Raw genomic sequence first — 144,179 nt, forward strand, 5'->3', positions numbered from 1 at the left:
TTGCGCAGCTTCGGAAGGGACCAGAAGGAAGCCTGTAGTTGGGCATCATGACGGCGACACTCAACTCAGCACGCAACCTTCTGCTTTAATAACGGATTTGTAAAGAGTATGAAATAGTGATGAGGGGGAGAAAGATGTTTAATCTTTGGTCACAAACACACAGTTGATTGATTCGTTAGGGAATTCGCCGTTACTCACCGACAATATTCAGAATACACCCTGGCGTAGTGTGGATACAGGTAATGTCGAAAGGAATTTGCCTGGAAATCCGATCCAAAAGAATAAGTTGTGCGGAACAATCTCATTGCAGTAGCTAATAAAGTAGGTGGCGACAAGTTTGTTAGTAATGAACAGAATCACACTGCAACTCCGCAAGGGGAAAAGTTTATCGTACAGGCAACTCTTACAGAACATGTGCAAAAGACGCATTTGTTCGCGAAGAATGAGAGTGTGATAACGGATCGTATCTCAGAAGCGATAGCGAACAATTTATCGTAAAGTCATTCTGGAGGCCCGGCGGTGACGAGTAGGACAGTTTTTTCTTCCACACAGCATGACCACAGATATTATCTGAGCAGATAACTGGCAGAACTATGGGTGAGAGCAGTATCATATTTTGATATTAAATGTGACTTCTGCTAAAGTTATGACTATGAGGCCAAGTTTCGGAGCGTTCCATAGTGGCAAAAGAAAATGTTGGTGCCGGAAGGAGGTAGGCTTTGGTGCAGAATGTCCCGAGCGCTCGTTCATCGATGTGATTAATGGACGCAATTGGAAGCGCATCAGGTAGAAGCAAAATTAATATTCAGTGCTCAGAATCTTGAAGACTTGTTCTTCGTAGCTTCCTCAGGTCTATTTGACTCTTAATATTTGCGTGCTAGATGTAAATCATGTTTTTGGTTAGTCTGTTATTGGGAGAAAAGAGTAGATGCCCACAATTACCTATACTGTGTTTTGGACCTCCAGTGTAGGAGTAAGGAAAGTTTGAAGGGAAATCAATTAGTACACTGTTTGTCCCAGTCTGTGGCGGTATTATAAAACCGTTTTGAGAAGAAAGAGGTGATTATGTCGCGCCGGTGTTCAGCGTTACTTAGATGATCAACTGAGAAAAATGTGTGGATTCATCGAATGATTTATGCTGTGTTGAAGTTATTATGAAGTAATTGTGTTCAGTAGTTTTCGCCAGGAATGGAGACTGGTGCTGGAAGGCGTCTCTCTTGTAGTCAGTTATCTAAGTTGGGCAGTAACCTGAGAGACATTAATGCATGCTTAAGTCTACCAAGGAAGATACTATAGAAGTGATATCTGGAAACTTTTAGCCGGTGTTTGCAAGAACTGCACCTGCTATAGTGGAAGAATGTTGGGGAGAATTTTTGTAGAATGATCTGTAGGGAGTTTTGTTGTAGTAGATGATTTATGGATTGATTCCACGAGATGGTTGAGTATGTGTTATTAATTATTAAGCAGAAGAAAGCACAGATGATTTATTGATGCATGCATCCCACTTGGTCATTCCTGACTGCATTAGGAGTAGGATCTTGTTCGTCAGTAGAAATCTGCGAAGGACTACTATGACAGGCCGTAAGAGAAACAACATGTCGTTCCGATTCCTTCCAAATAAGTTACTTAATAGGCACCACAGATGTGATTAAGGGATATGATAGTGATACGATTGATTAGAGTGGTGGACCGAACAGGATGACGTTCCATTTTACTACTCAATGGTGAGAAGAAAGGCTAACTGCATTTCCTTCTCATGTATATTGTCTGTGATTGAGATTTGTGAGGGTCTACTGTCTTTTTTCAGCATCAGAAGCAATGAAGAAACTTTTATTTCTTTAGTGGCAATGTCTCTCCTCTCATCTTTCTCATCTTCAAAGTGTGTGTGTGTAAATAAAAGTATGGATTGGGGAAATAATCTGTAACGCGATAGGTATATCTTGTTACTTAATAGTGTGATGGATATTTGTATTGAAGCTGTGATCTTACGGATCAGTATATTAGTAAGTCTGGGCAATAAGTCTGCTGAATTTGGCTACGGGTTTGAGATGACGATAGGAATTGAAGATACAGCATATGAATTCATGTGAATAAATATTAATAGACTAATAGAGGAGGATGAAACTCTCTTTTGTGTTCCCATAAGTGAAGGTATTTTGTGATGAGTATTTTTTAAATTTTATATTCTCATGGCCACGAGTTTTGTACAATTTTGTTCTTTCTACTCTTTTCACGGGAATGTGTTCCTTCTATCTCGTTTAGTTATAGTATGTCTGCATGTTGAAGTATGATGTCCATAAACGGAGTATGTGTTGCCTGAACTGTAGAGCGACGATATGGTGAATTTTTGGTACGTATTCACGGTAGCCTGAAGAAGAATCAGAATGATGATATTATAGATCACTTGTACTAGGAGGCTGTACACGTTGATAATGTAGTAGACAGCAGCGTTTTTCGTGTAGAAATATTTTCTCTTCATATCAAACTTTTTAAGTAAGCCGAATTAGCACTAATAGAAGTATGAGTAGGAAACGAATGTGGGCACTGTTTCGTTAAGTTTAACGAATATGAGGGACGAGAAATTCTTATTGTGAGAATCGAATCGTATTGCGTTTGCTGTCGTGAAGGAAGAACTTTTAAAATCGCAAAGGCTCTCAAGGAAGAATAGGTATCTTGGCAGTAAGTTCTGTCATACCTTTCGTCCTTACTGGGTGAGAAAAATGATTCATGGTACCGTTGTTGAACTTGAGATACTACGAGGCCGTAAGTCAAAAGGCAAACAAAATATCATGACATCAAGAAATTCAAAGAGTAAAAGCTGCATCGATATGCAGGGGCACCACTACCGGTCTCGCTGTCCATAGCACATAGAGGTGTACAAATTCACCTTCCAGCCTGCCTACCTCTGTCGCCGCCGCAATCACTAAAGCAGCTCAGCCTGCGGCAATGGAAATCCAAGAGTGAACCACGATGGTTAAAGCAGGCCAATTTGCGTTTCCGCAGGCCTGGCAAGCGTCACGGGACTCGTTCTGCCTCCTGCACCTGACAAAAGGTTGCGCTATCAATCCAACGTGACTAGCCACGTGCATGAGTGCGTAGGTAGCTTCACAGCAGCTCATTTATCATAACGGTGACAGCAGCAAATTGAACAAACCAAACTTAGAGGATTTGTACGTCCATATTTCTGATTGGAGGTTTGAGGGATTTCGGCTGTTCTCCTACGTAATAAAATGGAACACTTACAGTCGTCCTTACAACCTATTTATTATACAGCTACTAGTTTCGGTAATTCAGTCCACCATCTCGCATCTTAAAGGAGGCTGAAGAGAAATTAAGAATTGGGAACTATATGCAAGTCCATCTGGAAAACGTTTTCGTGTGTTTATGAGGCAGTTTCAGATGAATTGGTAGATGTCTAGCAATGCAAATTGTGGAAAAAGTTACTAAACAGTCATTTGTGATCCTCGAGTATGTACAACACTTCCGGAATGAAATTTTTGCTCTGCAGCTGAGTTTGTGCTGATGCGAAACTTGCTGGAAGATTGAAACTGTGTGCTGGTCTGAGACTCGAAGGTTCCGAGTTCGAGAACACTGTTTTAATCTGTCGATACACTGTTGTAATCTGCCAGGAAGTTTCATGTTACGACATGTTTGTAAATCTGACGATCAGTTTTCTCACTCCAGAAATATTATGAAACAAGATAAAAACTTAGTGGCTGACAAGTGTGTCGAAATGTGCACTGAGAACTTGAGGTCGTTTAGTAGTACATTGGCTTCCTAAATTTAGAACAAACATTATCTGAAATAGGAAAAAAGGTTGGCTCAGTAGGTATTAAAAGACCACGTTCTGGTGGTAAGCAATGTAGTGAGAAGAAAGCTTAGTATGAAAGAATAATCACAGTTGATAAAAAGTGTTTGGGGAATTCGGAATCAACTATTTTGGCCACTTTTAGAATTTAGAAAATCGGCAGGACACATCCTGGAAAGAAGTAATTAAAATTGGTGTTAACTGATGAAATATTTTGGAGGAAAAACTATGGTTACAGGAATTAGACTTCCTAAACCTAACTTTCGACGGCGTTGCAGTATAACAGAGGTCTTCAGGTTCTTTGGTGCAAAGAATCTCGACTTTCAGAGATGACTCTGCTTACGACAGAAAAACATTTGTTAGATGTGACCGGAAGATGGTTCGAACTGAGAGTAGCCAATACTAGTTGAAAGAGGGTGAAGTTTTAGAGAAAACCGTTCATACCCAAATAAATATTATTTATAAAATTTACCATTTCCTGGCCTACAGTGACCCAAAATATATATTTCATTGAGCCTCGGTTTGTAATACTCGGGTAAAAAAGGACTTTTCATCAGCTTCAGAACCCTCCTCATAACACTACGATGAAAGCCTATAGAATAAATTGCTTCGTACCGCAGCACTCCGGGAAGACGGGCGGGCAAGCAAGATTTCTTTAGCCTTGCCTGGGTTGGGTAGAGCTTGGTTACCGTATCGTCGACAAATGAAAAAGAAGCATTATATACCAATTCTTCGAGAGTAGGCTAAGTAGTGATGACATAGGGATGCTGAATTGATTCTTTTATTGTATAATATGAGAATAACTGACAATGATTTTGAAGTCACATGAGTGAACCATGAAGGCCAGGGATTAGTAGAGCCAGTTCTGAGAAATGCACTAGTCCTGTGGCCTAGTGAATTTATGTTGTTGTACTAACGTGAAGTTAGAGCTATAATGTCTGTGAACCCAGTGGTTAGATGATGTGTTACGTGGAAGTGTGTCTAATAATGTTGTTAATAGAAAGAGCACCCTCGTGATGCAGGAACTCCAATAGCAGTAAATGAAGAGAGAATTATGTTTATAACCCAAAGTCTTTAGATATGACGAGCACAATCGATAAAACATGTAAGTCTTCCCCCCGTAAAGGAACTGAATCCATCCTTCTGACAACCATTTCTTTTTCGATATCTTCACATGTTTCCTGTAGTCACATTGCCTCGGCTTCCCTACACGTCTTCTTAAATCACTTGTAAGTGACTTACATTGCTCGTTCCCAGAACATTTTTGTACTTCCTCCTTTCACCTATTAACTGAACTATTTCTTCAGTTACCCAAGGCTTCTCCTCCGTCTTTACCTTTCTTCTGTCTGTGCAACGTTTCTCTTCGAGTTATTTTGAGCTTTGCATTCATTTTCAGCTGAACTCCCTAATACAGTATTCCCTATCGCAGTATATACTGCCTTAGAGAACTTCAAACACACATTATCATTCCTCAGCACTTCCCTTTCTCACTTTTTCCACATTGATTCTTCCAGACAACTCCCTTAAGTTTCAATTCATTCTTCATCATTATAGATACTAAATTGTGATCTGAGCTTATATCTGCTCCTGGGTACCCCTTGTAATCAAATACCTGACTTCGGAATCTCTGTCTGACCATGATGTAATCCAGATCGTGTATTAACGTATTACCGTGTCTTTTCCAAGTGTACCTCATGCTCTTGCGATTTTTAAACTGTGTAGTCGATACAACAAGCTCAGATTTCATGCAGAACCCTAGTTGTCTTCTTCCTCTCTCATTTTTAACATCAAGCCCAATATTCTCTCATAACACATTCCTCTATTCATGCCTCTCTTAACGCGTTCCAAACCATCATAATTGATATTTGGATACTGAATTTCATTCTGTACTTCCTCTATCTCTTCATTTGCTGCTTCTGCCGTCGACATGTGAAAGTGAACTATTGTAGTTGACGTTGGCTTGCTGTATATTTTGATGAGAATAACCGTGTCACTCTACCGTTCACAATAACTCTTTCTCCGACTTATCTTACTATTCATAAATCATCGTAATGTCGTTTTATCTTCTCTGCTGCTATTCATAATACCCTATATTCGTCTGTCAAGAAACCCTTATCTTCTTCCCATTTCACTTCATCGATGCCGACTATGTCTAGTCATCTAGTAATGTTAATTATAGTAAGCATAGCAATTCGGAAAGCGATATTCTTGTCCCGAATCTGCTAATTCCATTGGTGAGCATTTCATATGTGAAATATAGAAGAAAAGTGTGTTTATAATACATTTGGAATGGCAGTACTTCAAACTTCTCCAAAAGACGTGACAGAGGGACATTTATATATCCATGGAATCTACAGAAAAATTGCGCTTCGGATTCACAAATAACATTTTTTTGAAGTCAGGGAGGAAGAGAAAAATCACTTCTGGTAAGTTTTTTGTTGTGTAAGAGGGGACTTTTATTGGAGTATGAATTCATACAAGACTCTGGAGGCTTCTAGTACCGGTCACACTTCAAAAGAAAAGGCTGAAACAAAGGGCATAACCACATTTGATTTATCCTAGGTGTAGACGAGAGTAAATAAGATTGATTAAGAATTGTTATAAATCTACTTTGCGCATATTCCAGTAGAAAAAGCCGCGGTAGCTCACAAAATATGTGAGTCTTGTGACAGTTTGTTAAACATATATTACAGATTTTAGCAATCGAAATATTTAAATCTTGAAGATGTCACCTATTGCTTTAATAAAAATTATATAAGTTTTTCTTAACGTAAACATAAGATACGTAATATTAATGCTTAGAGGAAATGAACAGGCGAAATGTACATGCGCAAGAAGTTAACATTATTGTCTGGTATTAAAATATTTTATGCCAAATTACCACTCGATTTTAGCATTTGTATACGACTTCAGCAGTACAGAATAAGTATTGTCGCTTTAAATGAGGTGCGGTGAGAAAAAACGCCATCTTAAAAGTTCTGATAACTTTCAAAATATATATTTAAGCCGTGACTCAAAGATATAAACTTTGAAAATAATGGATAAAGCTTTGTCAACTCTATTGAAATGGATTTTCAGGTAAAAGGAGAAGTTACGGGTGCGTAGAAATGTTTCATGCATTTCAGTGTTAATCGATACCAATCTGCAAGAGGTTTATATACTCGAGTCCTGTCAGCGTTAGCAGATATTCCTCAGTCTCACAGTGGAAAACTACAATCTTTCTAGCTAGTAATCTCATTCCTAACAAAGAAAATACAGTTCTACGCCGTTTTCCAAGAACTTTGTGAAGTCAGTTCTATATTTTCCTTTCTGGTTTCGCGTTAATTGATCTACACAGCGGTGTACTGCCATTTCTATGATACTGCAGTGCGCCAGCACTGGACACCACGACAAATTTAGCGTTGAGACTCATTACGCTTACCGCTGCTGCAGCAGCTAGTTTAGAGTCACAAATCATTCGGCATCACCGTACTGCACAAAACGTTTTATTACTTAATTTTACTAACAGAAATGTTCTGGCCTGCTCGTAATACTTACAGCGGTAGCGGTCCTAATTAACTAGAATCTCCACAGCTCTCGGTTAACTGTATCAGCAGTGACGCAACGAACCCCAAATTAAATCACACGCTGTGCAAATGAAGCTAACACAAAGGTAACGATCGCACATTATAATGAAAACGAGGGCCGTGCAGTGTGTAATTTGGGCGCGTGCTCCCGGCCCTGCCGTCTTGTAACGGTCTCCCTAGCCTCGCACGCGCAATCACAGCAACCGCTAACACCAGACCTACGCAATTAGCAAAAATTATACAACTCCTCCTTACGTACGCCTAATCTGCAGCCCTCATTATAAGCCCGACTTATAACTCTCCCGGTGATGGTCCCTAGCGGTGGTACCTCTGGAACGAGGTCGTACGTACGAAGTTTTCTCATTATTGCAACAACTGTGGCTTTCTTGGCAACGTGTAGCATTTAAATAAGGGACAGAAGGGAGGATGGGTTTCTACTTACACGATTCAATGGCACGTTCATAGGTTTCCATATTTCCATAACTTAGACGTTTTGTATCACATTCAAGTGAAGTCACGATTTCGTGAAGAAGCTGTTTTCCATATCAAGCATGGAATCAATGAGCAAGACTACGAGCTTTGTGAAATGAATGGGTTTTTGGCAGAAATTTAAAGGAACGGTATCGATTATATCTGTAGGTAAAAGCAAATAAAAGCGAAGCTATCGGAAATAAACATATAAAATAATGCTAGCGTAAGTCATGCTGTAAGTCTCGTACTAAACAAAACAAAACCGTTAGATTTCATAACATAAATTTCACTTCCAAAGCGAAACGTAGTGGCTACACTTAACCATGTAATGTGATGTGAAGCACATTCCAATTTCTAACGATCAAGTGGTTCAAATGGCTCTAAGCACTATGGGAGTTAACATCTGAGGTCATCACTCCCCTAGACTTAGAACTACTTAAACCTAACTAACTTAAGGACATCACACACATCCATTCCCGAGGCAGGATCCAAACCTGCGACCATAACAGTAGCGCGGTTCCAAACTGAGGCGCCTAGAACCGCTTCGCTACAGCGGCCGGCTCTAACGAACGGATGATGCAACTGAACACTCGTGATGGAGGGGATATCGATCATGTTTTGCAGTGTAAATAAACTTTTCTTGTGTTCTCTGCAACCATTCACTAATAATATGATGGTTTTCCAGCAACCGTAAGAACTTTATCAACACCCTAGTTTATTTGAAATTTAAAAATCAGAGGTATTGTGAACAGTACGAAGTAAATAAGAAGTAAGCCGAGAGTCCGAGAAAATTCTGGTCCCACGTAAAATCACTAAGTGGGTCTGAGGCTTCTATCTAGTCACTCGTTGACCAGTCTAGTGTGGCAATAGAAGATAGCAAAAGTAAAGCTGAAGTTTTAAATACTGCATTTAAGAAATCGTCCACACAGGAAAATCATACAGATATACCGCCGTTTGACCATCGCACAGACTCACGTATGGAGCACATAGTAATACGAACCACTGGTGTACAGAAACAACTGAAAGAGTTGAAAGCAGATAACTCGTCAGGTCCTGATGGAATCCCAATTCGGTTTCATAAAGAGTACTCTGCAGTGATAGCCTCTTAGATAGTTTGCATTTGTCTCTAATCTGTCACCCAGCGCAAAGGCCCAAATGACTCGAAAAGAGCACAGATGACTTGTGTGTATAAGAAGAGTAAAAGAATAGACCAGAAAAATTACAGACCAATTTCCTTAACATCGGCTTGCTGAAAAGTCCTTCAACATATTCTCAGTCAGAATATAACAAATCTTCTTGAGAGGAAAAAGCTTCTGTCCACAAATCAGGACGGTTTTAAAAAGCACCTCTCGTGCGAATTTCAGATTGCCCCTATCTCATATGATATCCTGCGTACTATGGATGACGCTCAACAAGCGGATCTCACATTCATAGATATCCTTAAGGCATTTGACACGGTGCCACACTCAAGACTGTTGACGAAGTTACAAGCATACAGTGATGAATGGTAGCTAGTTCTAAATGTAGGAAAAAGTAAGTTAATGCACATGAGTGGGAGAAACAAACTGACAATGTTCAACTAGAGATCATTAGTATTGTGCTACTTGATACAGTCACGTCGATTAAATGTCTAGACGTAACGTCGGACAGCAGTATGAAATGGAATGAGCATGTAAGGATTGTAATGAGGAAAGTGAATAGTCGACTTCGGTCTGTTCGTGGAATTTTAGAAAACTGTAGTTCATCTGTAAAGGAAACCCTATACAGAAAACTACCGCGACCCATTCTTGGGTACTGGGATCAGCACCAAGTCGGATTAAAGGAAGACATCGAAGCAATCGAGAGGCGGACTGCTAGATTTGTTACCGTAGTTTCGAACAACATGCAAGTATTACGGAGATGCTGCAGGAACCCTAATAGTAATCACTGAAGGAAAGGCAATGTTCTTCTCGAGGAGCGCTATTGAGAAAATTTAGAGAACCGGCCCGGCGTTTGAGGTTGACTGCAGAACGAATCCACTGCCACCAACGAACACGAAGATAAGATTAAAACATTAGGAATGGTACGGAAGCTTATAGAGTGTCGTTTACCCCTCGCTCTATTTGCGAGTGGAACAGGAAAGGAAATGTCTAGTAGGGGTTCAGGATACCCTCCGCCACGTACCATTCGGTGGCTTGCCGGGTGTATATGTATATGTAGATGCGGTTGTAGATTTAAATATTCATACGGACTCTTATCAAGTAGGAACTGTATACGTGGCTTAATATCCATGTCAGAAATTTTTTATGCGTAGGCTTGTGAATAGCTTCTCTGTTTGCTTAAGTCAAATATAAAAACGGCTCTGTAATTGAAAGCTTTTACTTTGTAACAATAACGGTATACTTTGTCGTGAATCAAAAACTATTTTAGTATATTTAAAGAGCAATACTATTTATCCAGCTGAAATCATATCTGTATAGTTTGGCACGAGAGCCTCTATGACACACGATTTTTAATTTCATTCGTTCTCGACGAGTTCTACATCCATCACAACTGGCTCTTGCCATATTAGAGACGTAATTACTCTAGTTTTTACCTCACATTGCACATTCACGCTCTTTATTTAACATATTAACTGTTAACATCTGTAGTTGCGATTCCCTGTTGTGCTGAGTATTTCGAATTTCTTTTGCCTAATATCTGAGGTTTAGAAGAGAAGTTAGTAAATTAAGAGTACTGCCTGTTAAGAAACAATTAATGTGTCATATATATGCTGCACAGCTGCATTTAAAAGACTCCAAGGTATCAAATAAATAATTAGAATGAAAACGCCTGAAGTGTAAAATATGTATGATGAGATCGAGCCTCTGAGTCCCCAGTATACCGTTATTTATGAACATTCCCAGTGCTTAGAATGACTGGGCTTTATAGCAGGCTGTGAAGAGACGAGGTATGTAGCACGAAGTCGCTTAGCTGACAACTACCTTAACAGGGACGCCTAAACCACCCCATGTCGAACGTGAATAATGCTTGAATGAATAATCTGCATGCATTGAAAAATGGCTTATTTTTTCACTCTCGTTCCGTGGATTTTACGAACACCCGTGGCTCAAAGGAGTTCTGTAGCGGATTTAAAATGTCTTGTTTAGGGGATAAAGTTGATTGACTAATCTGACTGTTACTGTTACTGTAACGGCCAATTTGAGAATAATTTTCCACACAAACGACATGTCATTTGGCAGCCTCTCCCTTCATCCTTTTCCTGGCCCCTTAGGAAGAAAAATTGTTTACGATTGGTACGTCTGGCAGCTCTGGTCTCAGACAAAGGGAGAAGCACACTTATTTGAAAATGTGCTTCTAAGGCTGCTGTATATGAAATTCAAGTGATTCTTTAAGTTACGTGAAAAGTCCTAGTAGATATTTATTATTTTTTTTCCTTTTTACGCCCTTGATTAGTTTACCTGCTGTTTTTCCAATCATCTTCGTGAATTTACTATTCGCACAACTAACAGTTCAAGAGTATGTATGCGGTAAAACACGTAGTAGTTCTGCATGTAAAGACTCTAAAGAAGTAACTTCCATACTGAAATTAAATTTGCTATTAACTACTATATGTGCTTATGATTTTATTGCACCACAAGAGTGATGGGGGTGCTTTCCTCAGTTCAGATAGTTAGGTTAAAATTAATTTAGAGTACTACAATGGGAGCATCTTCTCTACATAACCAGTAGACTGTTGAAATACAGGACACGGCTTCCATATTTATGGCTGTACTATTAGGTTTTCTTTTGTATGATATTTTCCTCATATCTATCGTTTCCTGTCTGTTACACTTCGTAAAATTACCGAAAGTCATCTTTCTTTGTAGTGCTTAAGAATATTCGTAAATTAACATGAAGTGATTTTCAGAAAGATTCACTAACTTACGTTATGTTAAAATAGTACCCTGACGGAAATGGAAAGTAATATACCATGAAATACTACTAATCTGACAATTATCAATCTGTATGGAGATGTTCGTAACATTATCATCAGTATCATCACAGACTGTAGGACTCATTGCTGAGCATCATGACCCCACGAAACAAGCGTCTCCATCCCGCACGGTTACTAGCTTGTCTTAGAACCAGCTGAAGAGGTAGGCTAGAGTGCTTCTTGATTTTTTGTGTCACCTTCTGGCTGGCCTCCCCCGAGGTCTCACACCATCGACCTATCCTTCCGTGTTTATTTTCTCTAGAATTTCTCCATCTCTTATTATTATTGAAAGGGTATTAAATTATTAAACTTTCATTTCTTCGGAGGGATGTCTATCATCAGCATCAGTATGAGATATGACTCCTACATGCACCAGTACACTCCCGTATTAGTTGTAGCGTGGAATCAAACAGCTTAAAAATGTCATCTTGAAGATTATCTTGCCATGCCTGAAACATATGCTGAGTCATTTCATGAAGAGTGCTGGCCGGAGGCCGATATGCAACCATACGTCTTCTCATCGGTGACAAATAAGGGGTCGGGAGGGCCAGTCAGTGTCCATTCGTTTCTCAAAATGTTTGTGTTGTAAACTTATATGTGGCACCTTCCATTATCCTGCTGGACTATGTCCTTTGGGACTATCGTCTCTAAGGACACGATAAAATTTCTTACATCCCTGTCACATTCTGGCACGCCATCATCCTCTCTTAAAAATTACCAAATCAGCATTACAAAAGTTGGAGATTTGGGGGAACTTTGGAGTCGTGGCTTCTGTGACAGTTCACCAGGTCGTCTAAAGACACGTTGGGATTGATCTGATCACCAGAAACAGAAGCGAGATTCATCACTGAACACTACAGATTGTCCCAGATGACTCTGTCTCTACACCATGTACGTCTCTGTTGTGTGTTGTGTAGCATCAGCGGTAAACGACAAATGGAAACTCGAAACCTCAAGTCAGGGTGTAATACTCAGTTCCCAGTGTTTCACAGAAATACTCTGCCTGAACCTATATCTCGATTTTGAGCTGTGGTCATCTGTCTACACTTCAGAGCCAATCGAAAAATGCTGAGATCCTCTAGTGACGTTGTGATTCTGCAAGAGCCCGTGCCTATTCTTATTACCATACTTCCATCACGAGTAATTCTCGTCACGTAGATCTGTAGTTTTTGAACTACACTCAACTGTCTGTGTGACATGCCGGTATGATGCTTACGCCTTCCTCAATACGATGACTCTACCTTTCTCATAATCCGAAATATGGCGATAAATTCAACATGTATGTGCCCTAGGCACGATGTGCTGTAATCTCAACTCCAAATGCCTCAGTAAAGTTAGAAACACACGACAAGGTTCATGTTCTGGCACCTGTTCTCTTGTATGATGATAATAGCTTTTTTTTTCTGTGCTGAAACTACCGAAAATAAGCTTGAAAAACGATCAGACCGTAATCACTATATCCCATAAGCATAGAAACAGTAAAGTGTAAGTTCAGTAGAATTCGATAAGAGTTTTCATGATGTAACACTTCTCATTTCCGTCAGCGTATCTATCCAAAAAGTAAGAAATATATTGTGTTTGAACACTTCTTCGACCTTTCTTCTGTTATTTATGATGATAAATACCTAATGACTACCGTACAGAAGAGGATAGGAACGGAGTGTTCGAAATATTAGAAGTGTTTACAAGTAGTATATGACAGAGAATTCTTACCATACATAATTAACACTGAAGAAAACGATAGTCTGCACATTATCGGAGAAAAACTTGAGAGGCTGAGATCTTCTAAAACCGGTGTGAAATACGAGGAGCGTACAGTAATACAACACATTTTTTCTCTGCCATTTTCGGTTGAAAAATGCAGAATTTGTTGTGAGACATCGTGGAGTATTCCCGCTTCAGCCTCTACAGTTTCATGAAATTCCGATCGGTGGCAGCGCTGTAGGTAGTCTTCAAAATGGGGTGGGTGAAGGAAGAGCGTTCCTAGTAGAAAGCAGTCATTTGAGTTTCATTTGACGGAAAACCAGAACATCGCAGATTTTCATTGGCGCCTGCAGAACTTCTACGAAGAGATGGCAGTGAACAAAAGGAAGCTGAGTCGTTGCTCGAGGGATCTGTCATCACAGCAAATCTGTGCGATCTCTCGTGTGCAAGCGGGCTGCACACAGCTGTGACTCTTGCAGCGTTGGAATTTCCGGACACTCTCATTCGAGGTGATCGATGTATCACAATCGAACACTTCGATGCACAACTGGACGTCTGTGTTGGTAGTTCTGACATACTCGTCCACCATGTGGGGTACTCGAAGGTGTGGCCCACTGGGTTCCTCGCCGACTAACACAAGGCCATAAAGGGCTACGAAGGACAATCTGTACCGAATTGCTTGCTCGTTGCAAGGCCGATTGTGACAACTATTTCTCGAACATCGTCACAGGCGATGAAATATGGGTTCATCCCTTCGAACTGAAGGAAAAACGACAAGCCATCATGTGTAACCCTACCACCTCTCTACCGAATCAGGAGCACCCTCAGCCGGTAAATTCATGGCGACGGTCTTCTGGGACTTTGAATGGGTTTTTCTGTTCGATGTGTTCCCTCATGATGCGACCATCAACTCTTAAGCGTATTGTGTTGCTCTCAGCAAACTGAAGAAACGACTTCAGCTCGCTAGTCACCACAAAAATGCAAACGAATTTCTTTTCCTCTATGACAACGAAAGATCTCACACAAATCGGCTCACCCGAGAGGAACTCACAAAACTTCATTTGACTGTTCTTCCTTATCCGTGCTACATATCTGATCTGTCACGTTCCGATTTCCATCTGTTTGAAACAATGAATGATGCACTCCTCGGGAAGAAGTACGTGGTTGACAGGGAGACTATTAATGCAGAAAGACGATGACTCCGACGCCGACCTGTGCAGTGGTACCATGCGGGCACACAGGTCTTCCCAGAAAGGTAGAGTAAGACGTCTCATTGAAGGGAGAGCATGTTGAAAAACAGTTATTTTTAGCCAAAAAAGTGGGAAATAATGTGACGTATTCAGATCGTGAATAAATTCAACTTGCTTTAGGAAAAACGTGTTGCATTACTTATTGAACTACCCTTGTACTTTGGCTGTGGAATTCTGTAACTCTGAAATGAGAAGATACCATTGCTGTCTCCCATATTACTGACTGACGAAGTCGCAGGAACGTTTACGTATTATTGAGGAACGATTCGACTGAACCAGTCTCCCTGGTTAAAATACAGGGAGTCGGAGAGGACGAGGATACGTTAACGGAAACTGTAGCATAGTAAAATAGTTGTCAATGTTAAGGCATAGCTATCACAAAGGACAGAAAATTATGCATCTGTGAGAGACTACAAGGCAATACCATCAAACACCACATCTAGTCTTGATACTGGTCTAAAATCGACAGCCCGCATCTCGTGGTCGTGCGGTAGCGTTCTCGCTTCCCACGCCCGGGTTCCCGGGTTCGATTCCCGGCGGGGTCAGGGATTTTCTCTGCCTCGTGATGGCTGGGTGTTGTGTGCTGTCCTTAGGTTAGTTAGCTTTAAGTAGTTCTAAGTTCTAGGGGACTTATGACCACAGCAGTTGAGTCCCATAGTGCTCAGAGTCATTTGAACCATTAAAATCGAATTCATGATTACCGCAGCGCCACCAAACTTCTTATATACAGATAGCTCCTTTTCACCCACTCTTTCAGATAAGGACAGACGTCTTTTGTGGGTCTAAGATCTCGTAATTTAGCGGGAAAATCGAAGAATGGTAGAGAGCCTGAGTATTAGTGAAAGCAGGATAGTACACTTGCAGCCCTATGAACGCGGACGTTGTCGGTTTGCAAGATTGGAGAATATACGGCACACTCACCATGAAGGTGTAGGAGAAAGGGCAACACTTCCTTACAGAGAATATTATAACAGACATTATAGTTCATGTTCACCGTATCCTGAGTTAGTGGACTCAAGCCATGGTACAAAAATCATCCCCAAAACGTTACAGCATGAATTCCGGCCTGAACTGCAGCCTCCACCTACTGCCTGTAAAATGCCTCAGTGAGTCGCCTTGAAAAATTGGAAAGAGGCAGAATCGTGACTCGTCCGATCGCACTACATTCCACCAGCCAACTAATGTCCAGTTTTTGTATTATATTTTCCTTGGAAGGAGGTGTTGCTTTAAATGTCGCTGTGGGTAATGGTCCTTTGCAAACTAACCTACTGCAAACGTCCACTGCATATAGTTTTCTTTCCAATGTTCTCTCAGAAACTGGTTGATATAGATCTGCTTTCACTGTCAGAAGCAATTCCTGTCAGATTTGAAACTGACTGTCTCTGACAAGGCGTGAAATTCGTCCTTAGTCCTTGTCGATTAGGATCTTCTGTCGATTACTTTTCGTACACCGCATTACATGGATGACAACTGGCACATACACAACAGTTCTCTGCTATGACCTATGAAGCGGTGGAAGGAACCATGACTGCCTGATACCGGCCGTAAACCATTTTCTGCCTCCAAAGGCAACCAATGTGATCTTTTAACCCAGTGTCCAATATTTTGTCAGTTTGTAAGCGAATGAACAACGTGTCGATACTTCGGAAATTGTGAGAATTTTGTAGGAATTGAGAAACTGATTACGAGAAGGGCAAAGAAAAATTAAAATAAGCGAATGATAAACAAAAAGTAGATAGATATGGTATTCAGGTCATCATTTAAAAGATATTGTGTTTCCAAACATCGAGAGGTTCCGAAGACTCGAAAGCATGTGTGGTTATAGACACTTAGCCTTTCAGTTTCTGTAACGATCTCCAGGGTATTGAATTATGATAGCTGTTCCAGACTGAAGGGATGCACTAAAATCGTTTAACACTCATGGATTTTGGTGAATTAGACTGTTATATTAAGATACTTCAAGTTCTGAATGTTTGCAGGAAATGTTTGTAGTGTGCAAGATACGTATCAAATCAAGTTTTAACAAATAATCCAATAATATGATTGGTAGGACAAAAGAACGGAGTTAGTAAATAGAATGTGAGGCTTACCCAGTACTAGGAAGCCAGAACAACGAGAGAATTCTACTCCTACTTTTCTATGTTGTCACCGACTACATAGCGTTAATTTTTGACTAAATAACTGATGGGTGTAAGACAACTTAGATTGTCATCATTCTATGATATGTAGAGTTCGATTAAGCTCATCGGGAGGTTGCCAAAATTTATTAATATAGGTGAGCAAGACGCTAAAGCTTTTTTCAGATGCTTTGTCAAGAACTGAAATCAGCAACAGTAAGTAAGTCAACCTTATTAACTGCACAAAATTACGAAGTTTTAGCATAACTTCTCAATCCTTTAAATGCCACGGGCATCACCTTGTGAAGTAACTGCCAGAATACTCATTTTACTAACGTTTGAAGCTCCTCCTGATGTTCTTCCGTGTTTACGATTTAAAATTAGGTTGTTTTGCATAAGGCTCATTTTAAAAACTACCCAACTTTAACTACTACAAACAACTATAATCAGGTAAAAATTACTTGGTAGTTGACGCTTCACAAAATGTGGCTGCTTTCTTCCGGTCAGAGCGCTCAACGTCGTGTCCGAAACGTTCGCATTTGTCATACTGCCACAACAATTAGTTTACTACCAATTCCTTGTCCTCCTTTCTTTCTTGATGTGTTTGGATCCCAAACCTGCGTCTGGCCATTTTATTTTGTATTACGTCACACGTGATAATCATACCAAAAACAACAAGTACAACAGCAACAACAACAAAAACAACAAGTACAACAGCAACAACAACAAAAACAACAATACTCACACACACAATACGATGCTAACGAAACACATATGTTTCATACACACTAAGGAAACACTACTGGATCCTTCCGGGCAATAGGCGATTCATCGTCACTTATACTACTATTATAATCACAGAAATGGGCTTATATTAGATAAGCTTCGCACGACATTGCTCGAAACCGAATGTTTTAAGGCTCCCATTTAGTCGTTGCGACTGGGACACCATAGCCATAAGTATAGCAGCCCTCGTAATGTAGTGGCATGGTACAGTGCTTAACATACAAACACACGTGTGGAAGGAGGAAGGCTCGGATCTCGTGAAATGCATCGAAATTTTCTATTTTCGTAAATCTAATAAAAGAGTTTGATTATTAATTTTTTTAGTTAATTGGTTTAAATGTAATTTTTTATTTCTAATACCTTTCTGTATCAGTTTCATCATCGTACTGACACTTTCATTTGCTTTTGCTTTCTGCCTATCATTCTGCTTTTGTTTGGAATCTCTTGTGTAGCCTATAATGTGCAACCTGTTGTGTCTAGACCATACAGCCTAGACACAATGCTGTAGCCGATAGGGCACGCAAGGCTAACGCAGACGGGCGTGAAGTCTGGAACATGAGAACTTATAAATGAATAAGAAGAAAAGTACGTAGATGCTTGTTACTTAACTTTTAATTAGTCCTTGGAATACATCTCTCTTGAATATTAGTAAGCTATAGGCACTGATACAAATGGCGCCTTGCTAGGTGGTCGCCATTTAACTTAGCAGAGGGCTATTCTACTGTCTATCTCTCGGCAAATGAGAGCAAGGCTTAGCACGTCCAATCGCTAGCTATGTTGTCCGTACAACTGGGGCGAGGTCTCCTCAGTCTCTCGAGACCTGCCATGTGGTGGCGCTAGGTTTGCGATCACACAGTGGCGACACGCGGGTCCGACATGTACTACAGGACCGCGGCCGATTTAAGTTACCACCTAGTAAGTGTGGTGTCTAGCGGTGACACCACACAACCAAAGGCCTACAAGGACTGCTCGGCATTCCGTGTAAACTGTGTTAAGATAATTTCAGGGAACCAATGACAGAGAGAGATAACTGTTATCTTTTACCGTTAAAACTAAAATATTGCTGCGAAAGAGGGCTATGCAAACAAATATACACTACCGGCCATTAAAATTGCTACACCACGAAGATGACGTGTGACAGACGCGAAATTTAACCGAAAGGAAGACGATGCTGTGATATGCAAATGATTAGCTTTTCAGAGCATTCAGACAAGGTAGGCGCCGGTGGCGACACCTACAACGTGCTGACATGAGGAAAGTTTCCTACTGATTTCTCATACCAAAACAGCAGTTGACCGGCGTTGCCTGGTGAAACGTTGTTGTGATGCCTCGTGAAGGAGGCGAAATGCGTACCAACACGTTTCCGACTTTGATAAAGGTAGAATTGTAGCCTATCGCGATTGCGGTTTATCGTATCGCGACACTGCTGCTCGCGTTGGTCGAGATAAAATCACTGTTAGTAGAATATGGAATTGGTGGGTTCAGGATGGTAATACGGATCGCCGTGCTGGATCCCAACTGTCTCGTATCACTAGCAGTCCAGATGACAGGCATCTTATCCGCATGGCTGTAACGGATCGTGCAGCCACGTCTCGATCCCTGAGCCAACAGATGGGGACGTTCGCAAGACAACAACCATCTGCACGAACAGTTCGACGACGTTTGCAGCAGCATGGACTATCAGCTCGGAGTCCATGGCTGCGGTTATCTTTGTCGCTGCATCACAGACAGGAACGCCTGCGATGGTGTACTCAACGACGAACGTGGGTGCATGAATGGCAAAACGTCATTTTTTCGGATGAATCCTATTTCTGTTTACAGCATCACGATGGTCGCATCCGTGTTTGGCGACATCGCGGTGAACGCATATTGGAAACGTTAATTCGTCATCGCCATACTGGCCTATCTCCCGGCGTGATGGTATGGGGTGCGATTGTTTACACGTATCGGTCACCTCTTGTTCGCATTGACCGCACTTTGAACAGGGGACGTTACATTTCAGATGTGGCTCTACCCTTCATTCGATCCCTGAGAAATCCTACATTTCAGCAGGATAATGCACGACCGCATGTTTCAGGTCCTGTACGGGCATTTCTGGATACAGAAAATGTTCGACTGCTGCCCTGGCCAGCACATTCTCCAGATCTCTCACCAATTGAAAACGTCTAGTCAGTGGTGGCCGAGCAACTGGCTCGTCACAATACGCCAGTCACTACTCTTGATGAACTGTGGTATCGTGGTGAAGCTGCAAGGGCAGCTGTACCTGTACACGCCATCCAAGCTCTGTTTGACTCAATGCCCAGGTGTATCAAGACCATTATTACGGCCAGAGTTGGTTGTTGTGGATACTGATTTCTCAGGATCTGTGCACCCAAATTACGTGAAAATGTAATCACATGTCAGTTCTAGTATAATATATTTGTCCAATGAATACCTGTTTATCATCAGCATTTCTTCTTGCTGTAGCAAATTTAATGGCCAGTAGTGTAGTATGAAATTTTTATGTCTTGAATTTGCTCAGAGAGGTTAGCGTTAAACGCCATGGAGAAAGTACTAGCGATATAAGTTCTGTTGCAGAAAGTTTATCGCCGTTTTCTCCTATACATTTCACATGAAGAGGTTGTGGTTAGGTTAGGACATGAGTTGGCAATCAGGGCTACAAAATACCTCGTCAGCTGCAGTTCATTCATTACTCGCTTATAATCAGCTTTCGACAGAGCTTCTCGCATTTACGTCGTACCTCGCGGCGGTCGCTTCCAATATTGCTCCATGCTACCCTTTAACAGTATCTGTGTAGTGACTCACCGTGTTTATGTGTCACCTATAACTGAGAGGTAGCCGGCAGCGGTTTTGGCAGCACTGTAGCGGCAAGTTAAACATGTCAAATATCAAGTAATTTTAATCGGACAGTATTTTTAATGTGTTGATTTTCTGTAGTAAGTTGTGCAGATAGGAATTGTTACTTTAAATGATGTTTGAGGTTCATATATGCAGAGTATGAATAAAACCTGCTGGGATTCTTTCTATACCAGTGTCTAAAGTAAGTTATGGATACAATGCGCAGTTCTTCTCCTGTTACAGTCTGTTAAATAACAGAGTGGCTGGCATTACACACAGATGGTAAAACATATAGCCTTAGCCCTTCCACAGCCAATTACAGGGAACCTTTTTCCTTCATGCAGTGTTCTTAAAGCATTAGTTTACTTGTAGTTCTTGAGTGAGACACACTAGAAGAGATATGAGTGCACCCTACGGGTTGCATGTGAGGCAGTGTTTCTCTGTAGCCACCCCAAAGGTCCGAAAATGAGGAATGCCGCGGAGTCTAAATATATGGAGAAATGAAAGTCATTTGTATAAAAGTGGGTAACACGCGATAAATTGGTTAAAAATGTGGATGACTTTGACAGTGCGCTGCACTCATGTCTCCTCTTATGTATCTCAGTCAAGAATACAAAGTTAACAATGGACAACTATGGACAATATTTCCCTCTATTGGCCTACAAGAAAACTGAGGTTATATCTTTTACCACCTGTGTGTAACGCTGACTACGCGCTTACTTGACAGTCTGTATATGAATGTTTTGTAATGATTGGTGTAGAACATTGCGAATAGTTTAGTTAACTTGTAGATTTGTATTTTAAGAGAAACACAATACGTGCTCATTGTACAGACAGATTGTACAGTGTGGCAAAAATAAAATTGGCCTGGAAAATATTTACAGTAAATTACACGGTCGGAAATACTGCAACCAGTGACAAGTGTATTTGGAAATTATTTTATTGTTTCGTTACTGGTTTCAGGCTTCAGACCATTGTCAGACTTTACTGTTGACTTCTTGGCAAGTTATACAATTGTGTCACAAAACATAACAAAGATTTGTGATTAGATAGTTTACAAAATGGTTACATTTTTTCCTAACATGGCAAAGTGTTACTGACTGCATTACTTATAAAAAGTTTTGTATGGTATATAAGCTCTATACATTGTACTTACTTCACTAAAAGTTCTCCTTTACATTTTATAAGAAAGAGGTTTGATTTTCTTATTCGATACATGCTGATCCATAAGCTAAACTAAAGACAAAACGACAGATACTTTTTTTACATCATCTGCTGTTTTAATGTGCTAAAAAAAATCTATTTCTAAAGATATGGCTTACTTCTGGAGCTACTGGAAAGGTAGTTCGACATAGTGCAAATCATTTCAGAGCTATACATTTCATCGCCTAGGTTTGAAAGGTGCTGGTAACGGCCAGTGAGGAATATTCTCTGTGTCAATTAATTATTATCTCTATCATTTCAAATTATAAAAATTGTATGAAGTTTTGGAGATGCATTTGGTCCCTTAATTGTATTTGATTACTGATGATGTACGCAAATTTACTGCGAATGTGCTTTTGTATTTATAATTTTTCTAGCAAATTCATTTGTGCTACTTTTTCTGAAAGATACAGCACTTTTAAAGTTTCTTTGATTCTCATCCCTGTGTTCTTCTGTTTCGCCCAGTGAGGAGCGAAATTTGATTTATTTAGGGCGATGAGCCTGAAAGCATCCATGTTTTCTCTGTATTGTGATCGTGCCAGTTTGGCCAATGTGAAATTTGAGCCACAAAGAATAATTTACTTTATAAATGTCGACATATGGTGTACTTCAGCCTTTAAATTTCGGTTATCAACAATTTTGGCTTTCATTTTATTGATTGCTGAAAAATAATTTTGATATTTCTGGGACGGAATAAGTCCGCAATCTGATATGACACCTTACCACAGTGAGTGATATACAGACGTATTTCACGGTTTTGAGGAACTGTTTATGCTAAAGTGATGGTTGATGTAGACAGAGAGTTATCTTTGTTACTGTGTTTGATTTTAAGTACATTGAGAAATTTATTGATAGTGTTAGAGCTGTAACCATTACTGCAAGTTATTTATTTTACTGATTTTCGTTCTTGTAGTTCATCTTCAGTGGTCAGTGAGCTTTTTCCAGTTTGTTGAAAACTGCCCAATAACATGCCATTTTATGTTGCTCGGGCTGACATGATTATCTCTTGATTGTGACATCAGTTGTAGTAGGTTCTCCGTATGTTGTAAACTTATGTTTACCATTGTATTTGCTAGTCTTGAAATCCAAGCAACTTACGCCATTATCAGGTTCATACTCAATAGTAAATTTTACGTTTTGCTGAAATTTGTTAAGCTTGGTTTCAAACCTCACAATTTCTTCTGCTGTTCAATCAAATAAGATAAGTGTACCATCTGCAACATAGAAGTAGTAATAAATGACTTTTTTCTTTGTCGTCATACTGGCTTTGAAAGAAACCGTGTCTAAATGATTAATGTTAACATTGGCTAACGGGTTAGCCAGGCAACTGCCCATTACAAGTCCACATGCCTGTTCATAAAAATTTTTATTGGTAGAACTAAGGTTAGACTTTCAAGAAGCTCATAAATTTCAGGTAGACCCATCTTCTTGTATTCAAGCAAGTTATTTTCAGTCACTGAGATTGTTTCTTTTACCAGTGTATTTGCATACAAGTTAACTATATCCGTATAGGCGAATTTGATTGTGTTTGGAATGAGAACGTCTTTGATGCTTTCTGAAACTTATAGTCTGCACAAAAACGTTTTCCAGATGTAATAGCCTTGTTGACAGTCTCATTAATTTCTTTTACGGATTTCGCAGAAAGTGCTCTTTTGCGAGTTCACACTCACACGTATATCACAAATTTATTTATGAAAACCATAATGGTTAAAATTATTTACAATACAACTGATGCAAGATTTACCCTTGTTAATGAATATCACATAAGCAGATGGAAATGCGACCGCTGATGACCATTCAATCCTGTGCTGGTGTTATCAAACTCTGACTGACATGTAGCAACTCTGCCTGAGAGATAGCAGTAATAACGGTATCAGTGTTTTGTTGTAGCACATCCAGTGTATGAGGCTTATGTGAGTATTCCTGACCCTACAGTTTGTCCCAGATTTAAGAATCGTAGGGAGATGGATCAAGACATCGATGTGACCAGAAAACTGCATTACCTCTTCTGATTGTCCTCTCTTCACCGAACATCTCATGCATTTGTGACAAGTCTGTCAAGGCGGTGTGCTCTGTTGCTGAGTCTTGTTGAAAATATCCATCATGTCGCTTATCTTATGTCAGCTGATCCAGGTATGGATTAAACATTTTCTATACATACCGGTTATAATTAAGAACTATGTGAAAGAATCGTCTGGTTGATGCGGACACCAGAACATTATGCACCAAACACCAATTTTGAAATAATGCAAAAGTTCTTCAGAGTACGAACTGTTAGGGATTTTCTGATGCTTAATGATGCATGTTCTGTACGTTCACGTAGCTTGACAAGATGATAATGGGCTCATGTGAAGAAATGAAAAACTAGGGATCCAAATGCCTGATTCTACTTCATTCAGAAACCGCGGGCAGAGCTTACCATGCCAAATTATATCTGGACACTTACACTCAAGCACAGTAGTATATTTATAAAGTGTAGCATCTCGGTCTTGGACCTTTTCAGTTGCATTTTATTTCACATACAAAGCGGGCAGTACTGCCTGTTGGATGGTGGCAAAAAGGTTCTGACGTGAAGTTACTGAGTCCACATGCAGTGTATGCTGTGGAGTTGTGACAGCTAAAGCTTGTCTGAAGTTGGGTAACATTCTGGGGTCGTTCCCAGGATCTACTCTGTGTATTTATTGTGTTGACGAGTGGGTAGCTCTCGCTTGTTTTATTTCGGAGCTCAATATCAAGGAATACTATCTCTTACTTGCAACTTACGCAGACGGATGGTGTCGAGATCCTGTCGGACTTAGTTTCACGCTATCCTTCGCTTCAACATTGTTTTATGGTGTTCAAACTATTTTTTTTGATAGTTACGATCTTTATTTGCCACAGAGACAGCTTCGTTCCATTTTCTCACTAAGTTTTGAACTGCAGATTTTATTAGAAGTTTTTTCAAAACATTACCATTATTAAACTCTTGTTCAAACACACCCTCACAAGTGTTTCTCCAGCTGCACTTTGCGTAACATTTGACAAAGAACAAGCTCCCTTTTATTTAGAACACCATTCGGCGTGGCGTTCAACTGGTCACTAAACACGTTTGCACATTCACTGACTCAAACGTAATGACACAGCTAAGTAACGGGTACAGAGTATGTGGGAGATAAGCATGGGCAGACAAGTTTTAGAGGCCGATTGGTGATACGAAATCACGGTTTTCAGCATTTTTTGTGATTGGTAGTTCGGTTCCACTGTTCATTAACAAGGCGTAATTCCTTGTCAGTCTTATATTTTCGGATCCAGTTTTATTTTGTCCATCCTATATTTCCAAGCACTTCTGTTGTATTCAAAAGTGATTGTTCCCGTTGTTAAGTTTCCTCATTATTATTATCATTATTATCAATTGACTTGGGCGCTTAAGGAGAGCACAGAACGGATCGTTCCTTTAGTCTTCCTGCTCTTCCCTTCTTCACAAAATTTCTTCAACCTCTCATTGTAGGCTGTGTTTTTACGATTTGAACTCCTTTACGGTGGTTACGTGGACGTTAACTAATAAGAGTCGATCTTTTGCCTATACGGAATGTGAGCAGTTGTTAGTGGGCTTACACAGATTTTCGTTACATTAATATGCGTGCCACCAAGACATTCTACTTCGGTTTATCGGGTGAGGTTACTGGAATGTAAACTTTTCCTGGTTAATTGTAAGTAGCCCTCTCGTAGTATGGCATGCCCTTTCTATTCGAAACATCTATCCCGTGCTATGGAACGAAACCATACGGCCAGGGAGGACGTTTCTGTTGAGCTTTTGTTCATCCAGACATTGTTTTAGTCAAATATTTTCCTCAGCACTTGGTGTTTCTTTTTTTCGTTACCATCGACATTAATCGTTAATTATGACATCTCAGCTGCATGGAGTGCTCCTTCAAAAACGACTGGCGCAATTTCACTTTAGTGGAAAGAGATATGCTATTATATTTATTCGGTATATTTGTGTATAGTTCAAGAGATTTGTTTAGAAAGGATTTATTGGTCACTCTATCGTTGACAGTAATTACAAGAGTAATACTATTAACAATTTGCAATGATAAACGATTACTGTCCTCGTGAAAACTTAAAACTTTATACGCTTAGGTAATCTATAAGATCATAGCGTATGTCTGATAAATATTTATATCGTCACATGAAATAAATGAAACTGTAACTTCAGCTTGTAACTAGATAGTAGAGAGCTGCTACGTCTTCTTAAACGCAACTTTTTGCGTTGAGGTACATGCGTCGTAAGAGGTATGTTCTTTCATAAACTTTCTGTGTAACCTCTTACTAGGACAGTCGCGGAGATACATTTAATCATTATGGATTTAATAATTTAAAACAATTAACTGATGGAGATTAGCGAAATCCTTCTGAGATTTCTCTAAGAAATAGAGTAAAATGCCGTGTAGATTTGGCAGAGCAGGGAAATGTCCTACCACCACTGTCACGCGTTTTACATTTTCTCGACTATTCTTCAAATGATCTTATGGCATTCAAAATTTCATGTGTCGTCTTCTTTTTTTGATCAGTCAAATGGCACCACAGTTTCCTTTACCTACACTCAGTAAGCGGTCCCATTATCTCTCTGCATGCTAAAATTCGTCCATTACCTGTACAGTGACCATTAATGTCTACAATCACTGAAAATAGAAAATTGCAACTTACCGCCCTAGATTCGTCAAAGATGTTTGAAAAGTAAAGCTACGTCATGTGGAAATGAATCGCGAGCATTTTAGTGGTGGTCTTGACTAGGAAACTATTTCTGCATTACCCTGAAGTAATTTAACGAGACCGCAAAAACCTTCATTACAGTGTTTAGCACCTTTGGGCACTTCAAAGTTTTTGGACTAGTGTCGGCACCAATGCCCCATCTCACTGATTTCCTTTCATCTTAACTTTGAGTTACATACGATATAATAAACCAATTATGTTTCGTGAGATCTGTATAGTAGTTTCCATTGATTCTCTTAAGACTCGTAACTTTCGCCACCCAGAACTGAAACGACAGTTTACATGGTTACTCTTCTTAAGGCTGTTCATGAAAATGCAGTACCTAAATTGTTATTAAATATGCTTTGGTTAACATATGTGCTGTGTATGCCTTATAAAATAAAAATTTAGGTGCTGCATTTTCATGAACAACCTTAAGAACAGTAACCGTATTTGTATCATATGAAAAATTTGGCATACTTGAACTGTGTTAAGGTACGAAACAGTTTTCTACACGAACAATTCGCAACCCTGTAATAGTACTCTTTGATTAAAGAGACATGTTTGTATACAGAACTAATAATTCACTCCACAAACGCGGTGAAATATTTTAGGGCTTCACAGATTATAAACTAACGGGCTTCAGGGAAATATGTGGTGCCATTACATTCACGCAGTGTGAGGAAAAACAGCTTCATACTAGGACATGTAGACCGTGTAACTATATTGAGCTGTCTCTGCAAGTTCCGACACTGTTAACTGGCAGCGGCCTTTTCCGAGGGATTTAGTGGTGGCCTTTCCTTCGGCAGAAGTCCGAGACACGTTTTTCTTCGCCGTCGGCTGTAGTGTCGCCAATTACGGGGGCTCCTACGCAACAGGTGCGCCAGGGAATCGAATTAGATGCCTCATTACGCCGACTCACATAGCAACTTCTCCGCGGCGGCGATCAGCACTTGGCCAGCCGCCTGTCAGCTGGCAGACAGACCACGTCGCGCCGTCTCCCCAAGGAAACCCTGCACGACTGAGGCCATGTTTCACCGCCGACGTAAGCAGCTCTCGTTAGAAACAGCCCGATAGACTGCCGTGAGTAAATGCTTCGATCTGAAAGCAGGTCAGGTAACAACCCTCCGCTTTTCTGAGTCCTTTTGCTTTCGTACCTGAAAACTGTAGACTGCTTGTAGACCACCTGACAATACTGCGTACAAAGAAATATATCATACTTTGTAACAACGAAATTCTAAAGTTTTGTCTAATAGTACTTCTCGAATTCACGTTTTGTGTTAATGATTGATTAATTATTGCAGGCTGAAGATAGATACGTAATTTGTATAATTTCGTCTACAAAGTCTTCCAAACCGTCATTTTCTAAATCTGACGGAACTTAAAACGGCAAACTGAACGAATTTTGAAATAAATAATACGCTTTTGATGCAGAATACTTTTTACTAAAAGTCACGACCTGTTTCGCGCTACTAGAAGATGCATCCTGAGGTGATATGTGCAAACAACAAGTAAAAAAATTCTTTTACAAAAAATCCTTGACAATGCTATACACAACAAAGGGATGATGAACAGTAGTTTTATAGAGCTGCCCTTGACAGTACTCACAAATCTTTTTAATAGGTCTTCGCCGAACGATAACTTCCTTGGAGCCACTCCCTATCTTTCGCGTCATGTTGTAACCAATAGCGAGCTAAAAGTGATAATCCTTATTTAAAACGAACTGGATAGCAGAACCTATAAAAATAAACTCCGGCTAAAAATCAAACGGCCCAACCTGAGCTGTAAACTAGTAATGCATCGAGACAATATCATAGTCTGAACCCTGTAAGAGCCTTACCGCGCCACAAGCAAAAAAGTAGTTGAGAGGCAGCAGTCGAGGTAGTACTGACAGCTACGCTATGGGAAATTTGTTTACAGGAGGCGTCAGAAGCGATCAGAACAAAACAGGAGCTATAGGGGGCGTAAACGGTGTGATCCGCTGTAGATACGCTAAACTACTTAGGACGATATGTAAAAAGATTGGGTCCCATTTATAACAGTAATGAAAGAGGATGATCAAAATACAACATATTAATAAAACCTGAGTGATAATATAAATTCCCTCTTTCATAAATAAAATTTATGAAATACTGAAAGTCGCTTGTTAAAATGTAAAATATTAATAAAACCCGAGTGGTAGTACAAATTCCCTCTTTCATGACAACAATATCATATTAATGGCCATACGTACAGGGGTAGTCTGGGGAACTAAAGACTTGTGATGATAAAATAGTGAGCTATAAAAATAATGCCTATCTGTTTAGACTTAGACGTTCAAAATTCGGCAAAAGACCTTTTTGTCGCAGATATGTGGCACGTTCAAGGTAGGATCAATGAATGCTTTTAGAGCACGATAAATTCTGACTTCTTATAAAATGTTGCTTTCAAAATGTTGTACCTTTATATTCTTTCGGATGTCGGTGATAAGGTGACCCTTAGGGCCGTCTTTGACCTGGAATCGTTGACGTCTGGTCCAAAGCGAGTTCCTACGTTTCTTCCGTCTGACGTAGATTATGTTGCATTACAACCATCTAAAGTGAAACTGTATATGTACCCGATGGCTTAAATTTAGCCGACGTTACAGTCTCCCTACGCCAGAATTTTTGGACATTGTTCTTTGGGATGTAAAAAGCTGCAGTTATGTCCTTCGCAGTCAAATATTTTCCGATGATGCTTGACGTATTACCGTGGAATGGTATCCTATGGAATTTCTTATCAGCAAATGATCAGCGATTTGCGTGGGAAAGGACGAGTAAGGCTATAAAAATCAGTGGGGCATGAGCAGTATTACGTTTCACATTCAGCTTCCGTCATATATAAATAATTTTACGGTCAAAATCAGCGTTATATCCATTTGCATTGCCATGAACTGTATTATTTTGGATTCCCGATCTGGAGTTTCTCGGGATACTGGGACACCACGTAATCTATGGATCAGAGCCCTGAATGTTGCCTATTTGAACCGCGCTGGGTGGTTAGATCTTTTGTGTATAACGACCCCATTTCATTTCAAGTCTTGCTCCTCAGCTTTTCCTCGGAATCACTCTCCATCTCACTACTATTCACGCACTTATGTCCACTCATCTATGCTTCTCTCTCCCCCAACTATTCAGCATACAAAAAACCCACATCATTATCATTCCTTCAATACTCTTACACAGTATATAAATACACAGCTACATATTTAAATAGAACAACATACATATAATTAATTAGAAAAAACATGTAGAGGTCAACGACAAACTAGTGGCAATGTTGGCAGCACGACCAAACATAAGACACACTTAGAAGTATACAGATAAACACGAATGAGTGGTATACGAAAATGTGTGCTGTGTAAAACGTAAATAATGCACAATTCTTCAAAATAGCGAGAAATAGACTTCCGTTATCAGTGTCTAAGAGGAAAGAAACCAAATACGTGCTAGTAGACAGCATTTCCTGATGTGGGTAAGAAAGCAAGCAGAAGCTGCCGTACGTAGAAATCAACAAATTGGTACGAACTGTTTCTCTATCTTAAAAACAAATCAGGTTTTAAATATCTTTACTTACAAACCACTGACAATAGCTTACCCCACTAAAGCTGCGGGGCGGCGAGTATAGCTATTGTTAAGCTATGAAGTTGGTGTTGGTATAGGTCGCTGTCTTTCTCACGCGAGCCTGGCACCTAATTTTGTGGTCGGCCAGAAAGCGAAGGGATATATACTGACCTTAGTTTCCAGTCTGCACGGCCACATTCTGGTCCAGCACACTCAAAGAAATGTTTCTATTATCCTACTTAGCGGGATCAAGACTACGATTTTGAAATGAAAGTATAAAGTTCTAGTTAATACATATACAGAGTAAAGTTTCTCACGTACGACACTTGGAAATTCACTATGTTCAACTAAAAGTAAATCTTTCTATTCTAACAGCACAACTAGAATTTCATAGGCGACCTGTACAGTACATTCCTACCAGATTGTCTTTCGCCCTGACTAATCATACTGAAATGAATGTTTGCAATAAATGTTCAAAATTAATGCTCACCATAAAAGAGGAAATAATAGTCACCACTGCCCACACGGATTTTTAATTGTCAGGAACGGTACATTAACAGGTACTTTGGCGAATTCCAAGCGACCCAGGACGGTGTACAGTCCTCGCGATTTCACTATCCGTTTTTACTGCAAATACGCGATTTGTCACAGTTGGCTAGTAGTAGAACAAGGCCAGCGCCACACCACTCTCCATTGTTGCCAAATGTATTGAAGATGACGGCTCCAAGACGGTGGCGATAGATATGGGAACGTCGCAATGAATTCTTAGCGTGAAGTTCAAAATTTTGGCGGACAGATAGGTCAATTGGACTATTTCCACTAATCTAAACCCCTCCCTCCCCCATCCTCTCCCCCTCTCCAGAAAATGGTGAGAAGGTAAAATTCCATCAGGACAATGCAACACACCATGGCTACCTCCACTAACCTAAGAAAATGGCGGGAAAATAGCTCACTTGGGCTACCACCACTAACCTAAGTCATCTGACCACCATCTCTTTCTAGGAATTGGAGGGAAAAGGACTCAGCATGTGTTGGATAGGATGGACATAAGTCTTTATTTTCAGTCTTTATTTAAGAAGTTAGAGGCAATACTGCCATCAACTGTGTTCACCACTAGGTCAAGGAGTCCAAATGAACTAGTACACAGTACTGCCACGAGAGGTCGCAGTCGCCCATCCTGTGAGGTGATCCAAGGTGCCGGTCTGGAGGGAAAAATGGCGGGAACCGATAGTAACCCTTAATCCTGTCACATTTTAGACTTCATCCAGTAGGATGGCAGTATCTGGTAACGTTATAGGAAGGGGTATAGGGCAGGCTCAGCAGCTCTAAGACCACCATCTTGCTCAGTCAGCCAGCAGCAGCAAAAGAAGAAGAACCATGAAGCGTCAACAGCAGTCACAGTCCAACACAGTCCTGCAGAACAGGATGAAACGGAAAAGTAAGAATCCCGTAATACATCATTCTCTGTGGTTAATATTATTATTATTATTATTCATTGTTTTCACGTCTTGGTCCATATGTAATGCTTTCTCGTCTTTTTTCAGCTGTAGCCCTCGACACGTCCAAGCCCGCAGGGTCGAGCGCCAACATGACGATCTCTGCCACGTCCAGACCTATAGCAATCTCGGCTGGCATCTTGTTGAGACCTGCACCGACCTCTGGGCCTGTGGTAGCAACAACCTACAGCATGTCTGAACCTGTAGTGGCCACGTAGGATCCTGCAGTGCACATAGCTCAATTGCTGGAGCAGGACAAGGAGCTGTTGCTGTCTGTCCCACTCATTGATTTATGTGATGAGTACATGCGATCAGTTCCCAACACATCTAATGCTTGAAAGGTCTCTGTTGGATTCCTTTCATGTTTAATTTCTCAAATTTGTTGTCTTTTAAGGAATAAATTCCTCTTCTAAATTTACTGTGGCGTTTCTGACTATCTGGGAGGAGACTGAGTAGTGGAACGTGTTACTTTTACACGTAAACAAGAACGATCTCTCACACTACTACACTTTAAAGCACAGTTTATATGTAATTCTTATATGTAATTCATGTCACACAGTCTCATACGGAACCTACATCCGCTTTCTTTTATATACTGTGTATGATAAGATACTGTCATCCCCCTTCCCTTCTGTGTGAGAGGATGAATGATCAAATGTGTTTGTAGCTGCATGCCTGAGGGTAGCAGACAAGGCTGTCTGCTAGAGAACAGTAGGACCAACGTTGAAACAGGTAGCTACGGTTCCTAAAAGCAGAGAGGTTTCCATTCTTAGTATGGTCCGGTCCGTCCCCTGTCATGTTGGTATAGGAAGCTGCCCCTCTGGCGCCTTCCGTTGGTCTTTGTGAGCGACTCTCGGGAGCACGCTGGGTAGTTCAGTGGGAGTCTGGCAGCTGGAGAGTAAGCAGTTGGAGAGTTGCAGCCGAGCGTCTGAAGTGGTAAGATCTCCGGCCAAGCGCGTGTCTGTTAAGTCCATAGGACAATGGATTTGTTAAGTTCAGCTTAACTGAGAATTTAATCATTTTATTTCGGGTTAGCTTTAAAATAGCTAAGGTTGTCTTTAATTGCAGCGGAGTGTAATTCTCGTGTCCAGTTCAGATTAATTTGCGGTAGTTGCTTTGTTACTACTTTGTGAGTAAAGTGGAACCACGTGTTGGTCAGTAACTCTAAGTAAGATCAATCTTAAATGCAAATGCTTGTGTGATTATAACGTATCGTCTTGAAAAGATTTTGAATATACCAACTTTTCTTTATGTTCAACCCACGTGGCGTGTACTTTGTGAGACCAGTACCACGTGCTTATATAACTGTTTGACCCATCAGGTTAATAGTAAGACGTTAGTAACCAGTTCGAGGTTTTTGTTTTGTAATTTGCTTTTTGATCTAATTTATTTTTATTATCTAAATTATTGCGGAGTTATACGCTTTCTGTAAACCAAGTTGACCACGTGAAGGGTAATTACAAGACGGACAGGATTGTGCTTCGAACGGAAATTCTTTCGGTAAAAATTTGAATCTGTTTGTAGTGATTAACTTTCTCTTGCATGCGTTTCAATGTTCTTTGTGTGTTGTTTTATGAATGCAGTGTTGTATCCAGTCTCCCAATCTTGACTCCATATTTTATGTGTTCCGTAATATTCCAATCTCACAGTCTCACAATCGTAAATAAGGCACCAGCTCAGTTATAACTCACGTATAATATGCTGAAATTTCAATGAACAATCTTTAAAATAAATTTGCAAATATAAACTGATTTCTTTCTTTTTATTTAAATTCTCCTTTTTATATAGATATATTACCGGTTGTTGTATGACTGTAAAAGATTATAATCAATGATAGTCTGATTGGTAATGTGGTAAACCTAGACTAGTTACCCAGTCGTGAAACAGTGGCCCAGTAAACGCACGGTTAACCTCACAAGACAGCTCACAGTTTTAAACCGCTTTCATGGTCTAATTAGCACCCGATTTCAGCATACCAAATTCAAGTCACAATCTTACGCTATTCAACAAAGCAAATTAGAGTTACAATCTTTCACATGGCGACCCTGTTCTGTGATTCCGCTAGACTCTGGAATCTCTGAGACGTTAGATTGCGAGCGTGTTATAATCTTAATTTTTTTCCCCTACAGCGCTCAAACAACTTTTGCGTTGTTTCCGAGCAGACGTTCAAAAGATTCACGGCGTTGTTGAGCGGCGTTGTGTTGTTTGGCTTGTTGTTTTGTTTTCTATATTTGTTTGTTCTATATATGTGTGTTTTTTTTTTTCTCGCTTGTAAATTCCACTGTTTCGAACAAAGATAAAAATTTGTTTTGCGTATGAAAAAGTGCGTACTAGGTTGGGTATCTTTCGTGTGACTGTCGTAATTTTTGGGGGACACATTTATTGTGATTAGTGTGTTGCGTACTGGGTGTGAATTGCACTAATGCTGACACGTAACCAAGCTAAAAGTAAGCGGTCCGACAACTTAAGCAACATGGACCAAGGGGATAATTTGATTTCCAATATTAACGCGTCGGGCGGTTCCGAAAATGCAATGGGGAATACTTCAGACGAAATGCAAAACAGCACGAACGGCCTCACATCAGAGCCACAAATTAATGTGCCTCCAACTAACCAAATTGATTTGGTAGAACTCGTGAAAGCCTTATTACAACAAAATAAAGAATCGTTCCGAGAACAAAAAGAATTATCAGAAAAATTGTTCCGAGAACAAAAAGAATCCGAAAAATCGATCCGCGAGCTAGGCGAACAAATAGACGAAAAATTAATCCAGCAGACAAATAAAGTTGACAAGTCGATGCAGAGAGTGTCCGATGATATCTCACAAAGAATAAACAATCTGGCAAGTGAAATAAAAAGTGACATTATGAAAGAATTAGGCCGTACATTTGAACAAATCGATGACCGTCTGCAAGTCCTAGAACAGAGCAAGCGCAGTGGCGAGGCCGAATCTAAAGAAAGCGAAGAACGGCTACTTAGGAATTTCCAAGAGCTGAGAGAACAATGCCAAAGAGATCGTCAGCAGGTACTCTCGAGGGTCCAAGAGGCTGAAACGCATTGTCCCACGGCCGTTAGCAACACAATAGCGGACAACAGTTTAGCGATCCACGCGTTGGAACAGCAGGTCGAACAATTGAAACAGACTGGGGCGGAGGACAAGAGACAAATAGATGAGAAGATCGCGGCATTAGCGGACATTGTAGGCACGATGAAGCTGACGGAAAGCGAGAACAATACTACACCGGTAGCGGCCGCAGAGACCGAAGAAGTGCGTTCGCTTCTTAAATTTCAGAAGGGACAGTTTGAAGTGAACAGACAGCACAAAGCTGTAACAGGCGATTTACAAGAACGCGTGGCGCATCTGGAAAACCGCATGGCGTGTGATTCCGAACTCGCCAATAGCAATAAAAATAGCCGTACGAACAGTGCAGAGAGGGACTCCGGCCATGAGGGAGATTTTGACGACAGGGAAGAATGTAATTTAAGGGGCAGACATGAGACAAATAGAAACATTCAAGGGCCTCGCCAGGAGGAAATGCGGGGATTTGATTTCAAACATTTCCTTACGGTAAGAAAGTTTGAGATATTCCGAAATTCTCAAAAAGGCATACATCCACGAGCATGGCTCGAGCAATTTGAGTTCTGTCTTCCTCCCGACTGGGCAAGTTCACATAAAATAGAGTATATGTGTGGCTATTTGGAAGGCGAACCGGCGAGTCGTATGAGGTCGGCAGCGCGTCACTGCAACTCCACTCGGGAGTTTCGACAAGCCTTTCTCTCCGCCTATTGGTCGGAAGCGGCACAAGATAGGGTCAAACATGGCATAATTATGCTGCCAAATTTGAACCAGTCTGGTTTCGGCAGCCCTGCACGCCTATTCGACCACATGCTGCAGGCAAATCAATTTTTATACGACCCATACGGACCTGCGGAACTAATTAGGATATGCATCACCAAATTGCCGATGCACTTGCGGCACGTCATTCTTGCGGGACGATGCAAAGAGGACGTGGAAACATTTAAAACGCTTCTCCAAGAGTTGGAATACAATACACCAGAATGCCCGCCTAATCAGGCACAAAGTTATTACGGGGCTCAGCAGCGCGATCGCAGTCGTGGCCGTATTACTAATCAACGGCGTGACTGGTCGTCGCGACGCGAACGAAACAATAATCGAGACAGGCCGTACAGAAACTGGGGTAACAGTCGCGAACACAGATGGAGCAACAGAAATGATAGAGGATGGGGACAAGATCGTGAACGCAACAGGTACGGCAACCAGCATCGTTACTACGATGAACACGGTGGGAGTAGAATTGTAGGCGGAGCCCCACATGATGTCGAAATTCGGCCGGCCAACCCCAGACATAGTCCAACAAATGGGAATGAACGAAACCGGCAATGACAAATGATCAGCCCAGAAGGCGCCAATCGGAACAAATGAGCGACATGGCAAATGAGTACATAGGATTTATAGAGCGGAGAATGAATTGATTAGTTTAAATTTGTGGCGTATGAATTTTGAATAATATGTTAGTAAAAATAATGATAAAGATATTTTTATGTGATTGATTGAAGTGATGTTGTTAATTTGTTTTCTTTCCTTGTGCAATTAGGATTTAGTTTGATTCAAACGTAAAGATAAAAGGTTTCCTTGTGAACAAGTGAAATGCTATTTTTTGTGTCAATTGAAAAGAGTCGCTCCTGAGAGAAGCAAGATCGTTGCTGAAATTGCAAAAACTCAGGGGAATATCCGATCTGTGGGTATTATGGGTCTGGCAAACCCAGGTCCCCAGCTGTTAGTAGCCTTGTTTCCGATTTTCTGTTTTCAGTGCTACTATCTATCTATTACTATTCTATATCTGTCAGTATAAATGAGGATCTCTTACTATAGTATGCGTGCTGTATGAATATTTTAAGATAGGAGAACTCTGAGAAAGGAATGAGTAAATCTGGAATCTTGAAAACAGGATGCGATAATACGATTGTTTAACCATTGGCTTCCCAATATGCGATGATATGTGAATATTGATGATATATGTCTTTTTTGTTCTTTATAGCTGAGTACGTAGAGTGCTGTCTGTGGATTTCGTAAGTATATTGATTCCGTTCAAGGTGAAAGAAGAATTGTGGTTTGTGTAATTTACGTGGTCCTGAAATATTATTGTGGTAGTCAAATACGAGCAGTTTTTCAGCAAATGGAGAATGGAACGGAAATATGGATCCTTTTTGTAGTCTTGATTGACGTTGAGCCAAAGCCCGAAAAATTATTCTGCGTTAATACTTGTCCTAGAAAAGCGACGTTTATGTGTGTTTCGGACGCTGTGAGCATTACAGCCTACTGCTTTCGCTGGTGCGGGATGCACTGCAGCCTATATGATTTGTACTGAGGAAGTTTCCCTCTTGAAGGTAGAGGATGATTAAATAATTTTGATTATGGGAACGAAGGAAAGCTTGGTTTAAGGTAATAAGGATGAAGCAAAACATTTGTCATTTAAACTACAGGAGGATTCGGATCTTTTGTGTCTGTTGTAAGTTCAATATGTTAAGATGATACTGTTTTACAGAATAGAGGTGACCACAATTTTGCCATTCATGAGAAATGAATCCAGAATAACCACCACAGGCGAAATAACTGATTTGAAGGCGAAAGGTAACGTAAAGAAGGAACGAAATCGAAGCAAAATGGGTAAGAAAATGTAATATAACCTGTATAATTAAAATATTTTACCTACTCAGAGCCATCTGTGTGATTAATTCTTGTAATAACGTAATTTTAGATGAAATTTTCTTACTGTGTTATGTGTGAAGATATAAGTATGATAAATGTATAATTGCGAGTCTCTTTTCAGGTGTGCGAACTGGTATAAATGTTTTTGCGTGTAAATAACCATTGTTCTTTTTACTGTGTATGTTTAAGGAAAGTTCTCCATTTATCATGTGACAAGACGTATGCCGCGAGCGTCAAGAAGAGGGGGAATTAGAACATTGCTGTAGTGGTGTAAACACTTTGTTGAAGTAGCATTGAAGTGGCTTGTGGGATTAATTAGTAGTGGATAGAAGTAGAATTTTGAGTAATGCATGTTTATGGGTAGTTAGTTTGTAGAATAGACAACAGGTGTGCATGTGTGTGTGTAAATAACATGTGAACCCCATGCTCTCCTAACCTATACTTGCGCAAGGCATAACCCTATTCATTTTAGTGAATTAATAAGTGGCATTTGATATTAAAACACAAGTGAACCACATTAGTGATGTGGATTTAAATATTATATTGTCAGTTCATTTAATTTTTATTTTTTTTACATTGTAAAGTCATTTCACTTTTATTTTTTATATTGTCAAGTCATTTAACTTTTAATTTTATATTGTCGATTCATATAACTTTGTTCTTAAAAATTGTGAAAGACAATACTAAGTGGTACTATGTATGACATTGTGTAATCACATAAGGATGATGAAAAATTTCTGTGAATGCAGTTGAGAACCGGCAAAACTCTTAAGAGACAGCGGGAGCAGCCAGCTAGTTGTAAACTGGCGGGTTTCCCAGCGGGACACGCTGTCAGCCAGGCCACTTCGGGAGCGCGGCCGACAACAAAAGACCCTACGCCGCAAACACTTTCCCGTATACCTGCAGCTAATGGGCGGCCGCCCGCGCGACCCTAGCTGAAGGGAATGACCTGAGATGGGCGAGCGGTCCACCGCGCGGAAATCCATCTCCTGGCAACGCACCTCACGCACGCGACCGTGACGAGACGGCTGCGGTGTAACAACACAAAGGGCGTGGAGCCTTTTGACAGGTACTGTCCAAAGAAACTTGCAGACGTCAACGACGCCTATCGACATTTCCTGACGGATGCCTACTGTCAAGCGACAGTAATTCATGGTTCGATGTTCTCTGGTCGCTAAGGGTGGCACAAAAGAAGAGCCATTGAAGTGTCATCCTTGCCCAGGAATATCAACCTAGCGTGTCAATCGAGGATACCGCACGAATTTGACAATACAAACATGGAACAAAATCGAGATGTACGTGACACGGGAGAGACTTCATGAGAGGGCAGAGACGGCGGGATTGCACGCAACAGATGGACAAAAATCCCTACTGACAGCTGCGGCGACGAACCCCCTCCCCCTCCCCTTATATTGTGCCTCGGAACAGTGGAACTAGTGAGTGTATCAGTGAACAGTGATTATACGATTCTTAATTCAATGCATATACGTGTGTTTCTGTCACAGAAACTTTGACTCGTGTGTTTTGCAGGGACTCGATTTATTGATGTTTATTAAACTCTGACTCTTGTATTTTGCAGGTGTTCTATATTTTTGTTTTGTTTTGAAACTTTGACTCTTGCATTTTGCAGGTGTTTTATTTATTGGTGTTTTGTTTTAGATGTTGACTATTGTACTGTTTTATTGATCAATGTTTGTTCTTGTGTTAGCTATTAGAGTTGTGTTATTTTGTTTGGTAAATTCATTGCTGTGGCACTGCTTCCTTTATCAGTCAGATTGCTATTCATTCTCATTGGACTGTGATCGATTAGCCTTTGCATGGGGCATATTTATTGTGAGGAACCCCTTAAGGGTAACAATCACACAATTATTGTACTTTCAGTATAATGACACAGTGCTCATTGTTTGCTAACTAACTGAAATATTGTAGAGTGATTAAATTAGTGCCACATAGTTAGGTTAATCCTACAGATTATTAGTTTTATAAGATATAGAATTTTTTTGCGATAACCACTTAGTAAAACATGTTTTTTTTTTTGTCGATTTTTTGCCTTTTGCGAATTGTGCATTGTAATGTTCTACTTTATGATACTGATGTTATTTGATGTTCTTTTTTTTAATTGCTGTGGCACCTTTGCTATTTTCATAAATTTTGCCTGTTAATAAACAGTCATAAATTTGCCTGTGATCAGTTGGCTCTTGCAATGAGCAAATACTGGTGAACTCCATAAGGGTAACAACCAGAAATTGTTTTCATATTAATGACACAGGAACCATTGTTTTTACTTGCTGACCGATTTAGGTCTACACGACCTTTTAAATAGGTGTCACAGATTGTGTGTTTTTTTTTCTCTCTTTGAAATTGGTAGATTGTAAAGTTGTTTGAAATTATTGTGTTTTAGCAAGTAGCTGGTGACCTTTTGCCTTTTTCTTTACACTTTTGGTTTAAGTAGGGTGTGAGAAGCCTGCTTGGGAATGTCCTAGCATGGCCAGAAAATTCCCTGCACAGTCTTTTCCCGGAGCGTTGGGGTTATGAAAGGTCTCTGTTGGATTCCTTTCATGTTTAATTTCTCAAATTTGTTGTCTTTTAAGGAATAAATTCCTCTTCTAAATTTACTGTGGCGTTTCTGACTATCTGGGAGGAGACTGAGTAGTGGAACGTGTTACTTTTACACGTAAACAAGAACGATCTCTCACACTACTACACTTTAAAGCACAGTTTATATGTAATTCTTATATGTAATTCATGTCACACAGTCTCATACGGAACCTACATCCGCTTTCTTTTATATACTGTGTATGATAAGATACTGTCATCCCCCTTCCCTTCTGTGTGAGAGGATGAATGATCAAATGTGTTTGTAGCTGCATGCCTGAGGGTAGCAGACAAGGCTGTCTGCTAGAGAACAGTAGGACCAACGTTGAAACAGGTAGCTACGGTTCCTAAAAGCAGAGAGGTTTCCATTCTTAGTATGGTCCGGTCCGTCCCCTGTCATGTTGGTATAGGAAGCTGCCCCTCTGGCGCCTTCCGTTGGTCTTTGTGAGCGACTCTCGGGAGCACGCTGGGTAGTTCAGTGGGAGTCTGGCAGCTGGAGAGTAAGCAGTTGGAGAGTTGCAGCCGAGCGTCTGAAGTGGTAAGATCTCCGGCCAAGCGCGTGTCTGTTAAGTCCATAGGACAATGGATTTGTTAAGTTCAGCTTAACTGAGAATTTAATCATTTTATTTCGGGTTAGCTTTAAAATAGCTAAGGTTGTCTTTAATTGCAGCGGAGTGTAATTCTCGTGTCCAGTTCAGATTAATTTGCGGTAGTTGCTTTGTTACTACTTTGTGAGTAAAGTGGAACCACGTGTTGGTCAGTAACTCTAAGTAAGATCAATCTTAAATGCAAATGGTTCAAATGGTTCTGAGCACTATGGGACTTAACAGCTGTGGTCATCAGTCCCCTAGAACTTAGAACTACTTAAACCTAACTAACCTAAGGACATCACACACATCCATGCCCGAGGCAGGATTCGAACCTGCGACCGTAGCAGTCGCGCGGTACCTGACTGCGCGCCTAGAACCGCGAGACCACCGCGGCCGGCAAATGCAAATGCTTGTGTGATTATAACGTATCGTCTTGAAAAGATTTTGAATATACCAACTTTTCTTTATGTTCAACCCACGTGGCGTGTACTTTGTGAGACCAGTACCACGTGCTTATATAACTGTTTGACCCATCAGGTTAATAGTAAGACGTTAGTAACCAGTTCGAGGTTTTTGTTTTGTAATTTGCTTTTTGATCTAATTTATTTTTATTATCTAAATTATTGCGGAGTTATACGCTTTCTGTAAACCAAGTTGACCACGTGAAGGGTAATTACAAGACGGACAGGATTGTGCTTCGAACGGAAATTCTTTCGGTAAAAATTTGAATCTGTTTGTAGTGATTAACTTTCTCTTGCATGCGTTTCAATGTTCTTTGTGTGTTGTTTTATGAATGCAGTGTTGTATCCAGTCTCCCAATCTTGACTCCATATTTTATGTGTTCCGTAATATTCCAATCTCACAGTCTCACAATCGTAAATAAGGCACCAGCTCAGTTATAACTCACGTATAATATGCTGAAATTTCAATGAACAATCTTTAAAATAAATTTGCAAATATAAACTGATTTCTTTCTTTTTATTTAAATTCTCCTTTTTATATAGATATATTACCGGTTGTTGTATGACTGTAAAAGATTATAATCAATGATAGTCTGATTGGTAATGTGGTAAACCTAGACTAGTTACCCAGTCGTGAAACAGTGGCCCAGTAAACGCACGGTTAACCTCACAAGACAGCTCACAGTTTTAAACCGCTTTCATGGTCTAATTAGCACCCGATTTCAGCATACCAAATTCAAGTCACAATCTTACGCTATTCAACAAAGCAAATTAGAGTTACAATCTTTCATGCTGCTGGTGGTCCTAAACAAGAGCAAGATGGAGGGCAGTACTGGTCTTTAACATACGACCCATCCCAGCAGAACATCCCTGTGCTAGTGCAACCGCAGAGTGCAGATGCTGTGGATAAGAAGGCAGCAAGTGCACCCTTATTGTTCAGTTCCCCATACAATTTAACTCCTAGTGGAACGAAACCTGTAACCGTTGATATAGAAGCACATCATGTCTGGGGCTTGCATGCGAGAATAGAAATTTAAAATGCATCGGAGGTTGTCAAAATGCCAAATTCCGATTTCGACTGGGACGAAATATGTCGTACAGAGTGCTACATCAATCAACAGATGACTACAGTGTATTATCCAACTCGTTCTCCCCCAGACATCTAAGGCACACCTCAGTTATGAAGTTATACGATCTTGATACTGGGCTACGTCTTGCTTTGAAGAGATTGAACCGCAGGTTGCCGAGCATAGACTCTGCATGCAATGACGTAAACTTCCTACGTGTGTATAGTGTTACATGTAGGTGACATGAAGTAGTACCTTTCTTCGCACATGAACGCTGAACCGAAAGAGAAACAGATTAAATGTGCAGGTCGAAAACCTGGATAATGTGAGGCATCCATTGGCATGAGGGAGATACGCGCGGAATTTATTGCATGTCAAATAGCTTTGTTTGGGAAGTACTGTACAGGTGCGAAGAAGAAAGAGTCTGCCGGCCACTGTGGTCGAGTGGTTCTAGGCACATCACTTCAGAACCGCGCTGCTGTTACGGTGGCAGGTTCAAATCCTGCCTCGGGCATGGATGTGTGTGATGTCCTTAGGTTAGTTAGGTTTAAGTAGTTCTAAGTCTAGGGGACTGATCACCTCAGATGTTAAGTCCCATACAGCTTAGAGCCATTTCAAAGAAAAAGTCAGATTATTTTTTTGAAATACTGCATCCTATGTATGATATTTAAATAAATAAATAAATAATGTATGTGTATATAATCTCATACCGTGTTAGGGTTTTATTTCATACCTCTCTCATTATAGTCAAAGTGTTATTCTTATTAATATCATTTTTCAAGCTACACCAGTCATTCACAAAAATGAATGATCAATTTACTCTTCATAGGTAATATATAAATATATATAGCTGATTTCTCTGTGTAGCCAATATAGCTCTGTCGGTTAAGTGATGGTGCTATAGTGGCTACACATACTGTTACCGTCCCTTTCTATATAAGTCGACTACTTGTCAGTACCAGGCGTAGTTAGTATCATGGCAGAGTGGGTGAAACATCCTCATCACAAGGACGTTGTTGTCAGTGACTGGTCCTGTGAAGATGAGAAAGAAGACTTGAGGAAGAAGAAGTACTGAATTCTCCTTTCTGATAATATACGAGCAATTATAGCAGGTCCATCCAATTGTGGCAAGACTAATGTCCTGATGACGCTGCTAAGACATGTAGATGGAGTTCGATTTGAAGATGTTTGTGTATTCTCAAAAACACTGTTTCAACCCAAGTATCAGCTATTACAGGAGATATTGCGCGGTGTAGGTGGTGTTACACACACGACATTCAGTGAAATCTGTGATATCCCTTCACCTGAAATAGCAAATCCAAATAATGTCTTCATATCTGACGATGTTTCTGTGGAAAACCAAGACCAAATACGAAAATATTTCTGTTTCGGTCGTTATATGGATGCTGATGTATTTTATCTAACCCAAAGGTACTTCAAAATCCCGAAACAGTTGTTTAGGGATAATGCAAACCTCATTATCGCCTTCAATCAAGATAATCTGAACTTGAAACACATTTACCAAGTACATGTCGGAACTGACATGTCGTTCAATGATTTTGTAAGGATGTGTGTTGATTGCTGGAATCATTCGCAATATGGGTTTCTCGTTATTGATAAAACAAGGAAACTAGGTGATGGTAGGTGCAGGCGAAACTTTCAAGATTTTCTGCATGTATAGCACGGTAAGAGAGGTTAGTACATCAGTATACGCTGCACCATGGATAAATTCGCGAACATGTCTAGCTATCAATCCGAGAGAATAGGTGTACACAGACAGAACATTCGGCTATACATGGATGCGAAAATTCTGGCTATAGTGCATGAAGTTGGAGGTATGCACAGGGAATTAGAGACGTATTACTGGACTATTGTGAGAATGGTGAACGCATTAAATGAGTTAGTTAATAAATTCGGTAAGAAAGTAACCGACTGAACTGAAAAGGTCGAGGCTATTGAGGGTAAAATAGATGTGGAATCCCTTGTTGTTGATAAAGAGGAGCAGGTATATGGTAAGAGGAAGAAGAAGAGAGGATACATAAAGCCTCAAGTTGCGGAGATATCTGATTAGTGTACACCGAGATGTCAACGAAGGAGAAAGTGATTCAAGAGCGGAAAGCAATTCGTGAGAAAATACTGTTTCTGAGGTTAGGGCATATGGATCGACAGGAAACACTAAAAGAGACCTTTATGTCGGTTACTGAATCTCTCAGACAGCTCTCAGCAAAAACAAAAACACACGATAAAGATGGTGTTGCCATTGACGAGCCTCGACAGATAGATAGAAACATTTGGCGTTAGCAGGGAAGATGGTACATGTTGGGTATGCATACTACACTGTAGCTGATGACAGATTGGTGATAGGCGGTTTGAGAGAACACCTGGCTTAATGAATCGTTTTTCCTAAGACATACCAAAAAACCTATAAATTATTCAGTTAATGACAGGAAAACGTACCGTGAAATACTGCACATGACTGATGTACAGTCGTGCTCAAAAGTATCCGAACGACCTGAATTGCATTTCGCCTGATTCGCATGCAACCGGCATAACGCAGCTGTCTAGCACTTCCTCTAATCGCTCCTTGGTACAGTCGTTTGACTATTGAAAATGGCAAGTCGCCACTAGAAAACACTGCTCTCTATCGCAATAACTCAAGATGTAAAGTAATACCACGATACAACAAATATCAGGGAACACCTTATCACAGATATGACTGTCCTTAAGGCTTATGCTCACATTTATTACAATAAATGACATACCTGAAATGTTACCACTCTCATTATTACGTCAGATAGGTAACGCACGTAGTAAGTTCGTCGTATTTACTCTTGGAAGTAACATAACGTACTTATTATTTAACACAAAAAGACACTAAGAATTTAAGTTATTCACGAGCAGCTAGTTGAGAATATGTATGAATTTCAAATGAAACGACGAACCGTCTCATTCTGCGTATGGATTCAAACCTAGGTCATGCAGACTAAGCAAAGATTTCGTGACTGACGGAAACTAACAGTCATTCCTGATTAGGCGTACACAGAGTGATATACCTCGATTTTAGACAGTATCAGTTAACAGATATCAACTTTAAATTACACAACGCAGACATTTTTAACGGACGCGAATTCCTACCCAGCATCTACTGTCCCTGTTAACGAACTACGAGAGATGTTAAATATTGCTTCTTCACAAGTAACTTACTTGAAATGCCGTGAGGTAAAGCTTTGTGTTGGACAGGGATTCGAACCCAGAACCTAATCTGATTGATATCGAAGCACAATCAACTGTGACATATCGGATTTTCTCGGCAGTAGCTAGGTTTTTTTAACTGAAATGACGAGACGAAACATTAATTTTTTCCTTCCCAGGACTCCAACCCAGCACTTATCGCTGTTGTATTCTAGAGAAAACGAACGTTAAATATGGGTTTGTTGCAACAGCAGCGACATGTGAGCATGTTTGAACTAGAAATAATATGATGAAGAGTTCAGTGCTGACTGGGAATAGAGCCCCACACATATCGTTGTTGACTACACACAAAGAGACGTCAGCTACCGAATTTTTCTCCACCACCAGCTCGGAATAACATTTTGAACTTGCAGTGATCTCGCAAATACACTCCTGGAAATTGAAATAAGAACACCGTGAATTCATTGTCCCAGGAAGGGGAAACTTTATTGACACATTCCTGGGGTCAGATACATCACATGATCACACTGACAGAACCACAGGCACATAGACACAGGCAACAGAGCATGCACATTGTCGGCACTAGTACAGTGTATATCCACCATTCGCAGCAATGCACGCTGCTATTCTCCCATGGAGACGATCGTAGAGATGCTGGATGTAGTCCTGTGGAACGGCTTGCCATGCCATTTCCACCTGGCGCCTCAGTTGGACCAGCGTTCGTGCTGGACGTGCAGAGCGCGTGAGACGACGCTTCATCCAGTCCCAAACATGCTCAATGGGGGACAGATCCGGAGATCTTGCTGGCCAGGGTAGTTGACTTACACCTTCTAGAGCACGTTGGGTGGCACGGGATACATGCGGACGTGCATTGTCCTGTTGGAACAGCAAGTTCCCTTGCCGGTCTAGGAATGGTAGAACGATGGGTTCGATGACGGTTTGGATGTACCGTGCACTATTCAGTGTCCCCTCGACGATCACCAGTGGTGTACGGCCAGTGTAGGAGATCGCTCCCCACACCATGATGCCGGGTGTTGGCCCTGTGTGCCTCGGTCGTATGCAGTCCTGATTGTGGCGCTCACCTGCACGGCGCCAAACACGCATACGACCATCATTGGTACCAAGGCAGAAGCGACTCTCATCGCTGAAGACGACACGTCTCCATTCGTCCCTCCATTCACGCCTGTCGCGACACCACTGGAGGCGGGCTGCACGATGTTGGGGCGTGAGCGGAAGACGGCCTAACGGTGTGCGGGACCGTAGCCCAGCTTCATGGAGACGGTTGCGAATGGTCCTCGCCGATACCCCAGGAGCAACAGTGTCCCTAATTTGCTGGGAAGTGGCGGTGCGGTCCCTACGGCACTGCGTAGGATCCTACGGTCTTGGCGTGCATCCGTGCGTCGCTGCGGTCCGGTCCCAGGTCGACGGGCACGTGCACCTTCCGCCGACCACTGGCGACAACATCGATGTACTGTGGAGACCTCACGCCCCACGTGTTGAGCAATTCGGCGGTACGTCCACCCGGCCTCCCGCATGCCCACTATACGCCCTCGCTCAAAGTCCGTCAACTGCACATACGGTTCACGTCCACGCTGTCGCGGCATGCTACCAGTGTTAAAGACTGCGATGGAGCTCCGTATGCCACGGCAAACTGGCTGACACTGACGGCGGCGGTGCACAAATGCTGCGCAGCTAGCGCCATTCGACGGCCAACACCGCGGTTCCTGGTGTGTCCGCTGTGCCGTGCGTGTGATCATTGCTTGTACAGCCCTCTCGCAGTGTCCGGAGCAAGTATGGTGGGTCTGACACACCGGTGTCAATGTGTTCTTTTTTCCATTTCCAGGAGTGTAGTTCTGTGTCTCACTGGCAGTCAAAAACGTCAAATATCGGTAGTGTTGACAACGAATGAAAATACATTAAACATCAAAATTATTATCCACCAGCAGATAGATGTTCTCATGCTAGACCTTGATAATACATAATGAAATCTTTAGTGCTGGACCAGAATTCGAACCCATTCACGCGCAAAATGTGGAGATGTTGAGGAATCTGCAGTTTTGAACAGACAACAAATTGTAGCCGAGCTGTATTGTCACGAAGGGATCAAATTCCGCGTTAGGGGTGGTCTGAGTAGCATTCCCAGTTCAGAGCCAATTTTATCGACATACAGAAGCTCAAATAAAAGATGGAATAAGTGTCCTGTGACCCTACATAACGTTTGTTGCGTCACTAGAAATAAATAACTAGTATAAGAAGGTTACTGGTGACAGAGTTTCTACACGTCGCCACTCCAGACTTTATTGTGGTTGAAGCTAACGTCTACTTGGTAGAGAAGGAATATCGTTTTTAATGTGAACTTTCAGACCACAGTGCCATTATATCTTCTTCACTTGGTGTAGCGAGAAGAGAATTGAATCTGGCTCTCCCTATATAAAATCATAGACAGAAGTTGGAATCGAACCCAGACCGTACATATATGAACCTATCATCAGTCCAACAGACCACCAACTCCTCTTCTCTGTGACTCACTTCTCTATGGTAACGCCGTTGCGCCACACAGGCTCCCTGTAGTAATTTGCTGCATGTTCAGTAAATTCATCTATTTGGTTGACCGAATCGCCATGAACTAGATGCCTCGGCTACCCAGTGCATACATTCGACTATATTTTGTAATCACCGAAATAAAATCACGTAACTGCCACCTACACAGAACAGCTAACAGTGTAGGATGCAGAAATTTAAATAGGAAGTGTTCCTTTCCACTTGAGGTACTCTATTGCGCTTTCTGTTTGTTGAAAACGTCGTGCAGTGCAAAAGAAAAGCTGTAACTGATTGTCTCCTGGAAGTGTACACCCGGCCATATGCATGATCTCACAGCGCAGTGGAACGCAGAGGTTCTGAGTATTGTTAGTAACTACGCTCCAGTCCCTAAACCTAGTTACAGAAATGCGAATCAGACGCATTACGTATTCCAGGCCGTAGCAGCCGCGATTTGGAGACGCCAGCTATGGTCACTTCCCAGCCTGCTGTAGGATCACGTCGGTTCGTCTTCTTCCTGCTGGTACTGTAACCGAGATTTGGCAACAAGGCAGGGTATGTATGGCAACTCTGTGATCGACGAGTTACTTCCTGGTGTGCACGGAAATAAGTCTCAAAGTTCACTTGATTTTACCTGTCATTTCCATTAAATAATCTGAGTTATTATCGCTTGAGGTGTAATAAAAGAGTGTAAATTTACGGTTTTCAGCCCAGGAAAGTCGTTGCACGTGGAAATCGCAACTAATCTCGACCTTTAAATAGTTGTTTACAGGTTCTAGCAACCATTGCCATCGTAAGAGGAAACTCAGACACATACCTCTTCGCCATCTATTAGGTAACGTGCTGACCCGTGAAAATGCTTCTGTTATGGTTCGCAGTTCCAGTCTCACTAACTGTAACGTTTTTAACCCTTCTGTGGAAGAGCTGCAAGCAGTCAGATCAAACATCGATAAGGAAATCGCAAGATAATTCTTTCGGCTGATAGTGCAATGGTGAAAAACTTACAATGCTGCACAACAGGTAACGCCTCTTTCCGCTGCTGGCAAGCAAATTTTGGCTTCTAGGAACATGTAACTTTATTTATGAAATGCCAAATTTGTATACCCCTTGAGTATGTCACAGCATACCAATTAAACACAGACCCAATCAAAATCTAAGTGAGTAGTATTTTACGAATTCGCGTCCATATAGGTACGCTTGTGTACACTTACTCAGTTTTATTAAAACAGACTTTCGTCGTAAGGTTATCGTGGGTAGTTTTATTTCATTTCTTGTAATACAGTGCACAATTTTCGTAAGTTTTCCTTTAGTGTTGTTTAAACAATAGTAAACATTAGAGAGATATTAATCATCAACGATATATGCGAATTCTCTGATGTTATCTATAACAGTCTGACAATGCACATGCAGTTTATTGATTACATGCCTGTAGAAAACGTGTTCTGAGTTAAAGCTGTCAAACAAGGTTTGAAGAAGAATAAAATGCCACTACCACACGACAGCTAATGTAGAAAATACTTTTCTGACGTATTTTGGCACGATGCGCTCTCCCCATACATAATACAAAAGTTTCGAGATGCCTCTGCTGCCTGGCTGTCTAGTAAACCTGAAAAGAACAAAATGTCGCAAAAGTTAGCCCTTTTTTGACATGGGACTATTTTGGGTTGAGAAGTGAGGGGAATTATGTTCAAAGTTCCATTAGATTGATAACTTTAGCAGACAGCAGAATTGTGTTTTAAAAAACGTAGCAGTGAATGTACTCGAACTCGCGACATCTTACCTAGAGTGCGCGACACTTACTATTATGCTACTAGCTGACACATAGCTACAATAGCTCCAGAACTCAACAACAATTCCTCCAGAACCTCTGCGTTCCACTGCGCTGTGAGATCATGCATATGGCCGGGTCTACACTTCTAAGAGACAATCAGTTACAGCTTTTCTTTTGCACTGCACGACGTTTTCAACAAACAGAAAGCGCAATAGAGTAGCTCAAGTGGAAAGGAACACCTCCTATTTAAATTTCTGGTATCCTACACTGTTAGCTGTTCTGTGTAGGTGGCAGTTACGTGATTTTATTTCGGTGATTACAAAATAGAGTCGAATGTATGCACTGGGTAGCCGAGGCAGCTAGTTCATGGCGATTCGGTCAACCAAGTAGATGAATTTACTGAACATGCAGCAAATTACTGCAGGGAGCCTGTGTGACAGAATTCTCATCCAGTGTGGCGCAACGGCGTTACGATAGAGAAGTGAGTCACAGAGAAGAGGAGTTGGTGGTCTGTTGGACTGATGATAGGTTCATGTACGTACGGTCTGGGTTCGATTCCAACTTCTGTCCATGATTTTATATATGGAGAGCCAGATTCCATTCTCTTCTGGCTACACCAAGTGAAGAAGGTATAATGGCACTGTGGTCTGAAGTTCACATTAAAAATGATATTCCTTCTCTACCAAGTAGACGTTAGTTTGAACTTTGGTATTGAACGTTTAGGCATGGTTGAACTACAGACAACACGAGCCGTGTACCTCTTACTTGGTGGAATGACTGGAACTGTTCGGCTGTCGAACTCCCTCCGTCTAATAGGCGCTGCTCATGCATGGTTGTTTACATCTTTGGGTGGGTATAGTGACATCTCTGAACAGTCAAAGGGACTGTGTCTGTGACACAATATCCATTGCTAACGTCTATCTTCAGGAGTTCTGGGAACCTGGGTGATTTTGATGTGTGTATATTATGACGACCCCAACGAGCATAAGCGACACTCATAGGTGAAGAGAACGTGATGCCAATCCTGAGCGGTCCATTCGGCATGTTGTTTGGCCCATCTGTACCGCGCTGCATGGTGTCATAGTTGCAGAGATGAACCTCGCCATGGACGTCGAGAGTGAAGTTACGCATCATGCAGCCTATTGCGCACAGTTTGAGTCTTAACACGACGTACTATATCGATCCTATAGATCGACTACAGCTGCTCATGGCATCAGCTGCTGCAGGTAATACAGCTCATTCGAATGAAGCTGTTTCAGTAATCTCTGAGCTTAGAGAGAGAAGTATCATCAAATAAGTATCGAGACAGTAGTTCGAGAACTGCACAAACCAGCTCACAAAACATGCCCTCGTAGGCATGTTATGATTAAAAGCTTGGATGACTTATGGCAAGCTGATCTAGTAGTATGAGAGAATATTCACATGAGAATAATGGATTCAAATATATTTTAATGGTTATTGATACATACTCAAAATTTGCCTGGGCATCACTTGTTGAAACAAATACAGGTATAAATGTCGCGGATGTCTTTGAGCGTTTGCTACAGACAGAGACGAATCGATACGTAGACAACCTCCAAACCGATCACGGCAGAGAATTTTACAATAGGTATTTCGAGACCGTCGTGCAGCGATACGGAATACCTCACTACTCTACATTCACTCACCTGAAGGCAAGTGTGGAGGAGCGTCTGAACAGAACAATAAAAGGTCGAATGGGGATGCATTTTAAGCTTTGCATCTCGTACAAATGGACAGATATCCTCCCAGAAACAACTGCTCAGTATAATCGAACAAAACATATCACAATAAAAATGAGTCCAATCGGTGTTTGTGCTAATGGACTCATGGATACGGTGTACTATCGTATTACAATGCTGGATCCATGCAGACAGAAATTCTATATTGGTGATTTGGTGCGTATCTCAAAACAAGATGGCATTGGAGAAAATATACCTACCGAGCTGGTCAACAGAGACATTTACAGTTTCAAAGGCGCAAAGAACAAATACTAGAACTTATATATTGAAGGATAGTAAAGGTGAAGAAATTGCAGGCTGCTTCTACACCGAGGATGTGTTTCTCGCGGAGAGAGTCATAAGAGGTCGTGGAAATAAAGCACTAGTCAAATGACTTGGTTTTGCTGCTACACTAAACAGTTGGACTGATGCTGACGATTTGCTGTATAATGGGGGCACACAGTCCACAACCATCGCACTAGCATAACATGCGTGCTAGGAGACGTATTAGACTAGGTGGTGGTATTCTACACAAACTGCCAGTGGAATTACACATCCCTGGGTATAACTGCTATGGACCTGGGGTAAAGCTTTAGAAACGCTTGGCACGAGGCGATAAGGGTGTTAATCTGCTCGACGAAGCGTGTATGGAACATGACATTGCATACGCTGCAAACAAAGGTCTATCAAGTCGTCATATTGAAGATTGAATTTTAGCTGATAAGGCTAAGGTGATACGGAGACGAAAGGATATTGGTATAGGTCAACGCATCGCAGCATTTGCAGTTGATATACCATGCGAGGAAAAAATAAATTGGCTTTAAGAGTGATGAATTTCAAGCGAGTTATGAATGCTGCACGTTGTGCACTAAACAAGAAGGAGGACTAGGGCGGGAAGCAGAGCTGTTTAAACAACTGTATCCTGAGAGTGATGTATGCAGCTAAAAACACATTGAAGCAGAAAGGTGCGGGAAGAAGAAAAAGAGGATCGGTTAAAGCACATCAAGTTCTACCAATACCCGAGACGTCTGGCGGTTTTCTTCCATTTCGCATTCCGGCCCTCTCCGCGCTCTCGGCGGTAGGGCCCTTCGCTGGTGGTGCTGCAGCTATTGCTCGAACGATCAAGAACGCGCAAAACTCCCCAGCGCAGTTAGAAGAGGCAAGAAGACATAACCGCATGATGGAAGACGCAGCCATCGGAAAAGGACTATACTTGAAACCGTACAGGAAATGGCTTGGTCTATTCATAAACTAAAAAAATACCCACTAGTGATCCAACTAGGTCGATCACTCACAAATGCTGATCTTAAATTTGTTAGAAAGAAATTCAACATTTCAAGATTCCGTGGTGTGTTTATGCGGGATACATTACCGAAGACTATGTGGAAAACTGGTAACTGTGGCATTGTGAATTTAGATGTTGCTGGATGCCCCGGCACCCACTGTGTATCATATTTTATGAAAAATGCGGATATCGTCTACTATTTCGACTCATTTGATGACCTGCAACTGCCATAAAATTACAACGATACTTCACTCACAGAAGACGTGTGTTCTACAATTATCGGCGCTATCATACTTTAATACGTAATTCTGTGGACATCTATGAATATGTTTCTCTTGAGGAGGAGGAGCTTTAAACATTCCTCATCAGTTGAGGTTCAGATGCAGTGTCGTACAATTTGACGTTAATAGAACGATCATCTATATTGCCTGCAAATTACTTTCCGCCAATTGATTTGAGCATTGGTGATTGGAGTATTGCATTGATTAGACAGGAGACTACAACAGCATCCCAAATATCACTGAGACTTACAATAAACTGCATCTGGATATTAATGGTGAAAAAGACGTTGTGGAAATAGAAAGGGTGCATACGATATCAATGATTTAAATGAATTCTTAAAACAGTCTGAAAAAGGTATTGAGCTGCTGAAAAACATCAATACACTTAAATCAGTAATAATGACAGTAAATGCAACGATTGACTTTAACCAGAAAGGTTCAATAGGGCGCCTACTGGGTTTCACAAAAGGACAAGTTTTGAAGAAGGATCCAAGTAGTTTTACAAGTCAGATCGGACTGTGGACATACTTCTAGTCAACACAATCCAAGTCGAGTGTAACATTGCAACGAACTCCTATCTCAACGACAGTGTGATTCATACTATTTACGGATTCTTCCCCTCAGTTGCAACGGGGTATAAGATCGTTGAGATCCCTGCCAATGCAATATACCTTCTAGTGACAGCTCAGATTATTTGGAGCTGCGAATCGTGGACCAGAATAATCAACTTGTTGACTTCCGTGCTGAGGAAATCATAGTACGATTACAACTTAGGTAGAATGGGCGTACGGTATAAATACGCAATCCACAGCACGTCACTTCACAACCGAAGCGCAAAGTGATAACACGTGCGAACTACGGGTTTCTTAAATCAGTTGGCTTGAAACCGCGCAGTGATGTCATCACTCAATATAACCAGTCCAGTAGAGTATGATAAGAGAATTATACGTCAGGAATACTTTTCTCTTCAACCTTACGCTTCAACCACATTTAACAAGAACGATGAAATTAGGATTGTTATCCAGCACCAAGTTGCACTGACGCTTCCATGCAAGAGTTTCATATATCTAGAGGGGTCATTAAAGAAAACCAACGGCAGCGATACAGTGGGATCCAAGTTTACACGTAACGCTTTAGCATTCCTGTTCCAAGAGATACGCTATGCAGTCAATGGGTCTGAGATAGACCGTACACCCAATGTCGGCATAACATCAACCCTTCAAACATACGTCTGCATCACCCGAGGATTAGCAAGGTTTAGAAAATGCGGGGTGGATCATAGACGATCAGGAGGATAGAACAGTTGCAGAGTACAAACGATTTACTACATGCATACCTCTAAAAATGCTTATGGGCTACTTTGAAGACATGAGACAGATTATTATGAACGCTAAACAAGAACCCGTTCTGGTACGGAGTGCGACGGATAATAACTCATGTATTCAAGGAGCTCAAGAAGAGAATGTGACCACAATCAGCAACATAATACGGAAAATGCCTCACATCAGAGTAACAGACGAGGAGCGTTTGAAGCTTTTAAAAGTCCTGAATTCAGTTACATTTCTATCGCTGACATTTCACTCGTGGGAGGTTTTCGAGTACCAACTGTTACTGACTGCAAGCAGATAAACATGGACTATTAAAACCTCCTTGCACCTAAAGACACCTAAATTAATCATACTTGCGTTTCAGACTGATAGAAGAGGTAATACAGCAAATCATTCCACCGTGTTCGACAGCTGCAAGTTAACTAATGCCAAAGTCTACCTGAATTAAGAATTCTACCCGTATGACAATTTGCTACTGCAGTGGAATGAAAATGTATACAGTCTAGCATATGAAATGTATGCAAGGTTTCGTGCTTCTTACTATAAAATTGCTGAAGGAGAGGGAGGAGGGTGACTACTCAGTCCACGTAAGTTCAGGGAGCTTTCACGGATCATCGTAATAGACTGCTCGAAACAGAACTAGATAATTAAGTCTGGACCTATAGGTGTGAAAACTGAGATTGAATCTTCGACAAATTTCCCAGAATACACTGCTGCGTATGCTCTAGCCGTGTAATCAACTACAGCCCGCTCACCGGCGTTTTGCAACGAGCTGTATAAATGAACAGGTGCTGCACCATACCTAGAATATTTCACAATGGCATCTCAAGGTGTGAACATCATTGGAGATGCTTAGGGTTTGTATGATGGGGAGCGTAGACAGTTCTTATTTAAAGATGTTGCATACGTAGCGTACACACAAGATGCGGGAATAATAGAGACATTCTCAGTAAACACTGCATCATGGAGGTCTTTCAAGTATGCGAAGTGTGCTAAGACACAGAAGAGTGCAAAGTGGTTAAGACATTTCTACCACGGAATTCACTGGGATGGTCTTGGCATACCATATAAAGATATGGTGACAGCACTTAAATTATTCGATCACATAGATACCATTATCTACGTGAAGGGGAAGGAGAAGATCTCATGGATGCGTCGAATCTTTAAGTTTGCTGCTGTTCAAGGCCTGGAATTCTACGGGTGTCCTTCTCTCCATCGACTCAAGAAGACGTGTGAAAATAGTGTTGCTGTGTCTGCTTATGAAAATGTCAAATTACTTTTAAGTTGGATAAGAAATAAATGAATTTTTTTACCGCAGAACTTCTGTGCTCTTTTTTCTCAACCCTGTTCTTGGTTTGACAGTGTACAGTTTTAACCACATGATATGTCTGTGGTTTTTCTTCGAGCAAAGGAGATATAATTTTAGACGTCTGCTATATATCTATGGATGCGGACACAGTCACGTGCCTCGTGCTCCCATAACACAATTAATGCTGTACGATAGGCGTAATTCCATGCAGTCATTCTATATATTTTGTTATCTTCCATCTTAAACTTCATCTCCTTAATAGCACTCGTCTTCAGCAAAACTAATGTCATTTATGGCCTGCACAGCCTTTATATACATATACATACATAATGCAATAGGGGTAGGGCTTTTGTAAATAACAACAACAAAGACGTATGGTGACGAATTTTATTTTCTTCGTTTATTCAGTTCACGCAAATACAATATAGTTCTTGAGGTACAATATAACACTTGAGGTACAATGTAGTTTTTGAGGTACAATGTAGTTTTTGAGGTACAATGTAGAATTCTTGAGGTATAAATTGACTGTACTATTTCAATGCAGAAATACTTATAACTTACATCTACAACAGTAATACTAGTAGAAATATTTTTATAAATCTACGCTGAAAACAAATGTGGAGATACTTTCTTTACTACAACTGAATTCCACAGCCCCAGTAGCATAGCTTTTACAATAGTTATGATGGACTGTCCATGCTTAGAATCTAATTTCAACCGTCCCCAATAGCAAAGGTTTACTGTGAGCTATATATATATATATATATATATATATATATATATATATATATATATATATATATATATATATATATATATATATATTCTGACTTAGACGGCTAGCGGCAGGTGAAAACTTCAAAGCTATTCTATTTACAAGACGCACATGGTGCGTATGTACAGGCTAAAATTGTGTATGCAATTGAAACCGAAAAGTAAATGAATAATAAGTGAACCTTATTTGACACAGGCCACAATGATCTTAGTATTTCCTATCTCTGCACAAAATGCGATGATTATCCACTATTTACATGTAGCTACGGCGCAGAACTGACGGAAGTAACAACCACTATATGGGCGTCATGCAACTTGCAATAACTGCCATCCACGTACAAATGTTGCAGTAGGTTACAGCATTCTGTCACACATTTCATCGCGTTGCAGACTTAAATTAACTCAAATATTAATTAGTTCTCCGGGAAGTTGCATTATGTTTTGAGAAGATTAAAAGCCGTATTTAATCTCTTGTTTGGTAGATGTTTGCCAAATATAATGTAGAATATGAACATTTTGGTAAACGCAGGTCTTCCATTTGCTCATACATTGAGAACTATTGCAAGTTCACTGCACTAGACACGTTTCAGAAATGAGCCGGTAAACACTAACATTGCGAAGCATCTGTCTGTATGTCTATGTTATACCCAGACATACTTTTAAATGGAATTCATGTTACTGGGTTCATTTCACCCTACTTTGTAAATCTTTGTTTAGAGTTTTTATAAGAGAATACATAATGTCATATAGTACTGTTGTGTGAGGGTCCCCACGAAGTGTTTTGCAGCCTCATTTTGTTACTTCCCTTCACTTACGCAAATTATCGACATATCTTTACCGACTATGAAACTGAATATCGATTCAATGTGCTTGACATACTATCGCGAAAAGTGCTTACAGAAAGCTTATCTGTGATGGTGAAATTGAGTAGATGGGATCAATTGGTATTATGAGATTAATAGCACATTGAACTGAACGCCCCGATAAACAGTACCGCAACTACTCAGTCTGTGTAAGGCTGTGAAGAGCTTCTTAACGTATTCATAGACGTAATTCCACACTCAAATGATAGTAAATTACCACTACTTTGTGTCCGACCTTCTGATAATGAGGGGCTAAATCTGAACAAGCTACCTCCTGAAGCACTACCCCGAGAATATGAACTCCATCATGGATGTTGATAGACATTTGCTTCTATATTTACCGATATTCTATATAAACAATTGTAAAACATAGGAAGGAGCTATCTTTCTTGTTCACCAAATTGAGCTTTATTCGCCTGATCTTCAGAGGGGTATCGCGAAACATATGCTTTCACATATGCTTTTTCTTTTTTAAAAAAGTGAACGACATTTTACGAAATTCATAGATTACACCCATATAACTGATTTTTAGAATGTTCTCAACAGTTACCGAAATCACAAATGTATTTCGTCTTTATCTACTGATATCTCTCGAAAATTAAGAACAGGGAACAACAACTACATTCAGGAATGCGCTAGTGACTCTGAGATTTGTAGCCCACGCGCATAACGCTGCGAACTTTGTCTCCCGAGTTCAGAGATGCAGAACAGTAGAAATATCTGAGAGTTCTGACCCAGTTGCGAAACACAGTCTGCACGAAAGGGTATCGACGTTTATTAACCTTTGCTTAAGCGTGTCTTCCAGATGCGTCACGTAGCGGCGGTGGACATCATGCTGAGCGTGTGTTCAGCACGAAGACGGTATGCTTCTTAAAACTTTTTATCTGGTTTTGGCAAAAATATGGCGAAAAGTAATGTACTTATTCATTTCTTCATTATCCTGTTGAAATTCTGGGAAACGCAAGTATTAAAGTCTGTCCATTGGCTTTGAACGGAACGGTTAGTGGTTAGCCGTTTATTCTATAGTCCTTGAAATTTTTCAACGAACGCTACAAACATTTTCACTCTGCTAGATAATATTACCTGCAATTTTAGTTACGAGTACCTTATTTTTCTAGGCGGTACGGTTCACAAAACTAAGACATGAAAGAAATATAACATATGCCGAAGACAGGGACTATACGTAACTTTCGTTTGAAATAGATTCCACCAACATTTTTGTGGATTACAGTGAAACATCGTGCCCGTCTACCTACCGTGCATCGTATTAGAATTTTACGGACCTTACCGGTGTACTCTAAACCCAGACATCGATAATCAACATATTCAAACTGCGTCTAAGTTTCTACCAGTAGTGACAACAATTTAAAGGAGACAAATGTTCATATAATGTCTATGATGAAATACTAAAGTAAATACAATCGTATAACGTGGGATACATTTATCAACAAATTATTTCACTGGAATCAGTTATTGGCAGTAAACGCGAAGTGGGCGATTCTCAGCCTATCTGAAATATATACAAACAAATTTTATGTAGGTTAGGAATATGCTGATTGACGTAAGATATTTAGTTGTTTACATCACATATGTGCTCCACTTTCTTATTAAGTTATGTATACGCTGTGGCTACTAAAACAACTATACCCCAAGTCTGTATTAATACAGTATATCATATGCAACTTGGGGATATGAGGCAATGTGTCTAATCAAGTTTTACTTAGAAAAGTAACTTCAACAAGAGGTACTCCGACAAAAAAGCACTTTCCCCTTTTGATGCTTACCATTTCTAATGTAATGCCGTCGGAGGTGCTGACACCAGGATAATCGTTTCTGCCCCAAGATGGCGTGTGCAGGATAGTGGGCGAACTACTACCATATCGAACATAGAATCAGAAGAGCGAAATTAGCAATAAGATTTTCTCTATGATAGATTTCCGTACAGGGGTTGATGATGGCTTCTTGTTTGCTTTTGTGGGCACCTGAGCACCATTTGCTACCACAGCACAGAGTCAGAATTTTGATGAGTACTGGCTCCACAGCATTAGTGCCCTTTTTGAGTTAAGTCATTCCGGTTAAAGCTGTTAAAATATTACTTACTGTGACTGTAATTTCGACACACGATAATTGTCAAGCATTCTGAAAGCAGTTAGTCACCGAGTAAAACACACTGTAGTTAAAAAATTAACAAACGTTTAAGACCGAAAATTCGACGCTGCCTACTTGGGATACTGGGATCGTCTCAACAACATAAATTTGTGACATGCTGGAACATAGTTCCCAGACTCTAAGACCCAATACTTGTAGTGGTACAAATCTACCCACCGTTCCATACATCACGTGGGCTCACGTAGAAAGCTAGTATAATACCGGCAAACAGGTAACATGATAGTAAAAAAAAAAGCTATAAACGCTAAAGTCAAAATCTGTTATACCAGATGTGGTGGATGGATCACAATGGCAGTAAATTGACAAAGATGCGAACTCACGATGATCGTGGCCCTACGAGAGCAAAGGCACTAGTATGTAGAGTTGATATCATGTTGTTTGTAGAACGTGTCCATAGAAAGCGCAAAGTGACAGAAGTATATACTGAATAAAACCGGATCCAGCAAGTAAAACACTGAATGTAAATTAAAAGTAGCTAATACCTAAATACATTAATTCAAGTACCACTTGGAATTATATAGGTCCAGAGTCCTTTCCAAATCTCAGATATCTATAACGTATACATGCAGACTGAAGCAACAAATAAAAATTTTTAGCAAGGCTGGGATTCGAACAAAAGTCCCCATCTCACTAGGCAGATGCAACTAACCACTACGCCACCCTGGCACAGTAGCTTAGCACAGCTGCACGTCCACTCAAAATATACCAATCACAGCACATTACGTAAAGGAAATACTTCCCCAAATAAGCATAAATCTCCCCCTGGTCAGGACTGCAGTACCTGTCAGCACCTGTCTCCTCTGTATCCACCCATGCAAACCTTTACTTCAGTACCATCTTCTCAGGCTACTATCGTCAGATATGGAAAATCTCCAGAATCCTACTTTTCCTCAAACTACACAAACCTTCTACTTATACTTCCTCCTACCGCTCTGTCTGCCTCACCTCAGTGTTTCGGGAGGTCTTTGAACTATCCTCTCCATCAATAGCTAAACCAAAATCTCTTCATTCTTGTTAACCATTGTGGCTTCCTTACCAATTTCTCTTTTGATGACCAGCTCATGAGCCTCACCCATCTCCTATACCACCAGCTCAGCTCCCATAAATCAGCTATTTTTGCCCCTTCGACCCAGATAAAGCCTTCGACGGGGTCTGACATTCCAGTCTCCTTTTCAAACTCCAGATATAGTTCATTATGATCGCCTTATGGCACCCTTCCTAGCTAATCACCTACCCTCTGTCGCTGTTAACAACACAATTACTCATATCTCCACCTCACAGCGGAAGCATACAAAGGCTCCATCCTCTCTCCTCTTCATTTATCTCCTCTACACTGCTGATATCCCCAAACATCCTCCACAAAACCACTTTTGACAGAATGCTGGTGACACTGTTTCCCTTGCCGTCCATCCTACAATCCAGGAATCCAAACGATCCCTCCAATCCCATCTCATTCAGCTTGTATCGTGGTGTAACCAACGATTCCTCAAGATCAACCATTCCAGAAAGTAGACAATAAACATAGGACTACCACATCTACCTTCCACTTCCCTGACTTCTACTTTACCATTTACGAGGGTTCAATCCAGTTAAATAATACACTAACATAGTTTTTACCATCGACCAGCAAATAACAAGGAAACCTCACCTACTAACCATACAAGAGAAAGCCCACAACAGATTAAAACTACTAACAGGCCGAACTCGTGTTACACCCCCCCCCCCCCCCCCCATCCCCCCGCTGTCCTCTGCCACAACCTTTGCTATGCAAATGCTGCACGGATATCTGCCCTACCTAAGTTCTGTAAGTCCCTCCAGATCACTGAATGTCATGTACTCTGCCAAACTGTTTGTATCTGTTTACCTTCCCCCACATGAATCCCTTACAGTCTCGTCTAATTCCCACCCCTTCTCACCCACATCGAACACCTCTGCATCCCTTGTAATATCCATAAACTAGTTTCCAATAAACTCATTGACTCGCCTCTGATCACCAACCGTTGCATGCTCCTGCACTCTGACAAACATAGGTCCTGCACTTACGCAAACTTAATTACCTTCCCAACGTAACAGCATCCAGCACTCTGCCAGACAGTGAGATCTGCCCTGGTGTTTACCCATACTGCCTCTGCCAGAAAATGGGATTCGAGGTGATATTTACCCATCCTACCAGCTTGAACTTTCCCCCACCTGTCTCATTCCACATTGGGGATTCCTCTCTCCTGTTCTCTCTCCATCTTTCCCTGTCCCTTCCTCTTACAACCAATGCCCTACCCACTCTCCAAACGCCACCTAACCCTGTCTTTCGCCCCTTCTGTCTTCCCACTACCTACTACAGCACCTGCCTTCATCTTCATAGGCCCATACCAGACATACCTGACAGACTCCTATCACCTTTTCTCCACACCCCTCGATCCTATGACACATATTCTCGCCTTCTGAAATCCTTTTCTCCTAGAGCTGGTCCTTCAGATTTTAAGTGAGAGTGCAGTGCTTTCTCTTAGGATAATTTCACTTTTCTTCGACGTGTTTTTAAAAGGTAGATATTTTCGTATTCTAACTGTTAGTTCTTTGACTTTTAATTTAGAAAAGAAACCAGTTTTGACGTTTCTCATGTAGATGCCAACAAGTTTAATTCTGTATATTGGTTTTAAAACTGTGTGTAACGTTCCTCCTTTAATAACATTTGTTCTCATTTTTGTTAGAATCTTAAAAAATTCTCGGCTGAAGAACAGAGTTTTGTACCGCTGATAGCCCCCCTCCGCCCCAAAACAGGACGAGGGGAACGAGGGAACGAAACCCCAAGAACAGACAAAAAGACAGAACACCACAGTGCGTATGTCATTTGATAAAAAATGAAGTGACCACCTAGTAGCATAAAATATCGCCTATAAAATACAAGTATTGAAGAGATTAAAAAATCCAAGGTATAGAGAAAAGCAGAAGACTGTGATACGATGCAAATAGTACAGAAATGTAATCGTACTTAGGAAAGAAAGAGGACTAATTAATGGTCCTAAATACTTTGCCAAGCACCGCTAAAACCAACCGTATAAATAAACACCATGTTGTAAGACCTTTCTGAAGAAGTGCAAGAATACCTCGTTGTAGGTCAATCTGTAGATTCAAGATGTATCCTGGATTGAGGACCAGGGATTTTCGGATTTCCAGCAGTATCTTTTTGAGTAAAGTAAGGTGGAGCCTGAACAGAAGTAGGGGAAGGTATGAGGCTCTGCAGAAATGGGTTCTGGTGGTGTGGCCTAGCAATCTATATATTCTGGGCTTTGCGATTTTTTGGGGTCATCATGTGGTCTATTTTAAGGGTGTAGATAAGGATTTTGTTGCGGGTACAACTGTGGGTAGCTGCCGATGGGACTATTTGCTGCTCCTGGATGTTCACAAAAATGTTACCACAGTTCGGGATCCTCATGTGGAGTCTTGAGCCTTGGTTGGTGGCGCTGGGGCTGATGAGTCAACATAAGGTAGCGTTTCCGTTCTAGGCTTTGCTTTCGACGATTCTGGTGGTGATGAAGACGCTGGGTTTGATGCAAGTGCTGAGGATGGCATGCCAAGAGAGGCGAATGTGCCTAGTGGAATGTAGAGGAGCTGTAGAAGACTGAGAATGATGTATGGATGAAGGTTGCCGGCCGGCGTGGCCGTGCGGTTATAGCCGCTACAGTCCGGAACCGCGTGACCGCTACGGTCGCAGGTTCGAATCCTGCCTCGGGCATGGATGTGTGTGATGTCCTTAGGTTAGTTAGGTTTAAGTAGTTCTAAGTTCTAGGGGACTGATGACCTCAGCTGTTAAGTCCAATAGTGCTCAGATCCATTTGAACCATTTGAACCATGGATGGAGGTTGTTGCCACGTCACTCCTACCCCCTTAGGAAGATTCGGTTCACTGGATCTCTGGCTGATACTGAACCAGTGAATCACTTGTTCGCTCTTACTTCAATTTTCCTCACCATCTATCTACTCTTTTCACTCATTCTCAGGATATACAAGATGTAGGGAGACGGACACACTCATGACTGCTGAAAGCTTAGGGCTGATCCTCTAGGACGTTATGTAATGTATTATATGTTTGGGAGGGTTACTGGATCCCCATCGTTAACACATACAGGATCAGGACAAAAATATGGGAACACCAAATTCAAAACACATTACCAAGCCTACTCGGAACAGGAAAATCGTTGGCATCCAAAGTAGCATCTGGCAGAGTCAGGTACCGCGGAAGAAGGTGAATGGCGATCCCCCACACTTTTCTACAAAGTAGACGACAAAGGTTCAATATTATTGACGTTTGGTGACTATGATGGTTAGAGGAGATGCAGCACTTCTTCCTCGGGCTCACAAAATCAGTTCTGGTCGACGAGAGTTGTGCAAACACGGTCCTGTCCTTTTGGAACAGAGCACTCCATTGGGGAACAGACAATGAACTATTGGATGCAAGATATCAGAAAAAAAAGTCATATAATCCTAGGCAGCAATGAGATCTTGCTGATTAATCATAGTGCCCACGGAATAAAACGATATTGGTACCTAAATCGTCACCGAACCCTCGCCATGTCCCACTCATGGCACGTAACCTCGGTCAGAAGTTGGAAACAGTGCGAAACAAGACTCATCCGACGAAATGACTTTTCAGTTGGTGCTTAGTCCAGGTTTTATGGCTTCGGCACCACGTTTTCTCGCTAAGGGCATTTGAATCACTGGTGAGAGATTTTGGAATTCCCGCTTGTTCTGGAATTCCCTCCTTATGAAGTGCCGTTTGTTTTGTCTCGGTGCTGACAAGGTTCACGAGTCCAACATTCAGTTTTGCAGTGATCTTTGCCGCTGTCGTCCACTTATTTTGCGTCACAATGGTCTTCAGTGCTCTTCTGTCACTATCATTTCACACACTTTCGCCTAATGTGTGACGTAGCGCTTGATGTTTTTCCATTTTCCCTGTATATGTTATAAATCTTTAAAAGGTAGCCTTTCGTAACTCCTAACACTACAGCTATCGTGGTTACGGAAGCCTCCACCAAACAAGCACCAACAATTTGCATACGTTCACATGCACGGAGCTTCGATACAATACACTCACAACTACCCACAATATTAATCTCACCACGTCTGACACTTGCAGCGTACTGAGGACATTGAACAGATGCTGTTCGTGGTCAAATGAAACAGTGTAATCTGTAGGCTTTGCTGCTATTCGCCTTTAAGTTCAAGCTTTGATTTCTCGAGGTGTTGCCATATTTTACCCCGTCTACTATAGCCTACACAAATGAGAACCATGATTAAGATGGTGTCTGAGGACGATATTCCTAATTCCGTGACACTCACAACTACCCACAATATTAATCTCACCACGTCTGACACTTGCAGCGTACTGAGGACATTGAACAGATGCTGTTCGTGGTCAAATGAAACAGTGTAATCTGTAGGCTTTGCTGCTATTCGCCTTTAAGTTCAAGCTTTGATTTCTCGAGGTGTTGCCATATTTTACCCCGTCTACTATAGCCTACACAAATGAGAACCATGATTAAGATGGTGTCTGAGGACGATATTCCTAATTCCGTGATCCTGTGCTGGTACCTACTGCAGTATTCTTCAATCTGTCGAAACCCCTGTTCCGCACGTAAGCTCCACTTTTGTGCTGTTAGAATTGCGTGGAGAGAACGGGGTAGAGTGGGAACTAGATCATTATTCACTGACTTCAGGCTCATAGCTGCCAGCATATCCATCAGCCAGGTGCAGCAATAGGCGCATGTTCAGAGTTGTAACCCTGTTATTATAGTAAGATACGAAAATGTTGGTCCCAAAATGTCACACTTCGCACCGTTCAGTGGGATCCTGCTGCACGTAGTTCTAAGCTTACTGTAAACCTTGAACGTCCCTGTTCGTGGCAAGTGGTGATAACCGCAACTGAGTCATATACTGAGAACGCCCAGTGAGATTCTGTACTCTGCAAATATTGTTGTGTTTCGAGGATGTCCCATGAGCATCATGCCACACCTGTCCCCTCAAGAAACAACTTTAATTCTCATATCTCCACGACGGTTTGGACCACTATAAAAGACGATACAGGAATCTTCTCTTTTTGGCACTGCAGCAGCTGCTATATTGACATCCACGCATGACTCTCTGTAAAATACCCATGCGTGGAAGGTTATCTAAACCCAGAAAACTAATTGCAGGCACGCTACACCTCTTACATCTACGCTATGAGTTTAATGTGTACTGCTGAACTGAGTAACGCTAATTTTATGGGCCTAGCTATAGATACCAAAGTGGGGATTTACACATGAAAATTTTAGTTTGAAATGAAGTTATGTAACAGAAACACTATTTCATTTAAACCTGTTCTACATCTGCATTTACATAGATACTCCACAATCCACCATACGGAGCGTGGCAGAAAGTATCGCGTAACACTACTGTTCATTTCCTTTCCTGTTCCACTCGCAAACAGACCGAGGGAAAAACGACTGTCCACATGCCTGTCTATGGGCCCAAATTTCCCGTGTCTTACCTTCGTGGTCCTTACGTGCAAACCGAGCGAGGTGGCGCAGTGGTTAGCATACTGGACTCGCATTCGGGAGGACGACGGTTCAATTCCGTCTCCGGCCATCCTGATTTAGGTTTTCATCTACATCTACATTCATACTCCGCAAGCCACCCAACGGTGTGTGGCGGAGGGCACTTTACGTGCCACTGTCATTACCTGCCTTTCCTGTTCCCGTCGCGTATGGTTCGCGGGAAGAACGACTGTCTGAAAGCCTCCGTGCGCGCTCTAATCTCTCTAATGTTACATTCGTGATCTCCTCGGGAGGTATAAGTAGGGGGAAGCAATATACTCGATACCTCATCCAGAAACGCACCCTCTCGAAACCTGGCGAGCAAGCTACACCGCGATGCAGAGCGCCTCTCTTGCAGAGTCTGCCACTTGAGTTTATTAAACGTCTCCGTAACGCTATCACGGTTACCAAATAACCCTGTGACGAAACGCGCCGCTCTTCTTTGGATCTTCTCTATCTCTTCCGTCAACCCGATCTGGTACGGATTCCACACTGATGAGCAATACTCAAGTATAGGTCGAACGAGTGTTTTGTAAGCCACCTCCTTTGTTGCTGGACTACATTTTCTAAGCACTCTCCCAATGAATCTCAACCTGGTACCCGCCTTACCAACAATTAATTTTATATGATCATTCCACTTCAAATCGTTCCGCACGCATACTCCCAGATATTTTACAGAAGTAACTGCTACCAGTGTTTGTTCCGCTATCATATAATCATACAATAAAGGATCCTTCTTCCTATGTATTCGCAATACATTACATTTGTCTATGTTAAGGGACAGTTGCCACTCCCTGTACCAAGTGCTTATCCGCTGCAGATCTTCCTGCATTTCGCTACAATTTTCTAATGCTGCAACTTCTCTGTATACTACAGTATCATCCGCGAAAAGCCGCATGGAACTTCCGACACTATCTACTAGGTCATTTATATATATTGTGAAAAGCAATGGTCCCATAACACTCCCCTGTGGCACGCCAGAGGTTACCTTAACGTATGTAGACGTCTCTCCATTGATAACAACATGCTGTGTTCTGTTTGCTAAAAAATCTTCAATCCAGCCACACAGCTGGTCTGATATTCCGTAGGCTCTTACTTTGTTTATCAGGCGACAGTGCGGAACTGTATCGAACGCCTTCCGGAAGTCAAGAAAAATAGCATCTACCTGGGAGCCTGTATCTAATATTTTCTGGGTCTCATGAACAAATAACGCGAGTTGGGTCTCACACGATCGCTGTTTCCGGAATCCATGTTGATTCCTACATAGTAGATTCTGGGTTTCCAAAAACGACATGATACTCGAGCAAAAAACATGTTCTAAAATTCTACAACAGATCGACGTCAGAGATATAGGTCTATAGTTTTGCGCATCTGCTCGACGACCCTTCTTGAAGACTGGGGCTACCTGTGCTCTTTTCCAATCATTTGGAACCCTCCGTTCCTCTAGAGACTTGCGGTACACGGCTGTTAAAAGGGGGGCAAGTTCTTTCGCGTACTCTGTGTAGAATCGAATTGGTATCCCGTCAGGTCCAGTGGACTTTCCTCTGTTGAGTGATTCCAGTTGCTTTTCTATTCCTTGGACACTTATTTCGATGTCAGCCATTTTTTCGTTTGTGCGAGGATTTAGAGAAGGAACTGCAGTGCGGTCTTCCTCTGTGAAACAGCTTTGGAAAAAGGTGTTTAGTATTTCAGCTTTACGCGTGTCATCCTCTGTTTCAATGCCATCATCATCCCGGAGTGTCTGGATATGCTGTTTCGAGCCACTTACTGATTTAACGTAAGACCAGAACTTCCTAGGATTTTCTGTCAAGTCTGTACATAGAATTTTACTTTCGAATTCACTGAACGCTTCTCGCATAGCCCTCCTTACGCTAACTTTGACATCGCTTAGCTTCTGTTTGTCTGAGAGGTTTTGGCTGCGTTTAAACTTGGAGTGAAGCTCTCTTTGCTTTCGCAGTAGTTTCGTAACTTTGTTGTTGTACCACGGTGGGTTTTTCCCGTCCCTCACAGTTTTACTCGGCACGTACCTGTCTAAAACGCATTTTACGATTGCCTTGAACTTTTTCCATAAACACTCAACATTGTCAGTGTCGGAACAGAAATTTTCGTTTTGATCTGTTAGGTGGTCTGAAATCTGCCTTCTATTACTCTTGCTAAACAGATAAACCTTCCTCCCCTTTTTAAATTCCTATTAACTTCCATATTCAGGGATGCTACAACGGCCTTATGATCACTGATTCCCTGTTCTGCACTTACAGAGTCGAAAAGTTCGGGTCTGTTTGTTATCAGTAGGTCCAAGATGTTATCTCCACGAGTCGGTTCTCTGTTTAATTGCTCGAGGTAATTTTCGGATAGTGCACTCAGTATAATGTCACTCGATGCTCTGTCCCTACCACCCGTCCTAAACATCTGAGTGTCCTAGTCTATATCTGGTAAATTGAAATCTCCACCTAAGACTATAACATGCTGAGGAAATTTATGCGAAATGTATTCCAAATTTTCTCTCAGTTGATCTGCCACTAACGCTGCTGAGTCAGGAGGTCGGTAAAAGGAGCCAATTATTAACCCAGCTCGGTTGTTGAGTGTAACCTCCACCCATAATAATTCACAGGAACTATCCACTTCTACTTCACTACAGGATAAACTACTACTAACAGCGACAAACACTCCACCACCGGTTGCATGCAATCTATCCTTCCTAAACACCGTCTGTACCTCTGTAAAAATTTCGGCAGAATTTATCTCTGGCTTAAGCCAGCTCTCTGTACCTATAACGATTTCAACTTCGGTGCTTTCTATCAGCGCTTGGAGTTCCGGTACTTTACCAACGCAGCTTCGACAGTTTACAATTACAATACCAATTGCTGCTTGGTCCCCGCATGTCCTGACTTTGCTCCGCACCCTTTGAGGCTGTTGCCCTTTCTGTACTTGCCCGAGGCCATCTAACCTAAAAAACCGCCCAGTCCACGCCACGCAACCCCTGCTACCCGTGTAGCCGCTTGCTGCGTGTAGTGGACTCATGACCTATCCAGCGGAACCCGAAACCCCACCATCCTATGGCGCAAGTCGAGGAATCTGCAGCCCACATGGTCGCAGAACCGTCTCAGCCTCTGATTCAGACCCTCCACTCGGCTCTGTACCAAAGGTCCGCAGTCAGTCCTGTCGACGATGCTGCAGATGGTGAGCTCTGCTTTCATCCCGCTAGCGAGACTGGCAGTCTTCACCAAATCAGATAGCCGTCGGAAGCCAGAGAGGATTTCCTCCGATCCATAGCGACACACATCATTGGTGCCGACATGAGCGACCACCTGCAGATGGGTGCACCCTGTACCCTTCATGGCATCCGGAAGGACCCTTTCCACATCTGGAATGACTCCCCCCGGTATGCACACGGAGTGCACATTGGTTTTCTTCCCCTCTCTTGCTGCCATTTCTCTAAGGGGCCCCATTACGCGCCTGACGTTGGAGCTCCCAACTACCAGTAAGCCCACCCTCTGCGACCGCCCGGATTTTGCAGACTGAGGGGCAACCTCTGGAACAGGACAAGCAGCCGTGTCAGGCCGAAGATCAGTATCAGCCTGAGACAGAACCTGAAACCGGTTCGTCAGACAAACTGGAGAGGCCTTCCGTTCAGCCCTCCGGAATGTCTTTCGCCCCCTGCCACACCCTGAGACTACCTCCCACTCTACCACAGGTGAGGGATCAGCCTCAATGCGGGCAGTATCCCGGGCAACCACAGGCAGTCCCTATCCATGCTAAAAACTGTTTTGCAATGAACGTCTGAACTAATCTACAGAGAGCGCAAACAAATCGACAAAATTTAAACGGTTATTAAAATACCAGATTGCCTAGTAAATGCAGTAATGCTGCTACTAACGCACTGCTGACACACTGCTCGGTAGCGGAAGGAGACTACGCGATTTTACACTATTCAGGTACTAAAACGCGATGCTACAACTCGCAAATACTATAATACGCCCGAAATTTATGTATCAAACAATGCAAGTACCAAAAACACTCAAAGAAATTAAGAATTAAACTATGTAAGAAATGAGTGAGCTAGGAGTATACGACTTGCTGCTGCAGCTGCTTATCCAACGGCGGCAGGGAGCACACTGACTGACCAACCGACACTGGCCGTTCAAAACAAAAACAAATCCTTTCAGGCAAATGCCGGGATGGTGCCTTTGAAAGGGCACGGCCGCTTTCCTTCCCCGTCCTTCCCTAATCTGAGCTTGCGCTCCGTCTCTACTGACCTCGTTGTCGACGGGACGTTAAACATTAATCTCCTCCTCCTCCTTACGTGCAATGAATGCTGGAGGTAGTGCGGTGTTTCTGCAGTTAGCTTCAAATGCCCTTACTCTAAATTTTCTCAATAGTGTTCTTCGAAAAGAATGTCGCCTTCTCTCCAGGGAGTACTACGTATTTGTGTTCCCACAGCATTTCCGTAACACTTGCGTGTTGTTGGAACCTATCGGTAACAAATCTAGCAGCGCGTCTCTGAACTGCTTTGAAGTCTTCCTTTAATCCGACCTACTACGGATTTCAACCACTGAAGCAGTACTCAAGAATAGGTCGCACTAGCGTCCTATACGCGGTCTCCTTTATAGATGAACCATAATTTCCTACCATTCTTCCAATAAACCGAAGTCGATCATTCGCCTTCCCTACCACAATTCTCAATTGCTCGTTCCATTTCATATCGTTTTTCAACGTCACTGCCTCATATTTAAACGACGTGACTGTGTCAAGTAGGACACCACTGATGCTGTTTTTCCTACTCATGCGCAGCAACATACATTTTATACGTTTAGAGATAGCTGCAATTCATCACACCAACTAGAAATGTTGTCTAAGCCATGTTGTATGCTCCTACAGTCACTCAAATTCGATACCGTATCGTATACCAAAAGCATCATCAGGAAACAACCGCAGATCGCTGCCCGCCCTGTCACCCGAATCATTTATGTATACAGAGAATAGCAGCAATGTTACACTTCACTGGGGCATTCCTGACGCCACTCTTGTCTCTGATGAACACTTGCCGTCGAGGACAACATACTAGATTCTATAACTTAAGGAGTCTTCACGCCAATCACATATCTATGAACCCACTCCATAGGCTCGTACTTTTTTTTAACAGCGTGCCATGGGGCATAAAGTCAAACGCTTTCTGGAAATGTAGAAATATGGAATCTCCGTATTGCCTCTCCCCGTCGGAGGTTCGAGTCCTCCCTCGGGCATGAGTGTGTATGTGTTGTCCTTAGCGTAAGTTAGTTTAAGTTAGATAAAGTAGTGTGCAAGCCTAGGGACCGATGACCTCTGCAGTTTGTTCCCATAGGAACTTCCCACAAATTTCCAGCTTCGTGTTTCCCTTCATCCATAGTTCGCAGTATGTCATGTAAGACAAGGGCAAGCTGAGTTTTGTACGAGCGAGGCTTCCTAAAGCCATGGTAATTCGTGGACAACAATCTGTCGCATGAAAATTTATTATGTTCGCACTGACAATGTGTTCAAGAATTCTGCAGCAAACTGGTGTTGGGGATATGGTCTGCAATTTTCCGTGTCCATTCTCTCGCCTTCTTATATGTAGGAGATACTGCGCTTTTTTTCCAGTCGCTTTGGACTTTGCGTTGGGCGAGAGATTCCGATAAAGACAAGCTAGGCAAAGGGCCAATTCTGTAGAGTACTCTTTGATAAACCGAAATGGGATTCCATCCGGACCTGGTGGCTTATTCGTTTTCAACTCTTTCAGCTGTTTTTCTACTTCAGGGATACTTATTACTATATCGTCCACACGGAAGTCTTTTCTATGGTCAAAAGACGGTATGTTTGTACTATTCTTCTACGTGAACGATATCTTGAACGTGAAATGTAAAACTATCGCTTTCGGTTTGCTATCTTCAGCTGCCACACCAGACTGGACAACAAGTGACTGGATTTTACACAGGACCAGAACTTTCTACCGTTCTCTGCCACTCTTTGCCATATCTTTTGGTAATGTATGATGGAGGTAGTTGTATGCTTCGCGCTTATATCTTTTGATAGACGCACGAATCTCCACCAACCTTTGCTTGTCGCAACATGTGCGTTCTCTTTTGAACCGCGAGTGTAACAGCCTCTGTTTGCTCATCATTTTACGAATCTTGTTCATAAACCATGGTGAATCTTTTCCGTGCTTAACAAATTTTCTGGGCACATAATTCTCCAGACCACTAATTACACATCTGCTTAAACTTTGCCCATAATTCCTCTACGTCTATCTTACTGGAACTAAGTGATGCCAATTCGCTGTCTGAGATGCTAACAACTGCTTATCTGCTATTTCTAGCAGAAACACTCTCCTAGCCTTCGTAACTGATTTATTAACTTTCGCAACGACAGTTTTTCACTAAAAACTGAATCTTAAATTATGGGAAAATATGGAATAAATTCTAGAAATTCTAATTAGTGCCTTTAATTAATTGACTGTGTTATTCCAGTGGATGCGATAGTACGCCTGCTCACGCTGACATCATCAGAAAAGCAATCCCACACGAAAAACAGTGACTGTAAACCTGGTGACTAATTGAAAAACTCACACATTCAACACACGTATGACTGAATCTGAGACAGGTTTTCGTACAGAATTTTGCAAGTGTGGACCAAGAATGCCCAATGACAACGGTGCTGCTACTTATGCTCACCATAATTATACATGACTGCCACAATCAACGCTGCCATTGTGTGAACGGCACGCGACTGAAGACTAGGGCCCATTACTACTGCTTCAATTACGCTCTCTCCTCGCGTGCTAGAATGCGCTGATGTCAATCCCAGGAAGTCTATAAATTTTGGCGGACTCTAACGCTTTTCTGTCTTTTCTCACCTAACTTCGCCTGCTCGCCAGTAGTAGAAAATGAAAAACACAGCGGCCAATAGCGAGGCTCTTGCTACATAATACAGTAAATAACGCCAAAAGCAATGTTCCACGATGTGACGTCAGTCACACCACAAAAAAAACCTCCTACTACAAATAAATAAATAAATAAATAAATAAAAAGAAGAAGCTGCTTCGACGGCGTCTCCGTGACGTCACTGATGAATATACCAATGGGACATTTTTGTGCCTACCAACCAGCCTTGCATCAGAGGTCTTCTGAAATTCTAGGAGCAGCTCTCGAGGATAGCCCATTATCTTCTGCAGGCCGTGTATTCTTCCTAAAACCGTCAGATGGCTATCTGCAAAGGCGCTCTGAAAAACATGAAAAGGTTGCGCACTCCTGCTGTTATTGCCCCCCATTTCGACCGCTGGGCAAGTAGATGCACTAAAAATATGCGGTAGCCACTACCCGCGGCTAGCGTCTAATTTCCTCACTTCTGCAGAGTCAACACCTAAGACGTCGGCCTTGTCTCACGCCAAAGATAGGTTTTATTGTTGCATTCTGTGTGTTTTTCTTCTCAAATCCAATACGTTGTGCCTCCTATACACGCAAAACATCCAGAAATAAGTAAGCCTAGTACCACGTTAAATAAAACGAAATGAGGCCATATACAGGGTGATTATAATTAAAGTTAAACTTTCAAAACGCTGAAGAAATAGCACCACTGGTCAGAATGACGTCAAATTGCAAAGGAATAGTATGTGTCAGAATACGTAAATGAAGAGACCTGTCATGCGCACGACCCCATTCCCTGCCCATATGGGGCAGGGGAACGAAATTACATAGCTTTTCCTCCTTTCTGTGACGTTCGCCATGACTGTCTCAATGCAGAATCGCGCTCTGCTTGTAGAGCTGTATTACGAGAATGATGGCTGTGCACACGTCGCTCTGCAAAGTTCCGGATACTGAAGGGTTTGAAAAAAGGCGTTGGTCCGATGACTGCCGTGGGTCTGGAGAAAACGATTCGTAAATTCGAAGAGACGAGTCCTTTTGGTGTGCAACCTGGTAGAGGGAGGAAACGAATTGAATCGACGTCTGTGGAAGCAGTGCCCACAGCAATACAGGAGGAAACGAGTGGTGGTGTGCAAACATGTAGTGCACGGAGAATTGCCCGAACATTGGACATACCCCTGAGCGCGGGTGCATAAAACACTACGAAACATCCTTCTTTGCTATCCGTTCAAAATTACCCATGTGCACGAATTGCTTCCTGTTGATCTGCCAGAAAGAATGATCTTTGCTTTAGAATTTCTTGCTCGCATGGAAGTGGACAATGACTGCTTGTGGAAGATTTTGTGGACAGACAAAGACCACTTCCATCTGACATGATTTGTCAATACTCAGAATTGTCGAATAATGGCAAAGGAAAATCCACACACAAATCAACCAGTACCACTTCATCCTCAAAAGGTCACTGTGTGGTACGGGTTTACGGCATCATTTATCGTAGGGCCATATTTTTTTCGAAGAGATAGGTGCTTCCGGTCCTGTTACCTGTACTGTCACTGGTAAGCGCTATGAGTGTCTTTTGCGCAACCACGTCATTCCAGCTCTCCAACAGTGTGGACGTGTGGATGGGATCATTTTTACGCAAAATGGTGCACACCCGCACATTGCAAATCCTGTTAAGCAGCTGCTGAAGTGTCAGTTCGGAAATGTTAGAATCATCAGCCGCCATTTCCCTACCGAATGGCTGTCCCGATCACCTGATCTAAATCCGGGTGACTTCTAGCTGTGGGGCATCTGAAAGATGTTGCGTTCAGTATTCCGACTGCAAACGTAGCTTCATTGAAGACACGCATTGCGCAACACATTCTGAACGTTATCCTGGAAACACTTCAATCAGTTGTGGAACATGTTGTTCCTCGATTTCAACTTGTTGCAGAAAACGGTGGACAGCGTATTGGACACGTTTTACGCCAGTCACACGTATATTTGATTGATGCTTTTTATGCGGTTTTTGGCCTCAGGACAATTAAAAACCGATGTTAGTGATGCTTTTTACGCGGCTTTCGGCCTCAGGACAATTAAAAACTGACGAGAGTGATGCTTTTTATCCGTTTTTGGCGTCAAGGACAGCTAAAAACCAGTTTTGCCATCCGATGTTATATGACCTTGCCTTGGTGGATGGGCTGACGTAACTAAGAGTATCACACCCGTGCACACTGAGTAGTAGTTTGATTAACTTCAAACGTACATCTTAGGAATTGTTGAATGATTCATTTGTCATTTGTAGTCGATCACTATTAAATTATGGTGCTTACAGCGCCATCTATTTATACATTTTGTAACTTTTTATTGTTCTTCTGCCATACGATTTCCCCCTTCTCCGCTAATATTCCGTTACAATTTGGCGTCATTCTGACCAGTGGTGTTATTTCTACAGCAGTTTTAAAGTTTGACTTTAATTATAATCACCCTGTACATCTCAGAATTTACAGTCATTAGGTTACTTTACATTTAAGCCGGACGGGGTGGCCGAGCGGTTGTAGGCGCAACAGTCTGGAACCGCGCAACCGTTACGGTTGCAGGTTCTAATCCTGCCTCAGGCATGGATGTGTGTGATGTCCTTAGGTTAGTTAGGTTCAAGTAGTTCTAAGTTCTAGGGGACTGATGACCTCAGAAGTTAAGTCCCATTGTGCTCATTTTGTTAGAATGTGTTGACAATAGGGTGTTGCAGCGCTCAATGTTTGAGCGGTTCGGCTCGTCTGCTACAATGGGGCCACAGCCGCTCCTGTCAGATCCCACATGACTCTGCTTGGTCACTTTGTAGCTTCATGTCTGTTGTCAGGACTCCGGACACTCGAATAACCCAGTGTGGGTGGTCTTCGCTTGCGTCTCACCTCGTCTCACCGCACTGCACAAATAGAACGCATTTCTTCCTCTCTCCATTTTTTCTTTCTTTTCTATATCTCTTTCTTTTTTAACACAAAAGTACTGTTTTCAAGAACGAGTACACGCGGTAGTTAACTGCAAACAGAACGTGCAAAATAATCTGATACTTCAGTACAATCACAGGAAAAGATAAGACTCATTTTCAAACAGAAGATCCTACCTCCTGCTCGTTGTTCCTTCCCCCTGCAGGCAATAACATCTTTCGTGACTCGGAAGGTCATGCGTTGGTGGGAGGCTCAGTGGCTGGACGTGAGGGATAATAAGTTTTGAGCGGTGAAGGATTCTGTCCGACCGTGGCTCACCTCCATCCGACAACGACGAGCTGAGGAAGTAGCCCTTACACGGTTTAGAATAGGACATTGTCCGTTGACACATGGTTTTCTGTTACGTCGTGAGGAGCCACCAACGAGTCAGACATGTGGGACACAGCTGTCGATACGACATATTTTAACTATGTGTGTTTTATATGCGGGTTTGAGGGAAGATTTCAGTTTCCCACCAAACCTGCCCTCTCTTTTAACTAATAATGAGGCGAGCGTCGCTCGAATTTTACGTTTTTGTGTGATGTCCGGACTTCTTCCCAAAGTATTGGGATTGAGGTCTTAATGTGCTGTGCAGTGGTTTGGTCACCCTTTATTTGTAAGTGGTCACTCAGCCACCGTAAATTATTTTTACCTTTTTTGTACTGCTATTTTATATTTCGTTTTATCTACCTGTTTTGATGTGCTGTGTCCAATCTTGCAATTTGAACATTACCAATTCTCGCAAAGATAGACTCTGAATTGATCTTTTGGGAACGGGCGCTGATAACCTCGTTGTTGTGCGCCCTAAAACACTAATCATCATCATCATCATCAAACAGAACAGTTATTCTGCCTGTCGATAATAGGAACCTACGTACACATTAAATAAATACAATTCTGAAATGTAAGAAGCGAGTGTCTAAAACAGACGAAGAACTTTTGTTATTTGCTGCCCTAGCCTTTCATTTTTCACTTTTTTGTCAGGGGAGAAAGTTTACAGTTATACTGTCGATCAACAGTACGATAGTGACGCGTTCTGGATTTAATTGGCTCCTGTGATTTGTTAATAACGTGTCTGCTTTATTAAAGCACCGATCGCATGGTGCGCTTGCTGCTGGGATATATAATATAAGTCTTGCGACTGCAGCCAGATCCTATAGATCCTTTCCATGTCTGCTCCACCATTTTAAGATCTCGTCGTCACCTGGGTGCTTTAAAAGAAAGACTTGTAATTCATCTGTTTTTGTTACTCTTCCAGTCCTTGGAAAGAACTCTCTTTTGAGATGACACTGCACTTGAGGGCTCTACTTAAAACACGAAAGAGAGAGAGAAGTAATACTGACTGATGTGGTAATCAAGAAAGTGTACACAGAGAAAAAAGTGTTTTACGTTGGTGCAACACTGTGCGAATTATAACACTTGCGTTTTTTTATAATACACTATGCACTAGCTATACAAAAATGACTACGTTAATAGTTGAACGTTTTACCTGAATAGCTCGCACACATTTGTCGTACACTACTACGAATTTACTGATTTTCATGTATGTCAAACATATTGAGATACCGGAATGGTCGCCAAACGCGTAAGTTTATTTGTCCGTCGCTGACATAGAAGAACGCAAACCTTCTTTCCTTCCCGTCTGAGCAAGCTGTACAATGACTAGAGTACGTGTAAAGCTTACTGGGACAGGGTAAATGCTAGCTGCAATAAAGTCGATAATTCGATTGTAATACTGACATTTAATTTGATATCCCCCACAACTGACAAATTTTACTAAAAATGTGGATTTCTTTGTCCACCCACACACTCCTGAGAATGGAACACTAACAATTTGCAATTACGCGCCCCTATTACAGGCAGATACGTTGATAAATACTCGGTACCTCTCAAGGATAACAACCAGATCAAGAATATTAGGTAAGTTGTTGGAAGTGGTTAAGCGTTGGTGAAAATCTCGCTTCTGAGCACACAAAGAGCTCTAACCGCAGAACTCTGCGCGGAACACGCGTTGGTGCAATGCTGCGACACAGACCGTATATCTCCCTTCGAAGACGATGGCCAAGACGCCGTCTCCAAGTCCGTACCGCTCGATAACTGAAGGCGAAGTCCTCTGTCTCCACAATTCTCCCGCCTCCCACGCGTACGAAAACGCGGCGGAAGAATACTCAGTTTCGGCCAATGTCGAACGCTCTAACATCGCCGAAATCCCTCCAACGGCATTTCTGAGATTCTACCATATCGCACCTCGGCAAGCGAAATTCTCGTCTTCGCCACGTGTTGCCCAACACAGGTGGCTCCGGATGCCGGGCTATCCACAAAAGCTCCGTATTGTCCCGCGTTTCCGGTGACTGCTACCTGCCGCCCACGGCGGCCCGGCGAGGTACGCCCAGCCGCAGACTTTATATTCCACAATTCTCAACTTCCGAAACTTTTCACCAACGCTTTAAGATAGTGACTTAATCATGCAGACATGCAGGGAATACTGTTCGAGAGTGCCTCGTATTTATCGCAATTCAATAAAGTTATGATCTGATGCCCTCTAGTATTAATACTAATGTTGGCAAGCTAACGTGTAAGTGCCCATATCCTGGCACCGTACAAACGAACGTAGCATTTTTTGTAGTAGGAAGTAGTGACAACATTCACAGGGAGTAATATAGATTTTTAACCACTTGTCTCTGATGCTAACAAACACAAATCTGACAGTGTATTTCAGTTACTGTAGATAATTAAAAATCTATTCCTTCCTCGTATCATAATGAAACATTATTCGTAACAGCAGTAATTAATCTCACCTCACAATCATTGTCTTTGACACAGCTGATTTGTTCACATTTATGTGTGCACAAATCAACTAACTGGACTGTAGGTTCATTTTTGCCTTCTAATTCATCTGTGCCCTCTTTAAACGGTTTCGGAAGTTCATTGTCATGTCGCTGTAATCTGCTACCGCAGTTCTTTTACTTCAGTAATGCAGCAGTGCGCCTGCCTATCTGAGCGGTAACGTGCTTACCTCTCATGCACTAGGCCCGTGTCCGGTTCCCGGCCGGCTTGGAGATTTTCTCCGCTCGGCGATTGGGAGTTGTGTTGTTCTCGTCATCGGCCGCAAGTCGTCCAATGTGGCCCCGAATGAAATAAGACTTGCGACTGGCAGCCGAACCCGAATTTGACCTCCCGTCCAACGATGCCATACGATCATTTCATTTTAGTAAAGCAGCAACTTCGTCGTACTGAGTGTGTAAAGATAGCATAATGGACAACTTGATCCAGTAGATAGCATAGTGGACACGTTGTTCCAGTATGTAAAAACATCTGCTTTCAGGGATGATTCCAAAGATGAGCAGAGGACACTTTTCTACATATATCGTATAATGCATTACGCAGTATTTATTACGATTCATTTACCTTCATCGAAAGTGCTGTTATACAATGAACAGCACGAGGAATCCTGTTGTCATTTTCCAAAAAATTTCATTGTATTTGCACTCTAGGCGGAGACAAAAATAAAATGATCTAACATGTCCCGCGAAATGCTCCAATCAGTCATCCTCTCTTCAGTATCTTTCATAATATTTACTCCTGTCATCTTAACAGCTGTGCATTTACTTCTATAGATAACATTAATCGCAAGAAATCGGTATGTGTCTAAGTAATGTGCTGTGAGTGTCAGATTATGTACCTTATTGTACGAATCAGTCCAAATGTCAAGTGTCGTGGAGGATGTTTTATGAATAACTTCCTTAATATCCAGAGGTCTCGTGCTGTTTTAATTGCACCAGCACATTCTCTGACATGCCTATTTATAGTAGAGGAATGTGGCACGACATCTGAAACACTGACTTCTCGGTAATGTATACCTAGATATATTTATTCTTCCTCAAGTTCTTTTAAATCTTCCCCAGAAACATTTTTGAAAGGTTTCATATCTGTAGCACACACTGGAGCAAACTTTACTGTTATCCTATTTTTTACTGCTGCCGCTATCCCTGAAGGAGCTGTGTCAATATGGGATTTCTTAGAACTGTGTTTCCTTAAATGAGTCTTTCCTGACTGGAAACACAATAATGTAGATTAGTTTATGCATTATACGTACCTAGTAGACCTTCTGATTCCGTCTACAACAGGCAGAGATTTAATCCTTACGGTTATTTCACCCTCCTGTTTCTTCGATTTGTGCGCATCGGCTTCAGTTTTACTTATTACTGCACTAGCTTCCTGATATTGCATGATTACAACCACACCACGAATGAGATGCCTGTGCGTGAAATGGGTATGTGTCTAAGTAATGTGCTGTGAGTGTCACGCACGCATAGAGACATGTATGAAGTTAACTTGCCGGCCAGAGTGGCCGTGCGGTTCTAGGCGCTACTGTCTGGAACCGAGCGACCGCTGCGGTCGCAGGTTCGAATCCTGCCTCGGGCATGGATGTGTGTGATGTCCTTAGGTTAGTTAGGTTTAATTTGTTCTAAGTTCCAGGCGACTGATGACCTAAGAAGTTAAGTCGCATAGTGCTCAGAGCCATTTGAAATTAACTTAGAATTCTTTCATGGCCTCTATGCTCGGCGGGCAGCCTATCCTCTAGGCTGAGAACGGCCTATCCCGCATCTTGTGCTCGCTTACTTCGTCACGCAGGACTCCAGTGAACCCTCTCATTCCAGGCAATTCCTCTCCTTCTCCATGACAATGCAAGGTCTCACGTAAGTCTACGCGCATGAAAGTGGGTTACAAAACTTCACTGCACTGTTCTTCTTCATCCACCCTACAGTCCGTGTCTCTCTCCTTCCGAGTTCCATCTGTTTGGCCCAAAGAAGGATGCACTCCGCAGGAAGCAGTTACGTGGGTAATGGGGAAGTTATTGATGCATCAAGACATAGGTTTCGACATCGACCAGTAGACTGATACCAATCGGGCTTACAGGCCCTCCATGTAAGGTGGAGTAATAGAATGGAGATTATGTTGAAAAATAAGATTTTGCAGACAAAAGATTCGGAAATAATATTGTATATTGAAAACACGAATAAAACCAAGCTGCTTACTGAAAAACAATGTGGTGTATTACTTACTGAACGGCCCTCGTAAATAAAAATGTATATGTTCCTTTTTTTCAAATTTTTAAATCTCCGAAATCTTGTCATCAGTTGCTTTGAAATTTTGACACAACGTTGCGATCAAAATGCACTTGTTTCTACGTATGTAGTGGAACGCTGTCTCATAATATGTAAATACATATTTAGTATACAAAGGGGAAACGTTGATACTAAAGATTTCGAAAAGCACTTGACCGATTTACTTCGAATTCTTACTACACACTGTAATGAACATTCAGACGGAGATAGGCCATACATTTTCGGAATATATACGACATACAAATGTATGTCCTTACATATTATTTAAATGAATTTACGTATATACACCGAAGCGCCAAAGAAGCTGGTATAGACAAGCGTATTGAAATACAGATATATGTAAACAAGCAGAATTCGATGCTGCAGTCGGCAAAGCCTATACAAGACAACAATTGTCTGGTGCAGTTGTTAGACCGGTTACTCCTGCTACAGTGGTAGCTTATCACGATGTGATTGAGTTAGAACGTGGTGTTATAGGCGGCCCACGAGCGATGGGACACAGGATCTCCGAGGGAGCGATGAAGTGGGGATTTTCCCGTACAACCATTTCACTTTCAAAAAACCGTGAATATCGGGAATCCGGAAAAATATCATATCTCCGACATCGCTGCGGCCGGAAAAAGATCCTGCAAGAATGGGACCAAAGACAACTGAACAAAATCATCCAACTTCACAGAAGTGCAATCCCTCCGCAAATTGTTGGAGATTTCAATGATGGGCCATTAACAAGTGGCAGCTTGTGAACCATTCAACGAAACATCATCGAAGGCCCGCTCGTGTACCCTTGACAGTTGCACGACACAAGGATTTACGCCTCGCCTGGGCCCGTCAACACCGACATTGGACTATTGATGACTGGAAACATGTTGCCTAGTCGGATGAGTCTCGTTTCAAATTGTATGGAATTGATGGATGTGTACGGGTATGGAGACAACCTCCTATATCCATGGACCCTGTATGTCGGCAAGGGGATGTTCAAGCTGGTGGAGTTTCTGTAATGGTGTGGGGCGTGTGCATGTGGAGTGATATGGCGTCCCTGTTACATCTAGATAGTACTCTTGACAGCTGAGTCGTACGTAAGCATCCTGTCTGATCACCTGCATCCATTCATGCCCAATGTGCATTCCGACGGACTTGGGCAATTCCAACAGGACAATGCGACACCCCACGCATCCAGAATTGCTGCAGACTGACTCCAGGAACACTCTTCTGAGTTTAAATATTTTCGGTGGTCACCAAACTTGCCAGACATGAACATTATTGACCGCTTCTTGGATGCCTTGCAGTGTGCTGTTGAGAAGAGGTCTCCACCCCCTCGTACTCTTACGGATTTATGGATAGCCCTTCAGGTATCGTGGTGTCAGTTCCCTCCACCACTAATTCAGACATTAGTCTCGTCCACCATGCTACGCCGTGTTGCGGCACTTTTGAGTGCTCGCGGTGCCCCTACACGGTATTAGGCAGGTGTACCAGTTTCTTTGGCTTTGCAGTGGATGTAAGTATGTATGCATGTATTCATGTTCCACATCTCCTCGTAGACCACTGGGCTGATTTCAACCGAACTTGGTACACATATCACTTACTGCTTGGAAAACGTCGCTGTGGGATAGTAATCACCTACATATAGCTAAAACTTGGTTTAAGAATCATGAAAGAAGGTTGTATACATGGAAGAACCCTGGAGATACTAAAAGGTATCAGATAGATTATATAATGGTAAGACAGAGATTTAGGAACCAGGTTTTAAATTGTAAGACATTTCCAGGGGCAGATGTGGACTCTGACCACAATCTATTGGTTATGACCTGTAGATTAGAACTGAAGAAACTGCAAAAAGGTGGGAATTTAAAGAGATGGGACCTGGATAAACTTAAAGAACCAGAGGTTGTAGAGAGTTTCAGGGAGAGCATAAGGGAACAATTGACAGGAATGGGGGGAAAGAAATACAGTAGAAGAAGAATGGGTAGCTTTGAGGGATGAAGTAGTGAAGGCAGCAGAGGATCAAGTAGGTAAAAAGACAAGGGCTAGTAGAAATCCTTGGGTAACAGAAGAAATATTGAATTTAATTCATGAAAGGAGAAAATATAAAAATGCAGTAAATGAAGCAGGCAAAAAGGAATACAAACGTCTCAAAAATGAGATCGACAGGAAGTGCAAAATGGCTAAGCAGGGATGGCTAGAGGACAAATGTAAGGATGTAGAGGCTTATCTCACTAGGGGTAAGATAGATACTGCCTACAGGAAAATTAAAGAGACCTTTGGAGATAAGAGAACCACTTGTATGAACATCAAGAGCTCAGATGGAAACCCAGTTCTAAGCAAAGAAGGGAAAGCAGAAAGGTGGAAGGAGTATATAGAGGGTCTGTACAAGGGCGATGTACTTGAGGACAATATTATGGAAATGGAAGAGCATGTAGATGAAGATGAAATGGGAGATACGATACTGCGTGAAGAGTTTGACAGAGCACTGAAAGACCTGAGTCGAAACAAGGCCCCCGGAGTAGACAACATTCCATTGGAACTACTGACGGCCTTGGGAGAGCCAGTCCTGACAAAACCCTACCATCTGGTGAGCAAGATGTATGAAACAGGTGAAATACAATCACACTTCAAGAAAAATATAATAATTCCAATCCCAAAGAAAGCAGGTGTTGACAGATGTGAAAATTACCGAACTATCAGTTTAATAAGTCATAGTTGCAAAATACTAACACTAATTCTTTACAGACGAATGGAAAAACTAGTAGAAGCCGACCTCGGGGAAGATCAGTTTGGATTCCGTAGAAATGCTGGAACACGTGAGGCAATACTGACCTTACGACTTATCTTAGAAGAAAGATTAAGGAAAGGCAAACCTACGTTTCTAGCATTTGTAGACTTAGAGAAAGCTTTTGACAATGTTGACTGGAATACTCTCTTTCAAATTCTAAAGGTGGCAGGGGTAAAATACAGGGAGCGAAAGGCTATTTACAATTTGTACAGAAACCAGATGGCAGTTATAAGAGTCGAGGTACATGAAAGGGGAGCAGTGGTTGGGAAGGGAGTGAGACAGGGTTGTAGTCTCTCCCCAATGTTATTCAATCTGTATATTGAGCAAGCAGTAAAGGAAACAAAAGAAAAATTCGGAGTAGGTATTAAAATCCATGGAGAAGAAATAAAAACTTTGAGGTTCGCCGATGACATTGTAATTCTGTCAGAGAGAACAAAGGACTTGGAAGAGCAGTTGACATCGAGTATAGATTTAAGTGTCAGGAAGTCATTTCTGAAAGTATTTGTATGGAGTGTAGCCATGTATGGAAGTGAAACATGGACGTTGAATAGTTTGGACAAGAAGAGAATAGAAGCTTTCGAAATGTGGTGCTACAGAAGAATGCTGAAGATTAGATGGGTAGATCACATAAGTAATGAGGAGGTACTGAATAGGATTGGGGAGAAGAGGAGTTTGTGGCACACCTTGACCAGAAGAAGGGATCGGTTGGTAGGACATGTTCTGAGGCATCAAGGGATCACCAATTTAGTATTGGAGGGCAGCGTGGAGGGTAAAAATCGTAGGGGGAGACCAAGAGATGAATACACTAAGCAGATTCAGAAGGATGTAGGTTGCAGTAGGTACTGGGAGATGAAGAAGCTTGCACAGGATAGAGTAGCATGGAGAGCTGCATCAAACCAGTCTCAGGACTGAAGACCACAACAACAACACATATCGAAGGGGAAGGGGTGGTGCTTAAAAAGAAATGTAGCCCACGACGCGCGAATATCTACATTTTATGTATCCAGTGTTTGAGAATGAGAGCACAGTTACATACAACAAACTTTAAAAACAATTTCTAACCTTTACGAAACTTTTTCTCCTTGATGATTCCCACTTAATGATGAAAGGAAAAAAGTTTATCGCTTACTACGTTTTTGCTATTCATGCGTTAAGACTGCCGCACGGAGGATGACGTTTTAATTTATTACTTCTTTACCGCTTACCGCATTTGCGACACATATTACAGAGAGTATTCATATATACCACTATATGAGATGCCAATAAAACTGTCGCATCACGCATGACATTTAAATTTATTACTTGTTTGCTAGAAACTCTGTTCGCAGCATATTTATCAGGCAGTAGTAGCGTGTAGCACTGGATGTACCTGCAAAATTATTTTATTCCAAGAAACATTGGTCGAAAGATATTATAACAAACATTGAGCTGAGTGAAAATGTAACTGCAGGGCGAAACTGGCTAAAGACACAGTTGAAACGTATGTACAAATACCTGTGAAATATGTTAAATATATGTGAAATATGTTTCACACGTGCGTAAGAGGGAAAAGCCACCGATAAAAAGCTTACTTCAAACCCCTAGATCTATTTCAATCAATTTGGTACATATATAATTTGCAAACTGTAAAGAAATACTGTGGGGGTAGAACTACCAGCATCCTATTTCGGTGACGATGATAACATGGACAGAGGAGTGGGGAAGAGAAGATGGACAGACAAACAGGAGGAAGGAGGAGACAGACACAAATAGTGGGAGAACGAGATGGACAGAGAGAAAGGGAGCAGAAGGTGAACAAATAGAGTGGGAGGGGGACGTGGAATTAAATGGTGGAAGGAGAAAGTGGACAGGGGGGGGGGGTGAAGGAGGAGCTGGACAGATGGGGGAGGAGCAAACAGACCGAGACATTGGGAGAGCAAATAGATATGTGTCACCACATTCCTAACCCACATAAAAAAGTATATGTATATGTTTCAGAAAGAATAAAACAAAAAATTTGCTGTAAGTGGCACAGCTGTGTTGAAACTGGTTTGGAGATTAAACGAAACAAAAATTGTATTCTTTCAAGACAGTGGATCCTTAAAATTCGTTATTACAAGACGCATGCCTGACGTCCACTCTTAGCACATCCGGTACTGAAATTGAGATTTTATTGCTTACTACGAAACGTAAGACAATAAAAAGAAATACTTGGAAGAATTTCATATATTCACCTCATTTACCTGCAAAACTTATGATGTTGATTGTTTTGGGCGCTAAACAGTGCAGTCCTAATTCTGTTACACAGTCATATTCTATTCGTTTCTGTCCTGAGTGGTACCTCTGGTACCATTATAATCACCCTCGTTTTCCCCTACCTAACCACTTACGACTGGAGTGTGGGAAGAACAGCGATCGGTAACCATCCTTATAAGCTCTCATTTCTCTGGGTAACTCACCATGGTCTTTTCTCTAGATGAGCTTCGGAGGAATTGATATCCGACCTGACTCTACAGGAATATACTGTTATGTCCTTGGATATTATACCGAATGGACACTAGAAATTCGTCCAGGCTCTATACTGGCAGCTCCAGGAAGCCGATTCGCCTGTGACAATGAGCAGCAGACTGTCAGCTATGGGGAAATGCTGTCAGAATTGCTCCAAAGACAGAAGCTGTCATAACACTGGGGAACGACCGAGCACCCAGATCTGCGAGTGAAGCTTACTGAAATTATGGAAGCCGAGAGGTACCATCAGACTAGTGACTTAGCAGAGTTTCGTGACGAAGGTTAGGTACAACGCAACTTTAAATATTCAGGTGTCCAGGTAGCACATAAGAGCCTCTGAAACGTGAAGTTGTGGAAGTTTGAAGTCACTAGGGTTACTGACAGCGAGAGAATACGAGGACACGTGATGTCATAGCCAACCCCACCGCCACAGACAGCACGGGTAGTGCCAACATAAATACTGAACCCTTTTTAACAAATATCTGATTTCTAACTGCTGATTGCCGACTTCCCAGTGCGGAGTCTCAGCCCATGTCTCTAATTTGCAGCTATCCAGTGAGACTGGAGGCTATGGGGGTCTACCCTTGGCATGACGAGCTGTCTTCGATCGTCAATGAAATTAGAAGTCCGGCTGAAAGGGCACTGCTGCTGCCAGCTTCACTGCCGACCAATAAGGCACCACTAATGGGGCGCGGAAGCCAGCATATCCCTGTAGGTCTGCTGGAGGCTTGGCCTGCAGAAACTAGACACTGTCTGTCGTCTGACTTGAAGTTGTTGGGCACCACTGCTGGTCATTCCACTCCTGGGGCAGACACCGATGCTGCTGGCTCCTACTGAGGGTCGACCCATGCGATCAATAAATACTTCAGGTGGACTTGGGACGAGACTTCCAAGAGCATATCTTCAACATCCACGAGAGTACTTTGGAGATCGATATACAGAACTGGACGCTACCTGATGCCATGGTCGACAGCAACCTGTCACATCCTGCTGTGCCTGTGTTGCTGGAGGATGGCCGCAAGCCGGACTTCTACACGTGACGAAACCCTACTCCACCGGCCAAGTTGTGGCACAACGCTTTGGAGGAAATTCATGTATCTCTACAAAATAAATGTGTTATTGTCAATGACATTTTCCTGGGGCTATGGAGTGTAGCTAGGACCTCACCACCGCATACTGCCCATCTCTCTCCCGACGACTGTAGGAGTCTCAGACCGGACAACTGAATCTGGTGTCAGCAAGTGGTTGCCAGTGATAGAGACATCTGCACCTCTTACCACACCAACACATCTAGGACAACAGCAGCTGTAATACGCAGCTCCGACGTGACGTCAACAGCTACAAGTTGAAGCTCGCACAACTGTGGTTTGATGAGTGATTGATGTATGTTTGCTTTCTAGGAACCTAAAGACTTGTTTCAGTTCTGAGAGAAGGGTACTCGTAGCTGGTAAAGTGTTTGTACTGTAATTTATCTGGGCATGAGTTGCTATGTGTTTAAGCTGAAACCTCATTGGGTTTTGGCAGATGGAGTTTACACAGATGCCAGAAACACGAGAGCGACTCTGAATGAGAAGGTGGAAGCTTCGAAGGAGCACATAGCCGTGTTGTTACGAACTACAGACAAACAGGGGCAAGACAATTTGGGAAAAGGGTCGGAAGAAACGCACTTGACTATGCCTAAATTGAGGTTAGTGGGTGACGGGAGAACATACTTTATGTACCACGAGACCCTCTGTAAAACCCAAACATTTGATGAATTGGCTGACGGTCTAATACGGCGCTATCCTAAGCAGAACAGCGCTCGCTTCCTTCTTGAAAAACTCAACGGACTATTGCAGAAGCACGGAGACTCAATGTAATCCTTGTTAAACTGGGTTAGGAAACTGAAGGCCGACAGAGTGATTCTGTGTGAGGCAGAGAGTAGGGCTCTCGATGTGTTTCTAAGAGGCATTTCTACTGATATGTCGAGGAGGGTCAGAATGGAAAATCGAACTGACCGATCTCCTGCCATTAGGATTGCTAGCAACTGAAGGAGATCGACATTGCTACACGAAGTCAAAGTGATCGCGGTGCTTTTTTCTTCTGGAGTGAAATGTTTTAGATGTGGGCGCACTAGCTACATCGGGAAACCACTTCGTCATCCCGAATGTTACGAATGAGGGGAGGTGGGCCATAAAGCACATGATCGTGGATAGAAAGTACGGGACAAGCAACATCCTAATAATCGGTAGTTAAACTGCAACTGGGATGCCTCAACCGGCGGACTGCGTTCCGAGTAGAACACGAGACTGCAGAAACGTACGCAGAGACGGAGTGCTGTTTGCTAGGCAACGTAAATGGTAGAAAACATAAGTTTCTGGTGGACACAGGGCCTGACGTATCAGTAGTTAGTCTGGATATCTTGGACAGATGGAGACTGCGGTCGCTAGGTGATAATGACATGAAGTAATTGTGGACAACGCTGTTCAGTTGTAACGTGCGAAGTAACAATTTTCGAAAGCTTGTAGAAGTATTGCCACGTGTTGGTAAGGAATATTGTGAAATCCTGGGACTCGACTTTCTTGCTAAACACACAAAAATTGACCTTCTGCAGCTTACAACTGAACTTGGTGGGACATTGTTTCCGCTAGGGGCTACAGCTATAAGTGTTACACTGTCGCAAAGTTCACCGTTCATGAAGGTCGCACCAAACAAACTGCGGACATAGGCACTAAAGATCAATTCGGGTGACACGATACCGAAAGGTACGGGGAAACTGAGTTGGGCAAACACAGTATAGACCTGCCTGAGGATTTATTATATGTTGTAGAGCACTGGAGCCTAACGAAGAATTGGATAAGTCCCACTGTTTTCTACACAGAAGTACTGTACGCGTCAGTGATGTGGACAGAGATGTTATGTTTCCGGTGAATCATGATAATTTTGGGCAGGGACGAAGTGAGTTCGCTAGTTTGAATGTTTTGGAGGAAGATGACAGATTGCTCAAGTGAGGAACTCAGCCGCAGGTAAGATGTCAATACATTTGCATTACGTGAGGAAGTTGAACATTGACGAGGAAATGATAGAGAAGCATTGCTACTGTAGTTTATGGATTTATTTAATCTCAGTTGTCCAGTACCAGCAACTCCACTCACGCAACACAGAATACCAACAGGGAATAATGCTCCAGTGTACAAGAATCCATATCGAGTTCCTAAGTGTCTGCTAATGAAAGGATTTTTCAACCAGCAGCCAGCTGATAGTGTTATTGTTTATAGTGTATTCCATGTGAGCACTAGTAATTTTGGTTCCGAAAAAGCCACCAGGTGGCACTAAAAATACTGATCGTGCTGTGACTACTGATACCTCAATGCGCGAACCATTAACCATGCATATCCGATACAAAACGTAACAGAGAATCTCGAGAACTACGTTCAGTGTAAATATTTCTCCTCAATGGATTTAAAGAGCGGATATCATCAAATAGAAGTAGCGGTGAAGGATAGACTAAAAACAACTTTTTCTATCCCAGGAGGTCATTCATAATATTGTCGAATGCCATTAGGAATCAAGAAAGCATGTAACGATACTCGTATTTAGAAGCTCGAATCGGCCTCCTAGAATTATTACGAGGTAAGATGCATTTGTTGTACGGCTGAGCGCTGGCGGTCAGCCGCAGTGCCGTCACAGCGCCGCTGCCGATCGAAAGGCAACGACCGTTGCTGGCGAGCCCAGGTGTGGGCACAAAGACTTGATCAGAAACGGGTAAATCCCAGAGCTGGGAATTTGGACGGCTGATGCTCGCATTGCCTTTGTGCAAAATAAGCTCCAGGAAATGGGGGAGCTCCAGACACTCTTAAAAAGATGGCCAAAGTATGGCTCTCTGAACTTTGATAATAAATCACAATTACATATTAATGCAAATCTGAATACATCGGCGACCTCATGAAAATGAGGCGCAACGAATGATACAACAATATGTCAATACCTTTAAAACTACAGAAGTTAATATCTCACAGAGAAAAAACACTTTCGCAAAGACCCTCTGAACTAACGGCTTTTAATAGCTTCATGCGATTTCGAAAAGCAATATTTCAAATGAAAACTTTGCACTATAGCTATCATCACTGAAACCTACGTGTCTGCATTTATTTTGTTTATTGATTTACATCTTATACACCTTTATGCAAAATTTTACCAAAACGTAGTATTCTCCACATATGAACAGCTAACAAATGCAGCATGAACAACTCACACATTTTCATAATCGTGAACAGTTTACTATTTTTCCAGTAACTTTATTTAAATGTTGATTGCAAGTGCTATTACAAACTGGGCAATTTTAAAAGTGGCGAGTCACATATTCTAGCATGCACCATAACGCTAAAGATAACCAGAAGACGCTTCTGTCAACTAGGCGTAAGTAGTGGTTTGAATAACATTTAACGACAATTCCTTCTCATTTAAAAATGGTTCAAATGGCTCTGAGCACTATGGGACTTAACATCTGAGGTCATCAGTCCCCTAGAACTTAGAACTACTTAAACCTAACTAACCTAAGGACATCACACACATCCATGTCCGAGGCAGGATTCGAACCTGAGACCGTGGCGGTCGCGCGGTGCCAGACTGAAGTGCCTAGAACCGCGCTGCCACACTGGCCGGCCGTTCTCATTTAAGATGCGCTCACTTGCGAAAGAATACTAGCATATTTCCTAATGGACAAACCTTCATTTATAATTATTGTAAATTATTTGAGCGTAAGAGAATGTTCATAACATTTCTTTATTTAATTATTGTTGTAATGTGTTAGTTTGGATCGGGAAGTGGTCAACAAGAATCCAATCACGTTTGTAGCGCATAAGAACGGTGCATTTCTGCTGGCGACGGCCTACAGCCAATGGGAAAGCACATTGTAGCGGAACACTACTGGAGTCACGTGGCAACTGGGACTTTCGAGTGAAGACCTCCAGGGGCGAGTCTTAGGACTTTTACGTGAGTTCTGGAAGGAGGCAGACCTGCCTGTTGAAACGAATGGTATTCGATTATGGAGGTGACTGAACCTGGGCGGTGAACCGTGCATGGGGGCTTAATTAATATAGAATGCAAATAATTTTAATTTTTTGTTTCAGTAGCTGTCTGTTCGGTTACGAAGTCTCGTAAACGGTTGGCCCTGACTAGTATTATTACGCTATCTGACTGCATAGATCAATAACAAAGAATGAAATGGAAATTTCCATTAACACAATTAATTAATTAAGTCCCCAGCAACTATAAAACCTACGAAACCAAAGCACAAGTGTAACTGTTCTGCGTGTGGAAGTATAACTCAACGTACGCATCTGGCACGGTTCTTCTTCAACAACACAAGAAATTTTAAATATCATTTATACTGAATTAATTAAAGAAAATAAAAATACCATAATTACTCAAGAGAACCAGAATTACACTCTAATCCAAGAACACAAGCCAGATGCTTTGTTGACTGAACCTGTAATGACGCATTATTTAAAACATGGAAATAATGAAAAATAAATCAAGTTTCGTTACCTTCATATATTGACCAAAATCACTCTAATCATTACAATATATCTCCACACCGACTCGCTATTACCACATCTCAACAAGAACTTTTCAGTATCACATCTCAGCAAGCACTCCCTACTAGCACATCTGAACACGAACTGACTACTACGAGTCCTCGACAAGCACTGCTACTACGACATCTCAATAATCACCACCAGTGGAGGCGGCGGAACAATGCTCTCTAGCGATCTCTGGCGCTGTGGCTCAGTGTAGCCACTTTTCATATGCCCTTCCTCCACGGCTAGAATTTGATGGTATTTTTGCCAGCATTGGTGGTGAAAATACCACCAAATTCGTCAAAAAAAATACAGACAAAAATAAAAGATAATATTAATACGTAAATATCATATAACTAGATAAAATTTTGGCTTTGCACTGACCTTTCAATAACCTATTATATAGAATACAGTAAGCAATACAAATTCTTTCATACATGTGACTTTACATAATAGTTTACACAAGTATTATGTGGTTAAACAATTCAATCAATAGCGTCAGCAATGACGAATATGTGCAGGTAAGAGTCTCATAACTTTTCACAAACAGTAATACACAAAAAATCAGTTTATACAAATATTCACATAAACGCTTTCCATAGCCCAAGAATAAGCAGTTGACAGTTCCAGCAGTAGCACCCAGCAATGGTCAACAGGTGCAAAAACCAACAAGTGACATTTTTTTAGTAGAAACAGTCCATCAGTGGCACCCAGTAATGTTAAACAGGTGCAGACACCAACAAGTGACATCATTTCAGTAGAAGCAGTCCATCAGTGGCACCCAGTAATGTTGAATAGGTGCAGACACCAACAAGTAACACCATTTCAGTATAAGCAGTTCCATTAGTGGCACCAGCAATGTTGAGCAGGTGCAGACACCAACAAGTGACATCATTTCAGTAGAAGCAGTCCATCAGTGGCACCCAGCAATGTTGAGCAGGTGCAGACAGCGACAGGTGACATCTTTTCAGTAGAAACAGTCCATCAGTGGCACCCAGCAATGTTGAGCAGGTGCAGACATCAACAAGTAACACCATTTCAGTAGAAGCAGTCCATCAGTGGTACCCAGCAATGTTGAGCAGGTGCAGACATCAACAAGTAACACCATTTCAGTAGAAGCAGTTCCATTAGTGGCACCAGCAATGTTGAGCAGGTACAGATATCAACAGGTGACATCTTTTCAGTAGAAACAGTCCATCAGTGGCACCCAGTAATGTTGACCAGGTGCAGACAGCGACAGGTGACATCTTTTCAGTAGAAACAGTCCATCAGTGGCACCCAGCAATGTTGAGCAGGTGCAGACATCAACAAGTAACACCATTTCAGTAGAAGCAGTCCATCAGTGGCACCAGCAATGTTGAGCAGGTGCAGTCAGCGACAGGTGACATCTTTTCAGTAGAAACAGTCCATCAGTGGCACCCAGCAATGTTGAGCAGGTGCAGACATCAACAAGTCACATTTCTCAGCAGAAGCAGTTCCATAAAATTCACTAGCACTGATCACACTGTTCATCAGAGTTTATAAGCAGAAATTAAACATGTCCTAGCGGCACCAATCATGTAGAAAAGGTACAAGTAACAGTCCATAATTTTTTACAATCACTGATCACACAGTTCATCAGCAGAAATTAAACATGACTAAATGTCACGCATCATGTTGAAAAGTGCAGCACCATCACTAATCAGACAGTTCAGGCATGAACAATAGTTTGAATACACATACAATGCTTTTACACTAAACATACAAATCATAACAAACACACAAATGATATCAGATAATTGTCCTATTAACTATTACAATACACAAATACCAGTAAACCTATAACATTTATGGGTGTCAGTGCAAGCCACTACCAACAAATAAAATAATATTTAGGAGATAGGTTGGGATCACTTCTCTGGGATTATAAAAGGAAAACACACAAAACACACTCATCTTTCATCCACATCTAGTACTACTGTGTAATTGAATAGTGTTAACTGTGTAAATGTAACTCTGTCCAAGATTTGATGTTCATCATGTGTACCAAGTAGTAGTGGCAGCAATGTATAACAGTCAATAATAGTTAAGTCAACGTCATAGTCATCATGTCTAGACCAATGTTTGCCAAGCCAGATCAAAATGTACGGTTGCTGAACAACTGTCAGTGTACCAAGATATGCAAATGCTTCCTCTCTCAAAAAAAAGTATATACTGCTTTGTGATTTGACAAAGTGTGTGTGTAGACAATCTTCCTTCTACTTGAGTGTTCTAGTCTGCCATCTTCATCCTCCTTGTTCCATATGGACCAACAAAAAAAATATGCTCCTCACTTACTTTACCTCTTATCCACCAAAACTCCAATAATCGTCAGCATAATCTCAATAATTCACTAATACCTCTTCAATACGTCGATACATATAAACCTTATCATCAATATCATTTACCTTACCTCTTGTCCACGAAAACTCCAATAATCATCACTTAATCTTAATACTTCAATAATACCTCTTCACTACGTCGATATATATAAACCTCAGCACCAATATCATTTCACTTCCATAACAACTCTCTCCTCTAGTCAGTCTCCTCGAACAAGTACAGACAAAATCCTAGTGCAACTTCAATTCATCATCCCATACAATCCGAAGACACAGTGTCTACACACAACCTCTGTGTAATCCATCTGACCCAAATTTTCTACTCATTATAAATTATAAGACACTTTTTGGTTCCTTGTCCATCATTAAATAAAAGAAATGCATACATGACCTCTAACAGCCTTTAGTTTGAATAACTTTCAGTAATTAAGTACGATTACGGAGTGTGAATGATCATAATATTTCACAGTGTGTACACCACTTCAAAAATTATGGCAAACAGAAGCAAACATATGGAGTATTTCTTGTGTCAAGTGTCACTTCCTATTTCAATTGCTCACGAAGAATGCAGTGTAATAACTGTTAATGGTCTAACCTAGCGTTGGTATGTCATGTCGTTAGCTTCCTTCCTATTAGCATAAATTTATACACCTTCCATAAAACCTCCAGCTCATGTGGCTTCTGTGAAGTTTCTTGTACTAATGTCGTTCGTCGAATTATAGCAGTTCATTTTCTTATCTTAAAATATAAGGCACTGAGCATAAGCAAAACATGCAATAGCGAGTAAATATACCAGTAGAGAACAGAATGTCAACAAGTGGATGCAGCACAATTCTTACAACGAGGCTCTGCCAAGCGAACAATCTATAATTAATACCACAGTGTAACCTAAACTCTATGTTCGTACACTGTACATCATCATTGCTATATTCTAAATTGGAGAGTAGTTATGACAACAAAACAGAAATGTGTAAATATGCAATCCATACAAAAAGCAGCAAACATATATCTTACGTAATAAACAAGTCATTAGCATCATATCAGCATAAGCAAATAAATGTTCGTATGTAATCTTAATAAGTAAACATGAAGGCGCAAGCAGATAAATCACAAAGTGTAACCTACATACATAACAGCACAACTAATAGGGTGACAATTATAATTTAAATAAATAAGCACAGCAGGCACATAATAAAAAATATGACATCAGTGAAAAAGCAGTGCAGCCAAGCAATGCATAATATATACAAATAACAACCCTGTTCATTAGTCAATCATTGTCAAAATCAGTTAATGTGCGCAAGCACGTCGCTTCACTAGTAAATTCATAGAACATGAAATTTAGCACAAAGTATGAATCACGTAATCGCGAGCAGCAAATTACGTCTAAAGTACGTACCTAAGTGGAAATATGTTACCTGAAAAATAAACTCAATTAATCGTTACCTTTTTGTTTTGTTTTTTTTTTTTAATTACATTCTTCCTGAAATTTTCTCCATAGCAAGTCCTCTTAACGTCGGACACACATAGAATTTACCTGAAGGTCTTAAATATTTTATACAACCGTATCCTGAAAAATACTGAACGTTAATAACATAATTTATGAAGTCCTTATAGCTTTATACAGAATTTAGTCGGAGAAATTAGACTGTGTATTTGTTTACGTCTGTCAGTGCATTCGCACTGAGCGCTCGATCAGCTGTAGGCGCGTGACGTAGGAAGTGATTGTTTGCGGTCAACGACTGCTTCGTGCGCCGCGCAGATTTCACTGTTGCTTTGAGTATCTGCCGCCGCCGGAACACGGCGCGGTATCCTTGTACTCTCCGCATGTTTACATGTAGCTGTTAGTTTCTCTAAAGTATGTCATTCCACAAAAATTTTTACGTTCGATATATGATGTATTCCCTTAGAGCGCCGAGATTTAAGAGTTTCTACTTCAACAGTGTTATCATGAATAATTTTGCGAACTCTATATGGACCGTTATAAAGCAGAAAAAATTTGCGACGCAAGCCTTTTCCTCTGTGAGACAAACGGTGAGACTTAATTAATACCTTTTGACCAACTGACAAGATTTTTAAACGACCAGGACGTTTCGCTGATTTCTCTCTTCTAGCAGCCGCAGATGCAATATTTCGTAGAGCCAGGTTGACAACTTCAGAATGCCGCAGTTTCCGTGTGGGCGGAAAAGGAACGATTTCAGAAATGCGATTTGTTGGTACTTTATTTTTTAATATCAATAGAGGCGGTAAAGAAGTTGAGTCATTAGGAAGTTCATTCAGAATGTTTTGAAAAATATGAAAATACTGATCCCAAGTTCTGTGATTCTGATGACAATAAAGACGGCACAATTTATTGATTTCCTTCATCCATCTCTCTGAAGCGTTAGATTGAGGGTGAAAAAGTGAAATAAAAATTGGTTTAATCTTACGACGCCGTAGAGTACGAAGCCAAATTTTAGAGCGAAACTGTGATCCATTATCTGATATAACCTTATCAACATGACCGACTTCTTTAAGAAAATGTTTGATGAAAGCGTTAGATACTGAACGAGCTGTTGCTTTGCGTAAAGGTGTAAAACACACATATTTCGATGTCAATTCCACTGCTACAAAAATGTACGCAAAACCATTAGTAGATCGAACCACTGGACCGAACAAATCAACTGCAGCCATCTCCTTTAATTTCGCTGGAATGATAGGAAACAACGGTGCTCTGTGAGAAATTGTTGGCGGCTTAGCCTTTTGACATAATTTGCATTTGGCAAGAACAGATCGAATACGTTTTTCCATATTACTGAAGTAGCAATTTTCTCATAATTTATGAAAGCATTTTCTGGGACCAAAGTGCGCATAACTAAAATGTGTGTACCAAATCAATTTATTGACCCACTCATCAGGAATACAAACTAACCAAACAGAGTTGTCGACCGATTTTCGTTTGAAAAGAATGTCATTGCGAACTAAATAATGCTGTCTAATCGCTACGCTTTCCTTTCTCCTCCACTTCTCCTTAATGTCCTTCCAGATTGGATCCTTATTTTGCTCCTTAGCGATGTCCTGGAGCGAAGACGAAATAAAGTTCTCAAACGCAACACCTTGAATGTACATCAAACAATAATGGTTTTCTTTGCAGTCCTCTTCAGCACTTTGTTTCAAACCCATAGGTGCACGTGATAAAGCATCAGCAACAATATTTGAAGATCCCTGTATGTAAACAATACTAAAATCAAATTCCTGTAGATACAGCGCCCATCGTGACAATCTGCCATGAGTTAATTTTGTTGACATAAGAAATTCCAAAGCTCGATGATCAGTGTAAACCTTAGTATTTCTACCAAACAAAAATGTGCGAAATTTTGTGAAAGCCCAAACAACAGCCAAAGCTTCAAGTTCCGTAATCGAATAATTCTTTTCGGATTTAGAGAGAACACGACTTCCAAATGCAATAGTCTTCTGTACTACAACGCCGTTTTCTTCTATCTCTTGAAATAAATGTGCACCTAGGCCTTTGTATGATGAGTCCGTCGCCAAACAAAAATCTTTAGATAAATCCGGATGTGAAAGAAGTGGAGCAGCAACTAAAGCGTCACGAAGTTGTTCAAATTCTGATTGAGCTTCCTCATCCCAACACCAATTAGAATTCTTTCCAGATAGTTCACATAAACGAGGTGTGGCCAAATTGTCCAATCTAACAAAGCGTCTAAGAAAATTACAGACACCAAGGAAACTACGAACATCACGTTTTGTGGTAGGAACAGCATAATTACGAATAGCGTCTAGTTTTTCTGGATCAGGAAGAATACCTTCCGTAGAAATAATGTGACCGAGAAATTTCACCTGAGAACGACCAAATTCAGATTTTTCCAAGTTCACTGTCATGTCAACTCGTGCAAAAATACGTAATAATGAATCCAAAATTTTGTTATGCTCACTCCAAGAACGTTTAGCAATAAGAATATCGTCAACATATGAAGTAATATTGTCACGAAGATAAACAGGTAAAATTTCATTTAAGCTACGAATGAATGCTGCTGAAGATACAGTAAGTCCAAACGGTAATTTCCGAAACTGGTAACAGTTACCAAAGGCTAAAAAGGCAGTATATTTTCTACAATCAGGGTGGAGTTCTATTTGCCAAAAACTTGCGCGCATATCAATCGTGGATAAAACTTTAATTCCATGGAAATGTTGAAGAAGTTCATCTAAATTTTGTGGACGGTCAGTTTCAGGAATAATAATATTATTTATCTGTCTGGAATCCAGAACCAAACGAACTGACCCATCCTTTTTAAGAACAACGTGTAATGGGCTGGTATAAGGGCTGACTGCTGGCTCAATAATGCCCTGATCTAACATGTATTGAAGTTCATTCTTAACCTTGTCTCTGTAAGCCAAAGGAATAGCGTACGTTTTCCCGCGGAATGGTGTGTGTTCTTTTACTTTAAATAAATATTGTAAGCCTTGTATAGTTCCTGTGTGATGACTAAACACTGTAGCATGTGAAGTCAAAATATGGTGCAGCTCTTCTCTTGCAACGTCATCTGGCACTTCAGCTTTTTTTAACCTTTTCATTAATTAATTCTTCGCTACTAATTATATCCTCCATCGCGTCTCTGTATCTATTGTCATTGTCATGAATAAACACACTGTCGTCATAATGCTCAACGAAAACATCAGAAGTAAGAAACCTTAAACATTTTGTATCTGATTCAGATCTTGCTAAACACTCGAAAAATTTCAAACATTTCGGCATTCCGGCAACAGTCAAATTCACACTTCCTTCTTTAAAGTTCAAAATTGCCTTATGTGTGTTAAGAAACTCCATACCTAATATAATCTGTGTACTGAGTAATGGAACAATAATAAAATTAGCAGACAATTCGTATCCTTGACAAATGAAATTTAGGTTGGTCTGTTGTTTAACTTCCACACCTTTTCCAGAAATCGCTCCTCGAATTGTAGTTTTAGAAATAGGTAACACAGGACAGGCAATAGTTCCTTCACATATACGAAAAACTGATTCACTAATGACGTTCAATGGGCTCCCAGAATCTAAAACTGCAGTGAACTTATTCTTACCCACACATACTTCAATAACAGGATGTAAAAATGCGTCTACATTATTTTCCTTTTCGCCTAGCAAAATGTCTCTCATATCTTCCAGGCGTACGTAGTGTAAAGTTGTAGTGTCATTACTTTCTGAACCGTCTATATTTCTGCCAGAAGCCGAAGCTGCTAGTCATTGTCGATTGTTTGCGTCACGTCTTTGATTATTCCCGACATTTCGCGGATCAATTTCTACTATTTCCACTTGTCTCTCTGAATTTCTGTCACGCGGAGGATGCCAATTAGGTCCTTCCTGTCTGTTAGATGCAAATTCTTGGTTGTGTCTGTTATTAAAATTTCTGTTTTCCTGTCTGTCTGCATAACTACTTCTTGTATAATTTCGACTGTCACTTTTGAAATTATTGTTAGACCTACTACCCTGGTTATTTCTGTAGTAAGAGTTTCTATTATTGTATGAATAATTTCTGTCTTGATGATACCGATTACTGTTTCCGTATGATTGATCATTCCGGTAAGAATTACCGTTATTATAATTGTCTGTGTAATTTCTGTTAGAACGTCTGTTATTGTCATAGGGCTGGTATCTATTGTCCTGTCTGTTACGTCTGTCATTCTCAAAATTACCCATATAACGCCCGTTCCGATCACTATCCCTTTTCTCTGAAAATCTATCGTAATTACTGTTACTGAAAAAGTTACAAGAAGTCCCGTCGTCGTTGTCATACTCAAGTTCTTGCAATAAAGTCTTAAAAGTCTCGATGTCGTCTTTACATCTTCCAGCTAAAGCAATTTGTCTTATGGATTGTGGCAGCTTAGTTAAACAAATGCGAATTAATTCAGTCGGGCTATAAGGGTTGGAAAGGAACTGATTCTTTCGAATCATGTCTTCAAGATATTCCGCTGGCGTGCGGAACTCAGACTGTTTGAAATTACGCTGCATAATAAGACTGTGTTTGACTCTGTCTTGCGTGCTTTCGGACCAATATGCCGATAGAAATGCATGATAAAAATCATTCAGATTATTACAATCTCTAATGAGTGCGCGCATCCGCGTCGCCGGTTCGTTTTCTAAATATCCACACATAAATTCCAGTTTGTGACTTAGTGGCCAATTTGGTGGGAGTGCGTACATAAATTGATCTAACCATGCACATGGATGTATGTCATTCTTAGAATTGCGGAAGATTTTAAATTTGCGAACAGTCAAAAAGTGTTTGTAGTCAAAGTTTTCGCCTCGTGGCGACAAAGACCTACCGCGTCTGTCCCAGTTTGAATGTCGATTATTGTCAAGTTCGCGCGCCTGGCGCTCTCTTGTTGCGTCCCGTAAATGAAACAAATTATCTTCTTCAAACCCCTCTGGTATCTGTGATTCTAAATTTCTTTTGCCGTCTTTTCCTACGATTTCGCCTTCAATTTGTTTGACTTGCCTTTTTAATGCCTCAAATTCCCTTTTAACGCGTTCATTAAATTTTCCCTGATTGTCAACATGTTTATTTATGTTCTGGTACTCTTCGGTCTCTGCAAATGGTAATGGAGCTGTATCATCCGAATCTCTGTCCCCATGTAAACTAAGATTTGTCAATTTATCTGAAATCTCCTCAACTCTTTCCGATAAGTCACCTATTTTTTCTTTCTGTTTACTTACGTCTTCCGTAAGTGTCGCGACTCGGGTTTCAGTATTGACACATTTGGTAGTTAACTGTCCATATTGTTGTGTTAGGTTATTTAATCTGTCATTTGGTACGGATTCCTCGATTCTCTCAAATATTTCTTCCTTATCGTGTGCACGTTGTAAATTTAACTCTGAAAATTTTTGTACTATCACGCGATCTCTTTCCTCCTGTTCTCTATCCTGTTCCCTTTGTCTAATCTCTACTGCAATTAATCTATTATTATGAGCATTCAAAATCGGTTGTACTTCTTCTCTGATTTCTTTCTTTAATTCATCTTTCATATTTTTGAAACATGTCCCTATTCGTGAATCTAACCGTGTTTCCATTGTTCCCATCTCAGTTTTTAATTCAGATCCAAACCGTGTTTCCATTGTTCCCATCCGTGTTTCCATTTGTGAGTCTAACCGTGTTGCCAAAGTTCCCATCTCTGTTTTAAATTCAGATCGTAACTGTGATCCCATTGTTCCCAGCTCAGTTTTAATTGTTCCTATTTGTGATCCCAAATTTAATATTGCACCCATCAACTACTCCATAATAGCCGGTTCGAAATTCTTTTCGCCCCTAACATTTCCCGCGAAACCAACTTCTTTCGTCATAGCTGTAAAGCTATCTGTGTTCGATACTATTTCAGAATCTTCTGTCGTTAATCTCGAATTCTGTGAATTTTCTGATTGAGAAAAATTTTGAAATGGTTCCGGACTATTTTCCCGACTTATTACATTGTTTTCCACTTCATTATCCATCATACTGTTTTCCTCTGTTGGCGAGTTCGCCATGTTAACAATTTCGTCATTCTCACTATCCATCATTTTCGCCTTTTTCATTGATCGCGTAATCATTTACAAAACATACAAAACTCGTCACTGTACGGAAATTATACACAATGACTCTTTATCTCCAACAATACCATTCACTCGAAATGTTTCCCTCAAACACGATTAACGACCAATTGAAATAATTGCACTAAATCGTCAAACGCGTATACAAGACAACAATCAAATTCAGAGAAAAAAAATACCATTAGAAGAATGACAATTACCAAATCTACACATGCAAAATAGACTACAATTACTAAATTACAAATTACTACAACAATACTACTGTCTACTGTTTTTAAAATCAGAAGAATTCCCAGGGACGATCCGAAGCAGCGGTCGCCACGTGCATGGGGGCTTAATTAATATATAATGAAAATAATTTTAATTTTTTGTTTCAGTAGCTGTCTGTTCGGTTACGAAGTCTCGTAAACGGTTGGCCCTGACTAGTATTATTACGCTATCTGACTGCATAGAACAATAACAAAGAATGAAAAGGAAATTTCCATTAACACAATTAATTAATTAAGTCCCCAGCAACTATAAAACCTACGAAACCAAAGCACAAGTGTAACTGTTCTGCGTGTGGAAGTATAACTCAACGAACGCATCTGGCACGGTTCTTCTTCAACAACACAAGAAATTTTAAATATCATTTATACTGAATTAATTAAAGAAAATAAAAATACCATAATTACTCAAGAGAACCAGAATTACACTCTAATCCAAGAACACAAGCCAGATGCTTTGTTGACTGAACCTGTAATGACGCATTATTTAAAACATGGAAATAATGAAAAATAAATCAAGTTTCGTTACCTTCATATATTGACCAAAATCACTCTAATCATTACAATATATCTCCACACCGACTCGCTATTACCACATCTCAACAAGAACTTTTCAGTATCACATCTCAGCAAGCACTCCCTACTAGCACATCTGAACACGAACTGACTACTACGAGTCCTCGACAAGCACTGCTACTACGACATCTCAATAATCACCGCCAGTGGAGGCGGCGGAACAATGCTCTCTAGCGATCTCTGGCGCTGTGGCTCAGTGTAGCCACCTTTCAACCGCCACTACCATACTTCATCTTCTTAAATTTCTAAATGTTTGAATGTGCTCCAGGGTAGGACTCTTAACTTCTGCCGTTTGATCTATGGAACTGAGAACATATAGAGTATGAGTTACAGTTCTTTGCATGGTATGTGTTAATTTTTGAATCATTCTGCAGAACTGTTTGGAGCTGGTGAATGTTCGTGTATTGTGTTTACGAAATGGACTTCGTCTACACGTATGTACACTGCTGGCCACCGTAAATGCAACACCAAGAAAGACAAGAGGTAGCACAACAAGATTTATTTTGTAGATAACATGTTGACCAAGTATCAAATGATTACGTTTACAGATGTCTGTGACATGTGGTTCCTGCCAGAATCAGTAGCCAGAGTAGCCGCCATTGTTGGAGATCACCGCTGCCACACGTCTTGGCATTGAGTCAAAGAGACATTGGATGTGTTCCTGGGGTACAGCAGCCCAAGCAGCTTCCACACGTTGCCAAAGATCATCTGGTGTGGCAGCTGGGGATGTAATCTGGGTCACTCGTTGAGCAACCATGGACCGCATGTTTTCTATCGGCGAAAGATCCGGAGAGCGAGCCGGCCAGGGAAGCAATTCAATCTGGTTATTTACGAAGAACCTTTGGACAATGCGTGCCACGTGTGGTCGCGCATTATCCTGTTGAAATATGGCTGTGGCCGAGCCCTGAAAGTAAGGAAGGACAACTGGCTCCAGCACCTCGGATATGTAGCGCCGGCTATTTAAAGTACCGGCAATGCGTACTAGAGGCGTGAGAGAGTAATATCCAATACCGCCCCATACCATAATACCCGGTGCAAGACCAGTGTGGCGGTGCATAATGCAGCTGTCCAGCATCCTCTCTCCACGGTGTCTCCACACTCGAGTCCGACCATCGTGGTGCTGCAGACAGAAGCGTGCCTCGTCAGTAAAGACAACGTCAATCCATTCTGCCGTCCACATACATCTGTCATCACACCATTGGCGACGGAGACGTCTGTGGTTGTGCGTCAATGGCAGACGAAGCAATGGACGTCTTGCGGACAGACCACTCTGCTGTAAACGGCGTCGAATGGTACCCGCAGACACTGGATGATGCGTTACAGACGCAATGTGCTGTACTATGGTTCGGGATGTCACTGAGCGATCCGTCACTGCCATGCGCACAATTTGCCTATCAGCACGTGCAGTGGTGCACCGAGGTGAATGCGATCGACCACGTCGGTCCGTCGTACCCTCCTGCATCCAATTGTCACATATCCGCATTACAGTTGTTTGGTTTCGTCCAACACGACTAGCGATTTCTCTGTATGATAATCCACAATCTCGGTAAGCCACTATCCTTCCTCTGTCGAACTCGGATACTTGATCAAAAGATGTTCGCTGTTTTCTACGAGGCATAACTGATCGTCTTGTGAAACAACCACAAGGTAAACACACGTGCCGAACGTACACTCGTCGAAATCGCCAAGCCTTAAATGGCGCTATGAGGTGGCGCCACAGGCGTGCGTGATGTGCGTCTGCGCTGAAATTCTAATCAGTTGCATATCTCATCGCTGCAAACTTATGGTGTAAATTTCACTTGATTCGGATGCTTCCTTCAGGGTGTTGCATTTACGGTGGCCAGCAGTGTATGACGACTACTTAGTCTGGGGATTTTGCTACCATTCTCGTATCGCTTTCAGCGTAACTCGACTGCATTTGGTAAGGATATTTTTGACTGTAGTTTAATTGAATATTGTAGGATCACTTCCTGTGTATTTGAACTGTCCTTTCTAGGATAAACATTGTTAAACGTAATTCTCGGTCGCCCACATCAATTGCAGACGTTACAATAGAACCCTTGTTACTTAATCTTTCGTTTAACCTTTCTTTAGTATTTTTGTGTATTTTATGAACTCGCAGTTTTAGTCAATGATTAGATTATTTGGCTGCAGGATCACACCTACAGGTTATTACTTGCAGCGAATTAGCTCCGAGGCATGAAAGCAGACGTGTGCGGTTCGATTCTATGACTATATCGGGGTATTCTTTTTAAACAGAGACATGCATAGCCGAAGTCCCTAAAGTACGAGTAACCATAGGTAAAGACGCAATTGGTTTCCTCGTGTGGGATGCTGTTGGAAGAGCAGCTACACTCATCTATAACCGTTAGTCGCGCACACACGCCACTTTTCAGAGATTATTGGATGCTGTACTAAGAAGATTGAAACCAAACAGTGTTTGATCTATCTGGATAACATAATCGTGTTTTCAAAGGGCATGGAAGAACACATACGATGGTTGGAGGAGATATTCAAAAGACTGAGAACAGCATGACTACAGGCTGTCAAACAGTCGCAGAGTTTCACCGGTCTCTATAATTATTCTCACCGAATTCTAAAGGAATTTGCTGAAATTGCCGGCCATTTCAATCGTTTGTTACGGAAAGTATAAATATTTGAATGGTCTAAGGAGTGACAGACAGCGTTCGGTTCTTTCCTCGATTTTGGAAAAAAAATATTCTGTTTTATGATGCAAGTAATATGGCTCTTGGCTGTGTCCTAGAACAGAATATAGACGGTAAGGAGCGTCCTGTAGTATATGCAACTCTACAGTTGAACAAAGCAGAGCAAAATAATCCCACGAATGAGAAGGAGATGCTGGCAGTAATCCATGGTATTACATACTTCCACTGTTATTTATATGGCCAAAAGTTTAAGGTAGTGACGGATCAAGCTTCTCTGAAATGGTTGTTAGGACTGAAGGAACCTTGCCGAAGATTAACAAGGTGGGCACTTCGTTTGACTGAATTTGATGGTTCAAATGGGTCTGAGCACTATGGAACTTAACATCTGAGGTCATCAGTCCCCTAGAACTTAGAACTACTTAAACCTAACTAACCTAAGGACATCACACACATTCATACCCTAGGCAGGATTCGAACCTGCGACCGTAGCGGTCACGCAGTTTCAGACTGAAGCGCCTAGAACCGCTCGGCCACACCGGCTGGCTGACTGAATTTGATTACAAGGTAATACACAAACCAGGAAAATGGCATGCTAAAGCCAACAGTTTAAGCAGGAAAATTGCGGTCTTACAAACAATGAGCAGGAACGTTGCTGAATGGCGAAATGCTCAAACTACTGATGCTGACTGCAAACAATTATAGTTGCAACCTCAGTTCGTGACTGTCAACGCCTTTCTGTGCAGAACAACAAAGTGCAGCTTACGATTTGTAGTACTCGCAGCTTTCAAGAACAAGTCTTGCCACAAGCAAATGGGCATATGTTGTCAGGCCATTGTGGGGGAAGAGAAACTGATAGTTGGACCGCTGAAAATTTTGGTCAAGGACTAGAAAACGATATGTCGAGCGATATGTCAAGAATTGCATACCTTCCATGCAAGGAGCTGATCTTAACCACCAACAGATTTCGTTACAACGTCTAGCAGAAGCATCTAAACCTTTCTAAATGTCTGGAATGGACATTTTAGTTCCATTTACTAAAACTCGAGCAGTAAATAATTACATATTTACTATAACTAACAGTTTCTTGTGTTACATAATAACAGCTGCAAATTCGTGACCAAAAATCGAGTACAGTTGCTCAAGCGTTAGTCAATAATTGGTTGCTCACATCTGGTGCTCCAATTTCATGTCCGATCTTGTGAATTAAATGTGACAATGGTTCCAAATCCGCAAGCTGCGAACAAGCCCACCCACCCTCATGCCAATAGAAGAACAGAGAGAGTTCATCACACGATTATGTTAATAGCAATCATGAAAATTGGGCGTATATTTGAATTTTGTAACTGCCACATACAATTCTAAAGTCGATAGGGCTACTGGTCTTTAGCCATACAAGGTAACATATGAGAGGAAAATGACTTCACCTTTCGAAGTGATTAATCCGAAGCTTGAATCTGACGTAGAGTCAGTAAAAAAGCTTTTTAGGAAATTGCGAGACACTTGGCAACAAGTAAAACGCGGAAACACGAAAGCCTTAGAATGACAACAGCATGGAGGACAACACATAGGGAAGATACGGCAATAGAGGATTGCCCAATGGGTTCTAGTAAAGAACCTACATACACCAAAGTAAAAACCAAGAAATTCCTAACCTAATATCACGGACCATACCAAGTGGTGGAAATGTCTTCACCTGTCAGTGCTAAAATACAAAAGCTAACGTAGACTTTGATTATTCACATGGGATGTATTAAACCTTTTAAGGTAGCTATTTATCCTCACAGAACAAAGAAGAAACAGATGATTGATTACGAGGATACGTCAAAAATGCCTTACGCCCTTTGTCCACGTCGGCAGATAAGATTTGAGGTTGTTGTTTCCCTATATTGTCTTCGTTTGTTCTTGTGCAGATTGTTAGGAAATAAATAAGTTTTATTTGTTTCTATTAGTAGTAAGTTTTAGAGTCTTGGTTTATTTTTCATTATTGAGGGATCGATACAATGCTGTTTTTGTATATTGTTGTACAATTTTATCGTGTCTTTTGGAGGGAGAGAAAGATAGTGATAAAGGCTCCTTCATCTCAGGTCGCATACCAAAATGGGAACAGCTATAGATCAAAGATTTAGCAATAATTTCAGAACAAAGAGGTGGCTACAGCTCGAAAGTCATTGGAAGACCTACAGAGATACCAGAGGGAACGTCTTACGATATTCCCAAGCAGGATGATACAGAGTGGCGTACAGGCAGGCGAAGTCCAGTTTTTCTTTGGAGAAACTGAAGCAAGTGAATCTCAAAGGGAAGTGTTAACGCCGTATCCAAATTTCTAAAGGGTAGGTACCCACTGTTCTACTCAGTTATTTCATAAGAAGTAGTCATAGTAAACTGTAATGAAGGTATGAATACAGTGGAATTACGGGACAGTGGAATAATAATAGACAGAACGACTTGTGATATAGCAATCACGACGTTTCGTCTACCAGCTGTGATCGCTGGTACGACCACACATAAGTGGGAACAACCTATGTTCTACTGATCCGAGAAGCCATTACAGGTGCCGCTTATCAGAATCTTAACCTTTTCAAATAATACCCTGAATCCAGACATTCTACGCAATGTAAAAAGGTAGAACTACAACCTAACAAATATTCCAGCACATACAGGAATACCGCAATAGAGAACATCATAGTATCACGACCTTATGTGTGACATCTACCAGCGCTCTAGTTCTTCTGATTGCTATTTGTGTAACCTTCCTCTGTTTTAAACGAAAGTCAGTGCACCGCTTAGCTTTTCCTGTGCACAAGATACCCGTTGACTGATTTGTAAATAACGTTCAGACATAGTAATGAACTTATGTGTAAACTAATAGATGAACCTACAAGTACGTGAATAATTGTGTTAGAGTGTGCAAAATGATTTCTTAAATGGTTTGCGTCGTCACTTTGATATACCAAACGTTGAAAATCATGTAAGTTACATGTGTGGTAATGGAAGAATAATTAAAGTTGTATAATGTGAAACTACTGGTGCAAAATACGTAGAATTTTATTGCAGGTATAGCACTCCGGCTTCAGGCCACAAGTGGTCCATCTGGACCATCCGACCGCCATGTCACCTCAAATGAGGATGCGGATAGGAAGGCGTGTGGTCAGCACACCACTCCCCTGGTCGTTATGATAGTTTTCTTCGACCGGAGCCGCTACTATTCGGTCGAGTAGCTCCTCAGTTGGCACCACGAGGCTGAGTGCACCCAGAAAAATGGCGATAGCACATGGCGGCCCGGATGGTCACCCATCCAAATGCCGACCACGCCCGAGAGCGCTTAACTTTGGTGATCTGACGGGAACCGGTGTATCCACTGCGGCAAGGCCGTTGCCGATTGCAGGTATACCAAACTGAAACATTCGAGACGAATTTTCTGGAGTAAGGGGGAGGTGTTACACCCCAGGATAGTATCGCCACCGGATTGAACTACGCGACCTGGACGCTGTCCGTCATCCGCCTTCTAACGGGTGGGCGCCGCTGCTGCTCATCGCCTCCCTGTGGCAGACACCGATGTTGCTGGCTCCTGTTTCCTAATCGGAGCGTGAGAGCCGAACCCTGTGAGTCAGTGAATACTTTAGGTGCGCAAATCCTCGAAGTCCACGAGAGCACATTGGAAATTTATACGCAGAGCTGGAGACCGCCGGTTGCCGCGGTCGACGGCCACCTGTGACGTAACAGCCGCTACTCTATGCTTCGCTGTGCGAGCGATACTGCACGACGAGCACAAGCCGGCATTCCGCCGCTGACGAGGAGCCACTAGAATGGTCTGGTTGTGGCATAGCACTTTGGAGGACAATCCTGTATTTCTGCCTAATAAACGTCTTACTGTCAATGACATTTTCTTAGCTCTCTCAAGAGTAACTAGGACCTCACCGCTGCATCCCGCCCATTTCTCTCCTGATGACTGTAGGACTCCAGGCTGGACCCAATGATATATTGCCCAAATTCTGAGAGTAAACTTCTCAGAGCTACACAACGGCTCTCTTGTAGCCACTAGCACTGTAATTCGCTGAGCTGTTACATAACGCTCTCTCGTGAATGAACGTAAAGGAAATGAAACGAGCAACTCCTCATTGTGAGTTCTCTGATCCATCTCAGACTGTATTAATGAATCGGCCAATCTAGTTTTTGTAAGCCATATCCTCCATGGATTAATTACATTTATTTATCATCCTTCCACTTAATCTCAGAAAGGTATCTGCTTTCCTTATATCCAGGCATTCTACTTAAGAAACTCGGTAGAGAGCTTCCTAGACATTTACAGATAATTACTGTCTCCGTTGCCAGAAACTGAGTTAGCGAACAATAACTCATGTTAGTACACAATACGCTACATTTGATGGTTAGGTTAGTTACTTACCTGTCCCCTAGATTAAATTCAAGGTAAACATTATGAAGTGGAACGTGTCAACAGAACGAACATAGCACACTTACATACCACTGAAAAAGTAAAAAATAACATTTATATGGCTACATGCTAACCATTTTCTAAAAGAAGACTTATTATCTAAACTCAAGAACTCCTCTGTGGTATGGACTGAGCTGTTAAGAAGAAACATCTTCAATCTACATTTGAAACACTTCTGATAGCTATTAGACATCTTATTTCCATGGGATGATTGTTAAAGACCTTTATATCTCAAAATTTTACCCTTTTCTGTACCAAAGATGGATTCATTAAGAGGTTATGCAGATCATGTTCCCTTTTAGTCTTGGACTTATGAATATCTGTGTTCTTCTCGAACTTACATGGATTCGTAAATGAATAAATGTACGATGAGGCAGTTATTATTATTGGCAGTTTATAACACTACCGTCCGCTACTGCTATACCATAACCTCAAAGATGGACTCAGTATGTAAAATGGAACTATTTTGTTAGAGTAATTATGGTATAAAGCAACAGAACAGTGTTACCCTCTGAGAGGAATTTTGTTATGTTGACCGTGATATACCTAACGGAGGTGGCGTATCGGAAGCGAAAGTCAGAAATACGTAAATATTTACACAGTAATAAATGATATTTAACCTATCCACACTGTTTAAAGGATAAAGAAAACGGTCGCCAGCCTAATTAGGCAAGAGAATGATTAACATTCTTGTTCAAGAAAATAGTTATTAGTAACTTTAACGGACAAACACAACCTATACGTTACCACACGCGAGTGCAATGAACTCTGACACCTGCATATGCCAACGTTAAGGTTGGAACTAACAGCTAGAGCAGCACAAACTATCTGCAAAAATATAACAGATAACGGAACACACTATTAATTTCAGGGATTATTCAAACCGAATAAGTTTTATAACATTACTATTAATATCCACTGCAGAATCATATATTGAACATAAGTATTATTTTTCAAACACTTTCATAGGTGACATAAAATTATAAATGTAGTTCACTGCAAAACTATGAACTGGTCGTACACTAATTAAAAATGGTTCTGAGCACTATGGGACTCAACTGCTGAGGTCATTAGTCCCCTAGAACTTAGAACTAGTTAAACCTAACTAACCTAATGACATCACAAACATCCATGCCCGAGGCAGGATTCGAACCTGCGACCGGAGCGGTCTCGCGGTTCCAGGCTGCAGCGCCTTTAACCGCACGGCCACTTCGGCCGGCGTACACTAATTACAGAAGTTCAACGATGGGACGTTGAACAAAATAGAAAGCTAAATGAATCAACAAAAGGTATGTAATGTCTAAGCTATGGTGTTACAAGTTGCTTAAAGAGATACCTGTAAGCTGTGTGTCTGCGAGTGAACTCCATACAAAATTTAATTACTCTCTTTTCCTTACTGAACATGTTTTGCCTAAGCAGAGACTAACCCCACATCATTACCCAAAAGGCATCAAGGAATGAAAATACGATAACTTACTGACCTCTGTATCCCAGAATCTGGTAGTTGTTCTTGTGACAAAGGTAGTCAAACCTAAATGTTTTAGCTGGTCTGGTATATGGCTGCCTGGTGTAAGTCTTTGTCAACATATGCACCTAAGAAATTACAATTTTCTATCCCGGTTCTTGTTTCTTGCTGGTATACTAGATTAAGACGAGGTGGGATGTTTTTTCCGGTAGAGAACTGGAGGAACTGCGCTTTTTTTAAGGTTTAAAGCAACCCATTTGTGAAAAACCATTCAATAATGTTTCCTCTCTTGGTGCTTCTCCCTGGACTTCACATCAATGCTGGTATCATGTGCAAACAGCACTAATTCAGGAAGTTACTGGCAAATTAAACTGTGTGTCAGAGGGAACTCGAACGTTTGCCCTTCCTGGGAAAGTGCTCTACCAAATGAGCTACATGACCACGACACACAACTTATCCTCACAACTTTATTTCTGCCAGTGCCTCAGTTGCTAGTGCATTTACTCGCGAGAGGTAAAGGTTCTAGATTGGCGTACCCGTCCGACGACAGTTTCAATCTGCCAGGAAATTTTATATCAGCGTACACTCTGCTGCAGAATGAAAATTTCATCCAAGAGTCTGAAATTCTGCTTACTGATTCAAGTAAAATGGCAGATCATTAACATAAAGCATGATTAGTAGTGGGCCAGTGATCAAACTCTGCGGGAGCCCCAATGTAATTTCTCACCATGAAGATGATGTGCTGTCCCTCTTGCTCGAACATGTTTGGGTAAATGTATGCTATCTTTTTCTTAAATAAGAACGAAACCAGGCATTTTCTGAATTAAATTTTCCATAAAAACATATCTCCTCTAGTAGAATATTATGAGTGACACGATCAAATGCTTTCGATAACACACAGAAGATCTCAGTTGGTGATATTTTGTCATCTAAAGATTTCTTTACGTGCTCAGGAAATGCGTAAGTATCTGACTTAGTAGAATGGCGCTTTTGGAATCCAAACTGTCAGTGAAGAATAGTCTCATTATTACACAGGTGCACAATAACCCTTGAGTACGTTTCCTTGTAAAAAATTTTACAAAATGTTATAAGGTGTGACACAGGGAGGTAGATACTAACATCTGTGGAGAAACACTTTTCAGTGAGGCGTTTAAAAATGACATACCAATATTTCGATCCTTCTGGGAAAAAATACGCAGTGACTAAGAACAGTACATATTATAGGCCCAGAACTATTTGGTGTCCGATTGCAGATATTATCCAGCGAATATGAACTTCCACTTTTTAGAGTCATGATGAGCTTCCTTATTTCAGATGTGAATTTAAGTTTTAGTTCACTAAATGTCCTCTGTATTGCATCTTCAATGTACTGTTTTATTTTCTCTTCTGAATTACTGACACAAGTTCTCTCACCTATTTTTAAAAATTAATTATTAAAACTATCTTCCACTCATGAACTGTCTTTTACAATGCTCTCATTCGCTTTAACGTAAATAATGTCATCGTTTATGACTTCTGTCCCTACCTCTTTTTGTGAGAATACTCTGACACATGGAGTGATCCAAGGATTCCTTAATGACATGCTAACTTCTCATAGCCCCTCGCATTCAGGTGTAGGCCATGAACAATGTATCTCCTTTATCCTACAGCGTCTACTGGCACAGCAGCAATATACAATTTTACATCCATGTAAAGCGGTACTCTTAGATGCATGTTTACTCAATTTACAGCAGAGTTAAGGCTGGGCTTATCATGACACTCCAGAATATCCGAGAACCCACATTCATGTGTTCAGTAGCTGCTCCTGGTTTCCCCAAGTCATCGCTAATATGGTATTTTTCGGTTTTAGCCAGCCTGTTTCCAACTTCCCAAACTGTCAACAACTGATCATCTTAGTTAATACCCAATTACATTTGGCCTAATTTTTTTGTTACCTGGCTCAGAATAGCACTTGGATTCACAAACCCTGTCACATGGTGCTCTGCACCCAATTTTTCCTATAGCTGCTAGTTTACACTTCTCCCATTAATGATACCTAAGAGATGAACTCTTATTTTCCTGTATGTTTTTCACCTGCTGCTTAGCATGGTTATGTTGCACCCAGCATTTTTCTACATCTGTATGAGGCTCTTTCTTCTCTGATTCAGGTAATAAGCGAAATCTATTGCTTAACTGAATTTTGAATTTGCTAAGAAAATTTCCCCTGGTTAGTCCTTTGATTGCCATATTTTCCCAGCACACCTTCCCTTTTTCCCCCTTCAGATGCCGTAATTCCAATTTCACATTTTCTACCACCACATAAAGGAAACAATACGTTGTCTACTGTTCCTCGATTATATGTCTTTCTAAATTCCATGGAAAAACTCCAGAAATCACTCTAGTCTCTTCCCCACTGCAATCGTTCCAATGAAACAATAATCTGTAAATTTTCGCCAAACACTTCCTGTTTAACTAATCTACAGCAATATGAACACGTATGGCACATCGCTGATTTACACTGAGGTGACAAAAGACATGGTGTAACGTTTCACATACTTAAGCGAGCTAATCAGCAACCCAGTGTTGGTACGAGGTAAGATGAATGTAATTTTATCGGTAGTCTTCAGTGTTTCTTCGGTGACTTTATTACTTTCGTAATAATAAAGAACAATCACCTTCAGCCAAATATCGTGATTTTATTAAAATTCACGATGCATTTCGAGCCCTGTGGGCTCATTTTCAGGTAGTGTGACAATCTACTTAACTAACTTACTACTTATAGTAGCAGGGGTATGGTTCTGGAGAATGTTTACGTACAAAAAACAGAGAGTTTGTATTTGAACATAAACTTTCTCCAGAACCATACACTTACTACTACAAACAGTAAGTCACTTTTCGATTTATCATAGTTTTATAAACTTATACTTCATAATGTGGTATTTTATAATATAACAATGTGATCTTGCCAGGCCCAGAACTAAACGAAATGTGAAATTGATGAAGAGTGTCAGAGTACCTGAAGACGAGCCCCCAGGGCTCGAAATGCATCGTGCATTTTAATAAATTCACTGTTTGTGGCTCAAGGCGATTTTTCTTTATTATTATTGTACAGCTGAACACTAGGGGACCCAGGCCTCAGGGTACGCCGTGGCGTTTTCAGCTTCCGACTACGTGACAGGTACGAGCGAGTCCAGGTACAGTGACTAGCAACATCGCCAGAAATAGGGAATATTCCAGTATGGCGAATTTCTACAGATGTTGCTCGTGTGGCGCTTGTGCAGGAGATAACGTTCCACGTCATGGCGGAGTGGCAGACAAGTTGAAAGATAGATTATTACAGCTCTTAGAGAGTTCTAACAACTGACCTCAAGTATTACAGCAAATCTGAATAGAACGGAGATTTCAGATAAATGAGGCGCATCCAGTGACTCAACGATATTTAAAAATTTTTAAAACTACAGAAGCTAATATTTCACAGTGAATAACCATTTACATAACGAACCTCTGAATCAACAACTTTGATTCAATTCATGCGCTTTCAACAGAAGATATATCAGGTGATAGGGCATCTCTGAAAGCTATGTATATGTATCTATTTTATTTCTCTATTATTTACGTCTTTCATATCATTTGTATTATGCAAACATTGTGGGATCATCATATTCTCCACAGCAAATGAATACAATATTGGTACCTCATATTTGGTCATACCTATGTAGGTATTTAATGAAAAATTTATTATTTTGACAGTTACTTTATCTAAATGTTGGTTTTAAGTGCTATTAAAAAACTTAACTAATTTAAGAGTGGTCAGTCACGTGTGTTAGCAGACACCACAATTTAAAAGAGAACCAAAAGATGTTTCTGTTAAGAAGGCATAAATAACTGTTTAAACAAGATTAAAGGGCAGTCTTTTGTCATTTATCATGAGCATACGTGCATAAGAATGCTCGCTTATTTATTTATGAACTAGTTATACTTACATTTATTGTAAATGATCTGAGCGTAACCTAATGTTTTGACTTTTCTTTATTTAAACATTGTTGTAATATATCATTATTGTGTGGGAAGTGGGCAACTTGAAGCAAATCATGTCATTAGAGCTTAAGGACAATGAATTTTTGGTTGGGAAGGCCTTAAGCCAATGGAAAAGCAGACAATAACCGAACACTGTGGGAGTCAAGTACAGGTGGGACTTTTCGTGTGAAGAGCTCAAGGAAGCGATAATGTCGAGTTCTAGAAGAAGGCAGACCTGTCTGTGGTAAAGAGTGCTATTCGATCGTGGAGATGTTTGCTTATCGGCAGCGAATAGCCGATAGCAACTTTTACTTCTGAAGGGACTTGGTATTTAGAGTGGTCTGGATGTTCTCCATAGGAGGACTCCAACTATTCCTGCTTTATTTACGGAACTGAGAATAGACAAAGTAAGAGTTAGTATTCTTTGCATCTCATCTGTTAATTTGTGAATCATCGAGTTGAACTCTGAACTGATTTGAGCTGGTGAATATTTCGTGGGTTGTGAAATTGACTTAGTCTTCTCGTATCTTTGAAGACTATCTAGTCTGGGAAATTTGCTAACATTCTTGTAACTCTGTCAATGTAACTTTACTGCATTTAATTAAAACCACTTCCCGTTTATTTGAGATGTCTTTTCTTGAATAAACATTAGTCAACGTAATTCCCTGTCGTCTACAGCATATGCAGACGTTATAATAGAACACTTTTTATTGAGTTATTCATTTAACTTCACTTTTTATTTCTGCGTATTTTTTAACTGGTAATTATAGTCAATGCATAGAGTATTTGAGTGCAGGATCACAGCTACAGGTTAGTATTTGCAGTGGATTAGCTGCAGGGCATGAAAACAGATGCGCGCGAGTCATTATTTTAAACAGAGCTGTGCGTGGCCCAAATTCCTAAAGTATGAGTAACTGCAGGTAAAGACGCAACTGATTTCCTAATATGCAATGCTGTTATGAGGAGCAGCTAGATTTATCAGCAGCAACCGTTAGGTACCGTCACAACAAAATTTCAACCTGTTCGTCCTTTGCCTGCCATTTTTCCACAGCACGCTTTCTCCTTTCTTCCCTTCAGTTGTCGTAATTCAGATTTCGCGTTTTCTAACGCTGGATGAAGGAAACAAATATTTATCTTCAATTCCTCGATTTTCTAGCTTTCTAAGGTAACGTAAAATTACATGGAAGAACCCCAAAAATCATCCTTTTCTCTTCCATATTGCAATCGCCCTAATAAAAACCATAACCTATAATTTTCGCAAAACACCGCCTGTTTAACTAATCTGCGGTAACATGTACACTTACCAAACGAGGATGATTTACACTGACGTGACAAAAGTCGTGGGAAAGCGATGTGCACACATACAGATGCCATTAGTAAAGCGTACACAACGTGTAAAAGTGCAGTGCATTGACGGAACTGTCATTTGTAGTCAAGTGACTCATGTGGAATGGTTTCCGACTTTATGACGACCGCACGACGGGAATTAGCAGACTTTGAACACCTAATGGTAGATGGGGCTAGACGCATGGGATATTCCATTTCGTAAATCGTTAGGGAATTTAATATTCCGAGATCCCTAGTGTCAAGGGTGGACTGAGAAAACCCAGTTTCAAGCATTACCTCACACCACGGACAATACAGAGGCCGACGGGCTTCAATAACGACCGAGAGCAGCTGCGATGGTGTAAAACTGTCAGTGATAACAGACAAGCAACACTTCGTGACGTAACCACAGAAATCAGTATGGGACGTACGACGAACGTGTCCATTAGGATATTGTGGCTCAATTTGGGGTTAATGGGCTGTGGCAACAGACGACCGGCGTGAATGCCTCAGCTAACAACACGACAGCGGCTTTACTAGGCTCTTGAACATGTCGGTTAAACCCGGGAAAACTGTAGCCTGGCCGGCTGGAGTGGCCGAGCGGTTCCAGGCGATACAGTCTGGAGCCGCGTGACCGCTACGGTCGCAGGTCCGAATCCTGCGGCGGGCATGGATGTGTGTGATGTCCTTAGGTTAGTTAGGTTTAAGTAGTTGTACGTTCTAGGGGACTGATGACCTCAGCAGTTAAGTCCCATAGTGCTCAGAGCCATTTGATGATGGGCGGTAATATTGTGAAGGAGGTATTGCACAGAATTACTATTTATTTATTTTTTTAACTGTGGCCTGGCCATATGAGTCCCTGTTTCGGTTGGCAAGAGCTGATGATAAGGTTCGAATGTGGCGCAAACCGCACGTAGCCATGGAGTAAAATTGTCAACAAGGCATTCTGCAAGCTGGTGGTGGCTGCATAATATTGTGGGCTGTGTTTGCATAACATTGACGGTTCCTGTGGTCAAATTGAATAAATTATTGACCATAAATGTTTATGTTCGGTTACTTGGAGACCATATCCAACCATTTGAGGACTTCATGTTTCCAACGAAAGACGGACCTTTTATGGATGACTGTGTGCCATGTCACTGGGTCACAATTGTTTGAAAAACGTTTTGGACAATTCGAGAGAACGGTTTGGCCACCCAGACCGTCCAACACGAATCCCATCAAACATTTATGTAAAATCCTGCACCGGCAACATTTTAGCAGCTTTGGACCACTATAGAATTGATCAATACTGCAGGGAACTTCCGACGATCTATTGAGTTCATGTCACGTCAAGTTGTTTGCACTAATCCGGGCCAAAGAGATCCCATACGACATGAGGAGCTATCCCAAGGCTTCCGCACCTCAGTGTATTTCAACGCTAGATGCAATGAAACAATGAAATGAAATTTATCTTACAATTATGTTCGCGTGATTCTTGCGCATAAAATTGGTCATGAAATTGCAACTGTGGGAGCAATAAGAGAATTATACTTTTTACTCCATTGTACCTTATTTCACACGGCGCTAACACACTAATGTACTTGTAATTACACTCATATCACATTTATAAGAACAAGAAACGATTAAAAGTAGCTTCTAATCTCTTAATTGTGTAATTATTTACGACAGTAGAATTTCCCAGTATCTCGCTGGTGTAACCCGTATACGTTGCACGGATCCTCTTCAGTTTTCCTGTATTTCACTACAGTTTTTTCGTGTTTTAACATTCGTATATCTCACACCATTAGCCACCGTCTACTAACAGCCTCAGTGAATTTTTGACGCTATCCATTAAATTACTTATACACATCGCGAGCTATTACAGCTGTATAACACACTATTTTGCGTAGTCTCGAAGCTGTCTTTAAACCTGTCTCTTTCGGCCCGTTATCAACGACGTCTTGGTTTCCATCAGCTAGGAAGTCCTAAATCCAGTCAAAAACGTAGCCCGATCATCGGTAACCTCGTATTTTGTTCACCAAGCAAAAGTGTGAAACTGTATCTGATCCCTTTCGGAGATGAAGGAATTTCGGAGGAGAAGGAAACTCTTCGACGAAGAGAATGGTCATCAGTGGGATAAATCGCTGTACATTGTCAGTACCAATGAACGAAGTCTAAATCGTCTTAGATACAATACACACATAAATTCCATTCAAAATTCAAGATCTAGAAAGTGAGCTAACTGTTCTGCTTGTGGATCATAGAAGATTGTCCTCAACAACAAGATAAGAACTAGCAGTCTAGCCACTGGTCCGGATACTCATTTCCTGTAGAGGTCACGAGTGACGAGTTCGCAGCGACCCACGAGGCCGGGACCGTTGTAGAGAAAAGTATGTGCTGCACATATAATATCGACGCCACTTTCTGAGTCTTTCTCTATATCCCTGTAGTGGCAGGATGTTGGGTTAATCCCCCTCCCCTTCCTTCGACCGGCCTGTAGGAGGGCGGTGGGAAAACTTCTGCGGAGGGGTGTTTTGTGCGGAGCCTGGGGCTCTTGCTGGGATAAGCGACTTTTCGTAGGTAGCGCACAGGCTATTTCTTGTCTATTAGCGTAGCACAGGGTGCTGTAGCCTACGAAACGTGTTACTATGAACTAGTTTTAATATATGTTGAAAGGTTAAGAAACTGGGAGCAGCCGCTTTTTTGTGGTAATTTATTTTGCCTTTACAAGTTTCAGGATGGTTTGGCCATCTTCAGTCATTGGTTACAAGTGTACACGTATAAGGATACAAGTTTTGCATAAAATCTTGCATCCAGTCTGTAGCAACGAAGTTCGTAAGAGTGACAGCGAAACAAATTATTATGAAAAAGTGACTAGACGCAGTTTTTTCAGTCGTGGATAAAATAATGTTTAATTTCGTTGTTTTATTTCTTAAAACAACATGTATTTATGAGATGGAGAATGATATATGTAGGTGCATGTTATCTGCCTGCGTTACGCTGCAACGATTTTGTATTCCTTTTTCTCCTAAACGGATCTTGAGTTTATGAATCTCACCGGGAGACTGCCGTGATGATTCCCTAGAGGAAACATAGTCTTTGAGATTGTCTTGTAGGTTCTCGCTAGCGAATACTTTAAAAACTGTTGCAGACATTTAGCCAACTTTGCGTAGTTTTCAGGGAAACACACGAGGAGTTAGTCCCAAAATTAAACTCATATATAACATTTACAAGACTGCCAATGAGTATGACGTGCATTATTATTTTCTATCTTTACATAATTTCTAACGGTTTTGACGTTTCCTTCTTCAATGTAATTCCTGCTCATTGGCCACATAAGTTAGGAATGATGGTAAGTTGCACTCAGTTTGGAGTCCTTTTAAAGCCTTTGCAACAGTCTGGTCCTTTAGTGACATTGCAATGACACCTAGCACTGCAGCGCCACATGTCTCTAGGCATATGCTCATTATCGATCGGCTGGTACACAAAATAGTCGCTGTAGACCTGAAGCTTTAGGTTGTAATTAGTGCTCTACTGAATACACAGTAAACGATCATGCAACATTGAGGGGAATATGTACTAGAGCTGAATATTTTTTTACTTGACAATGTATTTCTTCGTTTCCGTTGTAGGCAGGAACAAGCCAGCAAAACTGAAATTGTTTCCACAATCACTGATTAAAATTCTAAATGCATCCAATAATTTATTGTGAAGGAAACAAACTTCTAGTAGACTGGACGATAGCAGTTTCGAAATACATCATAAGAGACGCGGGATACCATTCAGGCTCGTTGGTTTTAATAGTTTCAAAAATACTATCATATTTTTCTCGTTTTTTGTTCGGTAAAAGAGGGTGTGTGCATCTGGTTTAGTATATGTTTTCCCCTAAGAACTTGTGAGAGTGCCGTAAACTGTAAATAACTGTTCAAACTGTTGTCTCGATAAACTAAACATCCAAAAAGAATGATTCATAACTTTAAAAAAAAATTATTTGCCCTTTTCGCTGCATCAATATTCCTTCTATCGCTCCCCTGTTTTCATCTGCAAGCTTAAAAGGATATTCCTCCAGCATCAGTCGGATCTCGTATAGGTCCTATATTTTTTCACATTTACGTGATATATCGATTGTTTCACACTTATTTGTGATGGTACGATGTTACCAAATCTAGCATCGAGTGAAGACCTGTCTTACTTCTTCAATGTAATTTGATGCAGTTTTAATTCCCGTTTCTTTCCTACGCTTGTTTGCATTACAAAATGTTTTCACTCCTCACTTTCTGCTTCATCTGGCATACAAAGAAAGCTACCTTCGCCTAAAACTGTGTTATCTTTATTGTATACTCTTTCTTTGGATGTATTCTTTATAACGACCATTTCCAGTAGTATGTCGCAGGTAGCGAAGTGCCTTGGGCTCTGCAGAAATGTCAACACACATGTATCTCTCCACACAACTGTCGCAAACTCAAAGAAGGAGACAGACCCGGACTGGCGACTTACGAAGCCAGGAGAAGCAGGCACTGTTGCTAATGGCTGGGTGACAACTGTTGGCATGGACGCGGACTTACGCAGTCGTGTCTCTAGGCCGAGGGGAGAACATTGTGACATTATTCAGCAAGGGGCAGCGGTTCAAGAATCGTAGGCTCCCCGTAGTGTGTTACAAATGATGATCTGGGCATGCTCAGCCTATGGCGGTAGCGGAGGTGAAGCGTATGCCTTGCCGAAAGTGGAGGCAAAGACTTGGGCGGGAGATGGATGGTCAGCTGAGGACCATAGAGATGACTTGTAGCAACCTCAGATGGCTGTTGAGTCTCGGGGAGGGGAGGGGAGGGGAGGGGGGTAGGGAGATATATGTCGCCACCACAAGCGAATGCAATGGCACATGAGGTGTTTCGTTCCGTTCAAGAAACTGACGCACTATACGATTAGTGTCGAAGTCTTGCGTCCACCATAGTGTACGGTCGTATGTGTGAGGCCAGACTGAGGAGCCCATATGGTATACGGGCTTATGTTGCTTCCGTTTGAGCTGCACCTCACCTGGGCATTGGCTACGTACAGGTGTGTGAATAAGTAGTGAGAATCATGTCGGCGCTTTTTCAGAGGTCGCCGTCATTAACAGTTTGTTCATTTGGGCCCAACCAACCACTTAGCTACCGAGTTTCGTGCAGGATCAAAACGAGTGGTGGTAAGATGCTGTACGTCGTATCTTTGGAAAAGGAACAGAACTCGGACAGTCTGAACTGTCAGTCAGTGTAAGATACAACAATATATGGCACTTCTTTTACGGCGAAAATTCTGAGTTGTAACTAGATTGTAGCTGGTGATGGTGTTGATAAAATGTGTGCAGCATATGGGAAGTTAGAGGGAGTATCCACTGTAAATAACTACGTAGCCCTTTGAATGGGTCTACACAGTCAGACTAATTGGGGTTTTGCACCAGGTTCGTTTGGATTTGCACAAATGTTTGGCTGGCGAAGACTGCACATTCGATGTCAGCCTTGACAATGCCTTCATCCTTAGCTACCCCTGTGTGACATGTAGTAGCTTGAGAATGCGAATCCTATATGGCACTATATGGCACTCGGACGTTCTGGTAGCCGGTGGAGGTCTGCATGACTGACGGTGGTTCTGTGGCGCAACAGAACATAGGTTCGTAGTGTCGGTTCTTCAGCTTTGGGCAGGCTCTCCCGGCAACCATAACGCATACATTGCTAGCGGCGAATCTGTGGCTCAACAAAAATTAAAGTCCATAGTGTCGGTCCTGAAATACTGGAAAGGTTCTCCAGTGAAGAAAATCGTATGTATCATATGACTCTGTGGAGAGTCAGAACCTGATCTATCAGTCGTGTTGGCTGGTAGTGGATTTGATATTCGTAACTACTCAAATACAGTGCACACCACTGCAGTCATTGCAGTGGCAGTTTTGCACGGCAGCCAAAAACCGGGATTAGGGGCTTGTGGCCCATTATGAAGTGTAATTTTGTTCACCATCAGAAAACATAGAATAGGCTATTTTCTCATGTTAAAAATACGGTTCGTGCTGATGTTATTCTGAATGCTTGTAAGACAGAAATAGTATTTCCTGTCAATATTCTGCAAAATATCTGTCATTTTTATGTAATTAAAGCTCAAATATCATTAAATTGTAAGATATGGTCGCGATCGAAAACGCTGTGTTACTCGCTGAAGCTCTGGTGACGTCTCAACCAAGAGGTAATACGAAGCTATACGTGTGTTATAGGAGTGTTAGCTGAAGTTGCTAGTGTTTTTCCGTACTTTTTCTGCAAACAGTTTAGTTATTTAATGATGAAAAATGCGTTTAAAACTTTTAAGTAACAGTGGAAATAAATCTTGTGAAGTCTGACAGTGGACAGTGATACGTTTACGGTCTATTGGTTCTTCAGGAACAATCTACATTTTTATGTTCTAGATATAAGAAACAAGAAAACAGCATTGCGTGGATACGTGGATGGAAGTATACAGCGGTGAGGCAGAATCGTCCTAAAACTGAGGGAATCTGTAAATGCATTTTTTTCACGGACCATTGTGAAACTTGTTTTTCAGGGTAACTTATGAAAGCCTGCACAATAAAACACGGAGGATACTTTTTCTTTCAAAAGATAATACTGACTGTTAATTACTGTAGTTGTTGCCAGAACTAATAACGATTTTCTGGCTCTCTATTTTCTAATTTTTACGCCGTGTAATAAAGCTAATGGGGAACTGCAGAGCATCATTGCGTTTGCCTTCAACAGCTTTACGCGTTGCAGTTTTCCATTTCTTCCTGGTCATTAACTTAAACTACGGGAAAATTATGTCTATAGAATATGCAGTTGACGCAGAGGAACTTAAAATATCTGTAGTTCTGCTTCATACCTAACTGCTACTGAATACCGTGATTTTAGAACCAACTTTCATTTTATCGTAATGCTATGCTCTTATAATATTACCTGATAGGTTCCAAGCAATGTTCAATTTACCTCCTTTTCAAAGTCACGCAACTTTTCCACATGTTCAATGGGAACAACTGGAAGTGGAAAGTTATTGTCTTCAACGACTTGTATGGGAACAATAATGTGATCGGAAATGGTTAAACAATTTCTCAGATTCTTGAGAATAAGAGCTACATCAGGCATGATACACAATTCCCTTACACCATCCTTGTTATTTATCTCAAATTGATCAGTTGTAAATAAAGCTAATAAATGAAAATAAATATTAAAATCTAGTGTGATATAGAATTTAAAGCTCTTAGATAAGTGTATTACGAATGAAGTACACTTTAGAGGACAGTATTACTAAGCGATGAGAACTGGAAGGAAAAATAAAAAGAAAACAAAAGAACTTGCTCCAAAAGTGGATTGATGTTGCGAGCATCGAATTAGTAGGCCAGCACACTACCTGTTATGGTACAAGAAAAATGGGTTCATATGAAGTGTTTACTTACATCAACAGGTTCCTGGCAAAGATAAACACACGTAGGACCACCATCACATTTGGATCTCTACGAGTAAGTTGCAACGACATTTTACTCTGGTTCTCATTCTTTCTAACACTCAAAAATAACTTCTCAGGAAATTTTATAGATCTACTTGTACGATGTGGTACTACACACGACTTGTAACCCATATTCCGAAACGTAAATCCCATAACGGTATCAATGTGAATGAGGATTACCAATTAGGTTCCTTTCAGAGTAGCTGATACAATAGCTCGATAGTTAAGAATCATATATACAGTATCGATAGACTATATATCCGTACCCACAGACTGGATAGTTATACAGGGGACACCAAGATTCAAGAAAGGCAGTAGTAGTAATGCACTAAATTACAGGCTCATATCATGAACGTCGATACGTAGCAGGATTTTGGAACATATATTGTGAGCAAAAATTATGAAATACCTCGAGGAGATCAGTCAATACGGATTTGGAAAACATCGTTGCTGTGGCACACAGCTCTTTGCTCACACGAAGTGTTGAGTGCTATTAACAAAGCGCTACAAATTTATTCCGTATTTCTACTTTTCCAGAAGGCTTTTGACACTATGCCTCACAAGCGACTTGTAGTCAAATTGCGTGCTTATGGAATATCGTCTTAGTTATGTGACTGGATTCGTGATTTCCTGTCAGAGAGGTCAAAATTCGTAATAACTGATGGAAAGTCATCGAGTAAAACAGAAGTGCCCGCCTGGTTAGCCTTGCGGTGTAACGCACTGCTTTCCGGGCTGGAAGACGTGACGGTCCCCGGCACGAATCTGCCCAGCGGATTAGTATCGAGGTCCGGTGTGCCGGCCGGCCAGTCTGTGGATGGTTTTCAAGGCGGTTTTCCGTCTGCCTCGGCGAATGCGGGCAGGTTCCCATTATTCCGCCTCAGTTACACTATGTCATCGATTGCTGCACAAACACTGTCTCCATGTACACACACACACACACACACACACACACACACACACACCATTACCCTACCACGAAAACATTTGGGGTTACAACTGCACAATAGCCCTGGGTTCGGTGTGGTAGGGTGAGTGGACTAGTGGACTGCTGTAGCTTGTTGTGGGGTTGTGAACCACTGAGGGCTACGGCAGGGACGAAGCCTCTCTGTCGTTTCTAGGTCCCAAATTCAATTCAATGCAGTACAAAAGATATTTCTGGCGTTCCCAAAGGTAGTGTTTGGGCACTACTATTTCTTACGTATATGCACGACTCGGGAGACAATCTGAACAGCCGTCTTAGGTAGTTTGCAGATGATGCTGTCGTTTATCGTCTACTGAAGTCATCAGAAGATCAAAACACATTACAAAACGATTTAAAAAATATATCTGTATAATGCAAAAATTGGTAATTGACCCTAAATAATGAAACGTGGGAGGTCATCCACATGAGTGTTAAAAGGAATCCGTTAAACTTCGGTTACTCGGTAAATCAGTCAAACCATAAATTCAACTAAATACCTAGGAATTACTATTACAGACAACTTAAATTGGAAATAACGCACAGAAAGTGTTCTTGGAAAGGCGAACCAAAGACTGCGTTTTATTGGCAGAACACTTACATGATACAACAGGTCTACTAAAGAGACTGCCTGCACTGCGCTTGTCCATTCTCTTGTGGGGTACTTCCGTGCGACGTGGGATCCTTAGCAGATAGGATTAACGAAGTACATTGAGAAAGTTCAAAGAAGAGCAGCACGTTTTGTATTATCGCGAAATAGGGGAGAGAGTGTCACTGATATGATAGAGGATTTGGGGTGAACATTATTAAAACAAAGGCGTTTCTCGTTGCGGCAGGATCCTTTCACGCAACTTCAATCACCAACTTTCTGCTACGGATGCGAAAATATTTTGTTGCCGTCGGTCTGTGTAGGGAGAAAAGATCATCGTAATTAAATGAAGGAAATCAGAGCTCTCGCGAAAAAATACAGGTGTTTGTGTTCTCCGCGCGCTGTTCGATATTGAAACAATAGAGAATATTGTGAAGGTGGTTCGATGAACCCTCTGCCAGGCACTTAAATGTGTTTGCAGAGTATCGATGTAGATGTAGATGTGGACACGAAAGTAGGAGCATCGAGCTACCCAATAAAGTCACAGGTACCACATGACTCAAACGGACTGTTTCAGCGAGATTTCAAATTATTTACATTTTTTATTCGTCTTTTATTTAATATTGAAATTTATGAGGAGAAAATCACGTACATAAAATGACATAATTAACTTTTTAAGACAGTTTCTGGAAAACAGACAACAGGGGACTTAAGTGCCTATCCCGAACAGCAGTGAATCTGTCGCCAGGACTAGACGCGTTCATGGCATAAGTGTGGCCGTGCAGGTAACAACCTTTAAACACTATTTTAACCTGAAGAACGCCGCTTAAAAAGAAGCAGACTACCGAAATTCTGCCTTACTTTTACGAACTGGTTGCAGCATTCGGAATCAATTTGCCATAGTAATTTATGTTGCCCAGGTTCGAGTGGAGCCTTATTAAATCGTTGGGTGCAGTGACATGTGTCTCAAACTCTCTCTCCTCTGTACGTATCCGAGGTGCTGAACAGTAGACGGGTAATAAGTTGCACTTTGTCCGCAGCTCGTGGTCGTGCGGTAGTGTTCTCGCTTCCCGCGCCCGGGTTCCCGGGTTCAATTCCCGGCGGCGTCAGGGATTTTCTCTGTCTCGTGATGACTGGGTGTTGTGTGATGTCCTTAGGTTAGTTAGGTTTAAGTAGTTCTAAGTTCTAGAGGACTGATGACCATAGATGTTAAGTCTCATCGTGCTCAGAGCCATTTGAACCACTTTTTTTAAGTTACTCTTACTTAATTTGCATTTAAGTGCACTAACTTCAAGTACATTAATTAGCTTCTTGGAAGTGTTGTGATTGGCTACCGCCTGCAACCAGTGAGTACAATGTGACCCAAATAGTCGCAGCTGGTAGAATGCCCTGCCTAAGCTGCTCTAAGTATTTCTTTTAAATTCTGAAAGAACTCACAGCACCAGTAGTTATTATATTATAATGGCATTTCCCGAAACGTATAATGATCACCTTAAACAAAATTGATTCTGCCTCTAAGGATAACTCCAGTTAAGAATAAGCTAAATCTAATTTAGAATAGAACTAACCCCTCAAAAATTTGCCAATAGCTCTCCTAGGTGTGGAACCAGATAAACATCTACATTAAATTCAGCAATACAAAAAATGCCATTATTGTTTCAATTACCACCATGGGTGTCCATCTTCGGCTAGATGGCATTGGTGTCACAATACCTGATGGTTCTAAACAATAGTGTTTGCCTTCAGCTGAGACACAGGCCGAGCAGAGAAAAATCTAATAGCAGCATTAGACCTTAATATTACCTACCTTTCGAAATTTTGTGCTCAGCCAACATTTGATATAAATTAATGAAAGAAAAGAACAAATCAGTACGCGGAATACTATTTGATGTGACGTTAGGCGACTTTTTTCATTTGGAAACTAAAGCCAATAAGTCCATCCGGACCAAAAATGATAACTGTTTCACGTTACGAATCGATTTTTAGTTGCTTCGGAAATTTGTGAGAGGATACGCCAGTATGTTGCGATAATTGGGATAGTAATGCTCCGGAATTCACTTACAAATCTAGGTCTAGTTGTTGATGACCAGGGTGATGATCAGTTTTGAGCGGAGTTTAGGCATCGACTGATGTCACCGTGTGACACTGTGCAATGTGGTACCATGGCGTTGGCAATTTGGTCAGATGACGGCACCATTCCCTGTTTTTGTTGGAAGCAAATGAAGTAGAGTTGCCCTATGGACAAGTGCTGTAGAGGAATTTGATGCAGAGTTTCCTTCTTTTCCCTACATGTTACGAACTACCGCTGCTAAAGTGGTAAAGTCTGTGGCGCAAACCAGTAACTTGTCTACTCCGCTGACTGTACAGCTCTTCTTCGCCGAGGCACTAGGTGGCGTAGGGTGGGGGAATCCGGCCGACTATTGACCTCGGGATAGATCCTCGGTACTCATACGGTATCTGTGGTGTCACAGCCAGACACCACACGTGCTAGGTGGTAGCTTAAATCGGCCGCGGTCCTGTAGTACATGTCGGACCCGCGTGTCGCCACTGTGTGATCGCAAACCTAGCGCCACCACAAGGCAGGTCTCGAGAGACTGACTCGAACTCACCCCAGTTGTACGGACGACAGAGCTAGCGACTAGACGTACGAAGCCTTTCTCTCTCATTAGCCGAGAGACAGAATAGCCTTCAGCTAAGTTAATGGCTACGAACTAGCAAGGCGCCATTAGCCTTACAGTGATTGTAATTAAAGTCTCCTTTGTGCGATGTACCACAATGAGTTATTAAAGATAAGTATGATACCAGCTACGTACTTTTCTTCATAGCATTAATTACGTATCCTGTTCCAGTACTTCACGCCCGTCTGCGTTAGTCTAGCGTGCATTAAGCCACCTCTATCTACAAGGTGTTGGCCCAGCTGCCGACACATCAGTATCAGGCTGTTTACCTGAAGCCGACGTGGAGGGAGTGAAACGAGGATTAATGCCCACCTCTTTGTACGACTGAACCCAGTAACTTCCGAGATTGATTCTCTACTCACTAGACCACCAGGTCCACCAACTGTCACTGTTACTGCTACTGGAAATTCTGTTTGCACAAAGTCGTATATTTACTTGAGCTAACACTGACGTCGAGTTTCTGACTACGATCATTATCGATTTATTTACCTCTATATGTGATGGGTCCACAGAACCTATCATCAGTTGATTTTAGGGAACGACCTTGTGTAGGATGCTCTTTATTCACGCCTGTATCAACGTTGGATGCGCGTTGTGGAACTAATAAGTCAACATAGAGTTCATATTCTGGTTCTGATGCGATTTCAAAAGATACTGAGCTAAAAAGATAACGTTACCAAAACTGGAATCAGAATTTCGAAGAGCGCTCTCCAAAACTTTCTGCTCGGTAGCTAGGCGTACAACAACATCACGAGTCACATATCCGCTCAGTAAATACGTAGAGACTTCAGGAGGCAATTTACGCATGTCATCCCACGCTAAGACCATTGCTAAACCAGAGTTGCACACTGTCAGAAGAGAGTATATGTTGCGCGTTTCTAGCAGCCACAGTTATACTACGGTACACAGAACAGGTGCATCATAATGTGTGCGTGAAATGGCCCGGAAACTGGAAACGTGCTCCAAGGAGAAGTACGCAGGACAGTAGGACTCTTGTGTGCAAATCGTCTGTGTTGTACAAACATTCACCGTAAAATTGTAGAAGTATATGGACTAAATGCAATGTCGAATTCGGCAGTGGTGGAATGGTGCCAAAACTTCGACCAAGTCTGCATAGATGCGGCTGGTGTTAATCTGGATGGAATACCATTTGCGTCGACCACAGAGGACAATTTCCAGGCGACCGAGAAGAACCTTCCAACGATGAAGACGTTGCTAGAGCTGTTTCCTATTGGCTCTATGACCAAGCGGTGGATTTCTATGTCGAAGAACTGAAAGAGTGGTAGAGCCATCCGACCGTTGTCTACGCGAATGTAATCTGCATTTCCATAAAAGAGAAAGATTGGTCCTCAGTTTTAAAGCAAATAACATGAGATCTAATTTTGTACTCAGGTTTAAGTATATAATTGATTTTCTAATTTGTTTTGACTATTCCTAGTTAGTATAGTTTGTTATAGGGCAACATCAGTGATTGTTTCGTAACTTAAATTCTATTGTCGACCTATAAACAAATATAAATTTTGTAATAATTGGAAACATTTGGAAGACGAAATAAAATTAACCTTAAAGTATCTATTTGGCTCTATTCAAAAACATGTTAGCAAGGCCAGCCCTTAATTAATTCAAAATTAATTAACAGTGTTGTCAAAAGTCTTGTTTGCGTGGCTATATCTGTTAACTTCATGATTTAAATTAATAATTCGGCCTAAACCTCGTAGAAAAAGAAACTGTTAAAATGATGCAATTTTTTGATATATTCAGTTAATTTGATGAGTTAAGTTTTAATTATAATTTCTGTAAATTAAACTTCGAACAATGTGTAGTTTCAGCATCTATTCTTGAGAGGATATAAGGGCCTGATATTTGGTTACGAGACAGTCAGTCCACGGCCGAGTTTCAAACGAGTAACCTGTGCTGGTTAGTACAACAAAAATGCTTCAAATTAACTGTGGAACAAGTGTTAAACAATTAGGCCATGTGTGAAAACAGTGTTTGTGTCTGCTTCATATGAACCTGATTATTCTTCAAGAACTGTGAACTTTGTGGTTAGGTTTTGCTGTTCGTAGCTGTTCAACAGTAAACTACCGAAGCCGTATGTGGATTTTCGCCTGCAAACTGTTAATGAGGCTTATGAAAAGTTTAAACAGTACTGCACTGGCCATATTACTGTGTATCATAGAGGGGTTGTGAACAGTGAAATTAAAGTATTGTGACTCACAACTGTGCACCTGACGGCTACATAATTTACAGCAGTCAGTGTCGGAATCCACAACCCATATTTTTCAGCCAGTGTAGCAACGCAGTACGACGACACCGAGGACAACAACCATCAATCGACTAATAAATAAAAGCAGGTGGAACCGCCACAAGTTCTGTGTAACACACTTTAAAGATCCCCTTGTATTTCAGTGTGAGTACAGAAAATTGCACTCTCGCGCAAGACTTTGTAATTCAGCCATCTATCTGAGTGGGTATGTACTTACAGAATACGGTAAACGACAGGTCTGTAACTTAAACGAGTGGATGTAATGTACATCTGTATTGTGTATCTCTGGTCGCTCTGTCTCTTCCATTAATCTATGTTCCTCTCACGAATGCTAAGTGGGAAGGATGACCGTCAATAAAAATCCGTATGAGCACTAATGTCTCTGATTTTCTCACCGTGGTCATGTCATGTAGATATGTATGGCAGGAAGTAATATTCATTTCTCGATGTTCTCCGCAACTGTTTGCTAAATTAATGAAAAGATCACTCCAGTTGGTCCTTAGCGCTTTATTTAGTCCTCTACCGGTTTCAGCTTTTTTGTTAAGGCATTCTCAGGTGGAAATGAAATTGCCATACAAATGATAGATATGTATATGTATATAGTTGAAGATTAAAACACAGTGCTTGCGTATGTTAATCTACAGACAGACCATAAAACTTACAGTGGAGGAGTAGTGTACAAATGATATAACTTCAAGTCTGATAGATTTAAAATTTTGTTTGTCCAGTGAGAATACGTTTGTCTCATTACTGTACAATTCGTTATTTTTAATTATACTAGCTACGCTAATATCCGGTGTATGTTAACATCCAAGCTATGCAATCAATTACTGCGGTTCCCAGTAGACTTGTGTACACTAGGAATATAACTCTGAACTTGGTTTGGATGCTCTATCCACTGCAACTATGGTATACTTTTATTAAAAAAAATTTCCCTCTCACTTATACAACATGGAAATTCGGATATCCAAAAAATAAATTTTCATAAAGCCAGAGCAAAATTATAATGTAATGAATTATATAGCCTTGTGGCGACCACATTCTCACGATGTCATTACACGAGCAAGATTTTAAATCTACTAGACTTGTACTAATATCTTTTGGACATTACTTCTCCACTGTATGTCTATCTGTACACATACATATGTAGGCCTCCTTTTTCATTTTCAGTTATGTGCATGTATACATCTATCATACGTTTGACATTTCAGATTCACTTGAGAATGGCCTATCAGGAAACCCGAAACCGATAGTGGACTAAATAAAGTTCTAAAGAGCAGCTGGAGCGGTATTTTAATTACTTAAGGAAGCGATACGTTGCCCGATTTTCACTGGAACGTGAGTTTCAACTGTAAACGTCTCCGTGAGTTGTGTAGCTACTTGGTACCTACTGAGGGAAAATAAAAAAATCAGACATACCATAAGTATCAGAAATTTTACTAATCTTGTAAAATGGCGGATAATGTTGAAGATACGTATCCAAGTTTCCTGCAAATCATCAAACGCAGGTGCTAACAACTCACCGTGCTTAAAAACAGCGACAGTGTCTGCTCCATACGGACCTGATTATTCTTCGAGAACTGTGAACTTTGTGGTGAGGTTTTACTGCTCGTAGCTGTTCAACAGTAAATTATCGCAGCAGTATGTAGTGTTGCAATGTTGAGGCTGTTGGCGGAAAATTATCCAGCTTTGCTATATATGTTTTGCATTTTTTTCTGTTGACACGTCACACATCACAACGTTTATCGTGAATTTGATCTAGGGAACTAGTAACTAACTACCATCTGATCTGGATGACCTATACGACCCCAAATATAAAGCCCTGAGGTTTGTGATCTTTTTCTATACACTTTGCTACGATCGTTGAAACTCAGAATAAACTACTCTTGAGCAGAGTACGTTTCTCTTGACCGGCTGCTTATAAAATAGAATTCTGAAGCAAAGCTACAACTGCCCAAATCTTCCATAGTCAAACCACATACTTAATTTCTTTACCACTAACATTCGTAAACACAGAAATCTCATTATAATTTCAAGTTAACTAGATGACATGCTGTTTGTTGGCAATTAAATCCATTCTGCATTCATTATCTCAAAACCAACAGCAGATCCAATTTTTGGATATTTTATGTAAGGCATGGCTAAATTTGCACCCAATTTCATGCACTCTGTCACCGTAATCGAGACCTTCTCCTACCCATTTTGTGTATCATACATACGGGCAGTCAAATGAAAACGAAAGACATGGAAATAAATTAAGTAAACTTCATATTACTTCAAAACTAATCGCCATAACTGTTAACACATTCATCTCACTGTGAGACAAGACAGTCGACGCTTTCACGAAAAAATGTTTGCGATCGCCTACAGAACTATGATTGTACCGAGGCGTGTACCTCTTCATCGGAAGCAAATCGACGTCCACTAAGTCTTTTTTCAGGGCTCCAAAAATATGGAAATCGCATGGCAGATGTGTAAGGGCTTCCCAGCGATATTCCTGCAGCCTAGTCGGAACAGCATCGTTCTGTTGCAGGATTATGCCCGCCCACAAGTTGCCAAGTACGTTTGAATTTTTTTTATGTTTATGAATCGATAAAGGTAGGGTATTACGTAAATGAATTAGATGATCCGTTGCATTTGAGGTAGGGTGACATATATTAACTGAGATCCAAGAAAGTGAAGCGCATGCACCCTGGAAAGCCGATGAAGCACATTAGTATATGGTGATCATGTAACATTTCTAATAGGAACCATCCTAACTGGGCATACGCTGCACTGACATGGGCAAACAAAATAATGTTGCAGACCAAGACTCACAAACACTATAGGTTACTTCTGATGATCTAAACTTTACACTAGTCGTGCTACACAAAATTTGTCACATTAGTAGAGGTTCAAGAGATGGAGAGAAAGCAGAAATATCCGCTAAAAATCATGTGGAACTATAGTCCGAAATATTTGGACAGTATATTCATTAATCTTCCTACGTGTGGTGACAAAGTTTCTCTCGCAGGTGAAATCTTTATTAAATTACTTACAGCTTCATCACCAATTCCTGATACAGTATCCAGGTTTGAGTAAGGACATCAGCACAAAATCCATGCCGATGAAAGGGAAAGCTCAATTCTGCACTGCCGGAAAAAAATGCGTCATCCTCAGGGGCAAGGCAATTTTCTTAACAAGTGACGTGACAGATAATTCATCATTGTAGAAATATATGATAGCACATTCAGAGCAAATGAAACACACATCTTGCAATAAAGGGCGCTTAAACGGTTGCGTCGTTTCATTGTGTGCTCCCCTCTGGCGGCAACGCAGGTATCTGTTCTCACATGTAAACGCTTTTCAAAGTGCGGAATGTCATCCTGCGATAGACTGTCTCAAGCATCTTGCACCTTTTGTTGCAAATCGGCAATGGTTCTTCCAGGCACTGGAGTACAAGTAAGTTTCCACTTATTTATGACACATAAGTTTCTAATTGTAGATAGATATGGTGAACTTGTTGGCCAGGGCAGCTGTTGTACACCAGAAAGAGCACGTTTGGTCGCAGCAGCTGTATGTGGACGTGCATTGTCCTGCTGAAAAAGCAGAAGAATTGCCAGTAATAAAGGGAAAACAGCCTGTCCAATGGAGCGGGCATTGGTTGCCGCACCCTGCAGAAACTTTAAATGCGACCTTACGTTGATGGCACCCACACCAAGAAGCCTGGAATGGGACCTGTGTGTTGTGGGCGAAGTCACTCTTGAATCGGTAACTCACCAGTTCTGCGCCATACACGTGTTCGTCCATTAGTTGCCTCTAGACAGAACCTACTCTGATCACTGAAAACAACACAGCACCACTCCACTCACCAGTCGATTCTTTCACACCAGGCATGCTTCGCAGTGTCGTGGTGTGAGTGAGAGACTGGCCAGAGGTACATAGGATCTTAACTTCTCAATGGTCTCTGTATGATGTACGGTCGGCCACTGCTGCTCGCTGAGCGCGTCGATCCTGACATTTGTCCGTCCGACCCAGACGTCCAGAACCTGGTCTACACGTATGGGAGTGTTCCACAGACCACTGTTCAAAGCAGCGACACACCGCCGATACACTGTGCCCAACATGTGCAGAAATTCGTCGATACATCCATCGCGCTTCCCGCAGGCCTGCAACGCGACCCAATCAAAAAACTGAAGCTGTTCAGCATGAGCACGTACTTGCCGATGGGACATGGTTGCACCCTAGAATGAATGGTGCAAACACTGTTCACCTTTAAACTCGGCACAGTTACTGCTTGGAGAGTCAAAACAGAGGTTGCATAGACAGTCCTTCTGAGCGCCAACTAAGGAACATCCTTCAATATCCACGTATTATATCTTGATGCCTCTGAACACAGTTCTTGAGGATGTTGCATTTTTTTTTATCTGTCCGTGTATCACAACCAACATAAACACCCAGCATGTTATACAAGATGCAAAAGTATTGAGTACGAAACAAATCTGTACTTGTGAAAGGGCTTGTCAGTAATTTCAAAGCATATACATCAATCCACATACTTTGTAGATGTAAATATACTTTTTATTAGTACGTAACGCCTTCTGCAGAATAGATTCGTTTCTACTGTGGGTAAATATTGAAGACGTTACCGGCGCCCACGTCAAAATCAATCCCGGTCACACTCTCACTGATCAGCGGTTAAAAACCACAATATAGCTAATTGTTTTCCACAAACACCAAGGTGTCAAGCATTGCTTCATCGAGGTTCGTTGATAATAACTCAATTACAAACGTTCCACTGTGAGTCTAAAGTGCCAGGGATTTTTCATCGATGAAAGGTCTGAAACGGCTTGTGCTCGGCCTCGTGTCACCAGTTTAAGAGCTGTTTGAATTAAAAGTAATAGCTTCAAGGTCCAGAAAGTTTAAAAGGCCCGAGAGAGTGGTGTGCCGAATGGAAAATGATGGCACAGCATTGCATGGAGATGATGTTACATACTTTTTTCAGTTACCTTTAATCTAAATCAATCTGATTTTTCACATTGTCTTGACGTAGCTTACGCAGACTACTACATATACGCCGTTAGAGCCATGTGTTGTTGTATATGAATACCGATATATGGAGAGGTTCAGTGCAGTACCATAGCCAATATCCTTCTTAAAAGTGGAACAGTGGGCTATGCTCAGCTACATATTCATCGGATTACTGCTAAATTTCACACATAAAAATGTATCCATGTACTTCATTCGAACGTTTTACTCGAAATCAATGACAGATTCAACACCACAGTTCTACATTTAAATTAACATCGTCTTGTAGAAGTTAATTGTGATGGAAGTGAATAGGATATCCATGAAAGTGCTCTATATTTCACCTTGTCTACACTGGTATGTTCTACGAGATCATCAAAGTAACCTGCCTGAGCAGTCAGATCCATAAACTATCCAAATATGGTAACATTCCAGCCAGACGTAGGTAGAATTAATCCTGCTGGTGGGAGAAACTTTAATCGTCATGATATAACAGGCACATACACAACTGACACACTACACTAAGAAATTATTACTCGTTCCACACTATTTAGGATTGTAACTAACAAGTGGGCAGACAAAAATAGTAAAGGTAATCCAGGAACCATGTTTCTCTCTTGTGATCATGAAGAATTGGACTAGTGTCTCTGTTGGTATTTAGATTCAACATCAGAAGAAAGTTGAATTCTTCTTCGTCACGGAATCTAACAAAAATATGAAGCAAGTTCCGCTCATCAGGAACCTAAAATTACAGTTTATCTGTGGCTGTAATGTGAACATTTTCAATGTGAACGAGATGTGCAGAACATGGACAAATCTACCGACAGATATTTGTTGTGCGTAAGTAGCAAGCTCATGTTTCGCCAGGAAGCAATATTCACGAAAAATCAATAAAGGAATGTCCCTGAGTTTACAGAATAAATAAGAACACCGCAATTCAGTCTATAGTAGTAATTTGCTGATCGACACAAAAAAGTACGATAACACGTAATTCAAGTATTGTGGCACGGAAATGCATAGAAGAATCCTTATATTGATTTTATTTTTTGGTATGTTTCTCCTCCATTTTCAACTCTCAGAGATGTTTCGCACTTAGTATTGGGCAGTTTTAACTACGACGAGATGATGGTAGCATAAAGATGTTGTCCTTATCAAAAAGATGATGTTATGAGCATTAAGATTTACTTTAAACTGTGCAAAAAATAAGTATTAAAGTTACAGTATTGATGGAAATGGGAAGCAACATTTTATTGAAAGTATGATTAAATAAAATGAAAAAATGAACGACGCAGGAAACGACACAAAGGGGAGAGTGATAAAGCTTTTACGGTCGGTTGAACCGTATCGGTATAGACGCTTTATTCTCTTTTCCACCTTTCTGTGTGGATCGCGTTTCTCTCAAAATGAGAACGACTGGTGGCTGTGTGAGTTGAATTCGGTAGAGGGGTTACAAAATTTGATGCGGCAACCAATAACCCTCATTTATGACGCACAGATGAAACACACTTATGTTTCTGTTCACAAGCAGAGAAAATTTCAGACACAGTGGTCGCCAAAGGGAGGGATGCCCTTCGTGGCAATCTGTGGAGCGTTACGCAATAAACAAAGGCAACTCAATTCGGCACAAAAAGAAAGTAACGTATGAAGTGGGTGGGTGGAGGGCGATCCGGCGACGCGTCACGCTACGTGCGTGGAATCGAGTCCAGCCAGAATGCTAACGATAAAACGATGAAAGGCCGATACGTGACCAGTAATACTACAGAAATAAGATTGGGACGCCACCACCAAGGTGGGTCCAAGCTTTTGGATGGCTGAGACGGCGTTCCGGGACGGGGGATTAACCACGCGCCGCCATAAGAAGCACATCTTTGTGCTGCCGCACATTACAATCGCGTAAATCAGTAGAGACAGGTCTCATACCGGACAGTAAATATCAAGTAATAACTAAATAATTATTCATTCATAGTCAGTAAAAAAATATATACATCTCCCTTCCTTCACTTTCGCATGCCACACGTACACATACGCACACATACGCATACGTTCGGACCTTAACAACAAGTGGGAACAGAGAGAGAGAGAGAGAGAGAGAGAGAGAGACAGACGGGCTGGAGAGAAGATGGAAGGGGTGTGTGGATGTAAAGGATGGACACACGCTACATTTCTGCTGCTGATTCCTTGTCTGTTAACTGGAGATATACATCCAAGTGGGTAACTAGATACGAAATTCGAGGTCTTTCGGTGTTTCAATGTCTCTACGGCACTAGTGTAAGCCTGATTAAAATGCTCAGGGTGAAGCAATACAACAGTTTTTATGTGGCGTCTACGGAGAGGTCGTTACAGGCAGAACAAAAGCTTGGATAGTATTGGAATCAAGAAAGATACCAACAAGATCTTCTAAAAGGAACATTCTACACGTTCGTCTTAATCTATATTGTGTGTCCTAGGAGGAATGGTCAGTATGCACGGATATGACCGGAAGGATCGTTCGAAACAAAAATGTCAAAAATGCCACGTAAAAATAAGCTCTAAAACGTAAAATGAAAAAACATTTCTTCATCTTCGATATTGTCAAAAAAAAAAAAAAACTCTTCAAATGCAGGCTTTTCGTTTCCCAAATTTTTAGAGGTAGTATTATGGACTAAAACAAGAAAAAATATCCAGTAAATGTGGACTCAGAAGTTCATACCTTAACAGCTACGAGCACTCGTTCATCTTCAGTACTGCGAAACACATTTCTTCTACTAATCAAGTGCTCATAACTTTTAAGTACAAACCATGTTTTCTAGACTATTTTTTCTTGTAGTTATCCATACTACCTCCTCCCAAAGCATAGAATGTAAAGAACTTGCAGCAGAAGAGATTCTATTCACAGTACCGAACATAAAGTGCTCATAACTCTTCAGGTATGCATTTTGGAGCCAGCTTTTAGTACACATTTTTGCTTCGAATGACCGTTCCTGTTACGTCCATGAATAATGACCATTCCCGATGGGACACGGTATATAGGTAAACTACTTAAATTTGAATGTCCCGATAGGTAACTGACTTCCCTCCTCAAAATGTGAATTAAATGCCTTAACAGCTGTGACACCTGAAGCAAAACAAATGAAACTCTCAAGGAAGTTTATGATTGATCAATAAGTAACAAAGAGACATTGAACATAAAGCACACTAATACCGTGAATTTCAGTTTGAAGAGGAAAAATGACAATGTTAAATTAAATGTAGATGGTACCTCTATAGACTGTGTAACAAATGCAAAATTTCTAGAAATGAATATTGATTCTCAGTTGAAGTGATGTGAACGCTCAAAGGTACTTGCAACAGGATCTCATGACACACACACACACACACACACACATATATATATATATATATATATATATATATATATATATATATATATATATGTGTGTGTGTGTGTTTAAAAATTATTTTATACTTATATACGATGGGTTTATGCCAATGACCTTTCCATGGTATATACTCCATTTCCTGTCAGATCACCCAAGCTGTGGCTAATAATTGGGTAACTAAATCCATTTCTGTTGTCCACTGTTGGTAAGTGGGGTGCACTAAGCCCTTGTTAGGGGAACTGGGGAGCTACGTGATTGATATTTAGCAGTTCCAGGTAACGAAAATTTTGTGACCCCACTCTCCTCCATTTCTGTATTTTATGATGACTTTGGGCCGAGGATGACATGATGGTCAGTCAGTGCTATTTGGCCTTCTCACACCTGTTCGGACAGATAGGAGAATACAATAGATTGATAATCTTTTGTTGGTTTTCTAGAATTTTTAACGATATTGGTGTAATAGAAATGCACGAAACCTCTACAACATACCTTATGAACCAGCCCGATACACTGGCTGCACGTGACATTATTGTTCCCCAGTGAGACACCCAGCCCTTATGTAGATGAGCGTTTTAGAACACAATGCATGAAATCATTCTCAGCCGTAAGTTAGCAGGACGCGATTCAGATTATAGAAGAATTAATATGTAAGTGGGAAGAATGAATATGTAAGCCATAATCCATAAAAGTCTTCCTAAATGGTTCAAATGGGTCTGAGCACAATGGGACTTAACTTCTAAGGTCATCAGTCCCCTAAAACTATGAACTACATAAACCTAACTAACCTAGGGACATCACACACATCCATGCCCGAGGCAGGATTCGAACCTGCGACCGTAACGGTCGCGCGGTTCCAGACTGAAGTGCGCCTAGAACCGCTCGGCCATCCCGGCCGGCAAAAGTCTTCCTACAATAACAATAACTTACACTTGCAGGCAATAGAATTCAGATGTTTCTTCTTATTTCTATGGGGCTTGAATAATAAGAACAATCATGTAGGAATCGGTTGAGGACCTGGTCAGTGATATATAGCTACAACACGATGTTGAGATTTCCAATATTTTGGTGATACAATGTAGGACACCATCCCAGTCCACAAGCTACCACAGGCTAACAGCAGTTTCTTCGTCCATCCTACTAGCATCGATGGGCACCAGGTATACTGTGTGCCAGCTTTAACGTACTCAATGATTAGAGTTGCAGTTTGGTACGGGATCTCATATGCCCGCATCTTTAAGTCTACAGTCACCAAGATCCATCCCATTGTTAAAATGCCTCTCTACCTATTCTGGAAAGGGAGCTTCCTAAATTCGTGAATGATCTCTGGTAGCCCGCCATTAATTCAAGTGCAATAGTATGCTGCAAACTCACTCCCTCTAAAACATGAAAATAAACCCTACCGTATATATTGGGTGGTTTGACGACTTCACCTTCATTTTCAGACATGCTCAATTCTCTGAAAAGAAAAGAGAGTCTGGTAAAGTTCTAAATAGAGTACTTCATTGGGTGTCTTTGATCCATTATATGTGTGTCACCAAATATAGACTTGCAGTCATGACTTTGAAGGAAATATTTGAGCTGCGAAATCCAGAAGTATATGGTCCTAGTGTGCTAATATCGATTACTTTCTGGGATCTGAAGATGACAATATGAACAGCCGAAACTGGTAGGAAAATAAAATAAAATAACATCTCAATTGAACGGCTGTTTGGTGAATTTCATTGTTACATAAATAATTAAATAGTAAAGTTGATTGTCAGCATTTTAATTGGAAACAGCTCTAACGTTTTTTTAAAGACTGAGAGTATATATTGTAAATAATTTGACCATATATTGCTGTTTTTCTTATTCGCAAAATAAAATCCTCATTGAAAACGAAAAGTTTTCGACATGAGTATAAATGTTGCTGAGAAGATGAGCAAATTGTGATTAGCAGATAAGAAATGTAACTGAGTTCACGAAATAATTTCGTACGACTCAGCATATCTTGTCACACACACAGGTTAACTGGTGCAGGCAGCACGTGATCACTGACAGTTCCATAGTACGTATCAAAGACTCTTTATCCTGTTCTGGTTGCCATTGACAACACAGGTGGATTAAATTTTATGAATAAATGGATACGTAACATGAATAAATCTCTTACCATAGAGCCTTGTTTAAACCTTAATTACACATGTAGGGGAGTTTATTAAGATCTGTCGACAGAGGAGGAGGAGGAGGAGTTGCAATAATAACATTTTTTTTAAAAAACCGTAATACATTTCTCATCTAAGTTAATAGTAAATTTAAATTATCTGATGCACACGTGAAACTATTTTCTTCATCTCCATACTTCTGCTTATGCCACTACAGGAATGGGCATCTCTAAGATTCCAGGTTCCTAATTTCAGTATGATTTTAAATATTATGTATCCATAAAATACTGCACTGCAAATGATTGTGCCTGTATGATAAGGTACACACATCAAAAAAAGCTTTGCATCACCCCGGATCCCAGAACTCCTTAAGTCAGACGTTGACTGCTGATATTGTATCACAGACACAGTCCTTTGACTGTTCAGAGATGTCACTAAATTCGCCCAAAGATGTAAACAACCATGCACGAGCAGCGCCTATTATACGGAAGGGGTCCGACAGCCTATCATTTCCAGTCATTCCACCAGGATGGAGGTACACGGCTCGTGTTGTCTGTAGTTCAACCATGCCTAGACGGTCAATACCGCGATTCGATCGCATCCGTATTGTTACTTTGTGCCAGGAAGGGCTCTCAGCAACGGAAGTCTCCAGGCGTCTCTGAGTGAAACAAAGCGATGTTTTTTCGACATGGAGGAGATACAGAGAGACAGGAACTGTCGATGACATGCCTCGCTCAGGCCTCCCAAGAGCTATTCCTGCAGTGGATGAACGCTACCTATGGATTACGGCTCTGAGGAACCCTGACAGCAACGTCACCATGTTGAACAATGTTCTTCATGCAAGCACAGGACGTCGTGTTACGACTCAAACTGTGCGCAGTACCCTGCATGATGCGGAACCTCACTCCCGACATCCATGACGAGGTCTATCTTTGCAATCACGACACCATGCAACGCGGTACAGATGGGCACAACAACATGCCAAATGGACCGCTCAGGATTGGCATTACGTCCTCTTCATCGATGAGTGTCGCATATACCTTCAACCAACCAGACAATCGTCGGAGACGTGTTTCGAGGCAACCCGGTCAGGCTGAATGCCTCACGCACACTGTCCAGCTCTTTTGTGGTGGCATAATGTGGGGCCGACGTACGCCGCTGGTGGTCACAGAAGGCGCCGTAATGGCTGTACGATACGTGAATGCCATCCTCCGACCGATAATGCAACCATATCGGCAGCATATTGGCGAGGCATTCGTCTTCATGGACGACAATTTGTCCCCCATCGTGCACATCTTTTAAATGACTTCCTTCAGGATAACGACGTCGCTCGACTAGAGTGGCCAGCATGTTCTCCTGACACGAATACTATCGACACATACCTCGGATAGATTGAAAAGGGCTGTTTATGGGCGACGTTACCCACCAACCACACTGAGGGATCTACGCCGAATCACCATTGAGGAGTGGGACGATCTGGACCAGCGGTGCCTTGATGAACTTGTGTGTAGTATGCCACGACGAATACAGGCATGCATCACTGCAAGAGGACGTGATACTAGGTATTAGAGGTACCGGTGTGTACAGCAGTCTGGACCACTACCTCTGAAGGTTTCGCTGTATAGTGGTACAAGGTGCACTGTGTGGTTTTCATGATCAATAAAAAGGGCGGAAATGATATTTATGTTTATCTCCATTCCAATTTCTGTACAGATTCCGGAACTCTCGGAACGGAGGTGATGCAAAACTTTTTTTGATGTGTGTATTTTAAATGATGTCAGCATATCTTCAAAAGGTATCCATCCCATTAGCTCTCTAAAATTAAGTGTTGTCATATTTGGCTAGCACTTCGGTGGGTGACCGTTTCGGTGCGCAAAGCACTATTTTTAAGCAGGGTGCACTCAACCCTTGTGAGGACAATCGAGGAGCTACTTGATTGAGAAGTAGTGGATCTGGTCACGAAAAATGAAGACGGGATGGGAGATTGGTGTACTGACCACATGCTTTTCTATATTCACAGTGAGTGACGCCTGTCACCTGAGGATGAAACGGCCGACAGTCAGTACCTCTGGGGCCTTCAGAAGTATCAGTAGTTATTTTACAGTCGTCGAATTCATTTGAATCATGCTTCAGGCTTCCCTTCCTGTCAGCTTGCAGCGCTATTAATATGAAGTGAGTGTTTCTAATTGAACCGTTTGATTAATAGCCTATTTCTGCCAGGATGTAGTAAGTAACATGGGATATTCAGACAGTTCCCATGTACTGAAAGTTAATGGCAGCTTAATACCAGCATTCGATACCTTTAACAATTTCGTACTCTCCTCATCAGTTACAGAAACATGGGGCATTTTCCATACTGATTTCACAAGGGGGATCTTATTTCCTTCAGCAACATCTTGCCGTTCCTGAATGTATAAGAGATTATCCATTGCACTTTGTACCACACTTAACACGATTTTTGCTAAATGGTAGTAAATGTACAAACTGAACTAACTCAAAACATTTATCTGAATAGTTTTTTAAATTTCATCTCCTTCAGAAACTAATAGTGGCTGTATTAAATCGTTGTGTCTAAAGTTTATTCTCCGTTCTGTTTTCTTTATCACTATTTTAAATGTATTAATATTCACATATAATTCAACCTGTTTTACTATTTGTATTATAGATGCATTTAGACCATCAATGTAACATGAGCTAAGGGGTATTTCCACAACTTCACAACTTTGTAAGTGTAGGTTATTGCTTGCCTTGGTGATATTACAAACGTTGTTACATGTTTCAAGCCTATTAAATGCGATAGTCCGTTTTCTCTGGCCTGAATCAATTGACAGATAGTAATGTGCTTATAGAACTGACGATTATTATTTTGAAGGCATAGTCTACAACATAACGTCTAAAGACAACTGACAAAGGGATGAGCATGATGCCTGTTTCCATGCAGTTATCAGAAGGAACGAAGGGCAGAAATGTCTAACATTCTGCGTGGTGTCTGTTGTTCTATGTCGTGTCTCCCTACCACTTTCGCGCAACGACGCTCTGAGCGTGTTTTTTAGGGAATTGACTAGTTTGAACCTGAGACCTGTTGCTGGTAAGGAGACGCCAGACCACACATGACATGTAGAGTTCAGAAGAGTTCAATGAGACTAGCGATGATATAACCAAATACTTAATGATTTCAGCGTCAGCTCCACTGCAGTCCCTGTAAAAGAATCTTAATACTAACTAAATTTAGTGGAAGGGGTTCAAGGCTTTCCTATTTTTGGTTAGCTGGTAAAATAACGTCGAAAAAGCAGTTACGTTTACCATTGAAAATTTTATTCTACTCACAAAATATTGTTTATAAATTGCACTATTGATAAAAGGAAATATTTTAATACAGGATGTTAAAAACCAACTGCGTTCAACAAAAATGTGAAGAAATATTCCCTGAGTGGGTTTCCAAGTTCTACAATGAATCGAAGGATGA

The sequence above is a fragment of the Schistocerca nitens genome, chromosome 3 (genome assembly GCF_023898315.1).
Source record: "Schistocerca nitens isolate TAMUIC-IGC-003100 chromosome 3, iqSchNite1.1, whole genome shotgun sequence".
Taxonomy (NCBI): Eukaryota; Metazoa; Arthropoda; class Insecta; order Orthoptera; family Acrididae; genus Schistocerca; species Schistocerca nitens.